The sequence below is a fragment of the Lissotriton vulgaris genome, chromosome 1_1 (assembly GCF_964263255.1).
Source record: "Lissotriton vulgaris chromosome 1_1, aLisVul1.2, whole genome shotgun sequence".
Taxonomy (NCBI): Eukaryota; Metazoa; Chordata; class Amphibia; order Caudata; family Salamandridae; genus Lissotriton; species Lissotriton vulgaris.
This window is the reverse complement of record NC_141685.1, coordinates 364632797-364775367: the sequence shown is the minus strand read 5'-3', so window position 1 is coordinate 364775367 and position 142571 is coordinate 364632797.

Genomic DNA, 142571 nt, shown 5'->3' with positions numbered 1-142571 from the left:
TAGCACAGGAGACCACAATATTGGCTTTATCCTCACCAAATGAAATGGTCTGTTATAGGATATTTCAATTTATAAAAACTTTTCTGGCTATTTTTTAGGAAATACTTAAAATCTCGCTATTAGATTGTGTTGTCTAATGGGTGGATACCAATGAAGTTTGTACTGTATGAAAAGCATATTCACCCTTCTTTCACACTTTTTAATCTATTGTTGTATTTTAAGGAAAAAAAGGGAAATATGTTTTGTATTTTATTTAAAATTGTTTCTTTTACTGTATTGATGCATTTTGTGGACCTCCGTTTAGTTCCTTAACAAATAAAACTTTTGACTAGAGAGAGGTAGAGAGGTGTGGAGAGGTAGAGAGAGGTAGAGAGGTGTGGAGAGGAAGAGAGAGGTAGAGTGGTAGAGAGAGAGACAGAAATGTGGATAGAGAGGTAGACAGAGAGAGGTAGACAGAGAGGTAGAGAGAGAGAGAGAGGTAGAGAGAGAGAGAGAGGTAGAGAGAGAGAGAGGTAGAGAGAGTTATGGAGAGGTAGAGAGAGCGGTAGAGAGAGAGAAAGGTAGAGAGGGAGAGGTAGATAGAGAGGTAGAGAGAGGTAGAGAGAGAGAGGTAGAGAGAGATAGAGAGGTAGAGAGTTAGGGAGAGGCAGAGAGAGGTAGAGAGAGAGGTAGAGAGGGAGAGGTAGATAGAGAGGTAGAGCAAGGTAGAGAGAGAGAGGTAGAGAGAGGTAGCGAGAGAGAGCGGTAGAGAGAGGTAGAGAGAGAGGTAGAGAGGTAGACAGAGAGGTAGAGAGACAGAAGTAGAGGGAGAGGTAGCTAGAGAGAGAGGTAGAAAGGTAGAGAGAGAGGTAGAGAGGTCGTGAGAGAGAGAGGTAGAGAGATAGAGAGAGAGAGGTAGAGATAGAGGTAGAGAGAGAAAGGTAGAGAGAGAGGTAGAGATAGAGAGGTAGATTGAGAGGGGTAGAAAGAAAGGTAGAGAGAGAGAGAGGTAGAAAGGTAGAGAGATAGGTAGAGAGAGGTAGAGAGAGAGGTAGAGATAGAGAGGTAGAGAGAGAGGGTAGAGAGAGAGGTAGAGATAGAGAGGTAGAGAGAGAGGGGTAGAGAGAGAGGTAGAGAGAGAGGGGTAGAGAGAGAGAGGTAGAGGTAGAGAGAGAGGTAGAAAGAGGTAGAGAGAGAGGTATAAAGAGGTAGAGAGTAAGGTAGAGAGAGAGGTAGAGAGAGGTAGAGAGTGAGAGAGGTAGAGAGACATAGAGATAGAGAGAGGTAGAGAGAGAGGAAGAAAGAGAGAAAGAGAGAAAGAGAGAGAGGGAGAGAGAGGGCGAGACAGATTTAGAGAGGTAGCGAGAGGTAGAGAGCTGTAGAGAGGTAGAGAGAGGTGTAGAGAGGTAGAGAGGTGTAGAGAGGTAGAGGTAGAGAGAGATAGGTAGAGAGAGAGAGGTATAGAGAGAGGTAGAGAGAGAGAAAGGTAGAGAGAGAGGTAGAGAGAGAGAGGTAGAGTGAGAGAGGTAGAGAGAGAGGCAGAGAGAGAGAGGTAGTGATAGCGAGAGGTAGAGAGAGAAAGATCGAGATAGTGAGAGGTAGAGAGAGGTAGAGAGAGAGGCAGAGGAGAGAGGTAGAGAGAGGTAGAGATAGAGGTAGAGAGAGAGAGGTAGAGAGAGAGGTAGAGATAGAGAGGTAGATTGAGAGGGGTAGAAAGAAAGGTAGAGAGAGAGAGGGGTAGAAAGGTAGAGAGAGAGGTAGAGAGAGGTAGAGAGAGAGGTAGAGAGAGAGGGGTAGAGAGAGAGGTAGATATAGAGAGGTAGAGAGAGAGGAAGAAAGAGAGAAAGAGAGAGAGGGAGAGAGAGGGCGAGACAGATTTAGAGAGGTAGCGAGAGGTAGAGAGCTGTAGAGAGGTAGAGAGAGGTGTAGAGAGGTAGAGAGGTGTAGAGAGGTAGAGGTAGAGAGAGATAGGTAGAGAGAGAGAGGTATAGAGAGAGGTAGAGAGAGAGAAAGGTAGAGAGAGAGGTAGAGAGAGAGAGGTAGAGTGAGAGAGGTAGAGAGAGAGGCAGAGAGGGAGAGGTAGTGATAGCGAGAGGTAGAGAGAGAAAGATCGAGATAGTGAGAGGTAGAGAGAGGTAGAGAGAGAGGCAGAGGAGAGAGGTAGAGAGAGGTAGAGATAGAGGTAGAGAGAGAGAGGTAGAGAGAGAGGTAGAGATAGAGAGGTAGATTGAGAGGGGTAGAAAGAAAGGTAGAGAGAGAGAGGGGTAGAAAGGTAGAGAGAGAGGTAGAGAGAGGTAGAGAGAGAGGTAGAGAGAGAGGGGTAGAGAGAGAGGTAGATATAGAGAGGTAGAGAGAGAGGGGTAGAGAGAGAGGTAGAGATAGAGAGGTAGAGAGAGAGGGGTAGAGAGAGAGGTAGCGAGAGAGAGAGGTAGAGGTAGAGAGAGAGGTAGAAAGAGGTAGAGAGAGAGGTTGAAAGAGGTAGAGAGTAAGGTAGAGAGAGGTAGAGAATGAGAGAGGTAGAGAGACATAGAGATAGAGAGAGGTAGAGAGAGAGGAAGAAAGAGAGAGAGGGAGAGAGAGGGAGAGACAGATTTAGAGAGGTAGCGAGAGGTAGAGAGGTAGAGAGCTGTAGAGAGGTAGAGAGAGGTGTAGAGAGGTAGAGAGGTGTAGAGAGGTAGAGGTAGAGAGAGATAGGTAGAGAGAGAGAGGTATAGAGAGAGGTAGAGAGAGAGAAAGGTAGAGAGAGAGGTAGAGAGAGAGAGGTAGAGTGAGAGAGGTAGAGAGAGAGGCAGAGAGAGAGAGGTAGTGATAGCGAGAGGTAGAGAGAGAAAGATCAAGATAGTGAGAGGTAGAGAGAGGTAGAGAGAGAGGCAGAGGAGAGAGGTAGAGAGAGAGACAGAGAGATAGAGAGACAGAGGTAGAGAGAGGTAGCAAGAAAGAGAGGTAGAAAGATAGAGAGAGAGGTAGAGAGAGAGGTAGCAAGAGAGAGAGGTAGAGGGAGAGGTAGAGAGAGAGAGGTAGAGAAAGAGGTAGAGAGAGTGAGTTAGAGAGAAAGAGGTAGAGAGAGGGGTAGCGAGAGAGAGATGTAGAGAGAGAGGTAGAGGTAGAGAGAGGTAGAAAGAGGAAGAGAGAGAGGTAGAGAGAGAGGTAGAGAGACGTAGAGAAAGAGAGGTAAAGAGAGAGCGGTGTAGAGAGAGGTAGCGAGAGAGAGAGAGGTAGAGAGAGAGATAGAGAGAGGTAGGGAGAGGTATAGAGAGGTAGAGGTAGAGAGAGAGAAAGAGAAAGAGAGGTAGAGAGAGAGAGTTAGAGAGGTAGAGAGAGAGAGGTAGAGAGACGTAGATAGAGGTGTAGAGAGGTAGAGAGGGGTAGAGAGGTAGAGGTAGAGAGAGAGAGCGAGAGAGAGAGAAAGAGGTAGAGAGAGAGGTAGGGAGAGAGAAAGGTAGAGAGAGAGTTAGAGACAGAGAGGGAGAGAGGTAAAAAGAGTTAGAGAGGAAGAGCATAAGAGAGGTAGAGGGAGAGAGGTAGAGAGGTAGGGAGAGAGAGAGGTGGAGAGAGGTAGAGAGGTCGAGAGAGGTGGAGAGGTAGAGAGAGGTAGAGAGAGGTAGAGAGGTAGAGAGAGAGAGGTAGAGGGAGAGGTAGAGAGATAGAGGTAGGGAGAGAGGTAGAGAGATAGATGTAGAGAGGTAGAGAGGCAGAGAGAGGTAGAGAAACAGAGGTAGAGAGAGAGGTAGAGAGAGAGGTAGAGAGGTAAAGCGAGGTAGAGAGGTAGAGGGAGGTATAGAGGTGGTGAAAGATGTAGAGAGAGAGGTAGAGAGAAATAGAGAGAGAGGTAGAGAGAGAGAGGTAGAGAGGTAAAGAGATACAGAGGTAGAGAGAGGGAGTGAGGTAGAGAGGTAGAGAGACATAGAGATAGAGAGAGGTAGAGAGAGAGGAAGAAAGAGAGAAAGAGAGAGAGGGAGAGAGAGGGCGAGACAGATTTAGAGAGGTAGCGAGAGGTAGAGAGCTGTAGAGAGGTAGAGAGAGGTGTAGAGAGGTAGAGAGGTGTAGAGAGGTAGAGGTAGAGAGAGATAGGTAGAGAGAGAGAGGTATAGAGAGAGGTAGAGAGAGAGAAAGGTAGAGAGAGAGGTAGAGAGAGAGAGGTAGAGTGAGAGAGGTAGAGAGAGAGGCAGAGAGAGAGAGGTAGTGATAGCGAGAGGTAGAGAGAGAAAGATCGAGATAGTGAGAGGTAGAGAGAGGTAGAGAGAGAGGCAGAGGAGAGAGGTAGAGAGAGGTAGAGATAGAGGTAGAGAGAGAGAGGTAGAGAGAGAGGTAGAGATAGAGAGGTAGATTGAGAGGGGTAGAAAGAAAGGTAGAGAGAGAGAGGGGTAGAAAGGTAGAGAGAGAGGTAGAGAGAGGTAGAGAGAGAGGTAGAGAGAGAGGGGTAGAGAGAGAGGTAGATATAGAGAGGTAGAGAGAGAGGGGTAGAGAGAGAGGTAGAGATAGAGAGGTAGAGAGAGAGGGGTAGAGAGAGAGGTAGCGAGAGAGAGAGGTAGAGGTAGAGAGAGAGGTAGAAAGAGGTAGAGAGAGAGGTTGAAAGAGGTAGAGAGTAAGGTAGAGAGAGGTAGAGAATGAGAGAGGTAGAGAGACATAGAGATAGAGAGAGGTAGAGAGAGAGGAAGAAAGAGAGAGAGGGAGAGACAGATTTAGAGAGGTAGCGAGAGGTAGAGAGGTAGAGAGCTGTAGAGAGGTAGAGAGAGGTGTAGAGAGGTAGAGAGGTGTAGAGAGGTAGAGGTAGAGAGAGATAGGTAGAGAGAGAGAGGTATAGAGAGAGGTAGAGAGAGAGAAAGGTAGAGAGAGAGGTAGAGAGAGAGAGGTAGAGTGAGAGAGGTAGAGAGAGAGGCAGAGAGAGAGAGGTAGTGATAGCGAGAGGTAGAGAGAGAAAGATCAAGATAGTGAGAGGTAGAGAGAGGTAGAGAGAGAGGCAGAGGAGAGAGGTAGAGAGAGAGACAGAGAGATAGAGAGACAGAGGTAGAGAGAGGTAGCAAGAAAGAGAGGTAGAAAGATAGAGAGAGAGGTAGAGAGAGAGGTAGCAAGAGAGAGAGGTAGAGGGAGAGGTAGAGAGAGAGAGGTAGAGAAAGAGGTAGAGAGAGTGAGTTAGAGAGAAAGAGGTAGAGAGAGGGGTAGCGAGAGAGAGATGTAGAGAGAGAGGTAGAGGTAGAGAGAGGTAGAAAGAGGAAGAGAGAGAGGTAGAGAGAGAGGTAGAGAGACGTAGAGAAAGAGAGGTAAAGAGAGAGCGGTGTAGAGAGAGGTAGCGAGAGAGAGAGAGGTAGAGAGAGAGATAGAGAGAGGTAGGGAGAGGTATAGAGAGGTAGAGGTAGAGAGAGAGAAAGAGAAAGAGAGGTAGAGAGAGAGAGTTAGAGAGGTAGAGAGAGAGAGGTAGAGAGACGTAGATAGAGGTGTAGAGAGGTAGAGAGGGGTAGAGAGGTAGAGGTAGAGAGAGAGAGCGAGAGAGAGAGAAAGAGGTAGAGAGAGAGGTAGGGAGAGAGAAAGGTAGAGAGAGAGTTAGAGACAGAGAGGGAGAGAGGTAAAAAGAGTTAGAGAGGAAGAGCATAAGAGAGGTAGAGGGAGAGAGGTAGAGAGGTAGGGAGAGAGAGAGGTGGAGAGAGGTAGAGAGGTCGAGAGAGGTGGAGAGGTAGAGAGAGGTAGAGAGAGGTAGAGAGGTAGAGAGAGAGAGGTAGAGGGAGAGGTAGAGAGATAGAGGTAGGGAGAGAGGTAGAGAGATAGATGTAGAGAGGTAGAGAGGCAGAGAGAGGTAGAGAAACAGAGGTAGAGAGAGAGGTAGAGAGAGAGGTAGAGAGGTAAAGCGAGGTAGAGAGGTAGAGGGAGGTATAGAGGTGGTGAGAGATGTAGAGAGAGAGGTAGAGAGAAATAGAGAGAGAGGTAGAGAGAGAGAGGTAGAGAGGTAAAGAGATACAGAGGTAGAGAGAGGGAGTGAGGTAGAGAGGTAGAGAGAGAGAGAGGTAGAGAGAGGGAGAGGGAGTGTGGTAGAGCGAGAATTAGAGGGAGAGAGGTAGAGAGAGAGGTAGAGAGGAGGAGAGAGAGACGTAGAGAGGTAGAGGTAGAGAGAGAGGGAGCGAGAGAGAGAGGTAGAGAGATAGAGAGAGGTAGAGAGAGAGAGAGAGAGAGAGAGAGAGGTAGAGAGAGAGAGGTAGAAAGGGGGAGAGAGAGAGGTAGAGAGAGAGGAAGAAAGAGGTGGAGAGAGATAGAGCATTAGGGAGGAGGAGAGGTAGAGAGAGAGGGGTAGAGAGAGAAAGAGAGAGAGAGGTAGAGAGAGAGGTAGAGTGAGAGAGGTTGAGAGAGAAGTAGAGAGAGAGAGGTAGTGAAAGAGAGAGGTAGAGAGAGAAAGAATGAGATGCAAGAGGTAGAGAGAGGTAGAGAGAGAGGCAGAGAAGAGAGGTTGAGAGAGAGACAGAGAGATAGAGAGACAGAGATAGAGGGAGAGGTAGAGAGAGAGAGGGGTAGCAAAAGAGAGAGATATAAAGGTAGTGACAGAGGTAGAGAGAGGTAGCGAGAGAGAGAGGTAGAGAGGTAGAGAGAGGTAGAGAGAGAGATAGAGAGAGAGAGGTAGAGAGAGAGAAGTAGAGAGAGAGGTAGAGAGTGAGGTAGTGAGAGGTAGGGAGAGAGAGGTAGAGAGGTAGGGAGATAGAGAGGTGGAGAGAGGTAGAGAGGTCGAGAGAGGTGGAGAGGTAGAGAGAGGTAGATAGAGGTAGAGAGGTAGAGAGAGAGAGGTAGAGGGAGAGGTAGAGAGATAGAGGTAGGGAGAGAGGTAGAGAGATAGATGTAGAGAGGTAGAAAGGCAGAGAGAGGTAAAGAGAGGTTGAGAGGTAGAGAAACAGAGGTAGAGAGAGAGGTAGAGAGAGAGGTAGAGAGGTAAAGCGAGGTAGAGAGGTAGAGGGAGGTATAGAGGTGGCGAGAGATGTAGAGAGAGAGGTAGAGAGAAATAGAGAGAGAGGTAGAGAGAGAGAGGTAGAGAGGTAAAGAGATACAGAGGTAGAGAGAGGGAGTGAGGTAGAGAGGTAGAGAGAGAGAGAGGTAGAGAGAGGGAGAGGGAGTGTGGTAGAGCGAGAATTAGAGGGAGAGAGGTAGAGAGAGAGGTAGAGAGGAGGAGAGAGAGACGTAGAGAGGTAGAGGTAGAGAGAGAGGGAGCGAGAGAGAGAGGTAGAGAGATAGAGAGAGGTAGAGAGAGAGAGAGAGAGAGAGAGAGGTAGAGAGAGAGAGGTAGAAAGAGGGAGAGAGAGAGGTAGAGAGAGAGGAAGAAAGAGGTAGAGAGAGATAGAGCATTAGGGAGGAAGAGAGGTAGAGGGAGAGGGGTAGAGAGAGAAAGAGAGAGAGAGGTAGAAAGAGAGGTAGAGTGAGAGAGGTTGAGAGAGAAGTAGAGAGAGAGAGGTAGTGAAAGAGAGAGGTAGAGAGAGAAAGAATGAGATAGCAAGAGGTAGAGAGAGGTAGAGAGAGGTAGAGAGAGAGGCAGAGAAGAGAGGTTGAGAGAGAGACAGAGAGATAGAGAGACAGAGGTAGAGGGAGAGGTAGAGAGAGAGAGGGGTAGCAAAAGAGAGAGATATAAAGGTAGAGACAGAGGTAGAGAGAGGTAGCGAGAGAGAGAGAGAGAGAGGTAGAGAGGTAGAGAGAGGTAGAGAGAGAGATAGAGAGAGGTAGAGAGAGAGAAGTAGAGAGAGAGGTAGAGAGTGAGGTAGTGAGAGGTAGGGAGAGAGAGGTAGAGAGAGGTAGACAGCTGTAGAGAGAGAAAGGTAGAGAGAGGTGTAGAGAGGTACAGAGGTGTAGATAGGGAGAGCAAAATGTAGAGAGAGAGAGGTAGAGAGGTAGAGAGGATGAGAGAGGTAGAGAGAGAAAGGTCAAGAGATAGGGCATAAGTGAGGTAGAGGGAGAGGGGTGTAGAGAGAGAGAGAGAGAGAGGTAGAGTGAGAGAGGTAGAGAGAGAGAGGTATAGAGAGAGGTAGAGAGAGAGAAAGGTAGAGAGAGAGGTAGAGTGAGAGAGGTAGAGAGAGAGGCAGAGAGAGAGAGGTAGTGATAGCGAGAGGTAGAGAGAGAAAGATCAAGATAGTGAGAGGTAGAGAGAGGTAGAGAGAGAGGCAGAGGAGAGAGGTAGAGAGAGAGACAGAGAGATAGAGAGACAGAGGTAGAGAGAGGTAGCAAGAAAGAGAGGTAGAAAGATAGAGAGAGAGGTAGAGAGAGAGGTAGCAAGAGAGAGAGGTAGAGGGAGAGGTAGAGAGAGAGAGGTAGAGAAAGAGGTAGAGAGAGTGAGTTAGAGAGAAAGAGGTAGAGAGAGGGGTAGCGAGAGAGAGATGTAGAGAGAGAGGTAGAGGTAGAGAGAGGTAGAAAGAGGAAGAGAGAGAGGTAGAGAGAGAGGTAGAGAGACGTAGAGAAAGAGAGGTAAAGAGAGAGCGGTGTAGAGAGAGGTAGCGAGAGAGAGAGAGGTAGAGAGAGAGATAGAGAGAGGTAGGGAGAGGTATAGAGAGGTAGAGGTAGAGAGAGAGAAAGAGAAAGAGAGGTAGAGAGAGAGAGTTAGAGAGGTAGAGAGAGAGAGGTAGAGAGACGTAGATAGAGGTGTAGAGAGGTAGAGAGGGGTAGAGAGGTAGAGGTAGAGAGAGAGAGAGAGAGAAAGAGGTAGAGAGAGAGGTAGGGAGAGAGAAAGGTAGAGAGAGAGTTAGAGACAGAAAGGGAGAGAGGTAAAAAGAGTTAGAGAGGAAGAGCATAAGAGAGGTAGAGGGAGAGAGGTAGAGAGGTAGAGAGGTAGGGAGAGAGAGAGGTGGAGAGAGGTAGAGAGGTCGAGAGAGGTGGAGAGGTAGAGAGAGGTAGAGAGAGGTAGAGAGGTAGAGAGAGAGAGGTAGAGGGAGATGTAGAGAGATAGAGGTAGGGAGAGAGGTAGAGAGATAGATGTAGAGAGGTAGAGAGGTAGAGAGGCAGAGAGAGGTAGAGAAACAGAGGTAGAGAGAGAGGTAGAGAGAGAGGTAGAGAGGTAAAGTGAGGTAGAGAGGTAGAGGGAGGTATAGAGGTGGCGAGAGATGTAGAGAGAGAGGTAGAGAGAAATAGAGAGAGAGGTAGAGAGAGAGGTAGAGAGGTAAAGAGATACAGAGGTAGAGAGAGGGAGTGAGGTAGAGAGGTAGAGAGAGAGAGAGGTAGAGAGAGGGAGAGGGAGTGTGGTAGAGCGAGAATTAGAGGGAGAGAGGTAGAGAGAGAGGTAGAGAGGAGGAGAGAGAGACGTAGAGAGGTAGAGGTAGAGAGAGAGGTAGCGAGAGAGAGAGGTAGAGAGATAGAGAGAGGTAGAGAGAGAGAGAGAGAGGTAGAGAGAGAGAGGTAGAAAGGGGGAGAGAGAGAGGTAGAGAGAGAGGAAGAAAGAGGTGGAGAGAGATAGAGCATTAGGGAGGAAGAGAGGTAGAGGGAGAGGGGTAGAGAGAGAAAGAGAGAGAGAGGTAGAGAGAGAGGTAGAGTGAGAGAGGTTGAGAGAGAAGTAGAGAGAGAGGTAGTGAAAGAGAGAGGTAGAGAGAGAAAGAATGAGATGCAAGAGGTAGAGAGAGGTAGAGAGAGAGGCAGAGAAGAGAGGTTGAGAGAGAGACAGAGAGATAGAGAGACAGAGGTAGAGGGAGAGGTAGAGAGAGAAAGGGGTAGCAAAAGAGAGAGATATAAAGGTAGTGACAGAGGTAGAGAGAGGTAGCGAGAGAGAGAGGTAGAGAGGTAGAGAGAGGTAGAGAGAGAGATAGAGAGAGAGAGGTAGAGAGAGAGAAGTAGAGAGAGAGGTAGAGAGTGAGGTAGTGAGAGGTAGGGAGAGAGAGGTAGAGAGGTAGGGAGAGAGAGAGGTGGAGAGAGGTAGAGAGGTCGAGAGAGGTGGAGAGGTAGAGAGAGGTAGATAGAGGTAGAGAGGTAGAGAGAGAGAGGTAGAGGGAGAGGTAGAGAGATAGAGGTAGGGAGAGAGGTAGAGAGATAGATGTAGAGAGGTAGAAAGGCAGAGAGAGGTAAAGAGAGGTTGAGAGGTAGAGAAACAGAGCTAGAGAGAGAGGTAGAGAGAGAGGTAGAGAGGTAAAGCGAGGTAGAGAGGTAGAGGGAGGTATAGAGGTGGTGAGAGATGTAGAGAGAGAGGTAGAGAGAAATAGAGAGAGAGGTAGAGAGAGAGAGAGGTAGAGAGGTAAAGAGATACAGAGGTAGAGAGAGGGAGTGAGGTAGAGAGGTAGAGAGAGAGAGAGGTAGAGAGAGGGAGAGGGAGTGTGGTAGAGCGAGAATTAGAGGGAGAGAGGTAGAGAGGAGGAGAGAGAGACGTAGAGAGGTAGAGGTAGAGAGAGAGGGAGCGAGAGAGAGAGGTAGAGAGATAGAGAGAGGTAGAGAGAGAGAGAGAGAGAGAGAGAGGTAGAGAGAGAGGAAGAAAGAGGTAGAGAGAGATAGAGCATTAGGGAGGAAGAGAGGTAGAGGGAGAGGGGTAGAGAGAGAAAGAGAGAGAGAGGTAGAAAGAGAGGTAGAGTGAGAGAGGTTGAGAGAGAAGTAGAGAGAGGTAGTGAAAGAGAGAGGTAGAGAGAGAAAGAATGAGATAGCAAGAGGTAGAGAGAGGTAGAGAGAGGTAGAGAGAGGTAGAGAGAGAGGCAGAGAAGAGAGGTTGAGAGAGAGACAGAGAGATAGAGAGACAGAGGTAGAGGGAGAGGTAGAGAGAGAGAGGGGTAGCAAAAGAGAGAGATATAAAGGTAGAGACAGAGGTAGAGAGAGGTAGCGAGAGAGAGAGGTAGAGAGGTAGAGAGAGGTAGAGAGAGAGATAGAGAGAGAGAGGTAGAGAGAGAGAAGTAGAGAGAGAGGTAGAGAGTGAGGTAGTGAGAGGTAGGGAGAGAGAGGTAGAGAGAGGTAGACAGCCGTAGAGAGAGAAAGGTAGAGAGAGGTGTAGAGAGGTACAGAGGTGTAGATAGGGAGAGCAAAATGTAGAGAGAGAGAGGTAGAGAGGTAGAGAGGATGAGAGAGGTAGAGAGAGAAAGGTCAAGAGATAGGGCATAAGTGAGGTAGAGGGAGAGGGGTGTAGAGAGAGAGAGAGAGAGGTAGAGTGAGAGAGGTAGAGAGGGAGGTAGAGAGAGAGGTAGTGAAAGAGAGAGGTAGCGAGAGAAAGATTGAGATAGCAAGAGGTAGAGAGAGGTAGAGAGGTAGAGAGAGAGAGAGAAGAGAGGTAGAGAGAGAGAGACAGAGAGAGAGAGGTAGAGGGAGAGGTAGAGAGAGAGAGAGGTAGCGAGAGAGAGAGAGAGGTAGAAAGGTAGAGAGAGAAGTAGAGAGAGAGAGGTAGAGAGAGAGGTAGCGAGAGAGAGACTTAGAGAGAGAGGAAGAGAGAGGTAGAGAGAGAGAGTTAGATAGAGAGAGGTAGAGAGAGAGAGTAGAGAGAGAGAGGTAGAGAGAGGGAGGTAGAGAGAGAGGTAGCGAGAGAGAGAGGTAGACACATAGAGATAGAGATAGAGAGCGGTAGAGGTAGAGAGAGAGAGGTAGAAAGAGGTAGAGAGAGAGGTAGAGAGAGAGAGGTAGAGAGAGAGCGGTAGAGAGATTTAGCGAGAGAGAGAAGCAGAGAGGTAGAGAGAGATATAGAGAGAGGTAGAGGTCGATAGAGAGGTAGAGAAAGAGAGAGAGGGAGAGAGAGGTAGAGAGAGTTAGAGAGGTAGAGAGCTGCAGTGAGAGAGAGAGAGGGAGGTGTAGAGAGGTAGAGAGAGGTAAAGAGAGAGAGAGAGGTAGAGAGAGAGAGAGGTAGGGAGAGAGAAAGGTAGAGAGAGAAAGGTTGCAAGGTAGAAAGAGGTTGAGAGGAAGAGCATAAGAGAGGTAGAGAGAGGGAGGTATAGAGGTGTAGAGAGGTAGTGAGAGGTGGAGAGGTAGAGAGAGGTAGAGAGAGAGAGGTAGAGAGATATAGGTAGAGAGAGGGGTAGAGAGGTAGATGTAGAGAGGTAGAGAGGCAGAGAGAGGTTGAGAGGTAGAGATGCAGAGGTAGAGAGAGAGGTAGAGAGGTAGAGTGAGGTAGAGAGGTAAAAAGGTAGAGGGAGGTATAGAGGTGTAGAGAGATGTAGAGAGAGAGAGAGAGGTAGAGGGAGGTAGAGAGGTACAGAGTGGTAAAGAGATACAGGGGTAGAGAGAGGGAGTGAGGTAGAGAGAGAGAGGTAGAGAGAGGGAGAGGGAGTGCAGCAGAGCGAGAGGTAGAGAGAGAGAGGTAGAGAGAGAGGTGGAGAGAGAGACGTAGAGAGGTAGAGAGAGGTAGAGGTAGAGGTAGCGAGAGAGAAAGAGGTAGAGAGATAGAGAGAGGAAGAGGTAGAGAGAGAGAGGTACAAAGAGGGAGAGAGAGAGGTAGAGAGAGAGGTAGAAAGAAATAGAGAGAGAGGTAGAGTGAGAGATAGAGAGCGGTAAAGAGAGAGTGGTAGAGAAGTAGCGAGAGAGAGGGGTAGAGAGGTAGATATAGATATAGAGGAAGATAGAGAGAGGTAGAGGTAAAAAGAGAGGTAGAGAGAGATAAAGCGAGAGAGGGAGATAGAGGTAGAGGCAGAGTTAGGCAGGTTGGGAGAGAGAGGTAGGCAACTGTAGATAGAGAGATGTAGAGAGAGGTGTAGATAGGTAGAGAGGTGTAGAGAGGTAGAAGTAGAGAGAGAGAGGTAAAGAGAGGTAGGGAGAGAGAAAGTTAGAGAGAGAGGTAGAAAGAGGTAGAGAGGATGAGAGAGGTAGAGAGAGAAAGGTGGAGAGGTAGAGCATAAGAGAGGTAGATGGAGAGGGGTAGAGAGAGAGAGAGTTAGAGAGAGAGGTAGGGAGAGAGGTAGAGTAAGAGAGGTAGAGAGAGAGGCATGGAAAGAAAGAGGTAGTGAAAGAGAGAGGTAGAGAGAGAAAGAATGAGATAGCGAGAGGTAAAGATAGGTAGCGAGAGAGGCAGAGAAGAGAGGGTAAAGAGAGAGACAGAGAGATAGAGAGACAGAGGGAGAGGTAGAGAGAGACAGAGGTAGCAAGAGAGAGAGGTAGAAAGATAGAGAGAGAGGTAGCGAGAGAGAGAGGTATAGAGATAGAGAGAGAGGTAGAGAGAGAGATAGAGAGAGAGAGGTAGAGAGTGAGGTAGTGAGAGAGAGAGGTAGAGAGATAGAGATAGAGAGAGAGAGGTAGAAAGATGTAGAGAGAGAGGTAGAGAGAGAGAGGTAGAGAGAGCGATAGAGAGAGAGGTAGCGAGAGAGAGAGAAGTAGAGAGGTAGAGAGAGAGATAGAGAGAGGTATAGAGAGGTAGAAGTAGAGAGAGAGGTATAGAGAGGGAAAGAGAGAGTTAGAGAGAGACTTAGAGAGGTAGAGAAAGGTAGAGAGCTGCATTGAGAGAGAGGTAGAGAGAGGTGTAGAGAGGTAGGGAGGTAGAGGTAGAGAGAGAGAGGTAGAGAGGTAGAAAGAGAGGTAGCGAGGTAGAAAGAGGTAGTGAGGAAGATCATAAGAGAGGTAGAGGGAAAGAGGTAAAGAGGTAGAGAGAGAGAGAGGTAGAGAGCTGTAGAGAGGTAGCGAGAGGTAGAGCGGTAGAGAGAGGTAGAGAGGTAGAGAGATAGAGGTAGAGAGAGAGGTAGAGAGGTAAATGTAGAGAGGTACAGAGGCAGAGAGATGTAGAGAGAGGTTGATAGGTAGAGATGCAGAGGTAGTGAGAGAGAGGTAGAGAGAGAGGTAGAGACAGAGGTAGAGACAGAGAGGTAGAGAGAGGTAGAGCGAGGTAGAGAGGTAGAGGGAGGTAGAGAGGTAGAGAGAGAGAGAGACGGGGTAGAGAGAGAGAGAGGTACAGAGAGAGGTAGAGGGAGGTAGAGAGGTACAGAGAGGCAAAGAGATAAAAAGATAGAGAGAGGGAGTGTGGTAGGGAAGAGAGAGAGAGAGGTAGAGAGGTAGAGAGGGAGTGCGGTAGAGCGAGAGGTAGAGAGAGATACCTAGAGAGAGAGGTAGCGAGGTGGAGAGAGACGTAGAGAGGTAGAGAGAGCTAGAGATAAAGAGGTAAAGAGAGGTAGAGATAGAGAGGTAGAGAGAGAGAGAGAGAGGTAGAGAGAGAGGAAGAGAGGTAGAGATAAAGAGATAGATAGGTAGAGAGGTAGAAAGGCAGAGGTAGAGAGATAGTGCCAGAGAGGTAAAGAGGTAGAGAGAGAGAGAGATAGAGAGGTAGAGAGAGAGAGGTAAAGAGGTAGTGAGAGAGAGGGAGATAGATAGAGAGGTAGAGAGAGGTAGAGAAGTAGAGAGAGAGGGGTAGAGAGAGAGGGGTCGAGAGAGAGGTAGAGAGAGGGAGAGAGAGATAGAGAGGTAGAGAGGGGTAGAGAGAAGTAGCGAGATGTAGAGAGGTAAAGAGAGAGGTAGAGAGCTGGAGAGTTAGAGAGGTAGAGGTAGAGAGAGGTATAGAGAGGCAGAGGTAGAGAGAGAGAGGTAGAGAGAGAGAGAGGTAGGTAGGAAGAGAGTTAGAGAGGTAGAGAGATAGAGCTGTAGAGGTAGAGAGGTAGAGCGAGGTAGAGAGGTGGAGGGAGGTATAGAGGTGTAGAGAGAGGTAGAGAGAGAGGTAGAAAGAGAGAGGTAGAGGGAGGTAGAGAGGTAGAGAGGTACAGAGAGGTAAAGAGATAAAGAGGTCGAGAGAGGGAGTGAGGTAGAGAGGTAGAGAGAGAGAGGTAGAGAGAGGTAGGGAGGGAGTGCGGTAGAGTGAGAGGTAGAGAGAGAGAGACGTAGAGAGGTAGAGGTAGAAATTTAGAGGTAGAGGTAGAGAGGTGGAGAGAGAGACGTAGAGAGGTAGAGAGAGGTAGAGGTAGAAATAGAGAGGTAAAGAGAGAGAGAGGTAGAGGTAGAGAGAGGTAGAGAGAGAGGTAGAGACAGAGAGGTAGAGAGAGGTAGAGGTAGAAAAAGAGAGGTAGAGGTAGAGAGAGGTAGAGAGAGAGGAAGAGAGGTAGAGGTAGAGAGATAGACAGGTAGAGAGTCAGAGGTAGAGAGAGCGGCAGAGAGGTAAAGAGGTAGAAAGTTGTAGAGAGTTAGCGGTAGAGAGAGACAGGTAGAGAGAGAGAGGTAGAGAGAGAGGTAGGGAGAGAGGTAGGGAGAGAGTAAGGTAGAGAGAGAGGTAGAGAGGTAGAAAGAGGTAGAGAGGTTGAGAGGTAGAGAGAGAAAGTTGGAGAGGTAGAGCATAAGAGAAGTAGAGGGAGAGAGGTAGAGAGAGAGGGAGGTAGAGAGAAAGAGGTAGAGTGAGAGAGGTAGAGAGAGAGAGGTAGTCATAGAGAGAGGTAGAGAGAGAAAGATTGAAATAGCGAGAGGTAGAGAGAGGTATAGAGGGGTAGAGAGAGGCAGAGAAGAGAGGTAGAGAGAGAGACAGAGAGAGACAGAGGTAGAGCGAGAGTTAGAGAGAGAGAGAGAGAGAGAGAGAGAGGTAGCGAGAGAGAGAGGTAGAGAGAGAGGTAGAGAGAGATGTTTAGATAGAGAGATGTAAATAGAGAGGTAGAGAGAGGGAGGTAGTGAGAGAGGTAGAGAGAGAGGTAGCGAGAGAGCGAGGTAGAGAGATAGAGATAGAGAGGGGTAGAGTTAGAGAGAGAGAGGTAGAAAGAGGTAGAGAGAGAGGTAGAGAGAGCGGTAGCGAGAGATAGAAGTAGAGAGGTAGAGAGAGGTAAAGATTTTGATTTGATTTGATTTGACACTTGTATAGCGCGTACTGTCACCCTACTGGCATCCTGGCGCTTACGACTGAAAATGAGTGACCGGAATGGGAAAGAGATCAGGCCAAGGTAAGTAGGAGGGGGGATTTGCACTTTCGGGAAGAGCCAATTTTTTTATCTTTTTTGGAATTCCAACAAGGTGTCCGTTTGTCTGAGATTCAGAGGAAGTTCATTCCATAGGCGGTGTTGGACTTGGCCCTGCTGGCAGGTTCACCCCCTAAACTTTTTGCTTTGTGAATGTGAATTGGAGGTAGTGATTTTTGGTTTCTGCGCACTTTCACTGTGTCCCAGTGGAAAGTGCATGCGCACTCTGAGTGCGTGGAGTAAGGTTGTGCAGGTTCGAGTTTGGTATGTGCGAACTCGGGAGATTGAATGCTGCACAATGATGTATGCAGCATGTATGTGTCTAGGGGGGAAGTGCCACTTCTAGACATTGGTGTGTGTGTGCAGTAAGGGTGCTGGCGTGTGATTGGCTGGTGAGCCAGGCTCCATGAGTCATGATGGGTTTGCCCGGTGGTGAGTGTGGAGATTAGCATGCTGATGGCTAGGGAGGAGTGCACCTGGATCCTTAATAGGGCTGGGCTTTCCCCACACAATGCTGGCTCCGCGCCCTGTGGTGCGACTGATGGCCCAGCCCTGCCAGTGAATAGAGTGAGGGGCTGAGCACATCAAGGGTGCTCCAAAACCAGCTGCAACTGGTTCCTCCCCTCACCCTGTGACAAAGACAAAAGATTTATCAGTATAAGAAGGGGCTGTGTCCCCTTACAATTTGTTCTCTTCCAGGATCCTGAGGGGGCTGCTGCTGTTGCTGGGGCCAGGAGGACCGCCACTTGGATTGTCTCCCTGCCTGGAGACCCAGTGAGCTGGCTCTGGGCCCAGCCTTGCCCCCCTGCCTAGAAGGACTTTGCTGGACTTTGGTATTTGGAGTGCTTGAGGGCGCTCTCTCCTGTCCTTCAGCGCTGGGAAGCGCTGAGATTGCCTGTCTAGCGCTGGGAGCACTTCATTCCGCCTCTAGCGCTGAGGAGCGCTTTATTTGGGCCCACAGCACTTAACCCCTTAAGTGCGGGGAACGTTCAGCGGACGTCGCATGCACTACCTCGCTAGGGCTGCGCATGTTCTGGGAGCGCTTGATTGATAATTAAAGCCGGAGCCCACCCGGCATTGCCCGTGTCCTTGCCGCCCGTGTTATTATATTTAACAAGGGAGCCTACCCCTCGGTTAATTACCCCCCAGCCTACTAGTGCCTGAAAGGGCCGCCGTGCTGCCCACAGCGACCCGGAAGCAGCTTGCTGGCCGGCCAATCCCAGCGCGGCCCCGGGAGAAGGACCGGAAGTCCCACCCCTAGAGCTGCGGGCGAGAGGGAGCCAGAAGCCGGTGGTTAGTGTCTCCCACGGGGCTCCAGAGAGTGAGAGAGGGCCCCGTGGATATCAGCGAAGGAGTCGGCAGTCTCAAGGAGAAGAGAGGAGGGACGCGAGGCACAGTGCCGTGCCTGCCCCCACCGCAGCGCTGGAAGGACCCAGACCGGAGCAGCACGAGAGGAGCCCCGCCGCCACCGGTGAGTGCGGGTGCAGTGTTGCTTTGCTCAGAGCGGCCCCGGTTGACAGCGGGCCGCTCCGAGGGTGAGAGAGGGCATTTGGTGAGTCCAAGCCTGCAGAGGCTCACGGGCGCAGTTTGTAATTAGGAGCCCCGAGGCTCCAGGGCCCCTTGCATTTGTGCGCAGAGTCCCGAGGGACTCCAACGGCGGCCATTGTTCTTTCGAGTCACGAGAGGCTCCTGTGTGCCACTCTTCTGTGTTGAGTTCCCAGAGGAGGGACTCCAATGGCACATTTGTTTTCAGAGCTACGGAGGCTCTAGGGGTTACATTGTTAATTTCGAGCCCCGAGAGGCTCCAGCCCTCATTTTCGTTGTTCTAGAGCCATGAGAGAGGCTCACAGCCCACATTATTTGTCCTAGAGCCCTGAGAGAGGCTCAGAGTGCCATTCTGTTGTTTAGAGCTCAGCGAGGCTCATAGGGGACAGTCAGTTGGTTAGAGCCCCGAGGCTCCCATGCCGTGTTTTGCCCATCATTGTGTTCTTGAGCCCACAAGGCTCCAACATTGGCATCACCAGTCTTTACAGCTGCCCAGCATTTTGTGGGCAGCTGCTATGTTTAGGCCCCTGACATTGGGACACAGGGCGTCATAGCCCTAGAGAGGCCAGTTGGCCTAGGGACTGCCACAGGTGGTGGCTCATGTGAGTTTTGCGCAATTGTGTGTTGCTGCACCTCTGAATGTGTTTTTATGCATTATTGTGCCTTGTTTTTACACCGATGAATGTAGGTTCTGCATCATGTGTTTTCCTTCCCTACACCTCTGAATGTGTTGTGATGCATCATGTGTAATATGTTCTTGCTTATACCCCTACAGGTATTGTGATACTTAGGTGGTTGTTCTTGCTAGTACAGGTGGTGCTAGTGAGGTCCTGGTTCCCTGCGTGACCTGTTCCTAAGGTGGTTAGGGTTGCGTAGGTGGTACTTAGCCTTTATCAGTAGTTACTGGTTGTGTGCTTTATGTTCTATTTTGTGCTACAGTGATTATTACTACATGTGCTATGTGCTAATTATTATTCCTACAAGTGCTAATTCTACCAAGTACTAAGTCTGAAAGTGCATATTACTGACAGTGGTCCATGTGGCCCTGTCTTGTACATATCCCCTGTAAATTCTGCCCGTGCCTGTGGTTACATTGTAAAATGTGTGCTCCTATCTAATGTGTTTTTGGTATAATACAAAGGCTATTTTTCTATATAACCTTGTGTGGAGTTTCCTTTGTGGTGGGCCTTGGGTGTTGTTGCTGGGGAATGTCTGACATAATATCAACAGACAAAATATCTACATACAAAAATATCGACACATAAATATCGAAATCAAAAATATCGGAGTTATATCTTGATAAAGGTAAGTACAAAAATATCGGAAAAAAATATCGTAGTACAAAAATATCGAAATTAAAAATATCGTTTTTTTAATGTATTATTAATAATGTACAAATATTTTAAAAATACATATAATTTTACAAATATTAAATAAAAATATTAAAATATATTTAAACAATAAGAAGTAATACATATACATTTAAAATAAATTAAAAAGTCTACATATAAATTAATATATATACTTACTCCACATATTGCAACAGTAGGGAAAGCGTTGGATAGCGAAGGGGTAAAAATTACTATTCCCACTCCAGAGGGTGCAACAGTACGGAAAACGTTGGATAGCGCAGGGGTAAAAATTACTATTCCCACTCCAGAGGGTGCAACAGTAGGGAAAGCGTTGGATAGCGTAGGGGTAAAAATTACTATTCCCACTCCAGAGGGTGCAACAGTAGGGAAAACGTTGGATAGCGTAGGGGTTAAAATTACTATTCCCACTACAGAGGGTGCAACAGTAGGGAAAACCTTGGATAGCGTAGGGGTTAAAAGTACTATTCCCACTCCAGTGGGTGCAACAGTAGGGAAAGCGTTGGATAGCGTAGGGGTTTAAATTACTATTCCTACTCCAGTGGGTGCAACAGTAGGGAAAGCGTTGGATAGCGTAGGGGTTAAAATTACTATTCCCACTCCAGAGGGTGCAACAGTAGGGAAAGCGTTGGATAGCGTAGGGGTAAAAATTACTATTCCCACTCCAGAGGGTGCAACAGTAGGGAAAATGTTGGATAGCGTAGGGGTAAAAATTACTATTCCCACTCCAGAGGGTGCAACAGTAGGGAAAGCGTTGGATAGCGTAGGGGTTAAAATGACTATTCCCACTCCAGACGGTGCAACAGTAGGGAAAGCGTTGGATAGCGTAGGGGTTTAATTTACTATTCCCACTCCAGAGGGTGCAACAGTAGGTAAAGCATTGGATAGCATGGGGGTAAAAATTACTTCACACACTACTCCCCCTTTAACACACAACACAGTACACATACAAAAAGCACAATTAATATAAATATCAATTAAGCAATTAATAACAATTAATATTATTAAATTGATGTAATTTTAATAGAACTAATTAACACATATTAATTACCAATTGATTAACAATAAATACCAATAAAAAATACAATCTCTTTAATTATTTACATTTAATTATATGACACCCTATTACCCTATAAACACACAACCCACTACACATAAAAAAATCATATAATTTAATCACTTAATAATTATTAATTACCAATTAATTATTAATTATCAATAAACAAAATATTAAATATATTAGCACATCAACTCTAACTAATTTAATTACATAATTATTAATCTTTTATTACTAATTATTTATTAATTAACAATAACAAAAAATTACTTTTATGACCAGATTAACTCTAATTACTGTAATTAACTAATTAATATTAATTAATTATCAATTAATTACTAATTACCAATAACAAAATATTCAATATATTTGCACAATAATATTGATTAATTACCAATTAAATATTAATTAACTATAACAATAAATTAAAGATATTACCACATTAACTCTAATTAATTTAATTAACTAATTATTATTAATTATTTACCAATTAATTATTATTTAAAAATATTTAAATAAATATATAAATTAATTAATTATTATTAAATTACTTCCCACCCTATTCCCCTATAAACCCACAACCCGCTCTGATACTAAAACGCAAAATGTAAAGTAAATTACTAAATTTCAAATATACAGTTAATAACATATTTAGCAAACATATAAACAACATAATAAAATACATAACACTAAACATAATTTCGATATTAGTAAATTTCGATATTAGTAACATAAAAACGATATTCTGTCTGTCGATATTTTGGAAATAGATATTCTATACCATCGAAATTTAAACTTCGATATTATTGTATATCGATATTTAAATTTCAATATTTTGTCTGCCTACCGTTGCTGGGTGCGCGTGCAAAAACGTAACCTACATAGCCTCCAAGTTTAGCCTTGCTGCTCGCGCAACGTTACCTAGAGGGTGAGCAGGGGTTATCTTGGCGTGTAACTCCCTTGCCCTGACTTGGGAGTGGTGGTCTCTGACTGACTTTGGCCCAAGCCCTGGCCAGCTAGGGATCCCATTTCTAACAGGCGGGTACCCACCACATTAATTGCCCTCCCTCCTGACCTAGCTCGTTTAAATCTGGAGACCTGCAGTAGGCCAGCACTAGAGGAACGAAGTTGTCTCCTGGGTTGGTACCACATGAACTTTTCCTGCAAAGGAATAGGGCCAATCTTATGCACTGCTCTGAAAATCAGACATAAGGCCTTAAACTGGACCCTTTCCTTGATGGGCAGCCAATGTAGCTCTCTCAGAGCCAAGGTGGTAGATGAGCTTCGTGACCTATTAAGTGCTAATTTCGCTGCTGCAGACTGTACTCTCTGTAATCCTTGAATGATGTATTGTGGGGTGCCTGAATACAGAGTGGTACAGTAGTCAAGTCTACTTCTGACCACCAATGGGAGTAACTCCATTGGTAATAATGGAAGTATTTTTCGTCGCAGATCTATTAAGGAGAAGCATACATTGGCGGTCTTATTTGCATGGGAAGCCATCTGAAGATTTTCGTCAATCAGGACCCCTAAATTGCATACCTTCTTAACCGGCGCTATTGGTTCTTCCTCAGGAGTGAATTTAAATTCACAAGGTAGGGGTTTGGGTATCCTCCCAGAGGAGCAATACAGCACTTCAGTCTTTCCCCTGTTAAACTGGAGGGAGTTTCTCCTAAGCCAGCCAGCCGTGCATTGCATGCACTGTTGGAAGGTATCAAGGGAGATCGCATGTTCACCTTATAAGGAGAATGCCAGCTGAGTATCATCAGCATAGTTAACTAGGCTGACCCCAAAGGATTTAATAATAGGGAGCAGGGGCTGCAGATAAACATTAAAAAGAATAGGACTAATCGCAGACCCCTGCGGCACCCCATGTATTACTGTAGATTTGCTGTAGGAGAATGGTGCTAGGGCCACTACCTGCTGTCTCCCCGCCAGATAGGACTGAAGCCATTGCAGGGCTCGTCCCCTCACTCCTATCCTCCAGAGTCTTTCCACGAAGATGGAATGGTTCACCATGTCGAATGCTGCTGACATATCGAGAAGCACTAAAATAGTGGCATTCCCGTTGTCGGGTCGCATACGCAGATTGTCTATCATGGTGACTTAACAGACTTTTCTTAAGTCTGCCTTAGGTCTGTCTTAAGACAAACTTAAGACAAAATCCTACCTTCTGTGAATATCATAAGTAGTAGGTTTAGGATTTTGTCTAAGTTAGTTCTGTGAATCAGGCCCCATGAGAGGTTAAGAGAGAGTTAGAGAGGTAGAGAGAGAAAGGTAGAGAGGCAGAGAGAGGTAGAGAGCTGCAGCGAGAGAGAGGTAGAGAGAGGTGTAGAGAGATAGAGAGGTGTAGAGAGGTAGAGAGAGAGGTAGGGAGTAAGAACATAAGAGAGGTAGAGAGAGAGAGAGGGAGAGGTAGAGAGGTGTAGAGAGGTAGAGAGAGGTGGAGAGGTAGAGAGAGGTTGAGAGGTTGAGAGAGAGAGGTAGAGAGATAGAGGTAGAGAGATAGAGGTAGAGAGAGAGAGGTAGAGAGGTAGATGTAGAAAGGTAGAGAGAGGTAGAGAGGTAGAGAGAGGTTGAGAGGTAGAGATGCAGAGGTAAAGAGAGAGGTAGAGAGGTAGAGACAGAGAGGTAGAGAGAGATGTAGAGAAGTAGAGCGAGGTAGAGAAGTAGAGGGAGGTATAGAGGTGTAGAGAGAGGTAGAGAGAGAGGTAGAGAAAGGTAGATAGAGAGGTAGAGAGAGAGAGGTAGAGAAAGAGGTAGAGGGAGGTAGAGAGGTGCAGAGAGGTAAAGAGATAAAGAGGCAGAGAGAGTGAGTGAGGTAGAGAGAGAGAGGTATAGAGAGGGAGAGAGAGTGTGGTAGAGCGAGAGGTAGAGAGAGAGAGGTAAAGAGAGAGGTAGCGAGGTAGAGAAAGAGACGTAGAGAGAGGTAGAGGTAAAGAGAGGTAGAGAGGGAGAGGTAGAGAGGTAGAGAGGTTGAGGTAGAGGTAGAGAGATAGAGAGAGAGAGGTAGAGAGAGAGTAAGAGAGATAGAGAGATAAATAGGTAGAGAAGTAGAGAGGTAAAGAGGTAGAGAGAGAGAGGTAGAGAGGTAGAGAGAGGTAGAGAGAGAGATGTAAACAGGTAGTGAGAGAGAGGGAGATAGACAGAGAGGTAGAGTGGTAGAGAAGTAGAGAGAGAGAGAGAGAGGTAGAGAGAGAGGTAGAGAGGTAGAGGTAGAGAGAGTTAGAGAAATAGAGAGAGACAGGTAAAGAGAGAGAGAGAGGTATAGAGAGGCAGAGGTAGAGAGAGAGTTAGAGAGATAGAGCAGTAGAGGGTGATAGAGAAACGTAGACAGAGAGGTAGAGAAGTAGAGAGAGGTAGAAAGGTATACAGAGGTGTAGAGAGGTAGAGACGTGTAGAGAGGTAGAGGAATAGAGGTAGAGAGGCAGAGAGCGGTAGAGAGAGAGAGGTAGAAAGAGGTAGAGAGAGAGGTAGATAGAGAGAAGTAGAGAGGCAGAGAGGGAGAGGGAGAGAGAGAGAGATAGAGAGGTAGAGAGAGAAATGTAAACAGAGAGGTAGAGACAGAGAGGTAGATAGAGGTAGAGAGGTAGAGCGAGGTAGAGAGGCAGAGAGGGAGAGGGAGAGAGGGAGAGATAGAGAGGTAGAGAGAGAAATGTAAAGAGAGAGGTAGAGGGAGGTAGAGAGGTAGAGAGGTGCAGAGAGGTAAAGAGATAAAGAGGCAGAGAGAGTGAGTGAGGTAGAGAGAGAGAGGTAAAGAGAGAGGTAGCAAGGTGGAGAAAGAGACGTAGAGAGAGGTAGAGGTGGGGATAGAGAGGTAAAGAGAGGTAGAGAGGGAGAGGTAGAGAGGTTGAGGTAGAGGTAGAGAGGTAGAGAGAGAGAGGTAGAGAGAGAGTAAGAGAGATAGAGAGATAAATAGGTAGAGAGGTAGGGAGGCAGAGTTAGAGAGAGAGTGGCTGAGAGGTAAAGCGGTAGAGAGAGAGAGATAGAGAGGTAGAGAGAGGTTGAGAGAGAGAGGTAAACAGGTAGTGAGGGAGATAGACAGAGAGGTAGAGTGGTAGAGAAGTAGAGAGAGAGAGAGATAGAGAGAGAGGTAGAGAGAGAGGTAGAGAGGTAGAGGTAGAGAGAGTTAGAGAAATAGAGAGAGACAGGTAAAGAGAGAGAGAGAGGTATAGAAAGGCAGAGGTTGAGAGAGAGAGTTAGAGAGATAGAGCAGTAGAGGGTGGTAGAGAAACGTAGACAGAGGGGTAGAGAAGTAGAGAGAGGTAGAAAGGTGTACAGAGGTGTAGAGAGGTAGAGACGTGTAGAGAGGTAGAGGAATAGAGGCAGAGAGAGGTAGAGAGAGAGAGGTAGAAAGAGGTAGAGAGAGAGGTAGATAGAGAGAAGTAGAGAGGCAGAGAGGGAGAGGGAGAGAGAGAGAGATAGAGAGGTAGAGAGAGAAATGTAAAGAGAGATAGAGACAGAGAGGTAGAGAGAGGTAGAGAGGTAGAGCGAGGTAGAGAGGTAGAGAGGCAGAGAGGGAGAGGGAGAGAGGGAGAGATAGAGAGGTAGAGAGAGAAATGTAAAGAGAGAGGTAGAGACAGAGAGGTAGAGAGGTAGAGCGAGGTAAAGAGGTAGAGGGAGGTATAGAAGTGTAAAGAGGTAGGTAAAGATATAAAGAGTTAGAGAGAGTGAGTGAGGTAGAGAGAGAGAGGTAGAGAGGGAGAGGGAGTGCGGTAGAGCGAGAGGTAGAGAGAGAGGGGTAGAGAGAGAGGTAGCAAGGTGGATAGAGAGATGTAGAGAGGTAGAGAGAGGTAGAGGTGGGGATAGTGAGGTAAAGAGAGGTAGAGGTAGAGAGGTAGAGGTAGAGAGAGCGAGGTAGAGAGAGAGGGAGGTAGAGTGAGAGGAAGAGAGGTAGAGGTAGAGAGATAAATAGGTAGAGAGGCAGAGGTAGAGAGAGAGTGGCCGAGAGGTAAAGAGGTAGAGAGAGAGAGGGGTAGAGAGGTAGAGAGAGAGAGGTTAAGAGGTAGTGAGAGAGAGGGAGATAGACAGAGAGATAGAGAGGTAGAGAGAGGTAGAGTGGTAGAGACAGGTAGAAAAGTGGAGAGAGAGAGGAGAGACAGATAGAGAGGTAGAGAGAGAGAGGTAGAGAGAGGTATAGAGGTAGAGAGACGTAGAGAGGGGTAGAGAGAGGTAGAGAGAGAGAGGTGGAAAGCTAGAGAGTTAGAGAGGTAGAGGTAGAGAAATAGAGAGAGAGAGGTAAAGAGAGAGAGAGGTAGAGAGAGGTATAGAGAGGCAGATGTATAGAGAGAGAGGTAGAGAGAGAGTTAGAGAGGTAGAGGTAGAGAGATAAATAGGTAGAGAGGTAGAGAGGTAGAGAGGCAGAGGTAGAGAGAGAGTGAGAGCGAAAGAGGTAGAGAGACAGGTAGAGTGAGGTAGAGAGAGAGGTAGAGAGGCAGAGAGGGAGAGTTAGAGAGAGAGAGAGAGAGAGTAGAGAGAGAAAGGTACAGAGAGAGATAGAGAGGTAGAGAGGTAGGGGGGTAGAGAGGTATAGAGAGAGGTAGGGCGAGAGAGAGGTAGAGAGGTAGAGGGAGGTAGAGAGAGGAAGAGAGGTAGAGAGGTATAAAGAGGTAGACAGGTTGAAGGAGAGGGAGAGAGAGGTAGAGAGAGAGAGGTAGGGAGAGAGAAAGGTAGAGAGAGAGGTAGGGAGAGAGAAAGGTAGAGAGAGAGGTAGAGAAGTAGTGAGCGGTAGAGAGCTGCAGTGAGGGGATAGAGAGAGGTAGAGAGGTAGAGGTAGAGAGGGAGAGGTAGGGAGGTAGAAAGAGGTAGAGAGAGAGAGGTAGGGAGAGGGAAAGGTAGAGAGAGAGAGGTAGGAAGAGAGGTAGAGAGGTAGAAAGAGGTAGAGAGGAAGAGCATAAGAGAGGTAGAGGGAGAGAGGTAGAGAGAGAGAGAGAGAGAGGGAGAGATGTAGAGAGGTAGAGAGAGATGGAGAGGTAGAGAGAGGTAGAGAGAGGCAGAGAGAGAGGTAGGGAGGTAGAGAGAGGTAGAGAGAGAGGTAGAGAGAGAGAGATAGATAGAGGTAGAGAGAGAGTTAGAGATGTAGAGAGAGAGTGGTAGAGAGAGAGGTAGAGAGATAGAGCGGTAGGGAGAGGTAGAGAGGTGTAGAGAGGTGTAGAGAGGGAGAGGTAGAGAGGGAGAGAGAGGTAGAGAGAGAGGTAGCAAGAGAGAGATAGGTAGAGCGGCAGAGAGGTAGAGGGAGAGGTAATGAGGTAGAGAGAGATAGAAAGATAGAGAGGTAGAGAGAAAAAGGTAGATAGAGAGGCAGGGAGAGGTAGAGAGAGGCAGAGTGGTAGAGAGGTAGAGGGAGGTAGAGAGGTGTAAAGAGAGGTAGAGAGAGGGAGGTAGAGAGGTAGAGGTAGAGCGGTAGAGAGGAAGAGAGAGGTAGAGAGAGAAAGGTAGAGAGGCAGAACGTAAGAGAGGGTGAGGGAGAAAGGAAGAGAGGGAGAGAGAGAGAGAGAGAGGTAGAGAGAGGTAGAGAGGTGTAGAGAGTTTGAGCTAGGTAGAGGGGTAGAGATAGAGAGGTAGCGAGAGGTAGAGGGAGAGGTAGAGAGATAAAGGTAGAGAGAGAGGTAGAGGTAGAGAGGCAGAGAGAGGTAGAGAGGTAAGGAAGTAGAGGTAGAGAGAGGTAGAGAGAGAGTGAGAGAGGTAGAGACAGAGAGGTAGAGAGAGAGGTAGAGAGTTAGAGAGGTAGAAAGAGGTAGAGGAAGGTAGAGAGGGTTGTATGATTAAATAACTACTTCCTGAACCACGACTGCCTGAACCACGACCTCCTAAACCACTAAAGTTTAAACAACGATCTTTTCTTTACAACGACTTCTTTTTCTTTCTTTTTTTTTTTTTTTGAAAACCTTTATTGTGCAGATGAAAACATACATATACGGGCCTACAACCAAGCAGGCTGGCCACGACACATTGTGAAAGCACATAAGACAATAATAAGATTTCCCGGCAGTCGCCCAGCGTTGTACAAGCAAGCGATCTAGTATTAAAAGAGGGGGCTGAATATGACCGCTGGAAGCAGGATTAAAGAAGCAGGATTAAAGAAGGTTAATTTTATAATATAATAGGGAGTATAGCAGGATCAGTTGCAACTTTTAGCCATCTAAGTTCCCTTGGCGGGCCACATGCTCAACATCAAAACAGAAGGGCATCGATAAAAACGGGTAACAGCCGCAGTAAACAGGATTCAACTTATAGACACCTCAGTTCAGAACAGTACCCACCGTGGCCCGTCACGCACTTGTCGAACCTATATATACGCTAGTACATAACAAAGGAACCAGAGCAGCAGCATAGTTATATTCATCCTCTATACTAACCCAAGTAAATAAAAAAGGGAAGGAGGGAGGAAAGAATAGTAGAAGAGGGAAAGAAAGAACGCCGCGCTGCTGCCCGCGCCCCACAGCGATAGAAGCGCGCAAGACTGAGAGGTCAACTATCGGGGCGTGGGCGTGCAAATGATGATATATGTGCAATCAATACCGTAGAATCAAACAAGTCATCCCCCATCCCCGCCAACCATCACACCATGGGAGACACGCACAGACACAGCGTCCCGATAAAGGGATACAAAGGAGCCATAGAACTAAAGGTAGAGAGAGAGGTAGAGAGAGAGAGGTAGCGGTAGAGAGGTAGAGAGAGAGAGGTAGTGAGATAGAGAGGTAGAGAGAGGTATAGAGAGGTAGAGGGAGAGAGAGAGAGTTAGAGAGGTGGAGGGAGATAGGTAGAGAGAGAGGTAGAGAGAGAGAGAGGCGAGAAGGAGAGAGAGGTAGGGAGGTGTAAAGAGGGGGAGAGAGGTAGAGAGAGAGGTAGAGAGGTAGAGAGAGAGGTAGTGAGAGAGGTAGAAATAGAGAGAGAGAGGTAGAGAGGAAGAGAGGTAGAGGGAGAGGTTATGAGGTAGAGAGAGATAGAAGATAGAGAGGCAGAGAGAGATAGAGAGGTAGAGAGAGAAAGGTATAGAGAGAGGTAGAGAAAGAGAGAGAGGTCGAGAGAGAGGTAGAAATATAGAGAGAGCGGTAGCGAGAGAGGTAGAGAGGCAGAGAGGTAAATGGAGAGGTTATGAGGTAGAGAGAGATAGAAGACAGAGAAATAGTGAGGTAGAGAGAGAAAGGTAGAGAGAGGTAGCGTGGTAGATAGGTAGAGAGGTTGAGGGAGCTAGAGAGGTGTAGAGAGAGGTAGAGGTAGAGCAGTAGAGATAGAGAGAGATAGGGAGGAAGAGAGAGGTAGAGAAAGAAAGGTAGAGAGGTAGAACGTAAGAGAGGTAGAGTGAGAGAGGGAGAGAGAGAGAGGTAGAGAGGTGTAGAGAGGTAGAGAGAGAGAGGTAGAGAGGTAGAGAGCTAGAGGGAGAGGTAGAGACATAGAGGTAGAGAGAGGTAGAGGTAGAGAGGCAGATAGAGGTAGAGAGGTAGAGACGTAGAGGTAGAGAGAGAGAGTTAGAAGGGTAGAGACAAAGAGGTAGAGAGAGGTAGCGAGGTAGAGAGGTAGAGAGAGGTAGAGGGAGGTAGAGAGGGAGGTGTAGAGGGAGGTAGAGAGGTAGAGAGAGAGGTAGAGAGGTAGAGAGAGAGAGGTAGAGAGAGAGAGGTAGAGAGAGAGGTAGAAATAAAGAGAGAGAGAGGTAGCGAGAGAGAGAGGTAGAGAGGCAGAGATGAAGATGGAGAGGTTATGAGGTAGAAAGCGATAGAAGATAGAGAGGCAGAGAGAGATATAGTGGTAGAGAGAGAAAGGTAGAGAGAGAGGTAGAGAGAGGCAGCGAAGTAGATAGGTAGAGAGGTAGAGGGAGTTAAAGAGGTGTAGAGAGAAGTATAGAGAGAGAGGTAGAGCAGTAGAGATGGAGAGAGGAAGAGAGATGTAGAGAGTTAGAGAGAGAAAGGTAGAGAGGTAGAACGTAAGAGAGGTAGAGAGAGAGAGAAACAGAGGGAGAGGAAGAGAGAGGCAGAGAGGTGTAGAGAGGTTGAGATAGGTAGAGAGGTAGAGAGAGGTAGAGAAAGAGAGGTAGAGAGGTAGCGAGAGGGAGAGGTAGAGATAGAGGTAGAGAGAGGTAGAGAGGTAGAGGTAGAGAGGCAGAGAGAGGTAGAGAAGTAGAGGTGGAGAGAGAGAGGTAGAGAGGTAGAGACAGAGAGGTAGGGAGAGAGGGAGAGAGATAGAAGAGAGGTAGAGAGAGGTAGAGTGAGGTATAGAGGTGTAGAGAGAGGTAGAGAGAGGTAGATAGGGAGAGGTAGAGAGAGAGGAAGAGACAGAGGTAAAGAGAGGTAGAGGTAGCGAGGTAGATAGGTAGAGAGAGAGAGAGAGAGAGAGAGGTAGAGAGAGAGAGGTAAAGAGAGGTAGAAAGAGGTACAGAGAGAGGTAGAGCGGTAGATAGGTAGAGAGAGAGGTAGAGAGGGAGAGGGAGAGGTAGAGAGGTGTAGAGAAAGAGAGGTAGAGAAAGAGAGGTATAGAAAAAGAGGTAGGGAGGTAGGGAGAGGTAGAGTGAGAGGTAGAGAAGTAGAGGTAGAGAGGGAGGTAGAGAGGTAGAGAGAGAGAGAGAGAGAGAGAGAGAGAGAGAGAGAGAGAGATAGAGGTAGAGAGAGAGGTGGAGAGATGGAGAGAGCGAGAGAGAGTTAGAGAGAGAGAGAGAGAGATAGAGATAGAGAGATGTAGGGAGGTAGAGAGAGGTAGAGAGGTAGAGAGAGAGGCAGAGAGAGAGAGGTAGAGAGAGGTATAGAGAGAGATAACGGTAGAGAGAGGTAGAGAAGTAGAGAGAGAGAGGTAGAGAGAGAAAGGTAGCAGTAGAGAGGTAGAGAGAGGTAGAGAAGTAGAGAGAGAGAGGTAGAGAGATAGAGAGGTAGAGAGAGGTATAGAGAGGTAGAGGGAGAGAGAGATAGTTAGAGATGTAGAGAGAGATAGAGCAGCAGAGAAAGGTAGAGAGGTGTAGAGAGAGAGGCGAGAAGGAGAGAGAGGTAGAGAGGTGTAGAGAGGGAGAGAGAGGTAGAGGGAGAGGTAGAGAGGTAGAGAGAGAGAGGTAGTGAGAGAGGTAGAAATAGAGAGAGAGAGAGGTAGAGAGGCAGAGAGGTAGAGGGAGAGGTTATGAGGTAGAGAGAGATAGAAGATAGAGAGGCAGAGAGAGATAGAGAGGTAGAGAGAGAAAGGTATAGAGAGAGGTAGAGAAAGAGAGAGAGGTAGAGGGGTGTAGAGAGGCAGAGGTAGAGAGGGGGAGAGAGGTAGAGAGAGAGGTAGAAATAGAGAGAGAGAGGTAGCGAGAGAGGTAGAGAGGCAGAGAGGTAAAGGGAGAGGTTATGAGGTAGAAAGAGATGGAAGACAGAGAGATAGTGAGGTAGAGAGAGAAAGGTAGAGAGAGAGGTAGAGAGAGGCAGCGTGGTAGATAGGTAGAGAGGTTGAGGGAGCTAGAAAGGTGTAGAGAGAGGTAGAGAGGTAGAGGTAGAGCAGTAGAGATAGAGAGAGATACGGAGGAAGAGAGAGGTAGAGAAAGAAAGGTAGAGAGGTAGAACATAAGAGAGGTAGAGTGAGAGATGGAGAGAGGTAGAGAGAGAGAGGTAGAGAGGTGTAGAGAGGTTGAGATAGGTAGAGAGGTAGAGAGAGAGAGGTAGAGAGGTAGCGAGAGGTAGAGAACTGGAGGGAGAGGTTGAGACATAGAGGTATAGAGAGGTAGAGGTAGAGAGGTAGAGAAGTAGAGGTAGAGAGAGAGAGTTAGAGAGGTAGAGAGGTAGAGAGAGGTAGAGGGAGGTAGAGAAGTGTAGAGAGAGGTAGAGAGAGAGAGGTAGAGAGAGAGGTAGAAATAGAGAGAGAGAGGTAGCAAGAGAGAGAGGTAGAGAGGCAGAGATGAAGAGGGAGAGGTTATGAGGTAGAGAGCAATAGAAGATAGAGAGGTAGAGAGAGATATAGTGGTAGAGAGAGAAAGGTAGAGACAGAGGTAGAGAGAGGCAGCGAAGTAGATAGGTAGAGAGGTAGAGCGAGTTAAAGAGGTGTAGAGAGAGGTATAGAGAGAGAGGTAGAGCATTAGAGATAGAGAGAGGTAGAGAGGAAGAGAGAGGTAGAGAGTGAGAGAGAGAAAGGTAGAGAGGTAGAACGTAAGAGAGGTAGAGAGAGAGAGAAAGAGAGGGAGAGGAAGAGAGAGGCAGAGAGGTGTAGAGACGTTGAGATAGGTAGAGAGAGGTGGAGAAAGAGAGGTAGAGAGGTAGCGAGGGGTAGAGGGAGAGGTAGAGATAGAGGTAGAGAGAGGTATAGAGATTGAGGTAGAGAGGCAGAGAGAGGTAGAGAAGTAGAGGTAGAGAGAGAGAGGTAGAGACAGAGAGGTAGGGAGAGAGGGAGAGAGGTAGAAGAGATGTAGAGAGAGGTAGAGGGAGGTATAGAGGTGTAGAGAGAGGTTGAGAGGTAGAGAGCGGTAGAGAGGGAGAGGTAGAGAGAGAGGAAGAGACAGAGGTAAAGAGAGGTAGAGGTAGCGAGGTAGATAGGTAGAGAGAGAGAGAGAGAGAGAGAGAGGTAGAGGTAGAGCGGTAGATAGGTAGAGAGAGAGGTAGAGAGGGAGAGGGAGAGGTAGAGAGAGAGAGACAGAGAGATAGATAGAGGCAGAGAGGTAGAGAGAGAGATAGATAGAGAGAAAGAGAGAGAGAGGTAGATAGTGATAGAGAGGTAGAGGTAGAGAGAGGTGGAGAGAGTAGAGAGAGGGAGAGAGAGGGAGAGAGAGGTCGACAGAGGTAGACAGGTAGTGGTAGAGAGGTAGATGTAGAGAGGTAGAGAGAGGTAGAGAAATAGAGAGAGAGGTAGAGAGAGAGAGAAGTAGAGAGGTAGAGAGAGGTATAGAGAGGTGTAGAGAGAGAGAGTTAGAAAGTAGAGAGAGGTAGAGAGGTGTAGAGCGATAGAGAGAGAGTGGTAGAGAGAGAGGTAGAGAGAGATAGAGATGTAGAGAGTGAAAGGTAGAGACAGAGGTAGAGAGAGGTAGAGGGAGGTGGAGAGGTAGAGGGAGGTAGAGAGGTATAGAGAGAGGTAGAGAAAGAGAGGTAGAGAGAGGTAGAGAGAGTAGTAGAGAGGTAGAGAGAGAGACATAGAGAGGTAGAGAGGTAGACAGAGGTAGAGAGAGGGGTGGAGAGAGGTAGAGAGAGAGAGAGAGATAGAGAGAGAGATAGAGAGGTAGAGGTAGGGAGATGTAGGGAGGTAGAGAGAGGTAGAGAGAGCAGTTGAGAGAGGTAGACAGAGAGAGGTAGAGAGAGGTAGAAAGGTAGAGAGGTAGCAGTAGAGAGGTAGAGAGGTATGGCCCGATTCACAGAATGAACTTAAGACTCAATCCTAAACTTACTACTATTTTGGTATTCACAGAATGCACTTACTACTTTTGGCATTCACAGAATGAACTTACTACTTTTGGTATTCACAGAAGTTAGGATTTTGTCTTAAGTTTGTCTTAAGACAAACTTAAGACAGACTTAGGACAAACTTAAGTCAAACTTAAGACAGACTTAAGACAAAATCCTAACTTCTGTGAATACCAAAAGTTGTAAGTTCATTCTGTGAATACCAAAAGTAGTAAGTGCATTCTGTGAATGCCAAAAGTAGTAAGTGCATTCTGTGAATACCAAAATAGTAGTAAGTTTAGGATTGAGTCTTAAATTCATTCTGTGAATCGGGCCCGTAGAGAGAGGTAGAAAAGCAGAGAGAGGTAGAGAAATGTATAGCGAGGTAGAGGTAGAGAGATAGATAGATAGAGGTAGAGAGAGAGTTAGAGATATGGAGAGAGAGCGGTAGAGAGAGGAAGAGAGGTGTAGAGAGATAGTGAGATAGAGGTAGAGAGAGATTAGAGGTAGAGAGAGAGAGGTAGAGAGGTAGAGAGGTAGAGAGAGGTGGAGAGAGAGAGAGAGAGATAGGAAGGTAGAGAGGTAGAGAGGTAGACAGAGGTAGAGAGAGAGAGAGAGAGGTAAAGAGATAGAGAGGTAGAGAGGGAAAGGTAGGTAGAGAGAGGTAGAGTGGTAGAGAGAGGTAGATGGAGGTAGAGAGGTGTAGAGAGAGGTAGAGAAAGAGAAGTAGAGAGAGGTAGAGAGGTAGAGAGAGGTAGAGAGAGAGGTGGGGAGAGAGAGAGAGAGAGATAGGAAGGTAGAGAGGTAGAGAGGTAGAGAGAGATAGAGGTAGAGAGATAGAGAGGTAGAGGTAGAGAGGTAGAGAAGTAGAGAGAGAGAGGTAGAGAGAGAGAGAGGTAGAGAGAGAGAGAGGTAGAGGTAGGGAGAGAGAGAGGTAGAGAGAGATAGAGAGAGAAAGGTTGAGAGGTAGAGGGAGGTAGAGAGGTGTAGAGAGGTAGAGAGAGAGAGGTAGAGAGGTAGAAGTAGAGCAGTAGAGATAGAGATAGGTAGAGAGGAAGAGAGAGGTAGAGAGAGAAAGGTAGAGGCAGAACGTAGGAGAGGTAGACGGAGAGAGGTAGATAGGTAGAGAGAGAGCGAGGTAGAGCGGCAGAGAGGAGGTTTAGAGGTTGAGATAGGTAGAGAGGTAGAGAGAGTGTAGTATTCTCCTATTTCTATTTATTATTATTATTATTATTATTATTATTATATTTGAGTTTGTAGAGCGCACAGATACCCAGGGGTTTCCCGGCGCTAACAGAGGAAAAAGAAGCAGGGAGACAAAAGGTGGAAGACGATTAGGCAGAGAAAAGCCAGGTTTTTAGGCCTTTCCTGAATTTCAGGTAACAAGTTTCAAAACGCAAAGAGATGGGGAGTGTATTTCAGAGTGATGGCGCCAGATAAGAAAAGGAGCGACCACCAGCTCTGGTGCGTTTGAAACGAGGCACGGAGAAGGTGCCAAGAGAGGAAGATCTAAGGGTACGCGCTGGACAGTACGGGTGAACTAAACTGGAAAGGTAGGGGGGGGGGAATTGCCTGTTTTGATCCGGTGCATATAGCAGAGGGCTTTGAATTTTGCTCTTGATTCAATGCGCAGCCAGTGAAGGCTGCGCAGGGAAACCGTGGCAGAGGCAGTTCTGGGCAGGTTGCAGAGCAGGCGAGCTGCCATGTTTTGCACCACCTGTAGTTTACGTATTACCTCCTTGCTAGCCCCAAGGAGGAGTACGTTGCCGTAGTCTAACCTGGATGTTACTAAAGCCTGGACCACAGTTCTTTGTGTGTCAGGCGGAAGCATCCATGCTATTTTTCTCAGCCACCGCATGATATTAGTACAGGTGGCTGAGACTTTCACAACATGCTGCTTCATGGACAGTTGGTTGTCAAATGTAACTCCCAGGTTACAAGCTTTGGTGGCTGGGATAGGCAGGGGACCCATTTGCTGAGGCCAGTGCTTAGGGCCCCAAAGAGAGCTGTCAGGACCGAATAAAAGGAGTTCGGTTTTGTCGCCATTTAGTTTTAGTTTATTGGTCTGCATCCAATTGGCAATATTAGTGAGCCCAGATTGGAGAGATGAAATGGGGGCGTGTTTATTAGAGGAGAGAGAAAAAATGATTTGGGTGTCGTCCGCGTATGAAAATATAGAGAGACCAGATTGTTCTGCCAAAGAGGCGAGAGGACTGACATAAATATTGAAGAAGAGGGGGCTTAAGATAGAGCCCTGGGGTGCACCGTGTGGGGACGGGAGGGCAGTGGAGGCAGAAGTGGAGGAAAAGACCTGAAAAGTGCGTGCAGACAGAAAACTAGCAATCCAGGCAAGAGCTGTGCCATGGATACCAGCAGCCTTTAGGGTGGAGAGGAGGATGTCATGGGAGACGGTGTCAAACGCAGCGCTTAAATCCAACAGGATAAGCGCCACCGTCTCCCCTCTGTCCACCTGCTGTCTGATGGCCTCTGTGACACCTAAAAGGGTGGATTCAGTGGAGAATCCAGCCCTGAAGCCAGACTGGGATGGGTGTAGGAATTTCGTGTCCTCAATGTAAGAGGAAAGGCAGAGATTGATGTGTTTTTCTAATACCTTGGACAGGCAAGGGAGTAGGGATATGGGTCGGAAATTAGAGGGGTTATTGGGATCAGCGTTAGTTTTTTTGAGAAGGGGAACCACCATGGCGTGTTTCCAAACTGCAGGAACAGTGGCTTCAGACAGAGATGCGTTCAAGAGGGCTAGGATGGGTGAAAGAACGGGAGTGTCAAGGGTGCTTAGAATTTGAGGGGGCATGGCATCCAGTGGGGAGCCAGATTTGATTTTTGCCATGAGTTCAAAAAAGAGTTCTAACGAGATCGGGTCCCATTTGTCAATGGGAGAATGATAAGCAAGGGTAGTAGTATCCTGGGGGAAGGTGGTGTCAGGGTCTATACTGGGGGAATTGTCCAATGCTCGTGGGGGGGCATCGAAACCGGCATAGATGCGGTCTATTTTCTCCCTGAAAAATTCAGCAAGTGTGTTGCATTGATCTGTGTCCAAACAGTGGGCTTTTGGCGAGTTAGATTGTCCAGAAAGTTCTTGGACTGCTCTAAAAAGAGCTTTTGGGCGGTTTTGGGCTGATAGAATAGCGGTGTTAACATAGTTTGCTCTGGCATTTTTGCACAGGGAGTGGTAATGTCGAGTTCCGTTTTATAAATTTCTTTATCATTAGGGGAATACTCAGATCTCCATCTGCGTTCAAGTTTCTTGCACTTGGATTTAGCACATTTAAGTTGATCATTAAACCAGGGGGCAGGGGGGTGGGTAAAGTTTTGTTTACCATTTCGGGCCGGAAGACAGATGTCAATGGCTGAAGAAAGCCACGTGTTAATTAAACTTTCATCTTTGGTAGTGATATTGTTGGGTAGGGAGGGAAGGGTTGTGGCAAGCTGGCGATTCAGTTGTAGCAGATTGAGTTTTTTCCAGTTTCTATTCGGTCTGAGGGTCTGAATGTGAACTGGTGGACCGACAGTAACACTAGTCAAGATGTTAAATTCTACAATGTAGTGGTCGGACCAGGTAATGGGTTTGGAAGGGAGGCAGGTGAGGACATCAAGGTTCGAAAAGATGGGGTCAAGAAGGTTACCTGCTTTATGTGTGGGGCCAGTATTGTGAAGATGTAGATTAAGAGCGGCCAAATCTTGAAGAAGGTGTGGACAGATAGGACAGAGTGTATTGTTGAAATGGATATTAAGATCGCCAAGGAGAAGATAATTCGAGGTTTGCATCAATAGAGGAGCTATCTTTTCCGATAAAGAAGAGGCCCAGGCGCCAGCAGCGCCAGGAGGACGATAGAGTAAAACGCCCGAGAGGGTGTAGTGAGGATTCAATAATAGTTTAAAGCAACCAGCTTCGCAATTGGGTATGGCTACGTCCTCCCACTTGCATGAGTAAATCCGTTTGTATATAATGGCAATGCCACCGCCCTCCTTGCCTGGTCTGTTACGGCTCACATGGGTGTAGTTATTAGGGAGAGCTGTGGCAATGTCAGGTCCCGAGGAGTCGGTCAGCCAGGTCTCTGTCAAGAACAGGGCCGCCGGACTGTCGGAAACCAAAAGTTCAAAAATGTCCCTCTTATGCTTAGGCAGGGACCTGCAGTTCAAGCTCATAAAAGTATAATCGGTGGAATGATACGTGGGGGGGGAATGGCTTGACATGGAGAGGGCTTCCAAAATGTAGAACTGGGGATGTGGGTAAGTGAGGTCCAGAGATAAGAGTCAGAGAGCAAACCTGGCAGGAAATAGGGACGTCCATAGCCCGAAGGCGGGGGCAAGTATTGTTAATAGGGGGACGGAGAGATCGCAAGGCAAGGCTAGAATAGTACAGCCTGGGGATTGTGGGGTGCGGAAAATGGGGGGTGGCCCCTGGTCCCATCTGGGCGCGGACGGGCGCAGACAGGCGCAGACGGGCTTAACTTAGGCGCAACTTCGGCGCGAAGTCGGCGCCCCCGCTGCGCCCGTCCGCTGCGCCTCCGCCACTCCCCCATATTAAATAGTCCGCTGTAAAGGGTGGTTATCTCTTATGTTAACTTGCTTCTAGCTGCTCAGCCTGTGTGAATGTTCTGAGTGGAATGTTGGTGTGAGGGCTGAGTGTGAAATGCTTGGATGAGTGGAGCAGTGTGACAGTTGGATGGATGGGGCTGAGCAGCTAGCAAGCTGCTACCGGTGGGACTGTTAATGGATACCTAGGACCTCTGATATAGATATTCTTACCTTCTTCCTATGCTCAACTGTGAGTACAAGTGGCCTGAGAAACCTCATCATGATTTCTACAATATGCTGGAGAAAAGATACTACAAGTAACGGACGACTGAACAAACCAAAAGGAACAAGATGCAACAGAAAAGACATTCAAGAGGCCTCACTGGTACCTTTCTTTAAAGACATTAAGCTTCAAATGAAACACAGGAAACAAGCACAAAGACAGCGCACTGTGCAGTCCCACCGGTGTCCATCACACCGGACAGCCCCCACACAAGCGTGCTGTCCTTTACTCCAGACAGCCGCCAGACAAGCATGCTGTACTCTGCCTCTAGAGTCAACTTCAATTAGAAGCTCCATAGAGGCTGCGCAGTGTGAGCTTCACACACAGTAAGCCTTTCCTTTTACTCCAAGGGTGTTGCGCAGAGTGTGACTCTCATGTGTATTTTGACAATGGAAAGTCTGTCTGATTTTGCATGTGTGTGCCTAAGGCTTGAAGGCACTGGAACAACTGTCTTAACGTACTGGAACTTGCACAGAGTCAAGCATGAAGGTGCCAAAACAGATTTACATGGATACATTTGTAATCTCAGTCTGCAGAGTTTTTTTTTTACATTAGCAGTGGTTGGCACCATTTTGAATTGTGAGTGGATGTGTTTGGGGCACACAATATCAATTTTATTGTCTTTGGGAAAAGTGAGCTGAGACGTGTTTTAATTAAACCACTGTCTTTCTCGATTAAAGGAAGAAACGTAGCACAAGTCTATTTCATTTTGGTGTCTGTTCACTCTACAAGGAACATTTATACCACGTTTGTTGTACTGGCATTGGACCATAGAGTAGTGGGAGGTGAGCCAAATTCTGTTTCCCAATTTTATAGATGTATTTACCATCCCGCATTCTGAGCCTGTTCAACAGTTTCTCTTGTTAAAAAAAAAAGCGGAGTCTTTCATCTACGTTGGCCAGAGTGGGATTTTTTTTTGTGTGCATACATTTTAATTAATTTGCTCTGGGAAGACAATTTGACTATTGGCATTTCAACCGCCATACTTTTATTTAAAAATGAGGCACGTGTCTCTGCTTGTGCACGCTCTTACCTTGCGCATCTCTGACTAGCTTTGTCTGTGACTGTCCTCGTCTTTGTTAGACTTGGCCCTTCTGGCAGATTCACCACTAAACTTTTTGCTTTTTGAATGTTAATTGGTGGTAGTGATTTTTGGTTTCTGCACACTTTCACTTTGTCCCAGTGGAAAGTGCATGCACACTCTGAGTGCGTGGAGTAAGGTTGGCCTGCCCTCCCATAGGAATGCATGGGGAATGTCTGTGTCCCTGGTAGTTCCTGATGCGTGAGGTGTGCAGGCTCGAGTTTGGTATGTGCGGACTCGTGCGATTAAATGCTGCGCAATGATGTATGATGCGTGATTGTGTCTAGTGTGGAAGTGCCACTTCTAGACATGGGTGTGCGTGTGCAGTGAGTATGCTGGCCCGTGATTGGCTGGAGCTGGCTGGTGAGCATGGCTCCAGGAGTCTGGATGGTTCTGCCCCGGTGGTGAGTGTGGAGATTAGCATGCTGATGGCTGGGGAGGAGTGCACCTGGGTCCTGAATAGGGCTGGGCTTTCCCCACACAATGCTGGCTCTGCCCCCTGTGGTGCAACTACTGACCCTAGCCCTACCAGTGAATAGAGTGAGGGGCTGAGCACATCAAAGGTGCTCACAATCCATCTGCGACTGGTTTTTCCCCCACCCTGCACCCTGAGCCAAAGGATTTTAATGTATAAAAAGGGGCAGTGTCCCCTTGCAATTTGTTCTCTTCTTGGATCTTTTTGCTGGGGGGGGGGGCTGCTGCTGCTGCTGCTGCTGGGTGCCAGGAGGGCCGCCACTAGGGATTGCCTCCCTGCCTAGGAGGACCCTGTAAGCTGGCTCTGGGCCCAGCCTTGCCCCCGGCACCTACTGAAGGACTTTTGCTGGACCTTTGGGCCAGTAGCGCTGGGGGAGCGTTTTGCTTTTACTCCTTTATCCCCACAGTGCCTGGAAGTGCGTGGTTTCCCTGGCCCGTTTTTTGGGGGGGGAGGAGAGTAGGTGCCTACCCTGCGTGTGGCCCCACAAATTGCTGATTTACGGCACGGGTGCCCACCCCGCTTATTTGCCATTTTTATGCCCCCCAAGCAAGTGCCCACCTCGCATTTCTGTCGCTCGTGGCACTTCGCTTTTTATTATTGTTTTTGCGGGAGCCTACCCCTCGTGTGTCTCCCCGTATCACCGCCGCGGGCCCGGGCCACCAAAAAAACCCAACCCGGAAGTAATTGGCCGGCCGGCCAATTGCAGCGCGGCCTGGCCAGAAGTCCCGCCCCCGAAGCGGGAGACAAGGAAGAGGCAGCCAAAGGTGGAGAGGGGGCTCCGTTGTGGAAGAGGAGCCCCGCGCTACGCACAGAAGAAGCCTACTGAGGCTGTCTGGTCCCCCGCGAGGCTCTCGCAAGTGAGAGAGCCCCGCCCGCCGCCTGTGAGAGGACCCGGCCCCAGGAGCGGGACCGGGTGAGATAGGAGATGGGTACCGGACGAGAAGTCCTGCAAGCCGGTGAGTGGGGCTCCATTTGGCAGTGCTGGGGGCATTTGTTTGCAGAGCCGCAGAGGCTCCACCTATGGGCATCTTCTCTTGAGCCACGAGGGCTCTGTGCCCCAATTCCAGGAGAGGGGGCGTCGGGGCACAGTGCCCGCCCCCCTCCTCCAGCACCCTGGGGCATTGCATTGTTTTAGAGCCCGAGAGGCTCCACCAGTTTTGGGGCATTTTCGGCGGTAGAGCGGCCCCGGCAAACAGCGGGCCATTCCCCCCACACTGGGCACAATTCTTGATGAGCCACAGAGAGGCTCAAGGGGGCATATTCTTTTAACGAGCCCTGAGAGGGTCTGGAGTGCCGCAGTGTTTGTTTAGAGCCCACGAGGCTCTTGGGGCCATTTGTTGATTTTGAGTCCCCAGAGGGGGGAATCCAATGTCAGGGGGACATTCTATTTGTTTAGGGCCACGAGGCTCCAGCATTGGACCATTGTCTCCACAGCTGCCCAGCACTTAGTGGGCAGCTGCTCCGTTTAGGCCCTTACATTTGGGACAGTTCTAATGTTAATGCTAATGTGATTTCTGCGCAATTGTTCCTTGCTGCACAGCTGAAAATATATATCTCTGCCTCATGTGTTTTCCTTCCCTACACCTCTGAATGTTAGGATGCATCATGTGTAACGTTCTCTTGCGTAGACCCCTAAATGTATGGTGATACTTAGGTGGTTGTTTTTCTCCTAGTACAGGTGTTGCTAGTGAGGTCCTGGTTCCCTGAGTGACATTTTCCTAAGGTGGTTAGGGTTGCGCAGGTGGTACTTACTGGTTACCAGTGGTTACTGGTTGTGTGCTTTATGTTCTATTTTGTGCTACAGTGATTATTATTATATGTGCTATGTGCTAATTATTATTCCTACAAGTGCTAATTCTACCAAGTGCTAAGTCTAAAAGTGCATATTCCAGACAGTGGTCCATGTGGCCCTGTTTTGTGCATATGCCCTGTAAATTCTGCCCGTGCCTGTTGGCACATTGTAAAGTGTGTGTTTATATCTAATGTGTTTTGGTAATACAAAGGCTATTTTTATATATAAACTTGTGTGGAGTTTACTTTGTGGTGGGCCTTCGGCCTTGTTGTTGCTGGGTGCGCGCGCAAACACTTAACCTACATAGCCTACAAGTTTAGCCTTGCTGCTCGCGTCACGTTTTCCTAGAGGGTGAGCAGGGGTTATCTTGGCATGTTACTCCCTTGCCCTGACTTAGAGTGGTGGTCTCTGACTGACTTTGGCGCAAGCCCTGGCCAGCCAGGGATCCCATTTCTAACAGTCTTCATATCTTCACCATCTTCATTCTTCTTTGCGCAGGGCCGTGGGCGCATGCACACACCGTGAGCTTTTCGGTACTGGCGTGCTGAGAGTGCCGCAATCATGAATGTTCCAGTTGCAGTTGCCTGTTATGGACCGGGATCTGTATCTTTTTCATCCGATAATTTGCCAACCACATTTTCTTCAACTACGTAAACGTAGATTCATGCAACCCTAACTCGGACGTTTGACAGGAAAAGGTTTGTGTCTCACATGACAGAGGCAGTTCTAACACGGACCTCGGATAAGGAAAAAAGGTCTGTTTCCCACAGGTTCTTATTTTTGTTGAAATGTGTGTACATTGGAGCCCATGCCTGCAACTTTAAATTCATTACGGAGCGCTTCACAATCCTTACATGGATCCTGCACCACCAAGACATTTCTTTCCTGTAATTGGTAAAACATTTTGTAACATTTATCGGACCACTTCTCACGAGTGCAGTGTGATATCTTATTTTCACTGTGTTGTGCAATGCCGCCATCTAGTGGATATTCCTCTAAGTTTCACTGTTCAGTATTTATGTAGCAATATTGAATGTTTTATTTCAAATACAGCTTTACAGTATTACAGTTTTGTATTATTTCAAATACAGCTTTACAGTATAACAGTTTTGTATTATTTCAAGTACAGCTTTACAGTATTACAGTTATACATATTACGTTTTTCCCTTATGTTATGGAAATGTAGTTTTCTTAGCAGGAGTTAGCTGCACTTCATATGGCCCCTACACATGGGTGTACCCTTACACAGTGTGAGTGTTCCCTTACAAGAGGGTTGGCCCTACGTCAGGTTAAGTTTTGGGATTTTATGTGCCCAATTTTATGCTCTATTTCATTGTATTTCATCGTGAGGGTGGTCTTTTTGACTGGTTGCAGGTGTGGGTCCCTGCGTGCTTAAGACGCCTTGCGCCGCACAAGTTGTTGTTTTATTTTACTGGTTGTCCCTCGGTCTATAGTGGGGGAGGACTTTGGGTGAAAGTCCCTATGTTCTCCGGACCTCATAATTTTTTTTTACATAGTGTGATATTTTTTATAATCACTGGTTGTCTCTTTTAGTTTATGGGGGCAGGACATTGGGTTTAAGTCCCTCTTGTCCACATGCACATATTAGTTGTCCCCTGGAATTTGGGTATACAGTCCCTCTTTCCACACCTTTTGATGGAGTTTTCCTTACAAGGGATTATACATTTTCCTCTTCAATTTATTGTCTTTATTAGGAGGGGAGATGGGTATTTCATATTTTATATTATGTACCTTTTCTCTTTTCCCTTTACCTTTCTTAGTCGCTACCCCTCTTGTGATGTCATTTCTGTCATCCCTAGGTTATTGACTGTCAGGCAGATGCATAAAAGAAAATATCGGGAGCAAACGGGCAGATTCTCAGAATCTGGCCGTTTGCTCCCGGTATTTTTGCATTTGGGATGCTCATCCCAAATGCAAAAATCGCAATTTAAGGAATCTCTAAATAGCGAATCCTTAAATGCAATGCATGAAACCCAAAAAAATAGCGATTTTGCTAATAGGGGAGCAAATTACCATGAAGTTGAACTTCGTGGTAATTTGCTAAAACTTTGAAAAATGCACTTTTGTGCATTTTTCAAAGTTACATGTTGCGCACACACATGCCCTTAGGGCATGTGTGTGTGTAACATTTGTGCACAGGTCCATTTTAGGGGTGCAACAGGGTGTCCTTTGGACACCCTGGCACCCTTGAAATAGCGGAACATTAGCGATTCGGAATCTGTAGGAATCGCTAATAACATTGCGATTCCTACATGCATCCCGTATAGCGATTTCTTAAAATTCGCTATTAAGGACTCGCAAAACATAACTTTGATGCATCTGCCAGTATGTTACTTATCTTATGCTGGTATGTTTACAGTTTAAGACAGGGGTCTCCAAACCGGTCCTGGAGGGCCGGATCCATGCCAGATTTTTAAAATTACTACATGTATCTCAATGTGGATATCCCAAAAATATGGAATGGATCCGGTCCTCCAGGACCGGTTTGGAGACCCCTGGTTTAAGATGTTCGGTGTGTGTATTTAGCTTTTACATCTATGCTTGAAGTTTTAGACATTTTATTATTTATCTGATCTTGTATTTTTAGGTATATATTTTCTAGATGTTTAGTTTCATCTTTCATTTATAAGGAAAGAGATATATAGTATTCTCCTATTTCTAATTATCTCTTATGTTAACTTGCTCCTAGCTGCTCAGCCTGTGTGAATGTTCTGAGTGGAATGTTGGTGTGAGGGCTGAGTGTGGAATGCTTGGATGAGTGGAGCAGTGTGACAGTTGGATGGATGGGGCTGAGCAGCTAGCAGGCAGCTCCCGGTGGGACGGTTGATGGATACATAGGACTGCTGATATACCTGTTGGTGAGGATTTGTACATGTTTATCTACTACTGGAATAAACCTACATTGGCTTCATCATACCTGTGTTGTCCAGATTACATCAGAGAGGTAGAGTGAAAAGGGTAGAGAGGTAGAAAACTAGAGGTATAGAGAGAGGTAGAGAGAGAGAGCTATAAAGGTAGGGACAGAGAGGTAGAGAGAGGTAGAGAGAGGTAGAGAGGTAGAGAGAGGTAGGTGGGAGGTAGAGAGGTGTAGAGAGAGGTAAAGAGAGAGGTAGAGAGAGAAAGGTAGAGGGGTAGGGACAGGTAGAGCGGTAGAAGGAGAGAGAGAGGTAGATAGGTAAAGAGAGGTAGAGAGGAAGAGGTAGAGAGGTAGAGAGAGAGATAGAGAGGTGGAGAGAGGTAGAGAGAGAGGTAAAGAGAGGTAGAGAGAGAGAGGTAGAGAGGTAGAGGTAGAGCGGTGTTGGACTTGGCCCTTCTGGCAGGTTCACCCCTAGACTTTTTGCTTGTAATGGTGACCTGGTAATGGTGATTTTTGGGTTCTGCGCACTTTCACTGTGTCCCAGTGGAAAGTGCGTGCGCACTCTGAGTGCATGTGATGAGATAGGCCTGCCCTCCCATAGGAATGCATGGGGAATGTATGTGTCCCTGGTAGTTCCTGATGCGCGGGGTGTACAGGTTCGAATTTGATATGTGCAAACTCGTGAGAGTGAATGCTTCGCAATTATGTATATGGCATGAGTGTGTCTTGTGTACAAATGCCACTTCTAGGAGTTGGCATATTAGTGTAAAATATGCCTGGCGTGTGATTGGCTGGAGCTGGCTGGTGAGCCTGGCTCCAGGCAGGCTGGATGGGTCTGCCCGGTGGTGAGTGGGAGATTAGCATGCTGATGGCTGGGGAGGAGTGTACCTGTGTCCTGAATGAGGCTGGGTTTTCCCCAGACAATGCTGGCTCCGCCCCCTGTGGTGCGACTGATGACCCTAGCCCTGCCAGTGAATGAAATGGGTGGGTGAGCCATCAAGAGTGCTCCAAAACCACCCTGCACCCTTAGACAAAGGAATGTGGTGTATAAAAATGGGGCTGTGTCCCCACAGATGTTGTTCTCTTCCAGGATCCTGCCTGAGGGGGCTGCTGCTGTTGCTGGGCCAGAGGACCGCCACTTGGACTGTCTCCCTGCCCGGAGACCCAGTGAGCTGGCTCTGGGCCCAGCCTTGCCCTCCCCTGCCTTGCTGCATTCCAAGGACTTTCTCTGGACTTGTGCTTTCCTCTAGTGCTGGAATTGCCTCCTAGCGCTTTGAAGTGCTTTATTTCCTGCCCTAGCACCTGGAAGCGCTTTTATTTGACTTACAGTGCTTGGGAGCGCTGTATATCTCTGCCAGTGCCCACCCGGCATTTGGCCGCTTAATTGCCGCCCTCGAGGGATTCCCCGGCGTGGGGATCCCCCTGTTTTGCCCATTTGCGGCGCGGGAGCTCACCCCGCTTATTTGCTGACTTTAAAGTCCGCTGGCAGGTGCCCACCCTGCCAGGGACTTTGCCGCTAATTCTTTGGCCCCCACAGCGAGTGCCGACCTCGCTTTATAGCTAATTAACACGGGAGCCCACTCCGTGTTGAAATCACCGCCGCAACCCGGGAGATTCTGCTGGGCCGCCGCGCTGCCTACGGTGACCCGGAAGTCCCGCCTCCCTTCTCCCAGTGCCGCGCTGCTATTGGCTGCAGCCACGACCCGGAAGGCAGGCACAAGACGCCCAGACGAGGGCAGGACCGGCGAGTCTCCCTTCTGCTTCTTCCGGTCTGGGGAAGCCTAGGAGTGTCTCCGGGGAAGACAGAGGTTTGCCAGTGCAGGCGGGTCTCCCGTAGTGCAGGGAGAACCCCGCAGGTAGCAGAGAGCCAGCGCGACATCGGAGCCTCCGCCCTTGACCCCGGTGAGTGTGCACGGGCAGGGGGAGGCTCAGGGGCCATTTCCTTTCCGAGTCCCAGGAAAGGACTCCACCGGCGGCAGCATTCTTCTTTGTAGAGTCCAGGAGGGACTCCCAGGGCCCCACAGTGATCTTAGAGCCTGCGAGGCTCCGGGGGCAGTATTTGTCTTTTGAGTCCCCAGGAGGGGGACTCCACCAAAGAAGGCACCACTAGTGAAAGAGCCCAGAGAGGCTCAGGGCCATTTTGTACTCAGAGCCACGAGGGCTCCAGGCGGCATTCCTCTGTTTGGTGAGCCTGAAAGGCTCAAGGGGGCATTTTTGGATTTACTGAGAGCCCACGAGGGGCTCAGGCGCCACAAGTATCTTTGAGAGCCCAGAGAGGCTCAGGGGTCATTTGTTTATTCAGAGCCTGCGAGACTCCCACATTGGCCCATCCTTGCTTGCACCAGTTGCCCAGCACTTTGTGGGCAACTGCCACGTTTAGGCCCCTGACACTGGGACAGAGGGCGTCCTAGCCCCAACAAGGCCTGAGGGCCTAGGGACTGCCCCAGGTTGTGGCTCATGTGAGTTTTACGCCATTGCTTGTTCTACACCGCTGAATGTTTTTATGCATCATGTGCCTTGCTCTTACACCGCTGAATGTATTTTATGCATCATGTGTTATTTACACCTCTGAATGTGTTTAGGCGTCATGTGTTTCCTCCCTTACACCTCTGAATGTATGTTATGCATCATGTGTTATATGTTTACACCCCTACAGGTATTGTGATACTTAGGTGGTTGTTCTCCTAGTACAGGTGGTGCTAGTGAGGTCCTGGTTACCAGTAGTTACTGGTTGTGTACTTTATGTTCTACTTTTGTGCTGCAGTGATTTGTATTCTAAGTTCTAAAAGTGCTAAGTGCTAAAAGTGCTGATTCCTGACAGTGGTCCATGTGGCCCTGTCTTGTACATATCCCCTGTAAATTCTGCCTGTGCCTGTTGGCACATTGTAAAGTGTGTGTTTTATCTAATGTGTTTTGGTATAATACAAGGGCTATTTTTATATATAACCTTGTGTGGAGTTTCCTTTGTGGTGGGCCTTGGGTGTTGTTGCTGGGGTGCGTGCACAAATACTTAACTCATATCGCCTCCAAGTTTAGCCTTGCTGCTCGCGCCACGTTACCTAGAGGGTGAGCAGGGGTTATCTTGGCGTGTAACTCCCTTGCCCTGACTTAGGAGTGGTGGTCTCTGACTGATTTTGGTGCAAGCCCTGGCCAGCCAGGGATCCCATTTCTAACAAGCGGTACATAGTTTGAGAGGTAGAGGTAGAGCGAGAGAGGTAGAGAGAGGTAGAGAGAGGGAGAGAGAGAGAGAGAGAGAGACAGAGAGATAGAGAGATAGAGAGAGGCAGGGAGGTAGAGCGAGAGAAAGAGAGAGAGAGAGAGAGAGAGAGAGAGAGAGAGAGAGAGAGGTAGAGAGGTAGAGAGAGAGAGGTAGAGAGAGAGGTAGAGAGAGAGAGGTAGCAAGAGAGATAGAGATAGAGACAGATAGAGAGAGAGGTCAAGAAAGAGAGAGGGAGATAGAGAGAGAGAGGTAGACATAGAGTTATAGAGGTTGAGAGAGAGAGAGGTAGAGAGGTGGAGAGGTAGAAAGAGGTAGAGAGCAGTAGAGAGAGAGGTAGAGAGAGGTAGCGAGGTGTAGCAGGGTAGAGAGGTAGAGGTAGATAGAGAGGTAGGGAGAGGAGAGAGGTAGAGAGAGAGGTAAAGAGGTAGAGAGAGAGAGGTAGAGGGAGGTAGATAGAGAGGTAGAGGTAGAAAAACATGTCAACATTGCATTATCGTCATTCTTTGAGAACGAGGGAGCTCTTCACCCCACCCAAACTGGGTTTAGAGTCAAGCAGGGGACAGAGACCGCTTTGGTTGCGGTAATAGAGGAAACAAGGAAAATTGTGGATGCAGGAGGCTGCGCTGCGGTGGTCCTTCTGGACCTAAGCGCAGCCTTCGACACTGTAAACCACCCACTCTTGATTCACCGCTTACGGGAGATAGGAATCACAGGGGTGGCCCTCAAATTTCTCCAGTCCTTCCTCGCGGAGAGAACCTTCTCAGTCTTTGAGGATGAATCATCGTCGAAACCACTTCCTCTGTATTACGGCGTTCCCCAGGGATCTTCACTGAGCCCAACCACGTTTAACATCTACATGAGGCCACTTGCTGAAGTGGTTCTTCCCTGGGGAATTCAGTTGGTCACCTACACCGATGATGCTCAGCTGGTCGCCTCCCTCGGTAGGTTGGACGTTATGGACTCCGGGATAAATAATCTGTTCCCCTTTCTCTCCAAGGTTTTGGAATGGATGGACTCCTCCTTCCTAAAGCTCAACAGTTCAAAAAACGAAATCATGTTGTTGGGTTACAAGGCCCCCATCAATCTCGACCCCTGGTGGCCAAAGTGCTTTGGCCCCCCCTCCCACCCCTAAGAACCAAATTAAGAGTCTGGGGGTCTGGCTCGATCCCACCCTAGGGTTTCAAGTTCAGGCCCGAAAAGTTGCCTCGACTTGCTATGGCCTGCTCAGGCTTCTCAGGAAGGTTTTGTTCCTTCTTCCTTTTGAGGCTAGACGTTTGCTTGTACAGTCTCTTATTCTCTCCCGACTGGATTATGCGAATGCGGTCTATTTGGGTGCACCCTTACGCACTTTTAAAATACTACAGTCCGTCCAGAACTGTGCAGCCCGTCTACTCATGGATGTTCCCAGACACAGTTCCATGAAGGCTGCTCTGCGGTCCCTTCACTGGCTTCCGGTGCAGGAAAGGGTCTGGTTTAAAGCAATGTGTATGGCTCATAAGTCTACAACGAATAATGGCCCTGCTATTCTGCGCCCTCTGTTTTGCTGCCATCATTCCCTCAGAGCTTTAAGATTCAACCATCTCAACCTGCTGGTAGTTCCCAGGGTTAAGCGGTCACGCATGGTTGGCCGAAAGTTCACCTTCCATGCATCTAAATTCTGGAACCATCTCCCCGAGAACATCCAGCTTGAATCTAACCATCTTGCCTTTCGGAAACGGCTGAAGACCTTCCTGTTTCGCTGAATGGTGGTGGCCTGTTCCGTGGTCTAAAAGCGCTGGGATGCCCCCGGGTAGCCATGCGCTATATAAGCATGTACTCATTCATTCATTCAAGAGTGAGGTAGAGAGAGAGAGGTAGAAAGAGAGAGAAGTAGAGAGGGAAAGAGGCTGAGAGGGAGAGATAGAGAGACATAGAGAGGTAGAGAGAGACAGGTAGAGAGTGAGGTAGAGAGAGAGATAGGTAGAGAGAGAGAGATAGAGAGAGGAAGAGAGAGGTAGAGACAGACAGGTAGAGAGAGAGGTCAAGAAAGAGAGAGAGAGGTAGAGAGAGAGAGGTAGACATAGAGTTATAGAGGTAGAGAGAGAGAGAGGTAGAGGGATGGAGAGGTAGAGAGCTGTAGTGAGAGAGAGGTAGAGAGGTGTAGCAGGGTAGAGAGGAAGAGGTAGAGAGAGGAGAGAGGTAGAGAGAGAGGTAAAGAGGTAGAGAGATAGAGAAGTAGAGGGAGGTAGATAGAGAGGTAGAGGTAGAAAGAGAGAGGTAGAGAGAGAGAGGTAGAAAGAGAGAGAAGTAGAGAGGCAGAGAGGGAGAGGTAGAGAGAGATAGAGATGTAGAGAGAGAAAGGTAGAGAGGTAGAGAGAGGTAGAGAGGTTGTGAGGTAGAGAGAGGTAGAGAGCTGTAGAGAGAGCAAGAGGTAGAGAGGTTTAAAGAGGTGTCACGAGGTAGAGTGGTAGAGGTAGAGAGAGAGGTAGAGATGTGTAGAGAGGTGTCACGAGATAGCGAGGTAGAGGTAGAGAGAGAGGTAGAGAGGTAGAGGGAGAGGTAGAGAGATAGAGGTAGAGAGAGAGGTTAGAGAGAGAGAGAGGTAGAGAGAGACGTAGAGGTAGAGAGAGACGTAGAGAGGTAGAGAGGTAGAGAGAGGTAGAGAGCTGTAGAGAGAGAGAGTTAGAGAGAGGTAGAGAGGTGTAGCAGGGTAGAGAGGTAGAGGAAGAGAGAGAGGTAGAGAGAGGAGAGAGGTAGAGAGAGAGGTAAAGAGGTAGAGAGAGAGAGGTAGAGAGAGGTAGATAGAGAGGTAGAGGTAGACGTAGAAAGAGAGAGAGAGAGAGGTAGAGAGAGAGAGAGAGGTAGAGAGGCAGAGAGGTAGAGTGAGAGATAGAGAGACGTAGAGAGAGAAAGGTAGAGTAGAGAGGTAGAAATTTAGAAAAGTAGAGAGAGAGAGTTAGATAGAGAGGTAGAGAGAGGTATAGAGAGGTAGAGGTAGAGAGGGAGAGGTAAAGAGAGAGGTAGAGAGAGAGAGGTAGAGAGAGGTAGAGAAGTAGAGAGAGGAAGAGAGGTAAAGAGGTAGAGAGAGGTAGAGTGAGAGACATAGGGAGATGTAGAGAGAGGTATAGAATGGTATAGAGAGGCAGAGAGAGAGGTAGAGAGAGAGATTAGAGAGGTAGAGGTAAAGATTTAGAAAAGTAGAGAGAGAGAGAGGGTTAGTGAGAGAGGTAGAGAGGTAGAGAGAGGTAGAGGTAGAGAGGGAGAGGTAAAAAGAGAGGTAGAGAGAGAGAGGTAGAGAAGTAGAGAGAGGTAGAGAGGCAGAAAGAGGTAGAGAGGTAGTAGAGAGGTAGAGGGAGAGGTAGCAAGAGAGAGAGATAAAGAGGTAGAGAGAGAGATATGGAGAGGTAGAGAGAAGTATAGAATGGTATAGAGAGGCAGAGGTAGAGATAGAGAGAGAGAGAGGTAGAGAGAGAGAGGTAGAGAGAGAGGTAGAGAGAGAGAGGTAGTGAGAGAGATAGAGATAGAGACAGGTAGAGAGAGAGGTCAAGAAAGAGAGAGAGAGGTAGAGAGAGAGAGATGTAGACATAGAGTTATAGAGGATGAGAGAGAGAGAGGTAGAGAGGTGGAGAGGTAGAAAGAGGTAGAGAGAGAGGTAGAGAGAGGTAGCGAGGTGTAGCAGGGTAGAGAGGTAGAGGTAGATAGAGAGGTAGGGAGAGGAGAGAGGTAGAAAGAGAGGTAAAGAGGTAGAGAGAGAGAGGTAGAGGGAGGTAGATAGAGAGGTAGAGGTAGAAAGACATGTCAACATTGCATTATCGTCATTCATTGAGAACGAGGGAGCTCTTCACCCCACCCAAACTGGGTTTAGAGTCAAGCAGGGGACGGAGACCGCTTTGGTTGCGGTAATAGAGGAAACAAGGAAAATTGTGGATGCAGGAGGCTGCGCTGCGGTGGTCCTTCTGGACCTAAGCGCAGCCTTTGACACTGTAAACCACCCACTCTTGATTCACCGCTTACGGGAGATAGGAATCACAGGGGTGGCCCTCAAATGTCTCCAGTCCTTCCTCGCGGAGAGAACCTTCTCAGTCTTTGAGGATGAATCATCGTCGAAACCCCTTCCTCTGTATTACGGCGTTCCCCAGGGATCTTCACTGAGCCCTACCACGTTTAACATCTACATGAGGCCACTTGCTGAAGTGGTTCTTCCCTGAGGAATTCAGTTGGTCACCTACACCGATGATGCGCAGCTGGTCGCCTCCCTCGGTAGGTTGGACGTTATGGACTCCGGGTTAAATAATCTGTTCCCCTGTCTCTCCAAAGTTTTGGAATGGATGGACTCCTCCTTCCTAAAGCTCAACAGTTCAAAAAACGAAATCATGTTGTTGGGTTACAAGGCCCCCATCAATCTCGACCCCTGGTGGCCAAAGTGCCTTGGCCCCCCTCCCACCCCTAAGAACCAAATTAAGAGTCTGGGGGTCTGGCTCGATCCCACCCTGGGGTTTCAAGTTCAGGCCCGAAAAGTTGCCTTGACTTGCTACGGCCTGCTCAGGATTCTCAGGAAGGTTTTGTTCCTTCTTCCTTTTGTGGCTAGACGCTTGCTTGTCCAGTCTCTTTTTCTCTCCCGACTGGATTATGCCAATGCGGTCTATTTGGGTGCACCCTTAGGCACTTTTAAAATACTACAGTTCGTCCAGAACTGTGCAGCCCGTGTACTCATGGATGTTCCCAGACACAGTTCCACAAAGGCTGCTCTGCGGTCTCTTCACTGGCTCCCGGTGCAGGAAAGGGTCTGGTTTAAAGCCATATGTATGGCTCATAAGTCTAAAACGAATAACGGCCCTGCTATTCTGCGCCCTCTGTTTCACCGCCATCAATCTCTCAGAGCTTTAAGATCCAACCATCTCAACCTGCTGGTAGTTCCCAGGGTTAAGCGGTCACGCATGGGTGGCCGAAAGTTCACCTTCCATGCATCTAAATTCTGGAACCAACTCCCTGAGAACATCCAGCTTGAATCTAACCATCTTACCTTTCGGAAACGGCTGAAGACCGTCCTGTTTCGCTGAGTGGTGGTGGCCTGCTCCGTGGTCTAAAAGCGCTGGGATGCCTCCGTGTAGCCATGCGCTATATAAGCATGTACTCATTCATTCATTCAAGAGAGAGGTAGAGAGAGAGAGGGAGAGGTAAAGAGAGAGGTAGAGAGAGACAGAGATAGAGTGAGAGGTAGAGAGGTAGTGAGAGGTAGAGAAGTAGAGAGGGGTAGAGAGGTAAAGGGAGGTAGAGAGGTAGAGGGAGAGGTAGCAAGATAGAGAGGTAAAGAGGTAGAGAGAGAGAGAGAGATAGGGAGAGGTAGAGAGAGGTATAGAATGGTAATAAGAGGCAGAGAGAGAGGTAGAGAGAGAGGAAGAGAGAGAGGTAGAAATGTAGAGAGAGAGGTAGAGAGGTAGAGAGAGAGAGGTAGAGGGAGGTAGATAGAGAGGTAGAGGTAGAAAAACATGTCAACATTGCATTATCGTCATTCATTGAGAACGAGTGAGCTCTTCACCCCACCCAAACTGGGTTTAGAGTCAAGCAGGGGACAGAGACCGCTTTGGTTGGGGTAATAGAGGAAACAAGGAAAATTGTGGCTGCAGGAGGCTGTGCTGCGGTGGTCCTTCTGGACCTAAGCGCAGCCTTCGACAATGTAAACCACCCACTCTTGATTCACCGCTTACGGGAGGTAGGAATCACAGGGGTGGCCCTCAAATTTCTCCAGTCCTTTCTCGCGGAGAGAACCTTCTCAGTCTTTGAGGATGAATCATCGTCGAAACCACTTCCTCTGTATTACGGCGTTACTAAGCATGGGCGGAAAATCCGTTTCGCTCGCGGATTTTGCGGATTTTCGGGAAATTCGCAATCCGCGAGATTCGCGAATCTCCCGCAAAATCCGCAAATCCGCAAGCAGCGGATTTTGCTCGCACTGCTCGCACTGTTCGCGTGAGTTCGCGGCTTCCCAGTACAACTTCGCGCCCCGCGAATAAGTGCTAAATTGCAGAAATACGATCTTAGCAAAACTGAAACTACTTACCAGGTTCAAAAGTTCAGGCTCATCATTAGTAGCCATTTCCTGTAGTGCTTCCTGAGGGGCCCCTCCAGAGTTCAGTTGCCAGTTGCAACTATTATGTGACCCTGCTCTGAACCTCAGAATAGTTACACATATGCCACAAAGGTCCTGAATTACAGCCAAGGGAGACAAGCAGGAGCCAGGCTGGAAGTTAAAATCCATTAATCAGCCCCTAATTCATTATTGTCAGTTGGGGCAGGGCAGGTGTTGTAACTAATTTTGCAACAATGAAAGCACTTAGCAAGTGCAAAAGATCACTAATCAGGGCGCACTAAGGAAGCAGGTGCCAGCTAAAAAAATATTCTGTGACACATTAATCAGCCCCAAATTAATTCAGGTCACTTGAGGCAGGGAAGGTGTGCTTTGCTTTGCCGAAAATAATGTACACTGGACAACCAGAGGGTGTGGTGATGAAACAGAGGGTGGCATGGGTGGGCCAGAGGGTGGCATGAGTAGTCAGAGAGTGGCAGTGGTGACAGAGAGTGGCAGTGATGAAGAAGAGTGTCCCATACAGGCTGGACACGTAGAAACAACAAGTTCGCAAAACTTGCGACCCGACAGGTAAGTTCGCAAATTGCGAAATTGTAAAAACCCTCGCGAACTGGCAGAAACACGGGCGAACACAAAAAAAAAAAATCCGCAAATTCGCGGGAATTCGCGGATTTTGCAGATTGCGAGTTCGCAAATCCGCAAAATTCGCGAACGCGAGATTCGCAAAATTCGCCCATGCTTAGGCGTTACCCAGGGATCTTCACTGAGCCCAACCACGTTTAACATCTACATGAGGCCACTTGCTGAAGTGGTTCTTCCCTGGGGAATTCAGTTGGTCACCTACGCCGATGATACGCAGCTGGTCGCCTCCCTCGGTAGGTTGGACGTTATGGACTCCGGGATAAATAATCTGTTCCCCTGTCTCTCCAAAGTTTTGGAATGGATGGACTCCTCCTTCCTAAAGCTCAACAGTTCAAAAAACGAAATCATGTTGTTGGGTTACAAGGCCCCCATCAATCTCGACCCCTGGTGGCCAAAGTGCTTTGGCCCCCCTCCCACCCCTAAGAACCAAATTAAGAGTCTGGGGGTCTGGCTCGATCCCACCCTGGGGTTTCAAGTTCAGGCCCGAAAAGTTGCCTCGACTTGCTACGGCCTGCTCAGGCTTCTCAGGAAGGTTTTGTTCCTTCTTCCTTTTGAGGCTAGACGTTTGCTTGTACAGTCTCTTATTCTCTCCCGACTGGATTATGCGAATGCGGTCTATTTGGGTGCACCCTTACGCACTTTTAAAATACTACAGTCCGTCCAGAACTGTGCAGCCCGTCTACTCATGGATGTTCCCAGACACAGTTCCATGAAGGCTGCTCTGCGGTCCCTTCACTGGCTTCCGGTGCAGGAAAGGGTCTGGTTTAAAGCCATGTGTATGGCTCATAAGTCTACAACGAATAATGGCCCTGCTATTCTGCGCCCTCTGTTTCGCCGCCATCAATCCCTCAGAGCTTTAAGATCCAACCATCTCAACCTGCTGGTAGTTCCCAGGGTTAAGCGGTCACGCATGGTTGGCCGAAAGTTCACCTTCCATGCATCTAAATTCTGGAACCATCTCCCCGAGAACATCCAGCTTGAATCTAACCATCTTGCCTTTCGGAAACGGCTGAAGACCTTCCTGTTTCGCTGAGTGGTGGTGGCCTGTTCCGTGGTCTAAAAGCGCTGGGATGCCCCCGGGTAGCCATGCGCTATATAAGCATGTACTCATTCATTCATTCAAGAGAGAGGTAGAGAGAGAGAGGTAGAAAGAGAGAGAAGTAGAGAGGCAAAGAGGCTGAGAGGGAGAGGTAGACAGAGATAGAGAGGTAGAGAGAGACAGGTAGAGAGTGAGGTAGAGAGAGAGATAGGTAGAGAGAGAGAGATAGAGATAGAGAGAGGAAGAGAGACGTAGAGACAGACAGGTAGAGAGAGAGGTCAAGAAAGAGAGAGAGAGGTAGAGAGAGAGAGGTAGACATAGAGTTATAGAGGTAGAGAGAGAGAGAGAGAGAGAGGTAGAGGGATGGAGAGGTAGAGAGCTGTAGTGAGAGAGAGGTAGAGAGGTGTAGCAGGGTAGAGAGGAAGAGGTAGAGAGAGGAGCGAGGTAGAGAGAGAGGTAAAGAGGTAGAGAGAGAGAGAAGTAGAGGGGGGTAGATAGAGAGGTAGAGGTAGAAATAGAGAGGTAGAGAGAGAGAGGTAGAAAGAGAGAGAAGTAGAGAGGCAGAGAGGGAGAGGTAGAGAGAGATAGAGATGTAGAGAGAGAAAGGTAGAGAGGTAGAGAGAGGTAGAGAGGTTGTGAGGTAGAGAGAGGTAGAGAGCTGTAGAGAGAGCAAGAGGTAGAGAGGTTTAAAGAGGTGTCACGAGGTAGAGTGGTAGAGGTAGAGAGAGAAGTAGAGATGTGTATAGAGGTGTCACGAGATAGCGAGGTAGAGGTAGAGAGAGAGGTAGAGAGGTAGAGGGAGAGGTAGAGAGATAGAGGTAGAGAGAGAGGTTAGAGAGAGAGAGGTAGAGAGAGACGTAGAGGTAGAGAGAGACGTAGAGAGGTGGAGAGGTAGAGAGCTGTATAGAGAGAGAGTTAGAGAGAGGTAGAGAGGTGTAGCAGGGTAGAGAGGTAGAGGAAGAGAGAGAGGTAGAGAGAGGAGAGAGGTAGAGAGAGGTAGATAGAGAGGTAGAGGTAGACGTAGAAAGAGAGAGAGAGGTAGAGAGAGAGAGAGAGAGAGGTAGAGAGGCAGAGAGGTAGAGTGAGAGATAGAGAGGTAGAGAGAGATAGAGAGGTAGAGAGAGAAAGGTAGAGAGAGAGGTAGGGAGAGAGGTAGAGAGGTAGAAATTTAGAAAAGTAGAGAGAGAGTTAGATAGAGAGGTAGAGAGAGGTATAGAGAGGTAGAGGTAGAGAGGGAGAGGTAAAGAGAGAGGTAGAGAGAGAGAGGTAGAGAGAGGTAGAGAAGTAGAGAGAGGAAGAGAGGTAAAGGGAGGTAGAGAGGTAGAGAGAGAGGTAGCAAGAGAGAGAGGTAAAGAGGTAGAGAGAGGTAGAGTGAGAGACATAGGGAGAGGTAGAGAGAGGTATAGAATGGTATAGAGAGGCAGAGAGAGAGGTAGAGAGAGAGAGTAGAGAGGTAGAGGTAAAGATTTAGAAAAGTAGAGAGAGAGAGAGGGTTAGTGAGAGAGGTAGAGAGGTAGAGAGAGGTAGAGGTAGAGAGGGAGAGTTAAAAAGAGAGGTAGAGAGAGAGAGAGGTAGAGAGGTAGAGAAGTAGAGAGAGGTAGAGAGGCAGAAAGAGGTAGAGAGGTAGAGGGAGAGGTAGCAAGAGAGAGAGATAAAGAGGTAGAGAGAGAGATATGGAGAGGTAGAGAGAAGTATAGAATGGTATAGAGAGGCAGAGGTAGAGGTAGGGAGAGAGAGGTAGAGAAAGAGAGGTAGAGAGAGAGGTAGAGAGAGAGAGGTAGTGAGAGAGATAGAGATAGAGACAGGTAGAGAGAGAGGTCAAGAAAGAGAGAGAGAGGTAGAGAGAGAGAGAGGTAGACATAGAGTTATAGAGGTTGAGAGAGATAGAGAGGTAGAGAGGTGAAGAGGTAGAAAGAGGTAGAGAGAGAGGTCGAGAGAGGTAGCGAGGTGTAGCAGGGTAGAGAGGTAGAGGTAGATAGAGAGGTAGGGAGAGGAGAGAGGTAGAAAGAGAGGTAAAGAGGTAGAGAGAGAGAGGTAGAGGGAGGTAGATAGAGAGGTAGAGGTAGAAAGACATGTCAACATTGCATTATCGTCATTCATTGAGAACAAGGGAGCTCTTCACCCCACCCAAACTGGGTTTAGAGTCAAGCAGGGGACAGAGACCGCTTTGGTTGCGGTAATAGAGGAAACAAGGAAAATTGTGGATGCAGGAGGCTGCGCTGCGGTGGTCCTTCTGGACCTAAGCGCAGCCTTTGACACTGTAAACCACCCACTCTTGATTCACCGCTTACGGGAGATAGGAATCACAGGGGTGGCCCTCAAATGTCTCCAGTCCTTCCTCGCGGAGAGAACCTTCTCAGTCTTTGAGGATGAATCATCGTCGAAACCCCTTCCTCTGTATTACGGCGTTCCCCAGGGATCTTCACTGAGCCCAACCACGTTTAACATCTACATGAGGCCACTTACTGAAGTGGTTCTTCCCTGAGGAATTCAGTTGGTCACCTACACCGATGATGCGCAGCTGGTCGCCTCCCTCGGTAGGTTGGACGTTATGGACTCCGGGATAAATAATCTGTTCCCCTGTCTCTCCAAAGTTTTGGAATGGATGGACTCCTCCTTCCTAAAGCTCAACAGTTCAAAAAACGAAATCATGTTGTTGGGTTACAAGGCCCCCATCAATCTCGACCCCTGGTGGCCAAAGTGCCTTGGCCCCCCTCCCACTCCTAAGAACCAAATTAAGAGTCTGGGGGTCTGGCTCGATCCCACCCTGGGGTTTCAAGTTTAGGCCCGAAAAGTTGCCTCTCTTGCTACGGCCTGCTCAGGCTTCTCAGGAAGGTTTTGTTCCTTCTTCCTTTTGTGGCTAGACGCTTGCTTGTCCAGTCTCTTATTCTCTCCCGACTGGATTATGCCAATGCGGTCTATTTGGGTGCACCCTTAGGCACTTTTAAAATACTACAGTTCGTCCAGAACTGTGCAGCCCGTCTACTCATGGATGTTCCCAGACACAGTTCCACGAAGGCTGCTCTGCGGTCGCTTCACTGGCTCCCGGTGCAGGAAAGGGTCTGGTTTAAAGCCATGTGCATGGCTCATAAGTCTAAAACGAATAATGGCCCTGCTATTCTGCGCCCTCTGTTTCACCGCCATCAATCTCTCAGAGCTTTAAGATCCAACCATCTCAACCTGCTGGTAGTTCCCAGGGTTAAGCGGTCACGCATGGGTGGCCGAAAGTTCACCTTCCATGCATCTAAATTCTGGAACCAACTCCCTGAGAACATCCAGCTTGAATCTACCCATCTTACCTTTCGGAAACGGCTGAAGACCGTCCTGTTTCGCTGAGTGGTGGTGGCCTGTTCCGTGGTCTAAAAGAGCTGGGATGCCTCCGTGTAGCCATGCGCTATATAAGCATGTACTCATTCATTCATTCAAGAGAGAGGTAGAGAGAGAGGTAGAGAGAGAGAGGGAGAGGTAAAGAGAGAGGTAGAGAGAGAGAGATAGAGTGAGAGGTAGAGAGGTAGAGAAGTAGAGAGGGGTAGAGAGGTAAAGGGAGGTAGAGAGGTAGAGGGAGAGGTAGCAAGATAGAGAGGTAAAGAGGTAGAGAGAGAGAGAGAGATAGGGAGAGGTAGAGAGACGTATAGAATGGTATAGAGAGGCAGAGAGAGAGGTAGAGAGAGAGATAGAGAGGGAGGTAGAAAGGTAGAGAGAGAGGTAGGGAGAGAGAGGTAGAGAGTGAGGTAGAGAGAGAGGTAGCAAGAGAGATAGAGATAGAGAGAGGTAGAGAGAGAGATAGAGATAGAGAGAGGTAGAGAGAGACAGGTAGAGAGAGACAGGTAGAGAGAGAGGTAAAGAAAGAGAGAGAGAGGTAGAGCGAGAGAGGGGTAGAGATAGAGTTATAGAGGTTGAGAAAGAGAGGTAGAGAAGTAGAGAGAGATAAAGAGCTGTAGAGATCTGTAGAGAGAGAGAGAGGTAGAGAGAGGTAGGGAGGTGTAGAGAGGTGTAGCGGGATAGAGAGGTAGAGGTAGAGAGAAAGGTAGAGAGAGGAGAGAGGTAGTGAGAGGTAGAGAGAGATAGGTAGATAGAGAGGCAGGGAGAGATAAAGAGAGGTCAAGAGGAAAAGAGAGGTAGAGAGGTAGAGCATAAGAGAGGTAGATGTAGAGAGGTAGAGAGAGAGCAAGGTAGTGAGAGGTAGAGAGGTAGAGAGAGGTAGAGATAAGTAGAGAGAGGTAGAGAGAGAGAGAGGGGTAGAGAGGTAGAGGGAGAGGTAGAGAGATAGAGGTAGGGAGGGAGGTAGAGAGGTAGAGGTACAGAGGTAGAGAGGCAAAGAGAGGTAGTGAGGTAGAGGGAGGTACAGAGGTTGGGAAGTAGAGGTAGAAAGAGAGAGGTAGAGAGAGAGTTAGAGAGAGGTAGAGACAGGGAGGTAGATAAAGAGCTAGAGAAAGGTAGAGAGAGGTAGAGAGGTAGAGGGAGGTAGAGCGGTATAGAGAGAGGTGGAGAGCGAGGTAGAGCGGTAGAGAGAGCTAGAGAGAGGTAGAGAGTTATAGAGTTATAGAGAGAGAGGTATAGAGAGAGAGGTAGAAAGGTAGAGAGGGAGGTAGAGAGAGAGGTAGAGGGAGAGAGGTAGAGAAAGAGGCAGAGAGAGGTAGAGAGAGAGGTACAGAGATGGTGAGAGAGAGATAGAGAGAGGCAGAGAGATGTAGCGGTAGAGAGAGAGGTAGAGAGAGGAGTGTAGAGGTAGAGCAGTAGATAGGTAGAGAGGTAGAGAGGTAGAAAGGTAGAGAGACAGAGGTAGAGGTAGAGAGAGAGAGGTAGAGAGATAGAAAGAGAGAGGTAGAGAGGTAGAGGTAGAGAGAGAGCTTTAGAGAGAGAGAGAGAGAGAGAGAGAGAGAGAGAGAGGAAGAGAGGTAGAGAGAAGTAGAGAGGTAGAGAGAGAGAGAGAGAGAGAGAGAGAGAGAGAGAGGGGTAGAGAGAGAGGGGTAGAGTGAGATAGAGAGGTAGAGGTAGAGTGACAAAGGTAGAGAGGGAGAGTTAGAGAGAGGTAGAGAGGTAGAGAGAGAGAGAGAGAGAGAGAGAGAGAGGTAGAGAGGTAAAGTGAGAGGGGTGGAGAGAGATAGAGAGGTAGAGAGGGGTAGAGAGAGGTAGAGAGGTAGAGAGAGGTATAGAGATAGATGTATAGGTAGAGAGGTAGAGGTAGAGAGAGGTAGAGAGGAAGAGAGAGGTAGAGAGGTAGAGAGAGAAAGGTAGAGCATAAGAGAGGTAGAGGGAGGGAGGTAGAGAGAGAGAGAGGTAGAGAGAGGTAGAGAGGTGTAGAGAGGTTGAGATAGATATGAGAGAGGTAGAGAGAGAGAGAGGTAGAGAGGTAGAGAGAGGTAGAGGGAGCGGTCGAGAGATAAAGGTAGGATGAGGCAGCGAGATAGAGGTATAGATGTAGGGGGAGGTAGGGAGAGGTAGAGAGGTAGAGAAGTAGAGGTAGAAAGAGAGATGTAGAGAGAGAGTTTGAGAGGTAGAGAGGTAGAGAAAGAGGTAGAGAGGTAGAGTGAGGCAGAGAGAGAGGTAGAGAGAGAGGTAGAGAGAGGTAGAGGGAGAGGTAGAGAGAGAGAGGTAGAGAGGTAAAGAGAGGAAGAGAGAGAGAGGTAAAGAGGTAGAGAGAGGTAGAGAGGTAAAGAGAGGTAAAGAGAGGTAGAGAGGTAGAGAGAGAGGTAGAGGTAGAGGTAGAGAGTGATAGAGAGAGAGAGTGAGACAGAGAGATAGAGAGGTAGAGAGAGGCCGAGAGGCAGAGAGAGAGGTAGAGAGAGAGAGCGAGAGAGAGGTAGAGAGGTAGAGAGAGAGGTAGAGAGTGATAGAGAGGTAGAGAGGTAGAGGTAGAGAGAGGTAGCGAGGGGTAGAGAGAGGTAGAGAGGTAGAGAGAGGTAGACAGAGAGAGGTGGAGAGAGAGTTAGAGAGGTAGCGGTAGAGAGGTAGAGGTAGAGAGAGGTAGAGAGATAGAGAGAGAGAGAGTGAGACAGAGAGACAGAGAAGTAGAGAGAGGTGGAGAGGTAGAGAGAGAAAGAGAGAGAGAGGGGTAGAGAGGTAGAGAGAGAGGTAGAGAGTTATAGAGAGGTAGAGAGGTAGAGGTAGAGAGAGGTAGAGAAGGGTAGAGAGGTAACGAGAGGTAGACAGAGAGAGGTAGAGAGAGAGGTAGCTGTAGAGAGGTAGAGAGAGGCGGAGAGGTAGAGAGAGAAAGAGAGAGAGAGGGGTAGAGAGGTAGAGAGAGAGGTAGAGAGTGATAGAGAGGTAGAGAGGTAGAGGTAGAGAGAGGTAGAGAGGGGTAGAGAGGTAAAGAGAGGTAGACAGAGAGAGGTAGAGAGAGAGGTAGAGGGGTAGTGGTAGAGAGGTAGAGAGAGGTAGAGAAGTAGAGAGAGAGAGGTAGAGGGAGAGAGAGAGGTAGAGAGAGTTATAGAGAGGTAGAGGTAGAGAGAGAGAGGTAGAGAGAGAGAGATAGAGGTAGAGAGAGTTAGAGATGTAGGAGATGTAGAGAGAGAGAGAGGTAGAGAGAGAGAGGTAGATAGATAGAGCGGTAGAGAGGTAAAGAAAGAGGTAGAGAGAGGTAGAGAGAGAGGTAGAGGTAGAGAGAGAGGTAGAGAGAGAGGTGGAGAGAGAGGTAGAGAGAGAGGCAGAGAGAGAGAGGCAGAGAGGTAGAGAGGTAGAGAGAGATAGAGAGGTGGAGAGGTAGGGAGGTATAGAGATAGAGGTAGAGAAGTAGAGAGAGGTAGAGAGGTGTAGAGAGGTAGAGGTAGAGAGAGAGGTGGAGAGGTAAAGAGAGAGGTAGAGAGAGGTAGAGAGAGAGGTGGAGAGAGAGAGAGGTAGAGAGAGAGAGAGAGAGAGGTAGACCGAGAGAGGTAGAGAGGCAGAGATGTAGAGAGGTAGAGAGCGATAGAGAGGTAGAGATGGAAAGGTGGAGACAGAGGTAGAGAGCAGTAGAGAGAGGTAGAGGGAGGTAGAGAGAGTGGTAGATAGGTGGAGGTAGAGAGAGGTAAGGAGAGGTAGAGAGAGAGAGAGATAGAGAGGTAGAGAGGTAGACAGATTTAGAGAGAGAGGTAGAGAGAGAGAGAGAGTTACAGAGAGAGAGATAGAGAGCAGTTTGAGAGAGAGATAGAGAGGTAGTGGTAGAGAGTGATAGAGAGGTAGAGAGGTAGAGGTAGAGAGAGGTAGAGAGGGGTAGAGAGGTAAAGAGAGGTAGACAGAGAGAGGTATAGAGAGAGGTAGAGGGGTAGCGGTAGAGAGGTAGAGAGAGGTAGAGAAGTAGAGAGAGAGAGGTAGAGGGAGAGAGAGAGGTAGAGAGAGTTATAGAGAGGTAGAGGTAGAGAGAGAGAGGTAGAGAGAGAGATAGATAGAGGTAGAGAGAGTTAGAGATGTAGGAGATGTAGAGAGAGAGAGGTAGAGAGAGAGAGGTAGATAGATAGAGCGGTAGAGAGGTGTAGAGAGGTGTAGGGAGGTAGAGGGAAAGAGAGAGAGGTAGAGAGGTAAAGAAAGAGGTAGAGAGAGGTAGAGAGAGAGGTAGAGGTAGAGAGAGAGGTAGAGAGAGAGGTGGAGAGAGAGGTAGAGAGAGAGGTAGAGAGAGAGAGAGGCAGAGAGGTAGAGAGAGATAGAGAGGTGGAGAGGTAGGGAGGTATAGAGAGAGAGGTAGAGAAGTAGAGAGAGGTAGAGAGGTGTAGAGAGGTAGAGGTAGAGAGAGAGGTAGAGAGGTAAAGAGAGAGGTAGAGAGAGAGGTGGAGAGAGAGAGAGGTAGAGAGAGAGAGAGGTAGACCGAGAGAGGTAGAGAGGCAGAGATGTAGAGAGGTAGAGAGCGATGGAGAGGTAGAGAGGGAAAGGTGGAGACAGAGGTAGAGAGCAGTAGAGAGATGTAGAGAGAGTGGTAGATAGGTGGAGGTAGAGAGAGGTAGGGAGAGAGAGAGAGATAGAGAGGTAGAGATGTAGACAGATTTAGAGAGAGAGGTAGAGAGAGAGAGAGAGTTAGAGAGAGAGATAGAGAGCAGTTTGAGAGAGAGATAGAGAGGTAGAGAGGAAGAGGTAGAGAGATGTAGGGAGGTAGAGAGAGGTAGGGAGGTAGAGGTGGAGACATAGAGGCGTAGAGAGAGGTAGAGAAGTAGAGAGAGAGAGGTGGAGAGAGAGAGGTAGAAAGAGGTAGTGGGGTAGAGAGAGGTATAGAGAGGTAGAGGTAGAGAGAGAGAGTTAGAGAGGGATGTAGAGAGGTAGATAGAGCACTAGAGAGAGGTAGAGAGTTGTAGAGAGAGAGGTAGAGAAGGAGAGAGAGGTCGAGAGGTGTAGAGAGGTGTAGAGAGGTAGAGAGGTATAGAGAGGGAGAGGTAAAAATAGAGGTAGAGAATTAGAGGGAGAGGGAGAGGTAATGAGGTAGAGAGAGGTGTAGAGAGAGATAGAGAGGCATAGAGGTAGATGGAGGTAGAGAGGTATAGAGGGAGGTAGAGAGGTAGAGAGAGAGGTAGAGAGGTACAGAGAGGCAGAGAGGTAGAGAGAGAGAGCGGTATAAGTAGAGAGAGAGAATTAGCGAGGTAGAGAGAGGTAGAGAGCTAGAGAGTTGAAGAGAGAGAGGCAGAGAGATATAGAGAGAGGTAGAGAGGTAGAGAGAGAGAGGTAGAGAGAGAGAGGTAGAAAAGTAGAGTACAGCTGAGATTTCCAATAGGAGTCCATGTTCTGGTGTGAACATGGGCTTCTAATTCTCCAGCACACCTTATCAAGCCCATTATCGCCGTTATAGCGGCAGTTTTCTTCCGCTAAACTGCCGATAATTTCAATACCATCCTTGATAATATGGCCCCAAGTGTAGGATGTTGGCTCTGTATATACTATACCAAAGTAAGGTGTAGTGTGCACAGAGTCCAGGGGATCCCCAGAGGTATATCAGAGCTAAGCTAGATAATAACTAACAACTCTCTTTTTGGTACTGTGGTTGAGCAGTTAGGCTTATCAGGAGGGTGTGTATTCGCTCAATCCATGACTTATTACACAGACTCAGAGACAGAATCCAGACCAATTAGGTAGGTATAGAAAAAGGTATACTTATGTTTTATTTCTAGAACGAAGCAGGACTTGGCGTACGTAAGTAAGATATACTTTCAAAAACAAAACTTTATGCAGTTGTGGTTGAAACTGCAATCATTACAGCTTTGTGTTTGCTTTTAAAACTGTTTACAATACATAGAAACTACTTTGGAATACTTTTAGATTACTTTTGGATTACATCAACTACTTGGGGTGATATGCCTAGAGATCACACCGTGTATCCTCCAGTACAAAGGTAAGTGAGACACTTTTTGGTTTAAAGCACCATTTGTAGCATTGGTTCCTAAGGGGAAAAGAGTGTTAACTGTTTACAGGTAAGTAAACGACCTGCAAGTATGGCTTTTGAGGGTTAGGACCAAGGTTCCCCAAGGTCCAGTTAGGCACGCAAATTGCACCACTAGAGGCACTGGGGCAGCCGGGTGCAGAGTACAGAGGCCCAATGCTAGCCAATAGTGCTAAGGGGGCCTTCGGTCAGGGGCTGCTTACCAGCGGGCCACTCAGCTGTGGGAGCACAGCTCCTGGGGGTAGGATCATCACTGGGGGTGCACCACCAGCGTCACGGAGGCTGCAGGTTGCAGAGTGCCAAGAAGGCGTCTGGAGCCATGTGGTTTGCAATGGAGATCTCTGGTATAAAGAGAAGGCTGCAGGCTCGGGCAGCGATGCTTCCTGAAGGGGACCACCGGTGGGAGAGGTAAGTTGGGTTCATGGGGGTTGCCTGGACACCATTGGTTGGGGCACCCAAGGCCATGGAGCGTCGGGTGCAGGGGTGTCCTTTGCTGTCAGGACTTCTTACCAGCTCCGGTCACAGTCAGGGGGACCCTTCAGGTTGGCTTGAAGCTAAAGGTAGGTCAGGGATCATCAGATCCCAGTCAGGATCTCTAGGGAGACCTCCTCATGGTGTTGGAGCACTTGAACTCGAGCCGTGGGCGCAAGGGTGCTCAGTGATGTAGAACCGCAGAACCGCCTGGATCCGGATTCTGTGTTTGAAGTATTTGGTGAGCAAATCCGGTGCTCGTGAGAGACAGATGTCTTTGAGATGAGTGCAAGGCAGGTCTTCCGGGCTCTGGGGGCTGTTAGCTGCTGGACACGCCCGGGTTCCTGCTGTTGGCAGGTCGTAGTTGAGAGAGGCCAGTAGAGCTGAGCCAAAGCAGTTGGTGTCCTCTTCTTTCTGGGTCAGCACGGCTGTTCTGTCCTTTTTTCCTCAAATATGAGGAGGCAATGTTCAGGCTTGCCCCTAACTACTACATTTAGGGGGGTTTACAGGGGTGTGCAGGTCGGGACCAATGGGTTCCTTCCTTGGGGTGTGTACACCCCATCTTATGCCATCTTCACAAGGGAGGGGGCATGGGCCTCTCTCTAATTTGCTGGGTCCCCTCATCTTCAAGATGGAGGGGACTGAGATATGGGCTTCACCTCACCTCCCCCACCTGAGAAGTGGGGTTGGCAAAGGCGGGCATACCTCTCCTCCTTACTTGGTTTTCCCTTCGATTCTCCTGCCCAAAGTGGGGGGGTCAGAACCGGTGGGAGCCAGTTGCTGGGGGCAGCGAAAGGCAGGGACAGCTTACAAAGGCGGTAGGCCTTTGAAGCTTCCCCTCCATGGACCCAGCCCATCCTGGCGGAGGAGGTATGACACCTCTGCCCAGAAGGCTTTTTGTTTCTGGACCCAGAGAGCAGAGGCCCTCTACAGAGGGGTCCAGAAACCTATCTAGTGGTGGCAAATAGTGGGAAAATGGTGGGCAGACATTCAGGAACCACACCAGGAATGGTTGTATTTTAGGGGGCATCTCTTAGATGCCCTGTGAGTGCATTTTACATTAAGGTTCACAGTGGTATCAGTGTGGGTTTAATGTGATGAGAGGTTTGTTACCAAACTTCCCAGCTTTCAGTAAAGCCATTGTGGAGATGTGGAGATGTGGAGATCGTAATGACCAGCCCCCGGCCATAAATTCTTTATAGCTTTACTTCACTTACAATATCTAAGAATGGACTCAGACACTCTAAGAGTACAGTGCTCATGCAGGTGTACCCTCACCTGGGGGGCTAGTGCACCCTGCTAGAGGTGTGCCTTACCTAGGCCCTAGGCAGTGGGTTGCAGACATGGCAGATGGATGGACTCTTCACTTTTTTCTTCACCAAAACATGCAGCCTGCAATCTCAGTGTGTGGGTGTGAAGGTGCAGGGTCTCTAAGGGTAACAAAACAGGTGCTGCAGTCCTTAGAGGCCGTCCCTAGTCACAGTGCCCTTGGTACCCATGGTACCTTTTACAAGAGGCTTACATGTGGCCAGAGAAATGCCAATTGTGGGTACAAAGGTACAGTTTTGGGAAGAACACAGGCCCTGTGAGCCTGATTGATAGGGACCCATGACACATAAAGTCAAAGTGCTTCAAATGTCAGGCAAAAATGGGGCTAACCATGCAAAAAGGGGCCCTTTCCTACACCGAGTATCGCAACTCTGAAGGAATGGACAGCCGTCCTCCTCTCAGTAGTTTCCGGGTCAACGGGTGCGCGCCCACAGGATGTTCATCGATTGGGGGATGCCCAGCAGATATCACTGACCGAAAGGCATTGCTCGTCCTATAAGCCAAGCCATCCTAACCTAAGGAGGCTAGGAAGTTCAGGACATGGAAAATGGTGGACACCATGGGATTTAAGTGTTGATGACAACAACCCATCCATTGGGACTAAGCCAATCAATTATATTTAACTGTGTTATCTGTCTATAGCTTGGAGAGAAGGTCTGCTGCTTGGAGAGAAAGTACTGGGACATGCCATTGTCCCCATTAGTCCTCATGCCATGTGCCAGAGCGAACCCTCCAGAATTAGGTGGTTGGGATTTCCGGAGGTATTCTGAAAGAGATCTGTGAACAGGTATAGATGGATTATAGAATCTCAAGAAAGTTCCATCAGAACCTGAAACCACATTTGAAACCTCCAATGTGGAGTGATCATTACCACATCTGCCCGATGTCACCAGACCTGGGTGGGCAGCCTCATTATCATCAAGAAGGTGTGAAATGCTTAACTCCATTCCATCTCCCAATGTTGCTGGAATGCATCTGTCGCCTCATCTGGAATTCAACGCCCGAAAGATGGACGGATCCAGTTTCCAAAGACAAAGGTCTCTCAGGTATTGGACTACCAGTCTGCAAATTGATTGTCTAAGCCCAGAAGGTGTTCAGCTTTGACTGATATCTTGTTCTCCAGGCAGTACTCCCAGAAGCTTCTAGATTGATCCAATAGAGATTTCGAGCGTGTCCGCCCAAGATGGTTGATGTACATAACCACTGTCACATTTGTCCTTCTTAAGGAAGACATTAAATTGTATTAATTGCAGAAAGCTCTCTTGTTCTGACGATTTTCCTCCTGTGGAGAATTCTCCACATCGTGCCCGCAGCCCACTCCACTGGCATTGAATTCAATCACAAAGTCTAGTTGGGATCCAAAAATGGCGCAGCAGTTCCATGCCTCCATTTACTTTTTGTTGAAACTTGTTTTTCAAATATTAGTAAGCACATTTATGGTACATACAGTGTTAGCATCAATTTTACAACATGTTGATAACATTGCAAATCATACCTATATACATAAAGCTACCCGCATTATCATGAGGTGGAGTATAATAGTACAACGTTGGTAAGTATGCAATGATTGCCATTAGTGAACATTGGCAAATGCTTCAAGCTTCAATGCGTTTGATTACAGATCTAAGCATTGTTTACTGCAAATCAAACTAATACAACATACACAGAAAAGATCTTGTTCCAAATGGCTCTTCATAACTCTCTAATGCAACGTGCATTATGCGTGCTTGTGTAGGTGAGTATAGGCTCCTGTAGCAGTGGCTATTACCAATGTACTTGAGCATCAATGGATGGCTCACTACAACTAAGAATAATGTGTAAAAGTTGGTCCCTGTGGTCAGGAGGCTCATCATGGTCCCTATCTCGTACTACGTCATCTTCATCAGAATGGGAGTCGTGAGCCAATGGGACAGAGAGCATTTCAGTGTGTGAGTCTGCCATTAAAGCATCCCAATGTGTGGCAACAGCATGTTTTCTGAGACCCAGATTGTCCTCCCTATGTAGAGCTGTGCTCTCTGCTTGTGCCCAATTTATAAATGAGCGCAGCCAGTCTGCAGCATGAGGGGGGTCAGGAGGTTTCCATCTGGGGATAATTAGGCGTTTGGCCAAAATTAGCCCTAGGTCAATGAATCAAGATGTGACTTTGTGTTTCTTACCCCTGTGGTACCTCTCTAAAATGCATACCTCCCACGTGAGCATGAGAACCCTTTCCCTGCATTGGAACAAATGACCCTTTACAGCTTGCCAATAGCGTTTTATTTGGGGCAGGCTCATAGTATGTGCAGAAAATCAGCGTTTGTTAGTTGACAGCAGGGGCAAGTGGCGGAAGCGTCCAAAATACTGATTGATTTTCTCGGAGTAAGATAGGCCTTATGTGTAAGCATGGGCGAATTTTGCGAATCTCGCATTCGCGAATTTTGCGGATTTGCGAACTCGCAATCCGCAAAATCCGCGAATTCTCGCGAATTTGCGGATTTTTTTTTTGTGTGTTCGCGCGGGTTTCTGCCAGTTCGCGCGGGTTTTTGTACAATTTCGCAAACGCGAACTTACCTGTCGGGTCGCAAGTTTTGCGAACTTGTTGTTTCTACGTGTCCAGTCTGTTTGGGACACTCTTCTTCATCACTGCCACCCTCTGTCACCACTGCCACTCTCTGACTACTCATGCCACCCTCTGGCCCACCCATGCCACCCTCTGTTTCATCACAGCACCCTCTGGTTGTCCAGTGTACATTATTGTGGCAAAGCAAAGCACACCTTCCCTGCCTCAAGTGACCTGAATTAATTTGGGGCTGATTAATGTGTCACAGAATATTTTTTTAGCTGGCACCTGCTTCCTTAGTGCTTCCTGATTAGTGATCTTTTGCACTTGCTTAGTGCTTTCATTGTTGCAAAATTAGTTACAACACCTGCCCTGCCCCAACTGACAATAATGAATTAGGGGCTGATTAATGTGTCACTGGATTTGAACTTCCAGCCTGGCTCCTGCTTGTCTCCCTTAGCTGTAATTCAGGACCTTTGTGGCATACGTGTAACTATTCTGAGGGCCAGAGCAGGGTCACATAATATTATTATTATTATTATTATTCCGAGTTTTGTATAGCGCCTGGTTACCAATAGGCATCCCCGCGCTTATCAGAAAATAACACAGCTACAAGAATGCAAGGATTAAACAGAGAACAAAAAAGTTTTTAAAAGTTTACGAAACCTGAAGAGACTGGCTTCGGAGCGCAGTTGTAAGGGCAGTGAGTTCCACAAGGAGGCCACATTTATTGAAAACCTTCTGCCCCCAGTTCTTGCCTTTTTCACCCTGCCAACCTGAAGGAGATGTTGGTGGTCAGAGCGGAGGGAACGAGAGGCCTTATAGGGCTGGACCATCTCCTCAAGAATAGGTGGACCCACCCCGTGCAGGACTTTGTGGGCGATGCAGAGTGACTTGAATTTCACCCGGTCCTTCACAGGGAGCCAGTGCAGTGCCCTCAACGCCGGACGGGCAGATTGCCGCCTAGGGAGACCCGTCAAAAGCCTGGCAGCTGCGTTCTGCACTTGCTGCAGTCTGTTCAGGGTAGATTCAGGTGCGCCCAGGAAAAGCGCATTGCTGAAATCCAGCCGCGAGATGATAAGTCCCTGGATGAGAAGCCTTCGAGTGGCCACTGGGAGCAGGGGCAGAATCTTCTGGGCTGAACGGAGCAGGCCAAAGCACACGCCAGCAGTCTTTTTGGCATGGGTTTTAAATGATAGGTCCTGCTCCAGCCATACCCCCAAGCTCTTGATCTCCTGCTTGGGGGGGGGCATTGTAATAGTTGCAAGTAGGCAACTGAACTCTGGAGGGGCCCCTCAGGAAGCACTACAGGAAATGGCTACTAATGATGAGCTTGAACTTTTGAACCTGGTAAGTAGTTTCAGTTTTGCTAAGATCGTATTTCTGCAATTTAGCGCTTATTCGCGGGGCGCGAAGTTGAACTGGGAAGCCGCGAACTCACGCGAATAGTGCGAGCAAGCCATAAAATCCGCTGCTCGCGGATTTGCGGATTTTGCGGGAAATTCGCTTATCTCGCGGATTGCGAATTTACCGAAAATCCGCAAAATCCGCGAGCGGAACGGATTTTCCGCCCATACTTACTTATGTGTAATATACAGTTGAATCAAACGGAACCTGGCATTCTGGGTTACAGTGACAGGGCCTTCCAACACAGCCTTCCATTCCTTATCAGTATAGGGACTCCCAGGTCGGCCTCCCATTTGCTACGTAGTTGTGTGAGGGATAGTGCTGCAAGGGTGCGCACTGATCCCGCCAACTAATAGATTATTAGCTCATCCTAAAATGTGTAGGTGCTGTATGGTTAAGTGTGTAGGCAATTTATTGGTTATATCTCCCCAGCTGTGGCTCACTGCCCCTATGAGGGAAGCATGTAGCAAACACTGTCCCGGAGGGAGTCCATCCTCCTCCACCAGGGTGTCATAGGGTAAGAGTATACCATCTCTGTAGAAGCTAGCGGAAAAGCAGAATAAAGGTCTGAAACAAGCAGAATTAGGCAAAATAGAGGTCGAAAATGAGGAGTAAGAGACAGAATAAAGGTCAGAAACGAGCAGAAAGAGGCAGAAAAAAATTCAGCAAAGAGGCAAAATAAAGGTGAGAAACAAGCAGAAAGAGACAAAATGAAGGTGGGAAATGAGTAGAAAGAGGCAGAATAAGGAACAGCAGTGAGCAGAAAGTGGCAAAATAAAGGTGAGCAACTAGCAGAAAGAGGTAAAATAAAGGTCAGATATGAGCAGAAAGAGGCAAGATAAAGGTCAGCAACGAGTAGAAAGAGGCAAAATAGATTTCAGAAACAGGCAGAAAGAAGGAAAATAAAGGTGAAAAACTGAAAGAGGTAGAATAAAGGTCAGAACTAAGCTGAAAGAGGCAAAATAGAGGTCAGAAACAAGGAGCAAGAGACAGAATAAAGTTCAGAAACGAGCAGAAAGAGGCATAATAAAGGTGAGAAACAAGCAGAAACAGGCCAAATAAAGGCGAGAAACAAGCAAAAACACGCAGAGTAAAGGTCAGCAATAAATAGAAAAGGGCAAAATAAAGGTGATCCTTGAGCAGAAAAGCTAAATAAAGGTTAGAAACGAGGAGAACGAGGCAAGATAGAGAACAGTAACAAGCAGAAAGAAGCAAAATAGAGATCAGAAACAAGCAAAAAGAGGCATAATATCGGTGAGAAACGAGCAGAAACAGGCAAACTAAAGGTGAGAAACAAGCAAAAACAGGCAGAATAAAGGTCAGCAATAAATAGAAAAGGGCAAAATAAAGGTGAGCCATGAGCAGAAAAGCAAAATAAAGGTCAGAAACAAGGAGAAAGAGGCATGATAGAGAACAGAAACAAGCAGAAAGAAGCAAAATAGAGATCAGAAACAAGCAGTAAGAGGCATAATAAAGGTGAGAAACGAGCAGAAACAGGCATAATAAAGGTGAGAAACAAGCAAAAAGAGGCAGAATAAAGGTCAGCAATAAACAGAAAAGGGCAAAATAAAGGTGAGCCATGAGCAGTAAAGCAAAATAAAGGTCAGAAGCAAGCAGAAAGGCAAAATAGAGAACAAAACAAGCAGAAAGAAGCTAACTAGAGATCAGAAATTAGCAGAAAGAGGCAAAATAAAGGTGGAAAACGAGCAGGATGAGGTGAAGCGCAGGTGATAAATGAGCAGATAGAGGCAGAATAAAGGACAGCAGTGGGCAGAAAGAAACATGATAAAGGATAGCAACCAAACAGAAAGAGGCAAAATAGACAGAAACAAGACAATAGAGGCAAAATAAAGGTCAGAAACAAGCTGAAAGAGGCAGAATAAAGGTCAGAAATTACCAGAAAGAGGCAAAATAGAGGTCAGAAACGAGGCGCAAAAGACAGCATAAAGTTCAGAAACGGGAAGAAAGAGAGGCAAGATAAAGGTCACAAATCAGCAAAAGAGGGAAAATAGAGATCAGAAACGAGTGAAAGAGACAAAATAGAGAACAGAAACATGCATAAAGAGGCAAAATAATGGTCAGAGATGACCAAAAAGAAGCCAATTAAAGGTATGAAAGAGGATGTGGCCTAACGACTTGACCTCAAAGCAGGGGAACCGGGTTCAAGTCTCGGCAGGGAGGCTCAAAATCCTGTGGTTCTGTGCAAATCACTTGATTTCCCTGTGCCTAACAAAAGGAATGTGTACGTCTGTAATGCAACTGGAGCTCATGTAGAGTGCTGATACCTTTGGGTTGAGTTTGCTCTATATAAATTCCCTCCTCAAAAAAAGTCTGCAATATAAAGGTGAGAAACAAGCAGAAAGAGGCAGAATAAAGGTCTGCAATAAACAGTAAAGGGCAAAATAAAGGTGAGCATCAAACAGAAAGGCAAAATAAAGGTCATAAATGAGCAGAAAGAGACAAAATAAAGATCAGAAATTAGCAGACAGAGGTGAAATAAAGGTCAGAAACTAGCAGAAAGGCAAAATAGAGATCACAATGAGCAGAAGGAGGTGAAATAGAGGTCAGAAGCGAGCAGAAAGAGGCCCCAAAGACCCTCAGCTGCCAAGAGAACTTTATCCCCTAACCAGTAGTGCAGCAGGAGGCGTGTTTGCAGAGTGGTTGAGAAAGAGGGAGGGCCTCCTAAGAAGTCTCAGCAATCCCACTGTGAGGGACTTACTGGTGGCTACATTAGGGGTTCTTGGCTCCCAAGGACCCTCTGTAGCCAAGGAGACTTCATCTGCCAACCAGGAGGTGCGTTTGCAGAGTGGTTGAGAAAGGAGGTGGGGCGTCCAACGAGGTCTCAGCGATCCCGCAGTGGGGAACTTACTGATAGCAACAATAGGAGTTTTTGTCCCCAAAGGACCCTCAGCAGCCATGGGGACTTCATCCCCAACCAGTAGTGCACCAGGAGGTGCGTTTGCAGAGTGGTCAAGAAAGGGGGTGAGCCTCCAATGAGGTCTCAACATTCCATCTATGGGGGACTTACTGGTGGCAACAATAGGGGTTCTTGACTCCCTACTCTTAGCAGCCAAGGGGACTTCATCCTCCAACCAGTAGGGCAAGAGGAGGCTTGTTTGCATAGTGTTTGAGAAAGGGGGCAGACCACCAACGAGGTATCAGCAATCCCACTGTGGGGGACTTACTGATGCACCAATACACCTATAGGGGTTCTTGGCCCCCAAGGACAGTCAGCAGCCAAGGGGACTTTATCCCCCAACCAATAGTGCACCAGGAGGTGTGTTTGCAGAGTGGTCAAGAAAGGGGGTGGAGCCTCCAATGCGGTCTCAGCATTCTCGCTATGAGGGACTTAGTGGTGGCAAAAAAAAGGGTTCTTGGCTCCCAACTACTCTTAGCAGCCAAGGGTACTTCATCCGCCAACCAGTTGTGCAAGAGAAGGCATGTTTGCAGAGTTGCTGAGAAAGGAGGCAGACCTCTGATGAGGTCTCAGCAGTTTCGCTGTGGGAGACTTACTAGTGGCATCAATAGGGGTTCTTGGCTCCCAAGGACCCTCAGCAGCCAAGGGGACTTCATCCCCCAACCAGTAGTGCACCAGGAAGTGCCTTTGCAGAGTGGTTTCAATGGGGGGGTGGGGCCTTCAATGAGGTCTTAGCAATCCCGCTATGGGGGGACTTACTGGTGGGGCAATAGGGGTTCTTGGCCCCCAAGGACCCTCAGCAGCCAAGGGCACTTCATCTCCTAACCAGTAGTGTACCAGGAGACATGTTTGCAGAGTGGCTTAGAAAGGGGGCAGGGACTCTGATGAGGTCTCAGCAATCCTGCTGTGGGGGATCTTTTTGGTGGAAACAATGGGGGTGTATTGGCTCCCCCAGGACCGTCAGCAGCCAAGGGGACTTCATCCCCCAACCAGTTGTGCTCAAGGAGGCGCGATTGCAGAGTGGTTGAGAGAGAAGACAGGCCTTCAACGAGGTATCAGCAGTCCCACTGTGGGGGGCCTACTGGTAGCAACAATAGGGTTTCTTGGTACCCAAGGGTCCTCAGCAGCCAAGGGGACTTCATCTCTCTACCAGTAGTGCGCCAGGAGGCACTTTTGCAGAGTGGTTAAGAAAGGTCTCAGCAATGCTGCTGTGTGGAACTTACTGGTGTAAACAGGAAGGGCTCTTTGGTAACTCTGCAAGCTCCTCCCAGGCCTAGCAGAAAGAGAGAAAATAAAGGTCAGCAACAAGCAGAAAGAGGCAAAATATAGGTCATAAGTGAGTGGAAAATAAGGCAGAAAATGAGCAAAACCCACTCAGGCACTCATGTACACACTCACAGAACAACTCAGACACCCACACACAGACACTCGGAAACTCAGGTACCCACTCGCAAACCTACTCAAATACTGACGTACCAACTCACACACCCATTGAGGCACTCACACTCTCACTCAAACACACACTGAGACACCCATGCACTCACTCACACACTCACTCTCAAAAGTTACAGGTTACAGTTAGGAAATTAGATAAAAAAAGGTTACAGGGACATTATAGTTAGGAAATAGATTTTTTTTTTAAACCTTAGAAATTCTCTGAAAAAACAACAAAGATTACTGGAATGTTATAGTTAGGAAATAAAGTTAAAAAACTTAGAAACTCACTAAAAAACAAAGGTTACAGCGGAGCCGGGCCAGCGGCCAAGATGGCCGCACCGAGTCCCGGCTCCGCCGACCTTCTCCCCTCACCGCCTGCTCCGCTTGTCTGCCCCGTGAGAATGCGGAGCTTCCGTGCGTCGGAAGGGACGCCGAGGTGAGGCGTCCGACTCCGGGGAAATTCCTGACTCCGGGGACGAAGTTATGCTCCTCCGCGCAGGGCGGCCTGCCCGATGCCGGCGACCGGGACCTCGCGTTTCGCTGCACCCGACCGCCAAAGCAACAACAACGGACACACGGACCTGTGGGGCGCTGGTCTCCCATCTAGGAGCCTGAAACTACCCTCGACATCGCCGAAGCCCTCTACAGGTGCATTGCACAATCCTCCTGTGCTGCTTGCTTCTCCCTCCTCCTTACTTCCCCCCCCCAGCGATCTTTCGTTGGCTGCCGGACTCTGGGAACTGCTCCTGGTCTATCTGGAGTATGTTGCATGCCTGCATATTGAACTGCCATTTCATCTCCAGCTCATTGGCGCCGGCGAGGACACGATGCTAATGTGTCTTTTTTGGCTGGGGGGGCCCGCAAACAATCCTCAGTGGTGGGGAGAAGGGTGCCCTGTGTTACTTTATTGCTGCTGCACAGGCGATTCGCCATCTTGACCGGGAAGGGACTGAAGACTCCTCAGCCTGCCTGTACTGCGCCATGGCGCTGCTTGTTGGAACTGTGGCGACCTGATGGGTTCTACCTTGTGGCGGCAGCCGGGTGTACTAGATGCTGGGGAATGGCGACTGTATATCCCCAAGGGGCTGCGGACCTACGTGTGGAATTTTAGTTTGCGATCTAAACATCATCTGCGCCAGCTTGTCACCCACGTACGACGTGCACGGCAGCCATTTTAGGTATCATGGTCTCCCTGTCCACGATCGATCGCCAGCGCGCCCCTCTGACCCAGCAAGCATCCTCCGCGCACCCTGGCTCCCCCTCCCTCCCCCTCATGAGCATAACCCTTCTGCATGACCCTGTCCTTGGGAGTCACGCCAGCGCCTGACCAGCACCTCCTCTCCTCCCATGAATGCCCCTCTGTTGATAAACCTTCCCTCCGCGCTGGATTGTCCACGCGGCATGAATACCACTCCTTTGATGACCCCTTACCCCATGTCCGACTGTCCACACAGGTCCGAGGCCATTGCCTAAGCCGGGAGATACCATTTACTGCCCCTCATTGTATGCAATCGCCCCTCTTCAAAGGACACACTGTTGATCAGGGCCTCCCCACCCCCTGAGATATGATCAGGCGCACACATCCTAAGACTTGGCGAAACACTCAGCTGCGTGATGACCCCCTCCTCTTATCAGCAGGTTGAGGATCTCTATTGTGAAGGTATACGGGGGTGGGATTGACACGAGGATTATGGGGATGTCTTTTTCCTTACTTCACAATGTTATGATTGTAATAAAGAAAGGTCACATGCCATAAACCGGTGTATAAGAGGCCAGGCCTCAGAGAGACTGTTAGAGCACCTCGAGACGATACCTTGTTGTCCGATCTGATGTGTTCTGCTCCGTCGGAATAAAACTTCTGTTTCCTGCCTTCTGGTCTCCGGCGCCTGCCTCATTGCTTGGTAATTTGAATGGTACAAAGGCGGTTAGCGCCGGGCAAATCTTGAAAAAGGTCATAGCCCTACCTTTTTCCACAATTGGCGCCCAACGTCGGGCCCATCAGCGACACGTGGATCCAGTGGGAGAGGTCCCGACGACAGAGTGAACGACTGCAACGATCGGGAGAGCTCGTGTCCGATAGACCCTCGTCTGACAGCCGATCATCCGACCTTCACTAGTTCCGAACAGACCTCTCTCGAGTGATCTACGGTCCTGACTGGGAACCATCAGGAGTGCCATGAACATCACGAAGAAGAGAGGACGATCGGGCGCTGGATTCAGAAGACAGGAAACCGTCCATGCGGTCCGGGTAAGGTCGTGTAGACACGACGAACTGAGAAAAGATTGTTTGGTTTGGATAATACTAGTATTACGCTTTGTTGAACCCTCTGGAGATTCAACGTCTGCAAACGGAGAAAATAACAGGCTCTCTCTTTGCAAGCAGTGAAGGATAGGTAACGCAGACTTTTGTCCCCGTTGTAATCCGTCGTGCCTATCTTCCTCCCCCACTGTTTTCCCGAACTATCGTTCGGGGATTATTGTCTGGAGATTCTTTGTCTGCAAACAGGGAAGAACAAGGTCTCTCTTTGCAGGTAGAGAAAGGGTGGGTAACGCAAACTTTTCGTACCCACTTATTCTCCCCACTGATTGTTTGATTGACCGAACACTGATTGTTCGGTATTGGTTCTTTTGAGGTATTCACCGCCGGCAAACAACGGAGAATAGAAATATTCTGTCTAGTCTTTGCCCGCCGTGATAAGATAGGTAGTGCAGACCTTTGTCCCCGTTGTAACCCGTCATGCCTATTTTCTCCCCACTGATTGGTAGCCTGTACAGCCCGGACCGCTTATTAGAGATGAACCATCCGGCTCCACTGGAAGGCACCCCTAATAAGGACATGTTCACTAAGCATGGACTAGTCGCTATAGCTTATACTAAGCTATGGCATAAATATACAAAAAAGAACCCTGAAAGTCAGTGGCCACTGATAGGTTCCTTCGATGAAAACAAAATAAAAACATTGGAAATAGCGCTCCAGAAGAATAAGACCATGCCCACTATGCTCGATAGTATAGGCATGTGGCGCAAAGAAACGGAACAACGAAAGAAAAGAGAAGAAGCAAAAATAGGGAAAGAATTACGAAAGGCAGCCCACCTAGCCGCTAAGCAACTAGAAGAAGAAATAAAAGAAAGAAAGGAAGCTACACAAAACCAAGAATCAGGGTCGACAGATCAATGTCCTGTTAGGACCCCCTCTGCGCTCTACCCTGAAGTGCCCTCCAAACAACGGGCGAACGATGAGTTACTGCTAGGTCCCCCAATCATCTACATGCCCCCTCCATATGCCCCCTGCCAACAAAGCTTGCAAGCCCCGAGTGCGAGCGAAAGTGACCTTAGTGCTAGTGCACCAGCCGTCACGGCCTCTGCACCAGCCACATTAACAACATCGTCAGACGACCCTGAGGCTAGCAAACGACCACCAGCCAGACCAAATAGGTTGAGCAAAGATGAGCGGGATGGGATCGACAAAATAGCAAAGACATTAGTAGAACGAAGGGAAAGCGAAGAGTACACAATGAGCATATATAATTCACATGCCGACAGCCACAGACGGCATTTCGTTTTGCGATTCAGCTACCACATCCTGAACGCATATGAAGATAGGTATCAAAGTAAGGGCCCCGCTAAACTAACAACGCTGTATAGGAAGATTGACGTTGGAGATGGGACTGAATGTGAGGCGACGGAGCTCTTCATGCAAATGCTTGAGGTCCTCCGCCACCTCACGGAACGAAAACAAGAAACAAAGGTTACAGTCCCTGAAACGACCTCAGTAGAAGTAGCCAATACTATGATGCCCATCAGAGAGGCGGCCCCTTATTGGATCCCGCCACGTGGCCTGGGAACAAGCGATGATATTAATCATGCAGATGCAAAAGGGAGAGTTGTGTATAATTGGGTTTACCAACCATGGGACCGACAAGATATCCTAACCTTTAAACAAACTCTGCCCGATTTGAGAAAGAACCCGACAGCATTCTATACCGAATTAGGCACAGCTTTGGGTTCGACGATAATGACTTTAGCGGACATTGACTTGTTCTTCGGGTTATGCCTGCCAGCTGACGTGTGGAAGCAAATCCGGAAGGCTGACCACACGGATCTGTTTGGACATACCTGGGACCAACTCGGTAAACTAGATAGACAGCGAGAGCCAGGAAGGAAACCAGTAAAGGACATACTGGAGCTCCCAGACAAACTAGTTCAGAAGTTAAAGACACTGATCCCAGAAAGAAAGGTAGACTGGTCGATAGTCACGGCCTGTCGACAGAAACCGCAGGAAGACGTGTCAGAATACTTCTCCCGATTCGAGACAGTGTTCTCCGACTACAGTGGCCAAGATATGACCACTGCAACCGGACAGCACCTGTTTGTACAAAATTATGTAAAGGGCCTAACACAAGAGGTCTCCCAAAAATTGCAGACAAGTGAGAGTAGTTGGGGGGCCTCCAAACCCGCAGCTATCCTTCAGATGGCTCAGTATTACGAGCTATATATTTAACAAGATATAGAGAGCAAAGGGATTTTTATCCACTCAAGTGGACGGAAGGGTACTCCCAGTCCCCTGGTTTACTAGTTCTATAACAAATAGGAGGAGTACCACCAGAAATCAGGCTATACAGCCAGTATCAGTGGAATGAGACCGTGATTTGTAAGAAGAAGTCCTTCTTTGTTTTTTAAGGAACCCCTCACTCACCGACCTGGTCGGTGACATGCTTCATCATCGGGGCCACCTTGACAGCCGAGTGCCGTCAAGGTGTGCTGCGACACCTGAAAATACAGTGGAGCGGGTATGTGGGTGATGAATGTGAAAAAAAAAGGGTCAGTGGGTTAAAAATTGTCCTGGTATGACTTAATATTATTTATTGTAAGGCTACTGGACAATGTTAAAAATAGTGTGTGTAGATACAGTCAAGGCGTTAATTAGACCTAGTGTATCTGAATTTATGTGATAGGTCTACATGTTTCAAACCATAGGTGGGAGTTACCGGTTTTTCTTCAGGACCATAAAAAGAAAGGAGTTGGGTGGTCAGGGTACACTAACGCCCTGCCATACCTGCAACCCTCTCAGCACCCAATTTAGCAATTTGCATAAATGGGTAAAAAAACTTGCAACCAAGTATGGTTACAGAAAATGGCAAAAACCTGTGAAAAAGAAAAGGATTATAAGTCACAAAAGGTTGATTACATGCCTGTAACGTAGTGAAGTGACGTAGTCCGTTCTGTCTCTTGAGTCATTCCACACACCGTAACAGCGAAATTGTGCAGCATGCGGTGTATCCATACAATATAAAGATGGGAAGTTTCCTAGAATAGCACACCTATCAATATTGGTGTGACTGTGTACATAATATTTTATGTTTCAACCAGTCAAACACAGGCTCAAAAGTGCGTGCCTAGCTAATGACTGTGTTATGATTAGTGTCAGAAAAATGCCGACGTGGTGACATGCCAACTTGATCCAAAGTCACAAAACATATAAGACAATACAAACACACAACACATATATAGTAAAAGACTTATGAAATGCTCACTTCTCAGTGGAGAAATGCTTGCTGCACAGGAATTGAGGGGAGGCAGCAAAGCTCAAAAGAACATATTCTGTGAAGCCAAGGGAAAAAGGATACCAGTAGAGACAAAATCAGTTTACCGATTGCTCTCATGTCTCCTTCGTGGAAATAAACCGGAAACCGAAGCGTTTCCATTAGCGCTAGTATTACTTACAGTTTTTTGGCATATCGAGTGACTTCTCACCTAGTCCGCCCCTCCGTGTACCCGTGTTATGTGGAAAGGCAGCGCCGAGTTTAAAGGCGGCCGCCATTGCGGGCGTGGAGGGCGTGGCTAGCTGGCGTAGCGTGATGACGTCACCGCATCACGTGAGCGTCGCGCGCGCGCCGGGTTGCTGTAGCAACCAAAGGAAAACAACGGTCTCCGTGAAAACGGAGTGTGTTGTACTTGCGCTTAGAAAGTAAATATCAAGGGAAAAGACATGCAAGTGTTGGCTATCAGAAACTGAGGGGATTACTTCAGTTCCAGGTCTCCGTAAAAACGGAGTGTGTTTTACTGGCGCTTGGAAAATAAATATAAAGGGAAGGGACATGCAAGTATTGGCTATCAGAAACTGAGGGGATTACCTCAGGAAAGGGTATTCTGAGGGGAAAATTTTTTTGAGGGGATTACCTCAGAAAAGGGTATTAGTTACAATGTAGTCAAAGGGCATAAATAGGAGAGGTGTTGATATTAATGCTATATAAGCCTCAGTTAGGGGATGGATATGAGGAACAAACGCTAGGACGAGAGATGTCTTTCTCACTGAGATGAGACAATAGTGGTGACTTTTGAGTTCTTCAACAGAGTACAGAGGCCCAAGGGATGTTATCATTGAGGCCTTGTTTGTTGGTGGACAGCCTATACACCCATCTCTGTTCTTTCTCAAAAAGGCGTTTCTGGATGTTCGGGCCAGGGGTGATTTGTTCAATTACAGTCCAGAACATGTCATTAGGTGTGTGACCTTTTTCGAGAAAGTGGTCTGTTAGTCGGGTCGCATTCTTCTTGCAGCGAATGGTGCTGCGATGCTCACAGATCCTTTGTTTCACCTTCCTGGTTGTCATCCCCACATATCTTTTTTTGCAGGTACATTCGATCAAGTATACTACATTCTCGCTGTTGCAGTTTGTGTGTGCAATTTGTTTCCAGGTTTTTCCCACCTCTAAATCTAGAGTTTTTGTGTTTTTGGTTAAGTGGCACACGCTGCAATCACCACAGCGGTAGTGTCCAGTCACGTCTGGTAGGCCCCAGGTCCTGGTGATGGAAGCTGTTGGCGGGATCTTTTTCACCTTGGGTCTGGTATTCACAAGGGTGTCTTTTAGGCTTTGTGATTTTTTAAAAGAAAAAAGTGGTTTTTCCCAGTGCAGATTCCCAGTGTTTATTATGTTCCAATGTTTGTTTATGCTCCTGGTTACTTGATTTGATATGGAATTGAAAGTGGTAACACAGGTCAGGGGAATTTCTGCCTCATTCTTGGTTTTTTCTTCAAGGAGTGCCTCTCTGGGTTGGTTCCTTGCCCTCTTTTGACATTTGTTGACTATTTTCTTCGGGTATCCTCGGGTGTCCAGTTTTTTTGAAAGTTCGTCTGCTTGTGTTTTATAATCAGACAATTTACTGCAATTCCTACGCAGTCTCAGAAACTGTCCGTAGGGTAAATTTTCCCTAAGAGGTCGAGGGTGGAAACTTTCAAACCTCAGGAGGTTGTTCTTCGAGGTTGGTTTGTAGTGGGTTTTTGTTTCTAAATGATTGCCCTCTTTTGTTATCACTACATCAAGAAAAACAATCTCTTTTTTATCATGGCAACTTGTGAACTTGAGGTTCACATCACAAGTGTTAATCCAGGTTATGAATTGTTCCAGACGTTCGGTTGGTCCTTGCCAGATGGCGAGGACGTCATCAATATATCGCCTCCAAAATGTTAGATGTTCACGATATGGATTCGTGTTAGTCAAGATGAATTTGTTCTCAAAATCGTAGACATACATACCAGCTATACTGGGGGCAAAAACACTGCCCATTGAGGTCCCCCCGGTTTGTAGAAAGAGTTTACCCTCGAATTCGAAAAAGTTCCTTTTAAGGGCCAGGGTGGCGCATTCCAAAATGAATGCCTTTGGAGTGTGGTAAGGCCAGTCTGCATTCTCTAGAGTGTTCCCCAGGACTCGGATGGTGTCGTCCTGGGGTATACTCGTGTATAGGCTTTCAATATCAAAGCTAAGGAGTGTAGTATTTTCATCGACCTCCACCTCCTGTAGTAGGTTCAATAGACTCTTAGTGTCTTGTAGGTAGGTGGTTGATTCTTGTACAATGGTCTTTAGAAAAAAATCGCAGAACCTGGACAGAGGTTCTAGCAGAGAGCCAATTCCTGAGACTATTGGTCGTCCCGGGGGGGGTAATTTCCCCTTGTGCATTTTAGGTAAGATGTAAAAATAAGGAATCTTTCCTTCAGTGGTACACAGGTAATCCGCTTCCTGTTTGGATATTGCTCCGTTGGTCTCTGCGATCTCAACTAACTGACAAATCTCTGTTTTTAGATCGCTTGAGGGATCAGTGTCCAGGACTTGGTAGTTTTTTCTGTCGCTCAGAAGTCGGTTACATTCCTCCCTGTAGGCAGTGGTGTCCATAACGACAAGTCCACCGCCTTTGTCAGCAGGTTTTATAATGGTTGTTTCGCAGGCACGTAGTTCCTTTAATGCTGTTCTTTCTATGTTGCTCAAGTTTTGAAAGCTGGAAGATGTTTGCATTTTCTCAACATCATTGTAAACGGCCTGTTCGAAGGTCACTATTTCAACCGGTGTTGCGTGTTGGGGTGGCATAAAAGTTGATTTTAGTCTTAGTCCACTTTCATTCTCTACTTCACAGTCTTTTGGTTGGCCCTGTTTTTCGAAAAATGCTTTAAGTCTTAGTTTCCTGAAAAAGCCGGCCAGTTCACAATGTAACTGAAATTTGTCAAGTCGTGCTGTAGGGACATATCCAAGTCCTTTGTTGAGGACATTTTCTTCAACACTTGTAAGTGGTCTTGATGATAAATTTGTAACTAAGGTTTCGCACTGCTTGTGCCTGCCTTGCTCTTTGTTCTGTTGCTCACCGGGTCGTCCTCCTCCCAGTGGACTTGATTGGACTGTCTGTTTTTTCCCCTTCCCCTTCTGCCCCTGTGAAAAAAAGGAGGGCGAAACTGATTTTGATGGAAAGGCGGGGGTTGGAAGTGTGGTTGAAAGGGGGGCTGCCATCCATACATCGGGTAATTTGCTGATTGATTGAATGGGTCTTGGAATATCGGGGGTTGGAATCCAGGCCAGAAGTTTCCTTGCGCTCTTCTACCTCCCCTTCCCCTCTGTTTGTTTACACTTGTGTTTGATCCGTTGCTACTGCCTGATGAGACACTTGACGCGTCAGAGTCTGATGTTGGTTTATCAGGTGGTTTATAGTCAGGATCCGAATAGGGGTATGTTTTAACAAAGGAGAACCTTTTTAAGTCCTTTTGAAATTTTGTGGCTTTTTGCTGGGTCAAATTGTCTTTATATTCAGTTATTTCTTTATTAATTTCATCCAGTCTTCTTTTGTACCCAGTTATGGTGGCTTTTATGTGTGCTTCCGTCTTTTGAATATCAATTTGAATGGTTTCAGACAGTCTCAGTGCCGTTTTAATTATTAGGACAATCCAATCATGGGTACAATGCCAGGCTATTAGTGCCCAGTCTTTACGAAATTGGGCATCATTTAAAAAGATGCGTGGGGCATTCGTAACCAGAAGACCTTTGGGTGCCATGTTATTCGTGACATATTCTTTTAGGATGGTACCATGTAAAATTGTTCTTATGCGTTCCCTTTTCATTTCCGTGAGTTTTTCCCAGTCGCCTGTTTGCGATATCGTCTGTGAGATGCTGGCATCAGCAAAACCAGAGATTTCGCCAAAAATAGCATCAATCTCCTCTGTGGAGTAAGTGAGACCTTGGTTTTCTCCCATGGTTGAAAAGAAATGAGCGAAAAAATCTTTTCTATAGAATGTGTATGTGAGATGTCTAACAAGTGGGCTGAGGATCAAAGAAGGACAGGATAAACTCTCGCAGCTGTGCGCTGCCAAGACATATATTTAACAAGATATAGAGAGCAAAGGGATTTTTATCCACTCAAGTGGACGGAAGGGTACTCCCAGTCCCCTGGTTTACTAGTTCTATAACAAATAGGAGGAGTACCACCAGAAATCAGGCTATACAGCCAGTATCAGTGGAATGAGACCGTGATTTGTAAGAAGAAGTCCTTCTTTGTTTTTTAAGGAACCCCTCACTCACCGACCTGGTCGGTGACATGCTTCATCATCGGGGCCACCTTGACAGCCGAGTGCCGTCAAGGTGTGCTGCGACACCTGAAAATACAGTGGAGCGGGTATGTGGGTGATGAATGTGAAAAAAAAGGGTCAGTGGGTTAAAAATTGTCCTGGTATGACTTAATATTATTTATTGTAAGGCTACTGGACAATGTTAAAAATAGTGTGTGTAGATACAGTCAAGGCGTTAATTAGACCTAGTGTATCTGAATTTATGTGATAGGTCTACATGTTTCAAACCATAGGTGGGAGTTACCGGTTTTTCTTCAGGACCATAAAAAGAAAGGAGTTGGGTGGTCAGGGTACACTAACGCCCTGCCATACCTGCAACCCTCTCAGCACCCAATTTAGCAATTTGCATAAATGGGTAAAAAAACTTGCAACCAAGTATGGTTACAGAAAATGGCAAAAACCTGTGAAAAAGAAAAGGATTATAAGTCACAAAAGGTTGATTACATGCCTGTAACGTAGTGAAGTGACGTAGTCCGTTCTGTCTCTTGAGTCATTCCACACACCGTAACAGCGAAATTGTGCAGCATGCGGTGTATCCATACAATATAAAGATGGGAAGTTTCCTAGAATAGCACACCTATCAATATTGGTGTGACTGTGTACATAATATTTTATGTTTCAACCAGTCAAACACAGGCTCAAAAGTGCGTGCCTAGCTAATGACTGTGTTATGATTAGTGTCAGAAAAATGCCGACGTGGTGACATGCCAACTTGATCCAAAGTCACAAAACATATAAGACAATACAAACACACAACACATATATAGTAAAAGACTTATGAAATGCTCACTTCTCAGTGGAGAAATGCTTGCTGCACAGGAATTGAGGGGAGGCAGCAAAGCTCAAAAGAACATATTCTGTGAAGCCAAGGGAAAAAGGATACCAGTAGAGACAAAATCAGTTTACCGATTGCTCTCATGTCTCCTTCGTGGAAATAAACCGGAAACCGAAGCGTTTCCATTAGTGCTAGTATTACTTACAGTTTTTTGGCATATCGAGTGACTTCTCACCTAGTCCGCCCCTCCGTGTACCCGTGTTATGTGGAAAGGCAGCGCCGAGTTTAAAGGCGGCCGCCATTGCGGGCGTGGAGGGCGTGGCTAGCTGGCGTAGCGTGATGACGTCACCGCATCACGTGAGCGTCGCGCGCGCGCCGGGTTGCTGTAGCAACCAAAGGAAAACAACGGTCTCCGTGAAAACGGAGTGTGTTGTACTTGCGCTTAGAAAGTAAATATCAAGGGAAAAGACATGCAAGTGTTGGCTATCAGAAACTGAGGGGATTACTTCAGTTCCAGGTCTCCGTAAAAACGGAGTGTGTTTTACTGGCGCTTGGAAAATAAATATATTGACACTAATCATAACACAGTCATTAGCTAGGCACGCACTTTTGAGCCTGTGTTTGACTGGTTGAAACATAAAATATTATGTACACAGTCACACCAATATTGATAGGTGTGCTATTCTAGGAAACTTCCCATCTTTATATTGTATGGATACACCGCATGCTGCACAATTTCGCTGTTACGGTGTGTGGAATGACTCAAGAGACAGAACGGACTACGTCACTTCACTACGTTACAGGCATGTAATCAACCTTTTGTGACTTATAATCCTTTTCTTTTTCACAGGTTTTTGCCATTTTCTGTAACCATACTTGGTTGCAAGTTTTTTTACCCATTTATGCAAATTGCTAAATTGGGTGCTGAGAGGGTTGCAGGTATGGCAGGGCGTTAGTGTACCCTGACCACCCAACTCCTTTCTTTTTATGGTCCTGAAGAAAAACCGGTAACTCCCACCTATGGTTTGAAACATGTAGACCTATCACATAAATTCAGATACACTAGGTCTAATTAACGCCTTGACTGTATCTACACACACTATTTTTAACATTGTCCAGTAGCCTTACAATAAATAATATTAAGTCATACCAGGACAATTTTTAACCCACTGACCCTTTTTTTTCACATTCATCACCCACATACCCGCTCCACTGTATTTTCAGGTGTCGCAGCACACCTTGACGGCACTCGGCTGTCAAGGTGGCCCCGATGATGAAGCATGTCACCGACCAGGTCGGTGAGTGAGGGGTTCCTTAAAAAACAAAGAAGGACTTCTTCTTACAAATCACGGTCTCATTCCACTGATACTGGCTGTATAGCCTGATTTCTGGTGGTACTCCTCAGTATTACGAGCACCAAAAGAATGAGAATGATAAGGCGTCCGAGAAAAAGAAGAAAGATTTAAAAGAAAGGGTAATGATAGCCCAGATACAAGGTATAGCGGTGGGACGGGAACGCAAAAGGGGGAACTACCAATCAACCCCCCCCAGAGATCTATCTCCTAAAGATCACACCCCAACACCCCACACTGGACGTAGAGACATTAGCAATGACCAATGCGCCTTCTGCAAAGGGTTCGGCCACTGGAAATCCGAGTGTCCGGTTCTGCTAGAGATGAATAGAAATAGGGACCCCAGGGATGTGGCGGGTGGACAAAGAAACAGAGGACAAGGACGAGGGCACACAAACGACACCAACAATGACAGATCAGGGAGATTGAACACATTTGACCGCCCCGACAGAACCAATATCAACTATCTGATGGTGAGAATGCCCCTGATTTTGCATAGGACTGCCAGGGGCAAGGGAGGGATCCAGTCGAGCTGTGTTGACCAGCAAGGTCCTTACGTCACCGCTAAGGTCCTGGGTACAGAGTCTCCATTTTTGGTAGACACTGGGGCGACACGTAGTGTGTTATCGAAACGACTGATTCCAAGGGCACCCTTGTCTGGCTCACACATTACATCGATAGGTTTCGATGGGACGCCCTCCACTAACCCCCTGTCCGTACCTATCACCTTTGACCTGGAAAGCAACACCACTGACACGACATTTCTGCTCTCCTCCAACTCCCCAGACGCCATTATGGGCATTGACTTACTGAAACATTTTCGAGCTACCATTAGATGTTCCCCGGATGGAATCCGAGTCATCCTGTACGACAACCCAGGCATGCCCAGACCCTGCCCCTTACGACACATGTGCTCCATAGCTGACGCTGACCTGTCCTTGCTTGACACCCTGCCTCCGTACCTGTGGGCCAAAAATGACTCTGATGTGGGACGAATGATGATTGACCCTATTCATATAACTGTAAGACAGGACGCTATGCTCCCGAAACTCCCGCAATATCGGATATCCCCAGAGGGCGAGAAGGCACTGGTAGCGATCATTCAGTCTCTGGTAGATGCAGGAGTGGTTGAAGAGGTGGTTAGCAACGTCTGCAACAGCCCAATCCTACCTATTGTTAAGAAGCAAGGCGAAGGAGATGAGAAAGCATACCGCTTCATCATCGACCTGCGAGAAATTAACAAAGTGGTTGTACCCCAATACCCTGTAGTCTCCGATATCACCACCATTCTGACCCTCATCCCGTCCACTGCCACCACCTTCACTGTTATCGACCTTAAGAATGCGTTTTTCTCTATCCCCATCCATCCAGACAGCCGTTATCTCTTCGGCTTCACTTTAAAATCCCGCTCGTACCGATTCTGTAGAGCTCCCCAGGGGTACACTGAAAGCCCCAGCATTTACAGCTAGGCCCTCAAAAGACAGCTGGATGCCTTCCAGCCACCAGATGGAGTGGTGTTGATCCAATATGTCGATGATATCCTTTTGGCGGCCGACACCACCCCACTTGCAATCACAGCCACTATCCAACTCCTACACTTTCTTGCAGAGAATGGCCATAAAGTTTCCAAAAAGAAATTACAGTTCTGCCAGCCACAAGTGACATACCTAGGCCATCTCCTGTCCCAAGAAGGGAGGAAACTCACGCCCGACCGAATCCAAACCATCCTAGACACCCCCGTCCCAAAAACACAAAAGAAAGTCCGCTCTTTTGTCGGCCTAACCTCTTTTTGCAGACAGTGGTTACCTAGATTCAGCCTCATTGTAAAACCCCTACTGGCCCTGCTGGCCAAAGATGTCCCCTCCCCGCTCCCTTGGACCCCCGGGTGTCAAACGTCCTTTTGTGAATTACGAAATGCACTCTGTTCAGCACCCGTCCTAGGAACCCCGGATTACTCCAAACCCTTCTCCCTCTTCACCCACGAAAGGGAGGGGTGTGCATTGTCTGTCCTGACTCAATCAATTGGTCCTAAGCAGCGCCCTTGTGCCTACTTCTCCGCCACTCTTGATCCTGTAGCCAGAGCTTTGCCTGCCTGCCTTCGAGCAGTAGCTGCCGCTGCTGTCTCTATCCGTCAGAGTGAGGGAATCGTACTTTCAAACTCCCTCACCGTGTTAGTACCCCATGCAGTCGACACCCTTCTGAACCAAACCAAGACTCAACATTTGACTAGCGCACGACTAACAGGGTATGAACTGACGCTACTTGCACCCCACATCACACTAAAGAGATGCACGACTTTGAATCCTGCCACATTACTGCCCCTGCCTGAAAATGACCCCGAAGTTCCTCCCATACACGACTGTGTGACCCTCACGGACGAACAAACCAGGAGTAGGGTTGACCTCCGAGACACCGCTTTCACTGACCCCGATGGAGAGCTATGGGTAGACGGCTCATGCATCAAACTCCCAGATGGCACCACTTCAGCTGCCTATGCAGTTACGACAGCCCGAACAGTAGTTGAGACAGCCTGCATCACACAACGATCTGCCCAGGCAGCAGAACTGATAGCCCTCACACGAGCATGCATCATAGCCACAGGGACCACCGCGAACGTATATACAGACAGCCAGTATGCCTTCGGGGTGGTCCACCATTTTGGACTCCTGTGGAGGGAGAGGGGATTCCTGACGTCCCACGGCACCCCCATCCTTCACGGAGATTTGGTTTCTGCCCTGATTGAAGCTGTTCTCCTCCCCAAACGACTAGCAGTGATCAAATGCCAGGCACACAAGAGGGTGACAGACTTAGTCGGACAAGGGAATGCACTAGCCGACATCACTGCACGAACAACAGCTGAGAATAGGACGGTGACACGCATGTATGTGACCAGGTCACAAGCAGAGAAATGGACTGACGCAAGGGAAATGATCAGAGACATCCAGTCGGCCAGCACCCCTCACGAACTGACTAAGTGGGCAGGGGTGGGTTTGAGGGACGATGAGGGCTGCTGGCGAACAAAAGATGCAAACAAATGGTTGCTGCCTGACTCATACCTGATCCCCATACTGACGATGGCTCATTCCCCCGCACACATAGGATCTGCACCCATGATCGAACTCATTTCCAAAGTCTGGCACAACGACAAAATCCCCGACTCAGCCAGACGCCTAGTCCAACAGTGCCTTATCTGTCTGCAACACAACCCCGGGAAAGGAACTGTGGTGCCCCGGGGAGGGTTTGGGATCCCCAATCACCCCTTTGAGGTCCTTCAGATGGACTACATCCAACTAGAAAGATGCCAAAGCTTGAAGTATGTACTAGTCATCGTATGTGCCTTCAGCAAATGGGTAGAGGCCTATCCAACCCGTGACAACACTGCCATGACTACTGCCAAAGTACTACTGAAAGAATTTTTCCCTCGCTATGGCCTTTGCCGAATTTTATGGAGCGACAATGGCCCCCACTTCATAGCTGAGGTTATCCAATTAATCTTAAAAGGGTTGGGGGTGAAGCAAAGGTTTCATGCGGTCTTCCACCCCCAATCCGCCGGCCTGGTGGAACGCCATAATGCCACACTGAAGCTGAAATTGTCGAAAATAGTGGCCACCACTGGACTTAAATGGCCGGATGCCCTCCCACTGGCATTGTTATCGATGCGCTCCACTCCCACCAAGCATCATTTGACCCCCTACGAGGTTGTATTCGGGCGACCGATGAACCTCTGGACTGCTCCCAAACCAACCTCCATCCATGACGTCCCGGACGTCCTACTGTCTGATTATTTGTGCAAATTAACTAAAACGTTGTCTGTCATTCATCAACAGGTGCAGCAGGCCATCCCCGATGCTTCCAGGGGGCCCCGGCCACGACATCCAACCGGGAGATTTCGTGCTAATACGAAATTTCCAACGGACCAAGAGTCTGGAACCCCGGTGGACGGGCCCCTGGCAAGTGCTGATCACCACACGAACGGCGCTTCGAGTGGAGGGGAAGAAGCACTGGCTGCACGCACATCATTGCCGGAAGGTCTCTGCGAACTTGGCCACGACAGAAAACGTCAACACCCAAGAAGAGCTCCTGAACAAGGACCGACCGACATTGAACTGTTATCCCGATACAGGGGCACTTGAACTTGCAAAATTCACTGATCCCACTGTGCCATCCAGAGAAGGGTATTTCCTGCGTCGAAAGGAGGGAGCTTCGGCTAAGTAGACCTCGGACTAAGTTGAATCTCAGAACGGTGACCTAAGCACAACCAAGGGTTGCCGGGAGAGAAGCTAAACGAAGTCTGTGGTTCTGCCCGCTACCGAGCCCCTTGAAGGTGATGGAAGCGCCAGATAAGAAGATGATGGAAGCGCCAGATAAGAAGATGATGGAAGCAACAGGAAATACCCACTATAGAAACCCAAAGACTGACAATTTGCACAAATAAAAGACAATCGCCCTTTTTATTGCCTTCCTCTTCTGCCTCCTCCTCATGACCTCCTTCTGGATTCTGGAGGAAAGCGCACCGGCTCATGAGGCATTGCTACCTACTGCACAACCAACACCCCTGAAAGAGCATCACCTAATCCCTCTGTCGCCTCAGCTGCGAGAAAGGCGCAGGGAATTCTGGAACAATTCCTTCGTGCAACTGTTGCACCAACACAACCTTGCTGCAAATGCCACGAACTGCTGGATCTGCGGGTTGCTCCCGCATGCCACTGGACACTCCATCCCCTTCATCCCTTCTCCTTTCTCAGTTCACGGCTCTTGCCTCGCCTGGTTGATCCTCATGCAAGAGAGCCACAAGGACAACGCCACCTCCAGCCAGACAGTGTCGCACTTCTACTCTGGTTTCTGGCTGAACAAAACCGAAAAGACCTCTGCTGCCTTGTGTCCTGCGCTCACAGGCGCCACCTTCCTTAAAGACATTCCAGCCAAAGAACGTGTTGAAGTACAGAAACCAACAGCGGACCCCACCGACCTCAAGAATTACCGCCCCATCTCGCTTCTCCCGTTTCCAGCCAAAGTCATCGAGAAGACCGTCAACAAGCAGATGGCCGCCTTCCTCGAGACGAACGGATCCCTCGACCCCTCACAGTCCGGCTTCCGAGCCAATCACAGCACCGAGACCGCCCTCATCGCCGCCACCGATGACATCCGGGCCCTGATGGACAATGGAGAAACAGCGGCCCTCATCCTCCTAGACCTCTCCGCGGCTTTCGACACGGTCTGCCACCGCACCCTGGTACGGCGCCTCAGCAACGTCGGAATCCAGGACAAGGCGCTGGAATGGATCATCTCCTTCCTCGGCGGAAGAACACAGAGAGTCCGCCTACCACCATACAAGTCAGAGGCCTCCGAAGTCATCTGCGGCGTCCCCCAAGGATCTTCTCTGAGCCCCACCCTCTTCAACGTCTACATGAGCCCCCTCGCGGCCATCGTACGCAAACACAACCTCAGCATAATCTCCTACGCCGACGACACCCAGCTGATCCTCTCCCTGACCAACGACCCCGCCGCCGCCAGAGCCAACCTACACGAAGGGATGAAAGAGGTAGCCGAGTGGATGACGACCAGCCGCCTGAAGCTGAACTCGGACAAGACGGAGGTCCTCATCCTGGGCTCCTCACCCTCCGCCTGGGACGACTCCTGGTGGCCTCCCGCCCTGGGCACCGCACCCAAACCGACAGACCATGCACGCAACCTGGGCTTCATCCTGGACTCCTCCCTCTCCATGACCAGGCAAGTAAACGCCGTCTCCTCGTCGTGCTTCAACATCCTACGCATGCTACGGAAGATCTTCTGGTGGATCCCCACAGAGACCAGGAAGACCGTCACCCAGGCCCTCGTCACCAGCCGACTGGACTACGGCAACGCCCTCTACGCCGGCACCACCGCCAAGCTCCAGAACAGACTCCAGCGGATCCAAAACGCCTCAGCCAGACTCATCCTCGACATCCCACGAACCAGCCACATCTCCGGACATCTGAGAGACCTCCACTGGCTCCCCGTCAGCAAGAGAGTCACCTTCCGCCTCCTCACCCACGCACACAAAGCCCTACACGACCAAGGCCCGAGCTACCTCAACAGCCGAGTCAACTTCTACGCTCCCAAACGCCACCTCCGATCAGCCAACCACGCCCTCGCCGCCGTCCCCCGCATCCGAAGAGCGACTACAGGAGGAAGGTCCTTCTCCTACCTGGCCGCCAAGACCTGGAACTCCCTCCCGACCGACCTGCGCCTGACCCAAGACCACCTCTCCTTCAGGAAGAAGCTGAAGACCTGGCTGTTCGAGCAGTAGCGGCACCCCCCCCCCCCTAGCGCCTTGAGACCCTACGGGTATGTAGCGCTCTTTACAAATGTCACTGATTGAGGTACTCCACAATCCAGCTAGATCCACCTTCTCTCATCTGCAGAAACAAACCACCGCCACTCTGACTGTGGCTCTGTCTGTTATTAATGTCACAGGTCTCGTGTGTCTCGAAGGCCAGGGATCACAGCCGGTGGGTCGCAGTTCCTGCCGAATCATTAGAACATTGGACTCAGCCGACCCCCCTTCCTTTGTTGCTTCTCCAAACATGTACTTTGTGTGTGGCACCAAAGCTTACACCTGGCTCCCGAAAGGTTGGAAGGGTATCTGCTACATTGCCTTCATTCTTCCCCCCATGTATGTAGCCCCTGCTAACCATCACCGGCAGAGGCGTGCAGATGACATGGAACAAGCCGACTCCACTGGAGCTCAATTCTTGGATGCAGCAAAGGGACTTGTTCCCCTGTGGGGCCCAATGGCAAACAGCCGCGCTATCCGACACCTGACCCAGGCAGTAGAAATGACAATCAACATCACGGCTGGCATCCTCGCTAACAACACGGCGGAGCTTCAGGCGGTTCGTCTTGTGACCCTTCAAAACCGCCTTGTCCTAGACGTGGTCCTAGCCGACCGAGGAGGAGCATGCCGCATCATCGGATCTAGCTGCTGCACCTACGTGCCTGACAACTCGCCTTCCGTCTACAAGGCAATTGAACACCTCCACAGACTTTTCTCGGAGGTTCACCAAGAACAAGAAGGATGGTCACTTGGGAGCTGGTTTTGGGACACTTTGAGGAACTGGGGTTGGAGGTTGTTTTCCTTCATACTGATACCTGTTGTAATATTATGTGGGTGTTGCTTAGGTATCCAATGTCTGCCATCTTTGTGCGGCCTTGTTTCTAACTGTATGTGCCCAAAGACTTTGGACTTCCGAAATGAGCACATGAGTCCCCTCTATGAAGTAGAGATACGTGGCCTTATGGGGATAAATCCAAACTGACAAGTTGGCGAGACATGTTAAAAGGGAGGACTGTGTAATTTTAGTTTGCGATCTAAACATCATCTGCGCCAGCTTGTCACCCACGTACGACGTGCACGGCAGCCATTTTAGGTATCATGGTCTCCCTGTCCACGATCGATCGCCAGCGCGCCCCTCTGACCCAGCAAGCATCCTCCGCGCACCCTGGCTCCCCCTCCCTCCCCCTCATGAGCATAACCCTTCTGCATGACCCTGTCCTTGGGAGTCACGCCAGCGCCTGACCAGCACCTCCTCTCCTCCCATGAATGCCCCTCTGTTGATAAACCTTCCCTCCGCGCTGGATTGTCCACGCGGCATGAATACCACTCCTTTGATGACCCCTTACCCCATGTCCGACTGTCCACACAGGTCCGAGGCCATTGCCTAAGCCGGGAGATACCATTTACTGCCCCTCATTGTATGCAAACGCCCCTCTTCAAAGGACACACTGTTGATCAGGGCCTCCCCACCCCCTGGGATATGATCAGGCGCACACATCCTAAGACTTGGCGAAACACTCAGCTGCGTGATGACCCCCTCCTCTTATCAGCAGGTTGAGGACCTCTATTGTGAAGGTATACGGGGGTGGGATTGACACGAGGATTATGGGGATGTCTTTTTCCTTACTTCACAATGTTATGATTGTAATAAAGAAAGGTCACATGCCATAAACCGGTGTATAAGAGGCCAGGCCTCAGAGAGGCTGTTAGAGCACCTCGAGACGATACCTTGTTGTCCGATCTGATGTGTTCTGCTCCGTCGGAATAAAACTTCTGTTTCCTGCCTTCTGGTCTCCGGCGCCTGCCTCATTGCTTGGTAATTTGAATGGTACAAAGGCGGTTAGCGCCGGGCAAATCTTGAAAAAGGTCATAGCCCTACCTTTTTCCACATACGTTCTGGTGATGGAGGGACGTAGTCCTGATTACTGTTGAGCCGATGTTTCCTTGTGGCCGTCACCAGCTTCGCTCGTCACTTTCTCTGTGGTAAATGTTACTGCTATCATGGCGGGGCTGTGGCTCGACATGGAGGTGGCTTACTGATGGCGACACTGCGGACTTGCACCCTTGGGAGACTTTCTGTTGACTCACGGCGGATCGACTACAGGACAGCGGACCCCGTGGATTACGATCGGTGGTGGCTGATTGGCCGTTTCATGTGACTTTGTAGAGGTTTTGGTTATTCCTGGACTGCCACGACTGCTCCATTTTTTTGATTTCTAACCCGGTCCGGCATTTTGGGGTGGGTGGGACCTGTACCCTTGATCCTGTTTGCCTGTGGGAGTCGAGTGCGCTCAGGGCGCCATTTCTGCTGCTGGGGGTACACTATGCCCCCCCGTGGGACTTGGTCTGCGTAGCGATCAATACATCCTGTTTAAGTGGGTGCTCCCAATATTGTGTATTTGCTCTCTGATTAATTTTAATGGTGGGTGAAAAAGGGGGGGAGGTTGGGGTTCCCGCACTGGGAGTCTCCCTCATGTTTCCTTCCCTATCGTGGGCTGTTGGTTACTTACTTTCCTTTTCCTTTTATCTCCTTATTTCTCTTATTCTCTTATCTATATTTCGGCTTCATATTGGGCGACAGGCACGCTGCTAGGGGGGTAGGCCGTAGCCACATGCAGGGGTGCAGGGTGGGGGAATGGGGGAGGGGTGTTGTTGTTTTCTTAATTTTTCTTTGTCTCTATGGCCTTCTTATTCTTTTTTTTCCTGGCTACATCTATTTTCTCCTTTTCTTTTATTCGGGATCTTTGTGGTGGTAGTCCTTTGCACACTTGTCTTACTTTGATTAATAAGGGGGATTTAGATTGCTTTGCTACCGGGATCGGGAACTTGTTGGTGAGCGGACTGCTTGTATTTTGACTATCCTGGTACTGAGTTGAATCATTACGTCCCACTGACAGTAATCCTGGACAATGTTCATCCTGCCTCTTGAGCTTCCCCTGATTTGCTTTGTTCTACATATACTGCCACAGCTCCTGCCCCTTCCACTTTATTTTAAAATTAAACTTTCTCTACTCCTGTTGTTTTCCGACAAAATTGCTCTCCTGGGTTGCAACCGAGCACTTGCGGAACGGAACCCTGCACTGCCATGGTCTAATTGCTTTGCTCTATTTGAACCTGTTCCGATGGCTGATTATGATGTTCTTCTTTGTATCGGTTGTAACTGATCTCACTTCTAATAAAGGTTTTCCAAAAATGTAAAAAAAAAAAGGTTACAGGGACTGTTGGACTTGGCCCTTCTGGCAGGTTCACCCCTAATCTTTTTGCTTTTAATCTGTGATCTGTGTGGATGATTTTTGGTCTGTGCGCACTTTTTCTCTGTGTCCCAGAGTAAAGTACGTGCATGTAGTTAGGCTAGCCTGCTATCCCATAGGAATGCATGGGGAATGTCTGTGTCCCTGGTAGTTCCTGATGCGTGGGGAGTGCATGCTCGAATTTGGTATGTGCGAGCTCGTTAGAATGAATGCTTCGCAATGATGTATGTGGCATGAGTGTGTCTTGTGTAGAAATGCCACTTCTAGGACTTGGCATATTAATGTAAAATATGCCTGGCGTGTGATTGGCTGGAGCTGGCTGGTGAGCCTGGCTCCCGGAAGGCTGGATGGGTCTGCCTGGTGGTGAGTGTGAGATTAGCATGTTAATGGCTGGGGAGGAGTGCACCTGGTCACTGATGGGGCTGGACTTTCCCCATACAATGCTGGCTGCACCCCCTGTGGTGCGACTGATGACCCTAGCCCTGCCAGTGAATGAAATGGGTGGTTGAGCTATCAAGGGTACTTCAAAACTAGCTGCAACTGGTTTCTCCCCCACCCTGCACCTACAGACAAAGCAATTTACAGTATAAGAAGGGGCTGTGTCCCCATACAATTTGGTTCTGCTTGTGGATCCTAGCTGAGGGTGCTGCTGCTGTTGCTGGGGCCAGGAGGACCGCCACTTGGATTGTCTCCCTGCCTGGAGACCCAGTGAGCTGGCTCTGGGCCCAGCCTTGCCCCCCGCCTGCCTCCAGACCTTGCTGGAGCTTTGCTTTTGACCCCTAGCGCTGTGGGCGCTTGATCCAGTCCCCTGGCGCTTGGGAGCGCTTTCCTCTCTCTGCTAGCGCTGGGGAGCACTTTACTTTGCTCATAGCGCCTGGGAGCACTTTATACGGCCCCTAAGCGCTTGGGAGCGCTTTTTGTGCAGCCGGTGCCCACCTGGCATTTGCCCGCCTTAATTGCCGATTTTAAAGCCCCAGGACCTTGCCTCTGTGTTTGGGGCCTGATCGAGTGCCCACCTTGATCCATTGTATATTTTAATTAGGAGCCGGTGCCCACCCGGCATTGCCCCGTGGTCTCACCGCTGCAGCCCAGGAGTGTGGGCAGCCCCCACCGGGATGCCGCGCTGCCTACAACGACCCGGAAGTGCTGGGTCGGCCGGCCAATCGCTGCGCGGCCCGGGAGAGGCGAACCGGAAGTCCCGCCCCCACAGCCGAGCAGCGAGGAGAGAAGCAGCCGGCCGTGTCCGAGGCTCCCCGAGTGAAGAGGAGCCCTGCGCTGCCGGAAAGGAGAGCCGTCCCGCCAACGAGACAGCCGGTGAGTGGGGCTCAGTGCAGAATCGGGGAGGAGGGCATCGGGGCACATTGCCGGTGCCCGCCCCTCCCCGTCAGTGTGAAGAGCCGGTTGAGGCTCTTGGGGGCATCTGTATTAGTTTAGGCCATATTTGTTTAGATCCCCAGAAAGGCTCACAGCGCCCTTTGTTCTTTGAGCCCCGAGAGGCTCCAACGCACAGTTGCTTTAAGAGCCCAGAGAGGCTCTGGGGCCATTTTCATTGTGTAAGAGCGCAGAAGCTCTAAAGTGCCAGCATATTTGTTTTGCGAGCCCTGAGAGGCTCTTAGGGGACACGAGTGTGGTCAGAGCCCCGAGGCTCCCACGCAGTACTTGCCCTCAACCTTGTTCTTGAGCCCACGAGGCTCCAACGTTGGCATCATCTGTATTCACAACTGTCCAGCACTTAGTGGACAGTTGGTACGTTTAGGCTTGTGTTCTTGGTTGCCTGCGCAGCCTTCCCCTGACATTTGGACTCAGGGCAGTTCAGCCCTTGCGATGCCAGTTGGCCTGAGGGACAGTTCTAGTGTTGTGCTATGTGCACCCTGCGCATTGGGAGTTACTTGCTTATTTTGATTCCTGTGCAAATGTTCTACCTGCACCTCTGAATGTGTTTTAATGCCTCTTGTGCAATGTGTTTTATGTTTTATCCCCTTTGCTAAAAGTGACCTGCTTAGAGGATTGTTGATGTTTATTACCTTTGCTAAATGTGACCTGCTTAGGTGATTGTTTAGGTTTCCTTCCCTTTGCTAAAAGTGACCTGCTTAGGTGATGGTTTTCCTTCTACAGGTCCTGCTGTTAAGGTCCTAGTTCCCTGCGTGATTTTCCTACAGTATTTAGGGTTGCGTAGGAGGTTTTTACCCTTACCAGTGATTACTGGTTGTGTGCTACATTTACTATTTTAGTGCTACAGTCATTATATGTTTATGTGCTAAGTGTTGTACCTACAAGTATTATTTCTAAAAAGTGCCTACCCCTGACAGTGGTCCATGTGGCCCTGTCCTGTACATAATCCCTTGTAAATTCTGCCTGTGCCTGTTGGCACATTATAAAGTGTGTGTGTTATCTAATGTGTTTTTGCTATAATACAAAGGCTATTTTTTATATAACCTTGTGTGGAGTTCCCTTTGTGGTGGGCCTTGGGTGTTGTTGCTGGGTGCGCGCGCAAACGCTTTACACATCGCCTCCGAGATTAGCCTTGCTGCGCGCGTCACGTTACCTAGAGGGTGAGCAGGGGTTATCTTGGTGTGTAACTCCCTTGCCCTGACCTTAGACATGGTGGTCTCTGACTAACTTTGGCATGAGCCTTGGCCAGCCCGGGGTCCCGGGGCTTACATTGGTGGCAAGCGGTGCGGATTGGACTTGCGTTTGCGCTGTACCACAGTGGCGACAGGCCGCACTACAAAACTCTACATTTTTAGATAACCACATTTTGGGGATTATTGTTTTTAGGTGAAGTTCAGTATTGCTTCTCCTGAAAGGTGTAATTTTGTAATTTTGTCCAATACCTTGTTCCCCGCCCTGCTCCCAGAGTTTGGTACCTGTGTCGCTTATGGTCAGGTTGAGAAATCAGGGGTGGTAGAAACTGCCTTACCAGTCCGAGGGGAGGGTGTGTGTGAATGAGTGGTGTGTTACACTGGACAGAGGAGTGCAAGTTCTCTGAGATAAGAATCTTGCTAAATTTTGTTAATTGTGTACTCCTGTTAAGCTCTGACCCCCAGGTTCCCTGTGTCAAACTTTTCTTGAGAACGTACGCCAAAATGGAGCCTGCTTTTGATCTCTGTGGTCTTTTTAGATACAGTGGGTTAGAGCTGGTCAGATTCTGTGAAAAGGGAGGCATAGAGGTGAGTGAGTTGGATACTCAGTCCCAGCTTAGGGACAGCCTGATCCGATGGCAAAAGGATCAGTGGGATCGTGAGCACAGTGAGAGAGATAGGGCCCAGGCCGCACGCCATGAGGGATGTGAGTCTGTGGGGAGCCCTGAAGAATGTGAGTTTGATGATGATGACAGTGGATGGGCATCAGCAGATAGTGAGGACCCCATAGATAGGGAGTCCCTTGCTGGGTCCAGTGTCAGTACCAGCGCCCCATCCCTTTCCCTGTCCCCAGAAGAGTGGTTGGATGGGAAGGAAGAGCGGGAGCACCAACTAGCGATGGAACAGCTCAGGTTGGAGCATGCCAAGCTAGAGGCTGAAAGGGCCTTGTTCAGGGAGAAGGTAGCCCTAGAGAGTAGGTTATCCCCTGAGTGCAGTTGTAATTGTCTGGATTCCCCAGGGAGGGTGGAGTCCAGTGGTGGCAGCGATTTAAAAGTCAGTGTAGACAGTTCCACTCCCAGTTCCCCGAGTATGGTACCTGTTTCCCCAGAGGAGGAGAACAGGTTGAAGCTCAGGAACCTTAGAAAACCACCTCACCGGGAGTGGGGGTATTTTGTGGATGACTGTTCGGATGCAATGTGGGAGTGGCTGGCGGCTAACCCAGACGATGAGATGGACGGAGGGGTGAATATGTTCCTCAAAGAGCAGTTGCTCAGTGTTGTTTGTCCAGAGTTGCGCCAGCACCTGCTGAAGTTGAAATGTTTTAGTCCTTGGGACCTTGCAGAAGAAGCAGAGCGCTGGGACAGTGCGAGAGGTTCTTTAGAGTCACTAGCGAGTGATTCCAACAATAGTGGGTCAGGTGTCCTCCAGCCCAGCGTGGTGGAGGAGGGTGAGAGTAGCCCAGCTAGGTCCCAGTATGGTGAGGAGGGTGTAGGGGCTTACTGCCCTTCTCAGTGGAGCGGGAGTGAGTGTGAGACCGAGAGTCCCCAGACGCCTGAAGCCCTGCCTCAGAGCCTGGATGGTTTCTTCAGGGAACACCAGGGTGGGGACCTAAGCTTACCTGTTAGTTCACTTGAGGGAGATCTCCTAGTGTGTAGAGGACCTGGAGCATCTGTAAGCGGAGCTCCTATGGTTATAGAGTCCGGCAGTACTGCTCCAGTAGGGAGGGTACAGAAGTCCAGCGAAAAGAGTGATTGGGGGATAGGATGTGAGTCCCCAGAAGTCCTGGAGTGCCAGGCAGTGATTCCACCAAAGGTTCTAGACCGGAGGTTGGAGGTCCAGGTTCAGGGTTTGCCTGACCTGAAGGGTGGGAATACTGTTATCAGTGTTCTGACCAGTTCTTCCTCCAGAGGTACCGCCCCGGTTGGAAGGGAGCAGGACTCTGGAAGGGGGTGCAGTGGGTGGGAGAGCCCACCTCTGACCCCGGTACCACCTGAGGGGTTAAACCCTAGGTTGGGAGAATGGTGTTTTGAAGGTACCCCTCGAAGGAGGAGGAGGAACCCTAGGAGAAGAGGTAAGGGGAGGAGAGCCTTCCCTGAGACTCCTGGTCCACCTAAGGTTGTAGACCCTAGGCTGGAGAACCAGTGGCAGTCTAGCCCTGTCTTGCAGGTAGGAAGAGTGGAGAATGGCTATTATGTGCCAGTGGTTACTACCCCCCACTTTGTGAGTAGGCAGGAACCAGTGGCACCTGGGTGGCCTAGGGCCTGGTCCTGGCCGAGGGCAGCTGGTGAGTACCAGTGGGGTAGCCCAGTTAGTCCCTACCATAGTTTTCGAAAGAACCCCAGGGGTTCACCATGGCGTAAAACAGGAGGGTATCCCTGCAGTTGCGGGCCCGCGTCCGTGTTTTATCGCCCCAAGCAGGGAAGCCCATCACGGTGGTGATTGGTCTGCCCTGCGTTTTGGCTGGAAGGGGGTTGTGTTGGACTTGGCCCTTCTAGCAGGTTCACCCCTAATCTTTTTGCTTTTAATCTGTGATCTGTGTGGATGATTTTTGGTCTGTGTGCACTTTTTCCCTGTGTCCCAGAGTAAAGTGCGTGCATGTAGTTAGGCTGGCCTGCTCTCCCATAGGAATGCATGGGGAATGTCTGTGTCCCTGGTAGTTCCTGATGCGTGGGGAGTGCATGCTCGATTTTGGTATGTGCGAGCTCGTGAGAATGAATGCTTCGTAATGATGTATGTGGCATGAGTGTGTCTTGTGTAGAAATGCCACTTCTAGGACTTGGCATATTAATGTAAAATATGCCTGGCGTGCGATTGGCTGGAGCTGGCTGGTGAGCCTGGCTCCAGGAAGGCTGGATGGGTCTGCCCGGTGGTGAGTGTGAGATTAGCATGTTGATGGCTGGAGAGGAGTGCACCTGGTCCCTGATGGGGCTGGACTTTCCCCACACAATGCTGGCTCCACCCCCTGTGGTGCGACTGATGACCCTAGTCCTGTCAGTGAATGAAATGGGTGGTTGAGCTATCAAGGGTACTTCAAAACCAGCTGCGATTGGTTTCTCCCCCACCCTGCACCTACAGACAAAGGAATTTACAGTATAAGAAGGGGCTGTGTCCCCATACAATTTGGTTCTGCTTGTGGATCCTAACTGAGGGGGCTGCTGCTGTTGCTGGGGCCAGGAGGACCGCCACTTGGATTGTATCCCTTCCTGGAGACCCAGTGAGCTGGCTCTGGGCCCAGCCTTGCCCCCTGCCTGCCTCCAGACCTTGCTGGAGCTTTGCTTTTGACCCCTAGCGCTGTGGGTGCTTGATCCTGTCCCCTGGCGCTTGGGAGCGCTTTCCTCTCTCTGCTAGCGCTGGGGAGCGCTTTACTTTGCTCATAGTGCCTGGGAGCGCTTTACACGGCCCCTAAGCGCTTGGGAGCGCTTTTTGTGCAGCCGGTGCCCACCCGGCATTTGTCCACCTTAATTGCCGATTTTAAAGCCCCAGGATCTTGCCTCTGTGTTTGGGGCCCGATCGAGTGCCCACCTCGATCCATTGTATATTTTAATTAGGAGCCGGTGCCCACCCAGCATTGCCCCGTGGTTTCACCGCCGCAGCCCAGGAGTGTGTGCAGCCCCCACCTGGCCGCCGCGCTCCCTACAATGACCTGGAAGTGCTGGGTCGGCCGGCCAATCGCTGTGCGGCCCGGGAGAGGGGAACCGGAAGTCCCGCCCCCGCAGCCGAGCAGCGAGGAGAGAAGCAGCCGGGCGTGTCCGAGGCTCCCCGAGGGAAGAGGAGCCCTGCGCTGCCGGAAAGGAGAGCCGTCCCGCCAACGAGACAGCCGGTGAGTGGGGTTCAGTGCAGAATCGGGGAGGAGGGCGTCGGGGCACATTGCCGGTGCCCTCCCCTCCCCGTCAGTGTGAAGAGCCTGTTGAGGCTCTTGGGGGCATCTGTATTAGTTCCTGAGTCCCCCGTGAGGGACTTCAACAAAGCCCACATCTGTGTTTAGGAGCCCCGAGGCTCCTGGGGGCAATCTGTTCGTCGAGCCCGAGAGGCTCAGGGCATTCCCGATTTCGAGCCCAGAGGCTCCCCACGCCCACAGTTGTTCGTCGAGCCCGAGGGGCCCCCGGCCATATTTGTTTAGAGCCCCAGAAAGGCTCACAGCGCCCTTTGTTCTTTGAGCCCCGAGAGGCTCCAACGCACAGTTGCTTTAAGAGCCCAGAGAGGCTCTGGGGACATTTTCATTGTGCTAGAGCGCAGAAGCTCTAAAGTGCCAGCATATTTGTTTTGCGAGCCCTGAGAGGCTCTTAGGGGACACGAGTGTGGTCAGATCCCCGAGGCTTCCACGCAGTACTTGCCCTCAACCTTGTTCTTGAGCCCACGAGGCTCCAACGTTGGCATCATCTGTATTCACAACTGTCCAGCACTTAGTGGACAGTTGGTAAGTTTAGGCTTGTGTTCTTGGCTGCCTGCGCAGCCTTCCCCTGACATTTGGACTCAGGGCATTTCAGCCCTTGCGAGGGCAGTTGGCCTGAGGGACAGTTCTAGTGTTGTGCTATGTGCACCCTGCGCATTGTGAGTTACTTGCTTATTTTGATTCCTGTGCAAATGTTCTACCTGCACCTCTGAATGTATTTTAATGCCTCATGTGCAATGTGTTTTATGTTTTATCCCCTTTGCTAAAAGTGACCTGCTTAGAGGATTGTTGATGTTTATTACCTTTGCTAAATGTGACCTGCTTAGGTGATTGTTTAGGTTTCCTTCCCTTTGCTAAAAGTGCCCTGCTTAGGTGATGGTTTTCCTTCTATAGGTCCTGCTGTTAAGGTCCTAGTTCCCTGCGTGATTTTCTTATAGTATTTAGGGTTGCGTAGGAGGTATTTACCCTTACCAGTGATTACTGGTTGTGTGCTACATTTACTATTTTAGTGCTACAGTCATTATATGTTTATGTGCTAAGTGTTATACCTACAAGTATTATTTCAAAAAAGTGCCTACCCCTGATAGTGGTCCATGTGGCCCTGTCCTGTACATAATCCCTTGTAAATTCTGCCCGTACCTGTTGGCACATTGTAAAGTGTGTGTGTTATCTAATGTGTTTTTGCTATAATACAAAGGCTATTTTTTATATAACCTTGTGTGGAGTTTCCTTTGTGGTGGGCTTTGGGTGTTGTTGCTGGGTGCGCGCGCAAACGCTTTACACATCGCCTCCGAGATTAGCCTTGCTGCTCGCGTCACGTTACCTAGAGGGTGAGCAGGGGTTATCTTAGTGTGTAACTCCCTTGCCCTGACCTTAGACATGGTGGTCTCTGACTGACTTTGGCGTGAGCCTTGGCCAGCCCGGGGTCCCGGGTCTAACAGGGACGTTATAGTTATAAGATTTAACTCATACAAAACCATAGACATTTAGCAGTTAACTAGCTTACGCCCCTGCAATTCACTGCTTATGACCTTACATTTTACATCACTCTTGACATCTCAAATGACATCGCTGATGACATCATCCAGTGTGTGTAAGAGTTCCATAAATGTTTCTGAGACTTAAAGATTATATACTGAGCTACACAATATAATTTATCCAACTGTGGAATTGATGACATGTGTCTTGTCCTGTCCATACAAAAATATATCATCGATATATTGTACCCATTTTTAAATTTGATAACATTTCAAAACAATATATTGGATAAATGAAAGGAAACCTGACATTAGGTTCAGTTTACATCATGACTCTTCGAAAATTACATTCCTCGATGTTGAAGTGGTTGTATCAGCTAGTCTGTTAAAGACCACACTACACACCAAGCCAACGTATAGAAACAAAGCCTTACATTAAACAAGTCACCATCCACAAAGTCTTAAGGATAATCTACCCTCCGGCCAGTTTTTACAGATACAAAGAAACTGTTCTGAGAAAAATGACTACCATTTTCATGCATCACATTTAATGGACAAATTGAGAGAAAGAGACTACCCCAAAACATTGTTAAAACACTCTATGAAAAGAGCATGGTGGACACTGCAAGAGGAACTACTCCTTAAGAGGGATCGACCTAAGTTGGAACGTCCAGTATTTGTATCAACGTTTTGTACAAAGACAAACCAGTTGAAAAAGATCATCAATCAAAATTGGCACTTGATCATGCATCTGGACCCAGCATTAAAAAAAACTCCTATTTGCACTTAAAAAAGAAAAAAAGTTTAGGGGACCAAGTGGTTCGAGCATTGATTTAAAAAGTTACTGTAAAAAGCACGCTGCAACAGTTCCTCAATCTTTCACCTATTCAAGGACACCACAAATGCGTGACATGCATATGTTGCAATTAAACCAGTGAGGGGAGTGTCTTTTCACAGAAAAACATCTTTTGGCAATATACTGTATTCTCAAACTGTAAATAAAAAAACATTGTGTATAGAGTCATCTGCTCTTGTAACAAATTGTACATTGGGAAAACGAATCAGGAAGTACATCAACGGTTAACGCAACATAAATCAAGAATCAGAAAAAAAATACTTACCGCTCCTTTTGTGGTAAATATTTGATTTACCGTCCTAATTTCTATGCAGGTAAGTACTTAATCAATAATAACTCAATCGGAAAGAAAGAGGCAGAGTCCGTGGTGTTAGAGTTCTTAGGGGTTTTATTCCTTAAAAAGGAATGGTCATGGTACCAGATCGGATATCTTGTTCCTGCCACCACTGGGGTGCAGGAAGGGATAGAGCCATATTTTATTGACAATACATAGCTTATATACTTAAATCACATTATAGAAACCAATACAGTGGGCGTAACAGCTGAGAGAAACAAGATAAAACACACACGTGGTAGTGATACGTAATTAGAAGGCGTGAACTAGGCGTGAACATAGAGGTGTGTGCTAGAAACGTCACAGGTAGGTGTCATAAGTGGGTGGCAACCAAAGCAGAATCTTGTAATGTCAGCAGAAATCTGAGGCCTGGATGCGCGCGCAGCTGCATGACGTGTGATTGACGTGAAGCTGGAGGGTGCAGGGGACTTGACATTTACACTAGCGGAAAGAGACAGAAATCTGGCATGTCAGATCAACTCGTGCCTCTATCATATCTGATATCTGATGTTTTAGGAACTATATTATCTAGACGGAAAAGGTCTCTGGGGCAGAAGCTATTCTATACTGACTGTGAGTGCGTGTATAAGCGTCTAAGTGTCTGCATGAGAAGCGAGGGGGCATGGGCCTATCATGGTAACAGAGACTATGAATTACTTGCACGGAGACAGTGAGGCCAGGCCCTTTGCTCTGCAGCTGGGGGGATGTTTACTTAAACTAGTAGGTAGGAATGCATTTTCGAGGAGCGGAACAGATAATTCGAAGGTTGAATACAGTCTTGGCAGGCAGCAGGCTGAGCTAAGCGCCGTGAGCCGCGCAGAGAGTAAGGCAGAGGTCACGGGTACAGAGGCCGGCCCAGGCTGAGGCATCTCAGAGTCAGAAGGCTGAAAAGGCTTGATGGCAGAATTCAGGGCCTACTTCGCCTGGGCTGGAAAACGTGTAAAGTACACCACAAAAAGACGTTGGCATAGCATACTTAGAAACTGAATATTCAACCCGTTCATGGCGGGTCTGAAAGAGGACATGTTAACGTTGGACGCAAATGTATTTGCGTCTTCATAGCTGGCACAGGAGGGAAGTTACATGCACTTTAAGCTGGTACATGGAGACGGTGGGGTACACGTTAGGGAACATTACTTGACCATAGAATTTAATTTTCCTCATTCCCTCCTTGTTCCCTACGGACCCTTCATGATATATCGATCCTCATGAATCGATCAGTCTGTTCTTGTAACACCATTTGTTCTTCTTTCTTCCTTTCACGATTTGAGAGAAAACTGGAATGTTCAATGCACGATGTGGCACACAGTCCACAAATCGCTGGCCCACACTGTAGGCACAGGCAGCAACTGAATACTATGACAAGGGCAATGCCCAGGAAGGATAGGATCTTCCATCCCCAAGCGGTCAACGTTGTCCAGAACCAACCGGACCAAGTCCAGGTGCCTGGATTCTGATGTATCAAACTTGCAATTTTATGAAGACGTGTAATAGCTTGGTATACTGTTGGCGCGTTTTCTGGAATGAAAACACAGCAACTTGACCCGATGACCTTACAAGCTCCGCCTCTATCTGCCAAGATGACGTCAATAACAAGACGATTCTGAAGAACAACAACCCGCATGGCGGACTGCTCCTCTGTTAAGTTGCCTAGAGCGGAGGCAGTTTCATTCACTACGGCTTCGAGTGTTCTAGTTAATCTGCGTATTAGTTTACTATTTTGGACGGGGCCTGTGAAGAAAAAGAATCCTTTATTGAAATCTGTGTATTGCTCCCATGCCGTTTCAGTATAGTCGACAATCGGGAGATCTCTTCGGAGTCTATTCTTTACTAGATTTGTATTTCTGTGATAATCAGGAGGGGCTAGAAAAACAGGGGGCAGAAGGAATGCAATGTAACAGGTACCATCCCAATCTGGAGGTAAGCGTATGTATGCGGTATGGCCACAAACAAAGTAGGAATGACGAGTAGCTCTAAAGGAAGACTTGCCTTGATCACTGAATTCGACCACAGTAGTACATTTACTATGACCTAAGTGTACTGAACCCTTCTTTCTGACACATAAATCACCAGTGACTGGTAATACTGACATAGCAGGGAGAACTGGCGCAGCTTCGGATTCGACAGTAAGAATCATAAGGTTAATTGTATAATTACCTAATCCATATACTTCATTTTCTAGATCAGTTCCTATTCTAATGGGAAGTCCCTTCTTGTCAGGGTAACAGGCATTAAGCAGAACTAAGTTCAAGTTTCCCCAAACCCAGCTTCCTTTGAAAACAGCAATATCAGGATCTAAAGAATTAATTATTCTAAACCATGCACCACAGGAGCCATTGTGAGTGAACGGGTACGGAAAAAGAGGCAGAACTCCCTTGTATTTCTGATAGGGAGGGAGTCGGCCACATATCCAGCAGTTTGTAGCGTTGTTAGTCTGATGGGAATGATGTAACATACTAATGAATGTGTTGTTGCGCAGCGCGAGTCTGTAAGATAGTTCGTGAGGCGGTAACTCACTAAAAGAATGTTCGGCAGAAATATTGTAAGCAGATTGTTCACGCTTGAAGATAGGGTAATATATGGGAAGCAATATACTGACAACAATAATCAGAAGACTTAGAAAAAACATAATCAATAGTGTCACTATACAGTGACTGCGGAGTGATTTACAATATGTACGTTTCTTGAGTTGTCTCTCTCTCTCTCTATCTCGATCTAGGGGATACATGTCAGAAACTATTTAACCGATTCACCTAGGGGAGGACTTAAACAATTAAACTGTCTGACTTGCTAGATCGAAGTTTCATTCGATACTCCTCTTGGGGAGTTTTCTCTTGTTTGGGAACTTTAAAGTCACTAGGTTCGATGCAGTCTTTAGAGGGGGTGGACGAGTCTGTTTCTGGCAACAGTTCATTACATTTTTTAATATGACTCGTGTGGATCCACCCCTTTCGGCCTTCCACCTTGATAGCGGTCCTCGTGGTAAGAAGGACGGTCTTCGGCTCTTTCCAGCGGGGCTCCAGCGGACTTTTCCTGTCGAAGTTCCTAATTAGCACCGTATCCCCGGGGCGGACATCGTGTGGCTTTACATCAGTGTTGTCAGGGAAGGCTGCGGCAACCTGTGATCGACATGATTGGAGTGCAGACATCAAGGAGGCAGGGTAATCTGTCAGCATGTTACAATCAACATCGGTTATTTTCTTAGGCATGGGCGTCCCTCACATATTCGGTGGTCTGCCAAAGACCACTTCATACGGGGATAGTCCTGATCTCGAATGGGCGACCATTCTCATATAGAACAATGCAACTGGCAGGGCGACTATCCAGTCGACCCCTTTCTCTTTACAAACTTTAGCAAGGCGTGTTTTCAGTGTCTGGTTATGCCTTTCTACAAGGCCAGCGGCTTCGGGATGTCGGACACAATGGAATCTCCACTGATATCCTAGCAGAAGGGAAACCTGTTTCATGAGCTCGGATGAGAATGGCTGTCCGTTATCTGAGTACACGACACGAGGCAAGCCGTACCGTGGGAAGAATTCTCGAACCAGCTGCCTGGCAGTGGTCGGGGCAGTGTAATCTGAGACTGGATATGCTTCGGTCCAACGGGAAAGTGCACAAACAACTACGAGGACATATTTGAATCCTCGACAACGGTCCATCTGGATATAATCCATCTGGAGGACTTCAAAAGGGTGATCGGGAGGATGAAATCCACCTTGCTCTACAGGGACGCTTTTACCTGGATTGAACTGACAACAGATCATGCAAGTACGCACTTTCTGTTTTGCTGCTGCTCGTAAGTGTTTGTTGTACCAGAGATTCTGTAAACTGTCTAACATCGCTTTCTCTCCTAGATGTGCTGGACTATGTGCTGTATTTATTATAACTTGAACCATAGAGTCGGGGAGAAACCATGTAGATTTTCCCTTCGTCATCCAACCTTGATCTGTCTGGATCCCTCCTAGTTCAGTCCATTTCTTTATTTCATCTGGAGTAGCATGTGTCTGAATATCGATTACATCTAGTGTGGGATCCCTAACTGTCATACAATGTGTCGGTACTATTGTCTTTGTCACATCAGTTGTCTGGGTATGAGTCAATGCTGTATGTTTTGCTGTCTGGTCTGCCAGGTCGTTACCCTGGGAAACAGAATCTGTAACTTTAGTATGTGCTTTACACTTCATGACGGATATGCCTGAAGGCAGATGTATTGCTTCTAATAGTGCTTGAATGAGGGGACCGTGTTGGATCTTGGCACCGTGAGAGGTCAAGAAACCTCGTTCTTGCCATAACATTCCGAAGTCGTGTACGACTCCGAAAGCATAACGTGAATCTGTGTATATGTTAACATTTCTGTTCTTGGCTAGTATACAGGCTCGGGTCAGAGCGATGAGCTCCGCTGCTTGAGCAGACAGTGTATCAATACGATATGTTTCTTTTACTTCAGTTTCAGTGGTCACTGCATACGCGGCCACTAATTCTCCTGTACTTGTTCTCATGCATGAACCATCCACATAAAGTGTCAGGTCTGGATTTGTCAGTGGGACATCTGTTAAGTCTCGTCGAGGCTTGGTTACTGCATTAATGATCTGTATACAATCATGCGAGGCTGGATCTGTCATAATCGAAGGTAACAATGTTGCGGGGTTCAGAATGCTGCAGCGTCTGATTTCTATGTGTGGCTGGAATAGCGTCAATTCATAACCTGTCAGTCGTGCTATAGTCAAGTGCTGAGTCTGGGTTCTGTTTAGAAGAACCTCTACAGAATGTGGAACTTGAACTGTTAATGGATGTCCTAAAACAATTGAGTCGCTCTGTCTGATTGCTAAGGCTGTCGCTGCCACTGACTTTAAGCACGCAGGGAGTGCCTGGGCTACTGAATCCAATGTACTTGAAAAATAAGCGCAAGGCTTATGTGAACCTGCTTGGTCTTGAGTGAGGACAGACAACGCTGTACCATCACGTTCTGTAACAAAAAGTGTAAAAGGTTTGCTGTAACATGGTGTTGCTAAAACTGGTGCTTGGCATAAAGCTTTCTTTAATTCTTCAAAAGCCTGTGTATGTTCCTGAGTCCAAGGAAGGACAGTCGAAGTCGCTGCCTCCTGTGTTGTCAACTGAATGAGTGGTTTAGCTAGAAATGCATACTGAGGAATCCATTGTCTGCAGTACGAGGTGAGGCCTATAAAGGCCCGCACTTCCTTTTGTGTCTTGGGTTGTGGCATATTTACAATTAACTGAATGCGATCAGGAGTGAGCTGTCTCCCCACTTTGGACAGCAAGTGACCCAAGTACACAACTTGCTGAACACAGAATTGCAGCTTCGAAGGAGACACCTTGTGTCCCTTGTCGGCCAGAAAATGTAAAACTGTCAGTGATGCTTGTTCACATTCGGGTTCACTTTGTGCGGTGATCAACAGATCATCGACGTACTGTAGTAAGGCAGTGTTAACTGGCATTATGATACAATCAAGTTGTCTTTTCAGTGCTTGGCTATAGATGCTGGGGCTTTCTGTGAATCCTTGAGGTGCGCGTGAAAATTTGAAACTTCGTCCATTTAAACTGAATCCGAAGAGATATTGGCTCTCTGGGTCAATAGGTACACTAAAGAAGGCGTTCTTGAGGTCAATTACAGTAAAGAACGTTGCTTCTGAATCAATAGCAGTCAATAGGGATGAGATGTCGGGAACCACAGGATACTGTGGTACAATGCATTTATTCAGTTCTCGTAAATCAATCACCAGCCGATATACTGGCGGTGCATTGGGATCAGTACGTTTAAGAATCGGAATGATAGGGGAATTACAGATATTGGAGTCGGTCTCTACGACCACTCCTTGGGCAATGAGCTCTTCAATGATTTCCAGTAAAGCCACTACAGCATCGGGTGGTAACTTGTATTGTCTGATTCGGGGCAACACAACACCTGGCTTGAGTGTAACACGGTATGGTGTAATGTGCATGCAGCCTACATCGGTTGGGCCTTGTGCCCACAAGTGATCCGGTACATATTTCAATCTGACATCAAACTCTCGTAATACATAGTGACCCTTGAAATCTCGCAAAAAGAGTCTAACTCCTTCCGGAGAACAACATATCACGGCTCCTAGAGCCTTCAGTGTCTTTATTCCTAACAAGTTTTCTGGACATGATTTCGTAAGTAACAAGTCTGTAACACGTGATAATGGACCCACAGCCAGGGGGACGGGTTTCGATACCTCATTTACAATAGGTTGTCCTGAAAAACCAAGGGAAACATTCTGTGAGCCTGAGAGGGGTGCCCCTGGGACTTCATCATGGCTGATTGTTGTGCGACTTGCCCCTGTGTCAATTAAAAACTTTCTGTCCTTTCCCAATACTTGACTGTGTACATAAGGACCCTCTTGATCTACAGGAATCTCAATAAGAGGCAAGCCACCCTCCCTCTCTAGGCTGTTTCATGTGTATCGTGGATAATCGGGGTAATCAGATTGGGCATACTGGTACATCTGTTGTGAAACTTGCTGAGTCGCGGCAATGGGCTGTGGCTGTGACTGTGGTACCGCTACTGTCTGTGCTGGATGTGGTGAAACATGCGTAGGCTGTGTACTCTGCATGGGCTGTATATTCTGTGAAGTCTGTTGCTGGACCTGATCTTGTCTAGGCTGACGCGGTCTTTCTTTAGTTTTACCTGTTGCTATGACCTGGCTGCTTGCAATAGTTGCATGTCCCTTTAACGGGAGCTGCTGTATTTCCTGTCTGGGCCGTACCTTTTCTCTGGCCGTCGGCTGGAACCGACTGGGCCACTAACATTTTCATTTTTGTGTCTTTCATGCGTCTCTGTTCATGATCCTGTTCTTCTCTAATTCTGTTCTGGTGATACTGTAACATTTGTAACATCTGGGATGGCGTATTTGCTTGCCATGTACTCTCAACCTTATATACACGGTTCTTAACTGCTGTCAGGGAATTCTCCACTAACTTTGATACAAAAAGATGCGGGTACGACTCGCTACTTGGTTTAAGGCCACTATTAATAATGAAACATTTCTCGAATCTTGAATAGAAATCACTAGTATCTTCATCGTGTTTCTGTTTACAGGCCGAGATTGCGTCCCAGTCTTCCTTTTTAGTTGTCAGTAATCTTGGCAGAACCTGTACTATCAAACCTGGTAATGCTTTAGTTTTCTCCCCAAGGCCTAGCCCTGGGGTACGAAGTTTTTCCTCGTCTTCTATTTCTGTCCATATAATCTTTTTGTCTCCCACCTCCCATTCTCTTTCCTTTAGTTTCTCGTAGATGCCGGTGGGCAGCAGTACCTTTAACATTTTCATGATATCTGCATATGTGTAATCTCCCATCAGTAACATGTCTTTAAGTTCTCTGTGAAAACCTGCAGGGTCTTTGTCGTGACATGGTACTAGTTTCTTCATTTCCAATAGTTCTAACTTGGTCAGAGGTGTGTGTACATACACACGTTTCAAAGTATTATCGGTACCCATAACTGGATGTACTTCTCGTAAAGGGTTCTGTCTTTCAAGACGCTCCATATGATACATTTTTCTTTCTGGGGGCGGAGCGGGAACATATTGTGAGCTTAAGAAAGTGTTATATCTGTGCCGTTGTTCTAGAATTATTTGTATTAACTTGGTACTTAGGCCTCTCCATCTATCCATGAGTAGTGCTTCTAATGTATCGTGTAAGGGACCTGGGTCAGAATGTTGATTTCTGTATAACCTGAGGAGGTGCTGAATCATATATGTACCTGCTAATTTCTGCTCGTCTGGGGATAGGTTCAGAAATGTCTGCACTACTGTGTCATCATTGTATATGTTAGGATTGTCAGCCCATAGTACTGCTGACCCGGCTAGTTCTTGTTCATCCATAGAATTGAGTACATGGTACCCCATTCGTTCTCGAAGCATTTTATCAGTGTCTTGAAACTGATGTTCAGGAGAATTCGGTTTTGATATGCCAGAGAGAAAAACTCTCTTGCTTTCCGGGCGAATGCCTTTCCTAAGGTAAGTTCCCTTGCCTACATACGCTATCGTATCTGTAGTCGTTTCTGGTTCTTCAGGTCCTTCCTCCTCTTCAGAGGAGGCATTTTCTTTTTCTTTTTCGTGCATTTCTATCACTGTTTTTCTTATTTTCTTGTACATACTAGCTATACAATTCACTTTATCATGTTTTCCTTCGGATATATTTTGGCCCCACTTGTTTAGTGCTTCCATTTCATCCTGGTCTGTCTCTGGCCTGTCTCGGTCTCTTATTAAGCAATTTATGAAAAAACGTAGTATATATGCTTGAGTGTCAACTTTCTGATGTGCCAGGGCCTCCTTAATACTTTCAGGATTTTCCCCAGTCTGGACAAAATGATATATTCTATCTAGGTGATCAGTCATCCCTGAGAATAACACTAGGTAATCTGTAGCTTGTCGTAAGCGTAGTGATGCTTTCAACATCCTATCTTCTTTACCGGGTACTGGATCGTATCTGCAAACTGGAAGCTGTTCTTTGAGTATGTCGAGACGGGGTGATTGGAGTGTAGGGTGCTTCTGCATGTCCCTAAGGTGTAATCTGTGTGTTGCTGGCGGGGTCTGGTAACCCCCGGTCGCACCTCCTGAGGCAGAGGCTTGGGCATTATCCCTCTGTGGAGTCTGTATATGTACTTGAACTTGTCTCTTAGTAGGATCAGGCAGAAACGGATTTGGTATCTTAACCTTAGGTGTGGGAAGTGGTGGGGGTGGAGGGACGACAGGCTGTCGGACGGGGGAACTTTGTTGCGGTAATGGCGGGATATGGTCTGGAGGCGGGTTGCCATCTCCGTCCCCATCCCCGTCAGTAGGCGGGGCGCGTGAATTGGTGTAAGCGGGTGCTACATCATCTAGATAGGAATTCAGAAATATGTCTTTAGTGGTCCTGTGAGTTACTTTAGTTGGAACCAATGGTGGCGGCAGATCTTTCGGTATTTCTGAAGTGGCTTCAGGCGAACCCTCGGCCACTAAGTACATGCCATTTACAAGATTGTTTCGTGCGCGATCTACTTGTTCTGCTTTTACTCGAATCCCTTCAATAACTAATTCATTTTCTCGGACTTTATCCGGCGCCTCTCTAAGTCTGTCTTCTCTACGGAGTTCTTTTTCGGCACGTTTATGTGATTCCTTACGCCACAGTTCTATGGCATCTTTCTGTGATTGTCTGGCTTTCTTTCTCCATAGAGCTTCTTCTACTTTCAGGATGCACTCAGCATCCCACGTTCCTGTAACGGGCCACCTGTGTCTTTCTTCTAGGTGCTTAGTATAATCGGCCCATAAATCTAGATACAATATGGCGTCTATGCCATGCTTATGGTACATGAAATTTCCAGGCGTGTCCCTAGGGGGGATAGGAATTTCTTCCTCTAGTATCCCTTTCCTAGTTCCTATCTGCTTTAACTTATTGAAAAACGGCATCTTGTTTACTTAGTACTGAATGCTCAATCATTGCTACTTAACTTCTGAACACAGCTAGTTACACAAAAACACAATAATGCACATTAAAAACAGTCACTCATACCATGACATTAATCACATAAAAAACATTTGAGACATATATGACTACCCCCCTATACTGGATGTACTGCTAAACAGCACAGATACACTGCTAAGAGCAGTGCAAGAACTGGAATAACGGATATACTGCTAAACAGTACAGATACACTGTCTAAAACAGTGCAGACCGAATTTGTGTACCCAAACCCGTCTTTACCGGATACATAATAATGCACCCGTCTAGATACGTCCCAGCAATGGTACTCACCGGGAAGCACGGAAACAGAAGGCCTCTGAAAACTCGACTGGACTGGACCGGACTCGACTCGACTCGACACGTGGATACTTCAGAAACTGGTGGGCCTCTTGACACCTCGGACCTTGCTTCTTTCGGCTAGGCTCTGGTCGGGATCCTCCGCACTCCTCACCGCCTCGTCTGGGTGCTGATCGCAGTCTTCGTCACCTCCGTGGGCCAGAGGGAGATACAGGAAATCCTGCCAGTACGCGTAGTTCCGTCTAACTGATGGCAGGGGACAGAGCTTGCAACGCACCAACCGGCGCGTGGGGTGGGGGAGGGGTCCCTGTTCGGGCGCCAAAATAATGTGGTAAATATTTGATTTACCGTCCTAATTTCTATGCAGGTAAGTACTTAATCAATAATAACTCAATCGGAAAGAAAGAGGCAGAGTCCGTGGTGTTAGAGTTCTTAGGGGTTTTATTCCTTAAAAAGGAATGGTCATGGTACCAGATCGGATATCTTGTTCCTGCCACCACTGGGGTGCAGGAAGGGATAGAGCCATATTTTATTGACAATACATAGCTTATATACTTAAATCACATTATAGAAACCAATACAGTGGGCGTAACAGCTGAGAGAAACAAGATAAAACACACACGTGGTAGTGATACGTAATTAGAAGGCGTGAACTAGGCGTGAACATAGAGGTGTGTGCTAGAAACGTCACAGGTAGGTGTCATAAGTGGGTGGCAACCAAAGCAGAATCTTGTAATGTCAGCAGAAATCTGAGGCCTGGATGCGCGCGCAGCTGCATGACGTGTGATTGACGTGAAGCTGGAGGGTGCAGGGGACTTGACATTTACACTAGCGGAAAGAGACAGAAGTCTGGCATGTCAGATCAACTCGTGCCTCTATCATATCTGATATCTGATGTTTTAGGAACTATATTATCTAGACGGAAAAGGTCTCTGGGGCAGAAGCTATTCTATACTGACTGTGAGTGCGTGTATAAGCGTCTAAGTGTCTGCATGAGAAGCGAGGGGGCATGGGCCTATCATGGTAACAGAGACTATGAATTACTTGCACGGAGACAGTGAGGCCAGGCCCTTTGCTCTGCAGCTGGGGGGATGTTTACTTAAACTAGTAGGTAGGAATGCATTTTCGAGGAGCGGAACAGATAATTCGAAGGTTGAATACAGTCTTGGCAGGCAGCAGGCTGAGCTAAGCGCCGTGAGCCGCGCAGAGAGTAAGGCAGAGGTCACGGGTACAGAGGCCGGCCCAGGCTGAGGCATCTCAGAGTCAGAAGGCTGAAAAGGCTTGATGGCAGAATTCAGGGCCTACTTCGCCTGGGCTGGAAAACGTGTAAAGTACACCACAAAAAGACGTTGGCATAGCATACTTAGAAACTGAATATTCAACCCGTTCATGGCGGGTCTGAAAGAGGACATGTTAACGTTGGACGCAAATGTATTTGCGTCTTCATATCTGGCACAGGAGGGAAGTTACATGCACTTTAAGCTGGTACATGGAGACGGTGGGGTACACGTTAGGGAACATTACTTGACCATAGAATTTAATTTTCCTCACTTTAGTGAATCATTGGATCAATGAAAAACACTCAGAAATAGATTTACAGTGGATGTGTTTGTCATTGATTCAGATGCCCTTGCATAGCTCAAAAGTTTTCTCACTGACAGAACTTTCCAAGTCTTTTCTTCTACATCCTCCTCAAAAACTCAGGACTCACAATTTGGGGTTCCCCAAGGCTCGATTCTCAGCCCCATTTTGTTTAATTTGTATATCAGTCCCCTTGCTACTTTAGCGGAACAATCTGGGTTGATGATATACTCATATGCTGACGATACTCAGCTCATTTATTCACTCTCCGCTAATGCACATTCTAACCCATCTTCCCTCTGCTCCGGCCTTAACAACATTGCCAAATGGATGCATGATAATAAACTAAAACTCAATGGAGGAAAGACCGAACTGCTTTTGTTTGGTAAACACACTGCCTTATGGGGCCCCCAACACTGGCCTCCTCAGATGGGACCTACACCCTCTCCCTCCAAAACCGCTCGCAATCTTGGCATCATTTTTGATGACCAAATGTCTATGAAACATCAAGCGGTCAGAGTTGCAGGCACTTGTTTTACCATTCTCAAGTGGCTCAGAAAAATCATGTGGATGCTCCCCCAGGACACACAAAAAAACGTAGCCTGGGCCTTAATTACATCTAGGCTGGACTACGGCAACATCCTGTAACTGGGAGCCTGTAAAGAAGTCACAAGGAAACTTCAAACAATACAAAACGAAGCGGTCAGGCTGCTCTGCAAAATACCCAAAAAATCTTCCACCTCCTCTGGTCTACGTAGTCTACACTGGCTTCGAATCGAAAGCCGCACAAAATTTAAAACCTTGTGTTTCATGCACAGAATTAAGGCAGGCAAAGCACCATCTTACCTGAGCACCCTTGTTCATCAATACTACCCCCCAAGAACCCTACGCTCCTCAAGCCAACATAAATTTCAGGTACCCAGGATAACTCGAGCAAGAATGGGTGGACTCTCCTTTTCTTACCTTGCCTCTTCTCTTTGGAATTCCCTCCCAATCCAGCTCCGCACGGACAAAAGCTACCTCCAATTCCGTAGGAACCTAAAAACATGGTTGTTCAATCAATAATCCTCCCACAAACCCTTTTGTCCCCCCTCTGTATCTTTGCTCAAAATGTCTTTAGTGCCGGGAAACCTCCGGGTAGCTGCGCGCTCTACAAAAATAAATATAATAATAATAATAATAATAATAATAATAATAATAATAATAATAATAATAATAGACCATCAGGGCAGAAATCCAGAAAGGTGTTTAACCCAATGGGAGGCATTTTTATTTGTCAAATTTAATACAGCTGTCGATGATCGTAATGAAATGACAGAACTTCAACATTTATAAAGAATGTATTCTTGATCCAACTACATAAGGTAACTTTTTAAATGCATGTTAATTAGATCAGATGATGCTTCTTCAGAGGCTCGAATACTGAGGCTCAAGGAGAGGAGAGCAGGCTTATAAATAGATGTCACCCGCAGAGACTCACCTGCATCAGTGATCCAAGACAGGAGGCTCAACACATGCATGGGGGTTCCTGTCAGTAAGCTGAATTGCTGCCAAAGTCCTATTCCTGGAGCACCTGAGGAGCAGAGTCCGCGCCCACCCGCCTCCCGCCGCCGGCCCCTTGTGTCATCTGTGGGCTTGATAGCAGAGCGGAGCGCGGTGCTGGGGACGCCTAAAAAACTACAGTTCCCATCATTCCCGGCGACGCTGGTCGCATCATTCGAGCGCCAGGAGGCGCTTAAATTGGGTGTCACCCCGGTCGAGTGGGGTTCCTGTCAGTAAGCTGAATTGCTGCCAAAGTCCTATTCCTGGAGCACCTGAGGAGCAGAGTCCGCGCCCACCCGCCTCCCGCCGCCGGCCCCTTGTGTCATCTGTGGGCTTGATAGCAGAGCGGAGCGCGGTGCTGGGGACGCCTAAAAAACTACAGTTCCCATCATTCCCGGCGACGCTGGTCGCGTCATTTGAGCGCCAGGAGGCGCTTAAATTGGGTGTCACCCCGGTCGAGTGGGGTTCCTGTCAGTAAGCTGAATTGCTGCCAAAGTCCTATTCCTGGAGCACCTGAGGAGCAGAGTCCGCGCCCACCCGCCTCCCGCCGCCGGCCCCTTGTGTCATCTGTGGGCTTGATAGCAGAGCGGAGCGCGGTGCTGGGGACGCCTAAAAAACTACAGTTCCCATCATTCCCGGCGACGCTGGTCGCGTCATTCGAGCGCCAGGAGGCGCTTAAATTGGGTGTCACCCCGGTCGAGTGGGGTTCCTGTCAGTAAGCTGAATTGCTGCCAAAGTCCTATTCCTGGAGCACCTGAGGAGCAGAGTCCGCGCCCACCCGCCTCCCGCCGCCGGCCCCTTGTGTCATCTGTGGGCTTGATAGCAGAGCGGAGCGCGGTGCTGGGGACGCCTAAAAAACTACAGTTCCCATCATTCCCGGCGACGCTGGTCGCGTCATTCGAGCGCCAGGAGGCGCTTAAATTGGGTGTCACCCCGGTCGAGTGGGGTTCCTGTCAGTAAGCTGAATTGCTGCCAAAGTCCTATTCCTGGAGCACCTGAGGAGCAGAGTCCGCGCCCACCCGCCTCCCGCCGCCGGCCCCTTGTGTCATCTGTGGGCTTGATAGCAGAGCGGAGCGCGGTGCTGGGGACGCCTAAAAAACTACAGTTCCCATCATTCCCGGCGACGCTGGTCGCGTCATTCGAGCGCCAGGAGGCGCTTAAATTGGGTGTCACCCCCGTCTCGCGGGACGCGAGCGGGACGCCGGGCGAAGCCCGGGCCAAGGGCGGGCCCGTTTTAGCCCGTTCTAGACTGTGAGAGACTGGACTGGGCCACCCCTCTTTCCCCTATCCTCTAAACCTACCTGTGGTAAGACTATACACATTTATATTCATAGTATAATTGGCCTACTATTGTTATATATATCGCCAGGGCTTTGCTGCTCACAATCGTGTTTTCATCATGTCAAAGCAAAAAACGCCTGCCACCCCGGCTAATACTATGGATAATTATTTGGTCCAGGTAGTGACAAAAATCAATAATAATCGGAGGTCCTCTCTGGGAATTATGGATTCGCCACCCTGCGCTCAAATTAATCAATCAGGGGTATTTCAGTCTGCCACTGATGAATTTATTGTCACCGACCCGATTGAGGACCCTAATGATCGCTCTACAATTAATGTATCCATGGCCTCTAATGACCACCAACTCGACCCCTTTGTAGATCTAATTAATTTAGAAGAACCAAACAAATCTGATACAATTGAGGAGCTAGTCACAGAGACCAATACCCCTCCCACACCGGTCCCTGCACCAAGAGCTAAAAAAGGGATTACCAAGGCACCACCTAGAAGAGGTGGCCTACGCTCCTGTAAGAACAAACCTGTATCCCCACCTAGACGAACAAAGAAAAGGGCGGAAGATGGGATAAGGGAGGAAGAGTATGAAAATGCAGATGGGGAGGACACCCTCTTAAATAAGCTTATGGGTATACTAGAGTCCAAATTATCAGGATTAATGAAACCCCTCATATCAAAAGTAGACCAACTAGCTAATAAGGTCAACAAGTTAGAGACCCTCCTAAAGAAAACTAATGAGGGGGTGGGGGATATTTCAAAATTTAATAACAACTAAATTTGAACACATGGAGACTACAGGGAAATCACTCGGGGTGAACATGAATGCAGGCCCACAAGTTCCATCTGAGCAAATCCAACAAGCCAGCTCTATGCACGGTGATACCCCTGACACGGCCCTCACTTTAGATGCAGCACAACCAGCAGGCAATACTACCTCTGAGATCCCAAACTCAGAAACTGCCCCAGTTGAACTAATTGTCGAAGCCTCGCCCCTGATCCTAGTACTCGCAAATACACCTCTGCTGAAAACTGGACAGATCGAGTCTCCAGATTCCTTAAGAAACAAGACTCTCCAGTGGCTTAGTAGCAACATGCACATAACTCCCTGGGGCATGGAAAAACTATCTGACGATCTGCTTACAGCAAGAAGGGTTAGGTGGATAGGCACTAAGGCAAAGAAATTCCATGGGGATTGTGTGGTTCTGAATTTTAAGGGCCCTGAAGTATTGCCTGATGTCCTACGGAACATCCTTCCTCCACAACGTAGGACAGCAGAAATAGTACCACTGACACTGGATTTCTTCTATAGTAGAAGAGGTCTAGTAGCTAAACCTAGCATACTGAGAACAAAGTGGACAGCTGTGGGAAATAGAAGGGCCAGGACTGATCCTGTATGCGAGTGGGGGCTAAATTTGGATAACCAATACTCTGTGTTAACTGACTTAAACTAGTGTGATTGACTCGCATGTGCCTCTCCCGTCCCTCTAGAATTCCAGTTGGACCAAGGATATGTTAAGATTTCCACGCCAGATGAGCCTCTATTAGATAATTCTTTCTTGACCTCTAATGTATCCTGTATTTCCGTCCCAGATGAAGTAAACACAGTTCAGATGGAACAAGAAAGAACACTAGGGGAAATTGAGAAGTTACCTACACTGAGTAGAACTGTAGCCCTAGGAATAGATTCTGTAGAAATATTAAATATCCCTGATATCGATCAGACATGCCACCAAAAGGTCAAACCGCAATTATCTATTATCTCTTGGAATATAGCTGGAATTACAAACAAGCTAAACATTCCAGACTGGGTCGACTTTATCGACCATTACGACATTATCATGTTCCAAGAAACTTGGTCGCTTACACCAATTTTCAGGCAAGGGTATTTGAACTTTTACGTCCCGGCTATAAGAAACCGAGTGGGACGCCCCTCTGGGGGTCTGTTAATTTGGGTACGCCAAAACTTGAATTGTTCGGTTAAACAAAGGTCTATACCCTCTAATGACATTTTGGCACTTGACATTAGCTGGCAAAATGGTCAACAACTAGCTTTGTTTAATCTTTATTCCAGGGGAGTTGTCAGGGGCAAACCATCAGAGACCCTAACGTCCCTCGAGAACCATATTGAAATGCTACCAGTGCCAACCCATATAATAGTAGGCGGGGATTTCAACACCACCTTCGAACCTTTGGGCGAGGAGGACAGGATCCTGGCAGAAGATGAGGATACTAAGTGGAGAATCCCTCAACTAGATATCCCAGCAATTAGAAAATGGAGCGCAGTAGCAATCCAATTGAAAAGTTTTTGTCTTTCCAGAGGCCTTAGAGCAGTAAATGGTCGGACACCTTCAGATCCTATGGGGAGAAATACTTTTGATAATGGCCGATCGGCCAGCAGGATAGATTATATACTGCTGGATGTAAGGGCGTGGGATAAATTGGTAGATATGGAAGTGAAGGATAAAATCGAAAGTGACCACAATCCTTTGTGTCTGACACTACATCCCTACCATGAAATGGTCGAGCATCCAAGTGGGGACCACATGGTTACGCAAGACCTTGTAAGTTCAAATAACTCCCGCCATCTGAAGTGGAGTATGCTCCTAGAAGACATTACTAAAATAGAGACCTTGAAGGAATTAGTGGTGGGCGAAATCGTCAAGATTAAGTCCCATTATGGGATGACTGATTTCACTGACTATATGATGGCTGCCCATGAGATACTCTTTTCCAAAATTCAAAGTTTTTTTGTCAAAACAATAGCCCCAAATAAAAAGAAAAAAGCCCAGGTGGCTAGAGGGTGGTATGACAAGAGCTGTAGGGTAGCACGAGATAATCTTAGCAGGGAACTAAGATTAGGAAGTGCAGAAGCAGTAAGGCTGGCGAGAAACCAGTATAGACAGGCTCAAAAATTAGCAAAGAAGCGTTGGGATGAGGACTGTTGGCGAGAACTTAAGGAGGCGTGCGCCTCCAAGGACTCAAAGCGCTTCTGGGCTACAGTAAAATGGGCAAAGGGTGGCATAGCACTCCAGCCTACGAATCATGTCGCAAAAAGCAACTGGATAGAATACTTCTGTTAGAACCGGCTGTCTCTAGTTGGCAGAGGTATACACTTCTGACAAATAGGGACACTCCTTTTCTAGTCAGGGCAAGGGGATCACACCCTTCGATAACCCCTGCTCACCCCCTTGGTAGCTTGGCAGAGCAGAACAGGCTTATCTCAGAGGCTGTGCGTTAAGCAATTATGACCACATACAGTAATACAGTGAAAACACTACAAATGGACACGACACCGTAGTATTATTAAAATAAGTATTTTTATATAAGGCTTAGCACAAGACCAACATAACGGCAAAACTGTACACAATCGGAATAAATAAGTTTAGGAAGGAAAAAGGATAGTTCAAAGGTAGTTTCTTCTTTAGCACAAAAGTCTTTTAGTATCAAGCAAATCTTCTTCTTGGAAACAAAGTTCTTAGCAACAGGGTAACTCACACGGGAGCTACACAACGCTGGGGCAAAGATAATCCACAGGTTCGGCGTCGACCGCGAGGAGCGCTGCGTCGGGCCTGGAGCCACACGGACCCCCAACAACACAGTACCTTAGGAAAATGAAGCACACGATGATCAGCGGCGTCGAGCAATCCGGCGTCGCGTCTTCGGTGTCGATCAGGCCACAGCAGGCGTTGTCGATGATGCAGTTGCACAGAGTGAGCAGCGCTCACGGCGTCGAAGGGCACACGGTTGATGCGATCAGCAGCGGGGCAGACACGAGGTCCTCTGGAGTTAGAGCCGTACTCCTACTCACTGGCGTTGCTGCTGGCGTCGGTTGGGCCCAGCGTCCGGTCGTCGTGATTGCTGTTCCTTTCAGAGGTGCTGGACTCAAGCTTCCAGCGGTTAGCACTTTTCAGCAGGTGAAGTCTTTTGGCCCTGAGACTTCGGCAGGAGACTGGCACTCTTCCAGTCCTTGGAGATTTTCTTAGCAAGCGTGAGAGTACACACACAGTTCCTCTCTCCTGGTTCCTTGGCAAAAATAAAGAAGCACCGCAGGATTCCCCCAACAACAGCACACCGGCAGAAGGGGTAGGCAGTCCTTTAGATCAGTAGGCTTCTTGTCCTTGGTTACAGGGTTCCTTGTCAGAAGTGATCTGATTTCCTAGTTCAGGGGTCCTTCTCTTATACCCCTTCTCGTCTTTGATCCCTTTGTCTATGCCGGGGATTTCCCAACATCCTGGGTCTGTGGTGGGTGGAGCTAGGCAGTAGCACCTGGCCTATTCATTGAGCCGGGCCGGGTCCTCAGACGCCCCGCAGGAGGTGGAGCCAGCATTGACACTGGCAGGAGCAGAGCTATCGCCCTCCTGGCAGGAGGTGGGGCCAGGATCGTCCATGGCAGGTACAGAGCCATCAGTCGCTCGGCAGGAGGTGGAGCCAGCATTGTGTCAGGCAAGGCAGGCTATCAACAACTACTCTCCCCCTACTCTCAACGTAATGTCCCACTTATCCCACACTGACTCATCCAGACCTCTTGGAGCCACCCAGCTCCTGTCACACACACGCAAGACCAGCAGAGACCAGATATGGTTAGACAAGAAAATAGACACTTTCTAAAAGTGCTATTTTCGAACCCAGAGTCCAAAAACCATCCACACCAACGGATGCGTAATTAAACCCCGAGTTCAGGGATACCAAACTCGACATTGCACCATGCTCCCCGAGCCAGCTAGGATTATAGCGTTAATAATCCCGGCGGCCCATTCTAACCAACGGAGAGCAGGCTACCTCGCAATAGTGAAGCCCTAAGATGGCGGCACTTCACTATCAGGACATGCCAACTTGGTCAGGCTTGTCCTACCTTACACTTACAATGCACCCTGCCCACGGGCCTACCATAGGGGTGACTAACATGAAGTTAAGGGAAGGTTGGAGGGGCTGGCAGGTAGGTATACCTGCGCAGCCGACGTGACAGTGCAGGACTGCACGTGGGTCTCGCAATGACCGACCCGTAGACATTCTTTTACCAGGCCGCTCCTGTGGGTGGCACAACTCGTGCTGCAAGCCCACGAGCGGCATTTGTATTTACAAGCCCTGGCACCCCTGGTGCACTAGACTAGGGACTGACAGTAAACCAAATAAGCCAAACATGGATACAATAGATACATCATTTTAACATAGGGAGCACTTGCGCTATGGCACTGATCAGCAGTGACACGGCGCCCAAAGCATATACCAGCAAAACATCGTAACACAGTAGAGGCAAACAGAAAAAATGGAGGAGAGACTCAAGCCAATGATGTCAGGTCTAACACGTGTCCCCTCCAGCTGAAATGTGGGGAGAACTACCCTTACCCTAGGGAGTCCTCATCACTAAGGCGGAAAAATCTGGACAGACCATCAGCATTGGCGTGATCTGTACCAGGGCGGTGTTCCACCGTAAAGTCCATCCCCTGTAGAGCAATGGACCACCTCAACAGTTTTGGATTCTCACCCCTCATTTGCATTAACCATCTGAGGGGCCTGTGGTCTGTCTGAACCCGGAAGTGAGTCCCAAACAGGTAGGGTCTTAACTTCTTCAGCGCCCAGACCACAGCAAATGCTTCTCTTTCTATCGCACTCCACCTCGTTTCCCTGGGAAGTAACCTCCTACTGATGAAGGGTACAGGCAAGTCTCGGCCCTCTTCATTCACCTGAGCTAGAACAGCCCCCACGCCATGCTCTGAAGCGTCCGTCTGAACAATGAACTCTTTCGAAAAGTCGGGTGCTTGGAGTATAGGTGCTGTGCACATTGCAGTTTTCAGGGTGTCAAAGGCCGTTTGACAGGCATCAGTCCAGATCACGTTTCGTGGCTGCTTCCTGGAAGTCAGCGAAGTCAAGGGGTGCACAATGTTACCGTAATCCTTGACAAACCTCCTGTAGTAACCCGTGAGTCCTAAGAAGGCTCTCACCTGTGTTTGGGTTTTGGGCGGTGCCCAAGCCAGGATGGTATCAATCTTGGGTTGCAGGGGGGCAACCTTGCCGCTCCCTACTTGGTGCCCCAAGTACACCACAGAACCCTGCCCAATCTGGCACTTACTGGCCTTGATTGTGAGGCCTGCTCCGCGCAGGGCCAACAACACTTCCTGGAGGTGACGCACGTGTTCCTCCCAGCTGGCGCTGAACACTGCGATGTCGTCCAGGTAGGCGGCGCTGAATTCCTCCAGTCCAGCCAAGACCTGGTTGACCAACCTCTGGAAGGTGGCGGGGGCATTCTTCATCCCAAAGGGCATCACCCGGAACTGGTATAGCCCATCTGGTGTGGCGAATGCTGACCTCTCTTTTGCCCCATCAGTCAAGGCGATCTGCCAGTACCCAGACGTTAAGTCAAACGTACTAAGGTACGGGGCAGCCCCCAACCGATCGATGAGCTCATCAGCTCTGGGGATGGGGTGCGCGTCAGTCTTCGTGACCGAATTGAGTCCTCGGTAATCCACGCAGAACCGGAGTTCTGGTGAAGCACCAGGCGCTGCAGCCTTCGGGACCAAGACCACTGGGCTGGCCCAAGGACTGCTAGAGGACTCAATCACCCCCAACGCGAACATTTTGGAGACCTCCTCCTTAATGTACGCTCGGACCTTGTCAGTCACCCTGTAAGCCTTGTGCTTCACAGGAGGGCTGTCTCCGGTGTCAACGTCATGGACACACCAATGCGTGACACCCGGAACCAAGGAAAACAGATCCGGGAATTGCCCCAACAGGTGGCGACAATCCTGTTTCTGTTCAAGGGTCAGTGTGTCAGAGAGGACCACACCATCCACTGACCCGTCTTGCTCCTTAGCATACAGGAGGTCAGGAAGAGGCTCACTCTCCTCCTCCGTTCCATCATCTGTCGCTAAGAGCATGCCCACTTCGGACCTTTCTAAGTGGGGCTTCAAACGGTTGACATGCAGGACCCGCAAGGGGTTCCTGGGAGATTTCAAGTCCACCAAGTAGGTGACATCGCTCTTCTTCTCCACAACCTTAAATGGTCCAGTCCACCTGTCCTTGAGCGCACAAGGTTCCACAGGGGACATGACCCACACTTCCTGACCAGGCTGAAGCTCTACCAGAGTGGCATTCCGGTCGTACCATCGCTTCATCTCCTCCTGGCTGGCCTCCAGATTTGCCTGAGCAAGTTCTCTGAAGCGCCGAGTCTGGTTCCGAAAGGCCAGCATGTAGCTGTATACATCCTGGGGAGGTTTCCTGGGAGATTGCTCCCAGCCTTCCTTGACCAGACTCAAAGGTCCTCTTACCGGGTGACCGTATAAGAGCTCAAAGGGGCTGAACCCTAGAGCCTTCTGCGGCACCTCACGGTAAGCAAACAAGAGGCATGGCAAGAGGACGTCCCATTTCCGCCTCATTGGTTCTTCAAGACCCATAATCATGCCTTTCAGGGTCCGGTTGAATCTCTCAACCAGCCCATTTCCTTGAGGGTGGTAAGGAGTGGTGAACTTGTAGGTTACCCCACACTCCTTCCACAGAGACTTCATATAGTTCGAAATGAAGTTGGTGCCTCGGTCGGACACCACCTCTCTGGGGAACCCCATCCGGGAGAAAACACCCATCAGTGCCCGTCCCACCACGGGGGCCGTCACTGTCCTGAGAGGGATGGCTTCCGGGTACCTTGTGGCATGGTCCACCAAGACCAGGATGAACCTGTTACCCAGGGCTGTCTTGGGGTCCAGGGGCCCAACAATGTCAATACCCACCCGGTCAAAGGGGGTGCTGACCACTGGAAAAGGTTGGAGGGGAGCCTTCTGCTTCCTTCCGCTTTTCCCACTTGCCTGGCAAGTGCGACAAGTCTTGCAATGGATGTCTACATCCCTACGCATCTGAGGCCAATAAAAATGGGTGACAAGCCTGTCATAGGTCTTGTCCTGCCCCAGATGTCCAGCTAACGGTACGTCATGAGCCAACCCCAGTAGGAAGGCTCTGAAGCGCTGGGGTACCACCAGCACACGGGCTGACCCAGGCTCAGCAGCCTTAGGCTCGCTATACAGGAGGTCGTTCTCCCAGTACACAAAATGTGACCCTGACTGATCACCTGAGGATTGGGCTGAGGCCTGCTGCCTCATGCCCACAAGAGAAGGGCACTCTTTCTGTTCCGCACAGAATTCCTCCCTGGAGGGACCACCATCCTGCTGCCAGTGGGTCAGCTCGGGCAGATCTCCCAGTTCGGCAATTTGTTCCCCGGTGGGCTCCAGGGCATCCCCCTCAGGGTCTACCTCCTTCTGGACCACGGGAACAACGGGGGCCGGTTTCCCGCGCCTCCTGCCTCTTCTCTTTACAGCTGGGTCCTGGGCCGTACTTTCAGGCTCCGGGACCCCATCAACACCCTTACTCGCTGTCATGGATCGAGTGGTTGCACACACCCACTCCGGTACACCCAACATTTTCAAGTGCGCCGCTCTCTCCACCTTAGCCCAAGGGGAGTCTTCCAAATCATTGCCCAGGAGACAGTCGACAGGCATGGCGGGCCTCACAGCAACCTGAAGAGTACCTGAAACTCCCCCCCATTCAAAGGAAACCTGAGCCACCTCACACTCTTTCTGGGAGTTATCGGCAGCTATCACGGGGTAGAATGCGTGGGGAACCACCTGCTCTCTGGACACCAAGTGACACTTGACAGCTGTCACACTCGCTCCGGTGTCTCTGAGGGCTTCCACTCTATGGCCATTAATGGTCACCCACTGCCTATATTTACTAGTGTTACTAGGCAGAGGGGGTGGAGGGACCATTTGCATGTCTCCTAGCGAGACCAGGGACATTTCTGCGGGACCCCTCCCACCATGGACAACCATCTCCTCCCCTCCCAAGGCTACACTGGCCAACTGACGAGGGGGTGCACGCGGCGGTGCATTCGAATCCTTCTTGGGACACTGGGGGTCATAAACCGGTGTCCCACCTGCCCACAAACGTAGCAGGTTAGGGGGCCCCTATGAACAGGTTTACCCGTCGGGCCCCTGACTTCTTCTCAGGGGGAGGCTGGGAACCCTTCCCTTGGTTCCCTTGGGGATTACTTTGGGGCCCTTTCTGAGACTCCTTTTGTTTACCCTTGTCCCCCCCACTCTTCTGCTGGGGACCCTGCCCACCTTTGGCTGAGTCTCCCACTGGACCCTTGTGGACCCTGGTACTGACCCAGCGGTCCGCCTCCTCAGCAAGTTTTCTAGGGCTAGATATCTTGCTATCAATCAGGTGCTGGCGCAGCTCTGGAAAACAGTTATTAGACAAGTGCTCCCACGCAAACAAATCATAGAGGGCTTCATAACTTTCCACTTTGCTGCCCTTTACCCAACCATCCATGGCTCTGCAAAAATAAGACACATATTCAACCCACGTCGTACCAGGCAACTTCTTACATTCTCTAAAAGCTTGTCTGTACTGCTCGGGGGTTAAACCATATCGCAACATTAAAGCCTCTTTCATATGAGCATACGACATCCTATCTGCAACAGGCATGTCTAACAGGGTATCTCTTCCCTCACTCACAAAGCGACCCCACAACCCTGCTCCCCAATTCTTCTCAGGGACCTGGTGGGCCAACAATGCTAACTCATATGCTTTAAACCATTGACCAATATCTTCATTCTTATTGTAATCTTTGATCACATCTTTCGGGAAGTAAAACTTACTTTCTGCAGGCTCGGATGGAATGCTGCCACCAGAGGGATTCAACTCTAACTTTTTAGCTTGGATATCCAGTTCCCTCAACCTGGCTTCACGCTCCAAAGCTAACTTCTCTCGTTCAAACTCCAACTTTTTGATCTCTAAATCAGCTTCCCTTCTACCTCTTGCATTTTCTAACTCCAACTGCCCATTTATCTTTAGCCTTGCCATCTCCATGTTGTAAGCTCGCTCTTTCGCCCTTTCTTCTCTTTCTTCAGGGGAAAGACCTTTGGAGGAAACACTGCTTCCGGGAGAGGGCATAGGTCCATTCACTGGCACCTCCTCCTCCCCTTCCTCTGTGGGTACCACCACCACATCAGAGGGATTTCTGGACTCCCACCAGGCCTGTAATGCTTTATAAAAATCATCTTTTCTCGAGAGGCCGGTGGTAGGAACTCCAAACTGGTCGCAAAAGTGTTTCAGCTCATCTTTCTTGTATTTCTTTAGCTTACTCCTCTCGAACTCTTCAACAACAACGATAGCAGGGGCAGTGACTCCGTTGTCACTCATGATGAACTGGCAGTGTTCAGAAAATCACGTTTCAGGAAAGCGGAGAACAAAAATAGGATCCTTCCGAATTAGATTGTGACTGCGTTATGGTCTGCTTTCACTACGTAGCGCACACTAATCACTGTACATGGGTCATAAATGCAAAGTCCAAATCCTCACCGCTGACCCACCAATGTTAGAACCGGCTGTCTCTAGTTGGCAGAGGTATACACTTCTGACAAATAGGGACACTCCTTTTCTAGTCAGGGCAAGGGGATCACACCCTTCGATAACCCCTGCTCACCCCCTTGGTAGCTTGGCAGAGCAGAACAGGCTTATCTCAGAGGCTGTGCGTTAAGCAATTATGACCACATACAGTAATACAGTGAATACACTACAAATGGACACGACACCGTAGTATTATAAAAATAAGTATTTTTATATAAGGCTTAGCACAAGACCAACATAACGGCAAAACTGTACACAATCGGAATAAATACTTTTAGGAAGGAAAAAGGATAGTTCAAAGGTAGTTTCTTCTTTAGCACAAAAGTCTTTTAGTATCAAGCAAATCTTCTTCTTGGAAACAAAGTTCTTAGCAACAGGGTAACTCACACGGGAGCTACACAACGCTGGGGTAAAGATAATCCACAGGTTCGGCGTCGACCGCGAGGAGCGCTGCGTCGGGCCTGGAGCCACACAGACCCCCAACAACACAGTACCTTAGGAAAATGAAGCACACGATGATCAGCGGCGTCGAGCAATCCGGCGTCGCGTCTTCGGTGTCGATCAGGCCACAGCAGGCGTTGTCGATGATGCAGTTGCACAGAGTGAGCAGCGCTCACGGCGTCGAAGGGCACACGGTTGATGCGATCAGCAGCGGGGCAGACACGAGGTCCTCTGGAGTTAGAGCCGTACTCCTACTCACTGGCGTTGCTGCTGGCGTCGGTTGGGCCCAGCGTCCGGTCGTCGTGATTGCTGTTCCTTTCAGAGGTGCTGGACTCAAGCTTCCAGCGGTTAGCACTTTTCAGCAGGTGAAGTCTTTTGGCCCTGAGACTTCGGCAGGAGACTGGCACTCTTCCAGTCCTTGGAGATTTTCTTAGCAAGCGTGAGAGTACACACACAGTTCCTCTCTCCTGGTTCCTTGGCAAAAATAAAGAAGCACCGCAGGATTCCCCCAACAACAGCACACCGGCAGAAGGGGTAGGCAGTCCTTTAGATCAGTAGGCTTCTTGTCCTTGGTTACAGGGTTCCTTGTCAGAAGTGATCTGATTTCCTAGTTCAGGGGTCCTTCTCTTATACCCCTTCTCGTCTTTGATCCCTTTGTCTATGCCGGGGATTTCCCAACATCCTGGGTCTGTGGTGGGTGGAGCTAGGCAGTAGCACCTGGCCTATTCATTGAGCCGGGCCGGGTCCTCAGACGCCCCGCAGGAGGTGTAGCCAGCATTGACACTGGCAGGAGCAGAGCTATCGCCCTCCTGGCAGGAGGTGGGGCCAGGATCGTCCATGGCAGGTACAGAGCCATCAGTCGCTCGGCAGGAGGTGGAGCCAGCATTGTGTCAGGCAAGGCAGGCTATCAACAACTACTCTCCCCCTACTCTCAACGTAATGTCCCACTTATCCCACACTGACTCATCCAGACCTCTTGGAGCCACCCAGCTCCTGTCACACACACGCAAGACCAGCAGAGACCAGATATGGTTAGACAAGAAAATAGACACTTTCTAAAAGTGCTATTTTCGAACCCAGAGTCCAAAAACCATCCACACCAACGGATGCATAGTTAAACCCCGAGTTCAGGGATACCAAACTCGACATTGCACCATGCTCCCCGAGCCAGCTAGGATTATAGCGTTAATAATCCCGGCGGCCCATTCTAACCAACGGAGAGCAGGCTACCTCGCAATAGTGAAGCCCTAAGATGGCGGCACTTCACTATCAGGACATGCCAACTTGGTCAGGCTTGTCCTACCTTACACTTACAATGCACCCTGCCCACGGGCCTACCATAGGGGTGACTAACATGAAGTTAAGGGAAGGTTGGAGGGGCTGGAAGGTAGGTATACCTGCGCAGCCGACGTGACAGTGCAGGACTGCACGTGGGTCTCGCAATGACCGACCCGTAGACATTCTTTTACCAGGCCGCTCCTGTGGGTGGCACAACTCGTGCTGCAAGCCCACGAGCGGCATTTGTATTTACAAGCCCTGGCACCCCTGGTGCACTAGACTAGGGACTGACAGTAAACCAAATAAGCCAAACATGGATACAATAGATACATCATTTTAACATAGGGAGCACTTGCGCTATGGCACTGATCAGCAGTGACACGGCGCCCAAAGCATATACCAGCAAAACATCGTAACACAGTAGAGGCAAACAGAAAAAATGGAGGAGAGACTCAAGCCAATGATGTCAGGTCTAACAACTTCCAACCACAGTATGCTCGTAACCCCATGTTTAATAATGATTGTCCCCCTCCGCAAGTTTACTACAAATCACCCATATTTGTTGAAAGGGATGTGAGTATTGTACTGGACTGTGTAGCAGGGGGCAAAGCCCCAGGCATGGATGGAATTCCGGCTGATATTTTTTTATCGGACCGGAAGTCCTGGTGTAGCTATTTTACAATGCTGGCTAATGCGGTGGCTATGGGAGGGAAAGTGCCTGCCTCATGAAAGGGTGCTGAAATCATCCCCATATATAAGAAAGGTGATCGATCCCTGGCCAAAAACTATAGACACATTAGTTTGATCAACACAGCACAAAAACTAATGGGCCGATTAGTCCAAAACAAACTGCAGCAATGGATCGACGAAAAAAATATCTTGTCACCTTATCAAGCTGGGTTTCGTCCCCTAACTAGTAGCGTCGATCAAGTCCTCCATTTTTTAACCATCTACTGGAGAAACGTCACTCTAAAGAAGGGGACATTGTATGCAGTTTTTGTAGATCTAAAAGCCGCCTTCGACTTGGTCCCCAGGGAAAAACTCTGGCAGACCTTGGCAGACGCAGGCTTAAGCCAGGAATTGCTTACACTCCTTGTTCGCCTACACGAAAACAATTTTGCAAGGATAAGATGGGGCAAACAAGGAGAAGTAACCGATCCCTTTCCGGTAGAACGTGGGGTGAGGCAAGGGTGCGTCCTAGCGCCAACCCTCTTCTCTATCTATATAAATGGTATTGTCGAACATCTAGAGAAGATTGCTAGTGACGCCCCAGTAATAGCTGGCTCTCGTGTACCAGTTCTCATGTTTGCGGACGATACACTTTTACTTTCCCGCACCCCTAGTGGGCTTCAAAAAGTGGTTGATGCCTTTGGTGTATATTGTGATGGGAGGGGCCTGGAATTGAACACCACTAAAACAAAATTCATGTGCCTCAACCAGCAGTCCTCTTTTAAGGGTGTAATAAAATACAAAGGCACTCCCCTAGAAAGAGTGGACTCATTTTCATACCTAGGCATCACTTTACAAGAAAACATGAGCTGGAAACAGCATATAACCACAACCCTACTAAAGTTCAGACAGTTAGCAGGCGCTATTTCCCTAAAACACCGCACCTCATTGACAAAGCCTGTAAACTGTGTGTTGGAAATTTATTCTATGAAAGTCCTGGGGGCTTGTCTATATGGCTCTGAACTATGGGGGTTCTCAAACCTGAGAGAACTGGGCCGAGCTGAAAACAGGTTCTTACGAGGGATTGTGATGGTCCCCCAAAGTACTCCGACAATCCCGTTAAAATTGGACCTGGGAAGAAAATCTATAGAGGACATAGCGAGGCTTCGGCCTCTTCTATATTGGAGACGAATTATGGTGACCCCAGAATTAAGCCATTATGCAGCAGCATTGGCGGATGTCATTAAATTCGACTGTTACCATAGTATTCCATGGTTAAAGGAGTTGCGGGGACTCCTTACAAAATTGAAATTGGACTATTTATGGGACAATAAAGATGTGACCTGCTTCCCTACGAAGGCAAAGCTAAAGGACCTATATTGGGAAATGGTATATGCCACAATGTTTAGTGACAGCACAAGCTCAAATTTAACATCTCGCTTCTTAAATATAAAAATGTACCCTTCTTGCGAACCTTTTTGGGACCTTATTGAAAAATCTTACGACAGAAAACTCTATTTCCAATTTCGCATTGGTACACTCCCGTTGAATGCGTTTAAGAAGCATTGGTCCCCGGCATGGGATGATCATTGTCACCATTGTAATGAAGAAACTGAACACATCTCCCATTTCTTGTTCTGTTGTCCACTGTACTCGTCCCCCAGACGCAAATGGTTAAAGCCGGTGTGCTTAAAGTTGGGAACCCGAAGACAGTCTGAAGCCCTTAGAATACTTGAAACAGATTGTTCAACACTGCTTGTGGTTGGGGTAGCAAAATTTTTGGCTTGGTCATGGCTAATTCGTACCCGATCATTAATGGCAATTGCATCATAATGAAATTATGTATATCTCTAATTTTGCACTTTGCTATATGGATTACTGTTTTTTTATCCTATTGGAACTCTATCTTTTAATGTGTGATAATTTGTTGTAATATTGATGTATTTTTTATCATGTATTATTCGACATTTAATGTTTAATACGTATTTTTAGAAATATTTTTACATGTAGTATTTATTGTATTAGGGTTAGGTGAATGCTTTTATGACAAATGTCGAATAAAGCTTTAAAAACTGAAACTGTTAATTAAATTTGCTGAGTCATCACTGATTTGGACTTTTTCGAACTGCCAAATCTGAAAAATCTAAACTAAAATCCTGATCTTTGTAAAGGACATGCATAGTCATATACGTATCTCTCAGAAGAGACAGTTTTGTCTGTCTCCCAATTTTGTGGACTCTGTTCCCAATAAATCACTGGGGTGGTTTCAATTGCCAGTTTGGAATTAGCACAATACCAATTCATGTTGCCAATTTTAAATCTGGGGTATTCTACTCTCCTCTTAATTTTTTTATGAATGACGTTTTCTTTTTAGAGGAGATTATTTAATGCAATCCAGTTCCTGACATGCAGATTTTTCAACTCAGCGCAGTGCGATACAACACGATTTGAAAAACGTTATTGTTCCCGTTTTTCCAAAACTTTATTGATCTCAGTTTTTCTACATGTTTGCAGTAGAATTATTCAGGTTCCCATGTTTTTAACCAATCAATGAGTAGGTGAGTGCACCAGGAAGAACTTCTGATTGACCATGTAGCGCCATAGCCCAATTCGGACTCATGCGTACAACTTTTCTGTATGTAAAGCTCAGTGCCAAAGAGCCTTCTGTATGTAAACGTTGCAGATGATTTTAAATTTCCAACAGCAGAAGTTTCGTGGCTGAAGCTGCTTCCTAGATTTCAGCTTGACTATTTGTAGAGGGTTAGAATGTTTCATTCTAAGAATTTTACGGTCGTATTCTACAGTGACATGAAGTTCTTCACAGAAGTGATTAGGGTTTTTTTTGTTTTAGAACTTTGACGACCCAGACAAGTGATCGGAAATCAGTTGAATTGCCATGTGAAGCATGACTAGGGCATTTGATGTGAGTTTCTTAACAGTAGCGGGTTGTAGACCATTGTTGTTTTGTATCATCAAGTGATTATTTGTTTTGCTTTTTGTACTTAATCTTAGGTGTTTGGAGGTGTATTAATCGTTGATTAATTGAATTTACATCCTGGCAAGAAAGTGTTGAGAACTAAGGTAATTCTGAGCAGAGGGGTGTATGATGAGTATGAGTTTGATTCAATGGTTGATTTTCTAATGTATCTTTTTATTTGCAGTGCACTAGTGTACTGAGTCCTGAGGAGAACCCTACAAACTAATACAAAAGGGTTTGAAACGCCTAAACTGATTTTTTCATCCGAACAAGTATATTATAGATGCAATACTACTGGAGCTCTGAACAAACTCAATTTGGAAGGTTTTTAAGATCCATTTCAGGGCCCAATATGGACACTGTTTTGTTTAGGACTGCTATAAAAGGAGCAGAATGTATATAATAATGGAAGCTCCATGGGCAATGTTATAAATAATGTTAAATAACAGAATTTAGGCCACAAGAAAGTTCTTTGAATTTCGTTGCATGCAAAATTGTGATTGTTTTGTGTCAATTCTGTGTAATTTGTGTTAACTTGTGATTTTTTCATCTTTTGAATAGAATATTGATGTTTTCTCTGTGTATTGATATGTCTGTATAACTAATCCATATGATTTGAGTACAGAAAATACTCCAAAAAAAGGCCTTGAAGTGAAAAAGAAAAACAATGAATAAATACCTGATGGTCATAACACTTGTGTGTGTGATCTCGGTGGCAAATGATCGTGTGGAACGACATCAGTATTGGCACTTTTTAGAAAGTAGGCATTTGCTTATGTTATTAATTTGGTGCTAGCTGCCTGCCTCTGATCATAGCTGGGGTGGTTGACAGCTGGGCTTTGTGTATTCACCCTGGACAGCTACACACAGTGGAAGCTTAGGTGAGACTTGATGGGCCATCCTTCGCCCACCCTCACTTACACCTGAATAGACTGTGTGCTGTCCCCACACAAAGGGCTGCCTAACCCCCGGGAGTGAGTCTGGAGCCAGGGCAGGAAAAACATTTGGAACTCCCTTCCCAACTGGATTCGCGTCGAACCCTGTTATCTTAAGTTTCGTAAGGCACTTAAAACTATTCTTTTCCCTAAAGACTCTTAATTATTGGTTTTATCCTCAGTTTGCTTTTTGTTCTATTTTCTGTTAGCGCTGGGATGCTTCCGGGCAGCCATGCGCTTTATAATTCAAATTTCATTTCATTTCATTTCATTTCATTTCATTCATTGTGCACTTGAAAGGCCTGCCTTTAAAGTCTCCCCACTTCAAAGGCCCAACTGGGTGAAGTACTGGACCTCTGACACCACCAATTTAGCATAGATCTGGTCCTGAGAATACTCTGCCAGAATAAGGACTGCTTTGCTGCTGAAAGACTGTCAATCTGCTGGACTGTTGCTCTGTTGTACTCCTGCTTTTCTATGCTGATCAATTGCCTGCTGCCCTCTTGCCTGGGTGAAAAGGACTGGACCTGTACCACTTGACCCCAGAACCCAGAGTGACTCCAAGGCCTAGTTGGCTGGCCTCCTGATCTGAAGCCTTAGGGGCATGCCAGGCTTCCAACTCCTGCACCTGGTCTCTGCCATCTGTGAGTTAACCCTGCCAAGTAGTGCCACCTCTAGCTGATCATGTTGTGCCTACATTGCAGGCAGAGGAAATGGATACCGTACTACATCTCCCAGAAGGCCTTCTGGGAGGGTCCTGACTGATATAATTACGTACTACGCAAGGAGCGTTGTACGTGATTCTGGCTGTGAGCTTGTGCTACCTGGTTTCAGAGCAGCTGCTCTGAAGTTTCTTGATTGTGTGCCCTCTTGGATTTTCCGCTCCCTCCGTTGAGGCGGGGAAAGGAATTATTGCTGATTGCTTTCAAGCTTATTCCGGAGCTGCTGGCCGCATTCCGCTCAGCTGAGCGTGACGCCTTCTGGATTCCTTGCTAGTTTGCTGTCGGTTGGATATGTTCCGCTTGGCTGAGCGTGAACACTTTCTTCTTTATTCTCTTCTTCCTGCTTGTGGCTGCAGTGGGAATGCTGAGAGGCGTCTGTCTCTATACAACCGCCATCCTCGTATCTTTCTTGAGCCGCGGCTGCGGTAAAAAAAGGTGATCTCCGCCGGAGGCGGCCCGCTGTACTTCGCTGGGGACTCCTGCACGCCATTGGAACTTCCAACTTTTGGCATTGAAAGACCGGTAAGCTCTCAAGCCAGCTGGAGTAATTGTCCGGCTCGGAGACCTTTTACTTTCTTTTCTGATAATCCTGGAATAACAAAACAATATTGCTCGGTCAAGCTGGTTATTCTTGGAGCCCTGAGTTTATATTTACTTTGTGCTATTTGGATAGTTCAGGAGTCGGGGATCTCAAACATTTGGATGTCCTTTTTGAATACTTTGTGATTTGTACTTGAGTGATGAGATCTCTTTCATGGTGCTGGAGTTGGCATTATCATTTGGAATAAAGGGTCTATTTTCAGTCAGGGTATGTTGGCTTGTGTGTAATATATGTGTTTTGCATTATAGGTGTGAATACCTTCCCTACGGAAAGAGAATTATCTTGTCAGAGAGAGAGGAAGGGTTCACCTCAGGGACGATCCTTTTTTAGGGTATGGTTATGACTCTAGTGAGAATTATATGAGAGTACCCAGAGAGAGATATCGTATTAATCCTTTGCTTATTTTTTTTACTGGTTTCCCTTTTCCACCGCTGTTCCTACCCTAACCCTATATATATAAATCTATATATATATAGTCAGAGTGTGGGGACGTCAGGAGGTGGACCCCTTTTGAGCATCGCCCTGATCCTGAGGAGCTTGGTTATCAGGACACTAGCCTGGACCGTTGAAAGTGGGCCCAAGGTGCTTTCCATAGGACCAAATGCATTTTCTCTGCTGAGTGACACATTTCCAAGCTTAACAACGCATCTCATTGACTGAGTGGCACAAACCGTGCAGAAGCAATGCATCTCCCTGCTGTGTGGATTGGACCCATTCCAAAAACCTCTTCCCGCATCTTGGAATGATGTATCACCTTCAGGACTGCTGCTGCATGATGCTTTACCGGGCGCAAGCTCCTTACATCCCTTGTTGACCAGATATCCCCAATAGCTCTTTTTGCTTCTTTGTGCTATTTTACTTTAAACAATTTTAATTCAATAGCTCCAGTACTGATAATAGGATTTTTGTTGTTTTGGTCTTGTTTTATTTATGAAACTAAGTTATATTTCTCTAACCTGGGGTGGAATATTTTTATTTGGTGTTTTCACTGTATTACTGTTTGAAGTATTACATAAATACTTTACACATTGCCTCTAAGTTAAGTCTGACTGCTCTGTACCAAGCTACCAGAAGCTAAGCACAGGTTAATTTAGGGTTTGGTTGTGTCTTACCCTGATTAGGAATGTGGTTATTGCTTAACCAGGGTTTATACCCCCGTCATCCAGGAACTCAATTTCTAACAAGTCCTTTCTAAGTAATACGTCCACAATCCTGTTAAGTCCAACACCCAAGTTCAATAAATAAACCTGGGCTCAACCCTTGGTAGCTGTGGCACAAATCAGACAGGCTTAACTTAAGGAAAAGTGTGCAAGGTATTTAGCAGCATTAAAAAAATTATAGGTGAAAGGGCCACCCAATGAAACACCCACAAACAATGTTTTCAAATATAGAAAACTTTAATAAGAAAAATGACACCAAAAGGACTGGAGTTCTATAAGGGGAACCAGGGTTTTGAATTGTTAAAGATTTGGGGAAAAAAGTGTCAAGAAAAAGTAAAGCTCTAATGTGAAAGGCACTATTTGCGGACATAGGGGTGATTTCAGGCTGGCCGTGATGGAGTGGAGGTTGGATACCCCAAGTTGATAGCTCCGGTTAGTTATTTTGCCTTCTGACTTGGGGCCAGATTTAAAGTTTGGAGAGTGTGGATTGTCTATTTACCAGTCTGGTGTTATGAAGGTCCGTATGTGAGATTTGGAGTATGACGGTTTGATAGACAAAAGTCCTTCTGCTGTCCTTGCTCCATCGATGGCAGTGTACCCTAAACACAGTGGAGAAAGCAATGAAAACCCTTTACCTTTCAAGTGTATTTGGGGTTTAATTTCCATTTATAGAAAAGTGGATTTTTATCCTCCACAGCTATGTTGGAAGAATAAAATAAGTATAAATAGCCAAACTCACAACAATCACAAATCGTACACCTGTCCTGGTACTCTAAGCCCTGGAAATTTTCTGGCAGTAGTGGATGAACAATAACACAGTGCACAACAAAAAGAAGGTAAGTACAACTTCTTACACTGTTTTAAATGCAAAATGTCAACTACCACTGGCACTAAACGTAGCTTCATGAACACCAAACCATATCTGCAAAATATTCAAATGGTCTCCCTGTCTGACCACATGTCTCAAACTACATATCCATATTAAATACTTGCTCAAGACAGTAAGTAAATACACTTTTTTTATAAGACTACATAGTCAGACAAACATAATGGAAACACTCTATAACTACACTGCATGTTTTACGACATAAATGTATACCTATAGTATCTCTAAATTGGTGGGTTTCAAATAACTCAAACAATTATTCTAAGACTGCCATTGATCCCACTTTGCCCACTTACCACACTCACCGCAATCACATGATTCAATCATGTACCCGGAGTACACATTTCCCATCGCAATCACAGATATGTTGTGTAGAAAATTGGGTTACTAGTTGAGGAGGAAATTAGGTTACTAGTTGAGGGGGGCAAAACCCTACTCAAGCACCAAGCACAATCTCTATTGGTGAGAAACACAAGCAACTTCTTAATTAACCGGTGCTAAAACCTCTGGTAGCTTGGCACAAGAGCAGTCAGGCTTAGCTTAGAGGAAATGTGAAGTGAAATCAGTCAGGCTTAACTTAAAAGCAATGTGTAAAGTATTCATGCAGCACTTCCAACAGTATTAAAGGGAAAACACAACACACGAAAAATAAAATCAAATATAGAATTAAATGTAATAAATTATTTGAGATGGAAACGACAAAAATTCAATAGAAGTAGATATATGCAATTTTAAAGATTTCAGGTAAGTAAAGCGTGGGAGAGCATTGCGGATGGTTTTTGCTGTTATGCGAAGAGCCAGTCGGGCGTCGCAATGGCCGTCGCTGTAGTGCGAGCATCCTGTTGAGTGTCATAGACGGTTGTTGCTGGGGCTTCACGTTAACAGTCACAGCGGACTGTTGATGCTGTAGCGTGAACTGTAGATTTCGCTTTGTTGGGCATCACTGGCGTTCGCTGTGGCATGAAAAGTTGGATTCACTTGACCTTCGCATTGGTGGGCAGCAAGATCTTGGGGAAAATAAATCCATTTGCAGTTATGAAGAGCCCAAACTTGAGGATTTTCCTCCTTCTCTTGGGAGAAGGCTCCACTGATGCCACACCACGAGTTCAGGACCTGAATGGCACCTCTTGGGGATCAGGAACTCACTCCATCAGAAGCCAGCAGGGAGCAGGCAGGTCAAGTTGCAGGCTCAAGCAGCAGGTCAGCGTGGCAGATGCTGGGAGTTCTCTAGAGCTTGGTAAGTCCCTGTAGCTCAGTACAGGTGGTCAGTCAGCTGACCCATGGAGTCACTTCACCTAGAATGAAGGGTGCAGGTCCAGTCTCTCTTCTCAGCAAGTAGGCAGCAGGGCAGCAGAGTGGCAGTCCTTCTTGCAGCAGAGCGCACAGTGGTGCTTCTGTACTGTCCAAATGTGTACTCAAGAGTGGGTCTAAGAGTCCTATTTTTATACTTGGTGCCTTCTTTGAGGTAAGAGAAGTTTCTAGAGATTTCCCTTTGTAGTCCTTGAAGTTTCCTGCCTCCCCAGCCCTGGATCCAAGCTTGCTGCATGAACAATGCAACGGTGATGGCAGGGTACATCCTATGGGCCCAGCTCCTCTTCCTACCCTGTCAGATGATGACTTATCCAGGCACACCTAATCCCTCTGTTGTGTGTCTCTCTGGAAGGAATAAAGTTCAAATGCCAACTAAATTCAGTCATGTGACCCAGGAACAGGGTGCAGGCACCAAATAGGGAGGACAGGAAAATGGCAATTTTCTAAAAGTGAACCAAAAAGGCACGAGGCTTGCGCACCCCTTTGTCGCACTGCTAGATGCTGGAAACTTTTCCTCACCATAGGCCACTCCATGCTGAATATTCCATATATGACCAGTGAAACCATATTTAAACAATTCCTCATTTCACATTTAATCCATTACTTTTGATGAAAATCACTGCGGAGACAGCGTATTGTCACTATGATTATTTTATTGAACATTTTGAAATGCCTCCTGCTCGCCCATCCAGGCTTTTAACAGTGACACGTGGGAAGAATCATTGATACGAGAAGGCTCATATAATTTAATTTCATCCAATGCATTTTGAGCCGAGTGGCTCTTTGTCAGGTGTTAGCTGAAACAAATAAAAGAGATAGCTTCACCAACTGCTCTAAACAGACTTTCTGTGTCCAATGGAAATCATAATATGACTGCCCCCTGTGCCACCACCCTCATCAACCCTCACTCCATGCAATTACCCATCTGTGAAGAAACCCACATGTTGCACAACAAAGATGTCACACCCTTCACTGACAAGTGCGACCCCCTCCCCCCCCCCTCAGTATTACAAATGTCAAAAATAATGCTATACATAAAATCGTTACATGCATTGTACCAAACTAATACAACTCCCAACCAATTAACCATACCCTTATAATATCCCCAAAGTACCTCACTACATCTTAATACTGAATCTCCCCGCGTGCTAAATAATCTATATTCAAACTTCTACCTCCAGAGCCACAACCAGCAGCCTCATCTTAGCGTGCATTTTCACTCGATACTAACAAAAGAATAAGCTTACTCCAACTCTCAAGCCGTTACTATTAAAGACTTGTCCATGTGTGAACAATTGGTGTTTGAAATCGAATGGTTGTCTTTAACCCCGTGACCTGACACTGTTGAAACTCCATTTCTTAAAGAAATATTTTGTGGAAAACTAGCGCCCCTATCCAATTCCCATGCAAACATAAAAAATAAAATCACAAAAGAAATGCACTTTTTTTACAGCCCTATTGTGAACCCTCCCATACCAATGATCAAAAAATGATTACGAAAAAGTGTATCTAAATGAAATCGACCTGTGTTGAAAATAAATATCATCATAATAACCATTAAATGAGTGACAAAAAGTCCATGAAAATTGCACAGAAACTTAAGAAAGCATGAAGATGGAAATAAACCACAGCAGCAGTGACACTTCAACTATCCCTCAATATGAATGGTACTGTTCCAACAGTTATCTCAAAACTGCATTAAATCCACTCTGGACAGTCCATGTTTTGTCTCCAAAGTGATGAAAGTTCAATGACTTTATTTATTCAAAGTTCAACAAATAATCCGTGGGGCGCAAGCTCGCATTGGGACAGTAAGTTGCAATGGAAGACAGAAAATGTGTGGTTGCACTCCTTCCCTTAAAAATATATTGACTTCTTTAGAATATGGAATCAAATAATTGCGTGCGAACAGATGCTGTGAAGTGTCCCCAAAATCACAGCACCATTGAAATTTTCTAAAAGTGGCATTTTCAAAACTATAACTTAAAATCTGCCTTTTCCATTAATAAGGCTTTTTAAGTACAATTTCTCAGTTACCAAACATAAAAGGTTCACTTGTTCCCAGTCAAAAGTTAGCACTTATTAAATACAATATCCTATTGGAGAGATAGGCCTCGCAGTAGTGAAAAACAAATGTAAGAGTTTTTCACTACCAGGACATGTAAAACTTAAATGTACATGTTAAACGTTTTAAATGCAGTGCACCCTGCCCTCTGGGCTGTGTAGAGTGAGGTAATAGAATTTTTATGGTCAATTGTGTCCCCTACTATGTACCCCAACGGCTCCGTGTACGTGCTTCAAGTACATGTAATTTCCCTCCACAACCAGCTATGAAGACGCAAATACATTTGCGTCCAACGTTAACAAGTCCTCTTTCAGATCCACCATGAATGGATCGATAATTCAGTTCCTAAGTATGCCGTGCCACCGTCTTTACATGGTGCACTTTCACGTTTTCCTGGCTCTAGCGAGCTAGGCCCTGATTTCTGCCATCAAGCCCTTTCTGCCTTCTGCCTCTGAAAGCTGCAGCCTGGATCTGCATCCATGACCCTTGCCTTACTCCCTGCGTGGCGAGCGGTGCCCGGCTCGGCCTGCTTGCCTGCCAAGACAGTATTCAGCCTTCAAGTTATCTGCTCCGCTCCTCGAAATACATTCCTGTCTAGAGATTTAGGTAAACACCTCCCCAGCTGCAGAGCAAAGGGCCCGGCCTTTCTGTCTCCGTGCAAGTAATTCATAGCTCCCGTTACCATGGTAGGCCCATGGCCCCTCGCATTACACGTAGACACGTAGATATG